A 122,003-nucleotide genomic window follows, 5' to 3' on the forward strand; every position below is an offset into this window, starting at 1 on the left:
AGTGTTGAGGACACATTGAAATACGAGAGGAATTCCTTTCCAGTAAATATCTAGCGCAATTTCAGGATCAAAGGGTAAATACAAACAAACAAACAGTCCTCGAATTATGCCAATTCCTTCATGTCATCATCTCGGAAAAATGTTGGGTAGGACCCTTTTCTTACAATTCAGTAGACCAGACATTCAGTAATGTTATGGAAATGGGAATTTCCCATTTTAGACTCTTATGGGTTCTGTATCACATGATTTGTATGGTAATTAAGTTTAACCAATCAATAATTAACCAAAAACCCGCTGTGCTAACATCTGTTACACCACATGTCAAACCATCTGTGAAACCACCTGTAAACCATTATGTCCAGCCCCCTTCCCTATTCCTGCGCCAGAACGGACGAAAATGGGCGCTTCCGGCCCCATTTTTGTAACAAATAATCCCCCAAGTGAAACCAGCCTCTATTCCAATAGAGGCTGGTAACCTGCCTAAACCTTCATACGTGATGCGTGCATCTATCAACGCATTCAGCCTCTGATGTCACCATTTGATATGGTACAGACAGACCTTTGTTCACAGGTTGTGACTCGATACACTACTTATTGCAATAGTTGGCATATTCGGTGAGCGCAAAATTTGTCGTTTACAGCCATGCCTGGCCCATGCAATGCCCTCGCTCTCCTTCCACAATGCTCTAGGATACTACATGCAGGCTCCCTCATCGTTTCCCACTGCCATCGCATCTCTGGTGGCAACTCCCTTGACTGCAGGTGCTTGTCTTTGAAAACTGTTCATGCAACCCCGCATCTCATAACACCCCTTGCCTTCCACCCAACTGCCCCCCGGATATTTCTTAGGAAGTTTCCCTTCTGTATTTAACTAGAGACAACCAGAGATGTTCAGTGCGTCGCTGGTGTATCGTGGTTAAAGCAACCCCTTCAGCACACCGATTCCCCCCTTCAACACACTGTCTGTGTGAAACAACCCTCGCTCTAGACGTTTAAATATATCCTGCACAAGGGAAGAGTCTCTTCGCAGACCTCCCTGCACTGCTGGTGCTATGCAGTCGTTCCCCTGCACATTACGAAGGCGGGCCTTACCTCGATCCTGCATAATACCCTCAACAACCATACACATTTTGTGGCACCTCATTGACGTCCTTGAGCTTAATGGTTCATCGCATTCCGCATCCACGCCCAGCCTGCTGCCTGCCCATACGCTGACACCGCCTGTAGCCGGGCATTCCAAAAATAGAGATAAAAGTAACGGAATAACCGCTTGCTCTAATGCTAAAGCTCAGTCTCAAGCTAATGCACGAGAACTGAAATATTACCTAATGCTAAAGCTATAAGGTAATATACAATGAGTTACAATGTATAAGAAATCAGAGTAAAAGAATATTGTAACTAACCTCAGTCTCAAGCTAATGCGCGAGAACTGAGGGAAAAAGGAAACTAATCCAAATGAATGAATATAGTTTGTGGACTTCGCAGATAAGTCCGAAGTGACTAAAATAGATAAGAAGAAAAAGGTGTTGTGACCAAGTAGTCACGCTACCGTGGGAATGTGGCTGTATGGAAACTCGTCCGGCCTCCCATAGCACATGGTTCCTCCAACAAAAAGCCCTGTACATCGTTCTTTCCATAGAACGAGTGTAAACAATCTCAGCCAGTGGCGGTCCTGCATTCCGTTTTGCATGCCTACCCCTATCCGATTTGTATTGTGGCTTGTATCCACATTGCTTGTCTGAGTATCACGCAACCCCTCCGTCGGTGCTGATCGATCCAAAACGACGTGAGCAGTGGTACATCCCATTGCCGGTGAGGCTTCCTTGAACTGCCTCGTTTCATGTCCGTTCCTGTTAGTATGTGTTGCAGCTACATGCACGTGAATATACAGCTGATTGCATCATCCCCCCACCCCACCAAACCGATTTCCGAAATGAACTGCGCAATTGGACTGCACCTTTAAGTCATTCTGTGCCACTGAACTGTACCCGGTAGCTTTCCCCAGCAGTTAGACCTCATGCCTAGACATAAAGCTAGAATCCCTCCTCTCACCACTTCGCCTCTTAAGAAGCCCTGACCATCTAATGCCCCAAAACCTAAATATGCCGAATATCTTGATCCACTGCCTGTGCTGTACCCTGAATCCTTGTCGTCAAAGAGAAAACAGAGTAAACATGCTTCAGCCACTGGACAGTCTGTCCTTGAGCTGTCCTGGAGGGTTGAAATAGCGACTCCTAGTGGGACGGTGCTCACACAACGCTGGGGGCTGGGGATCGAATCTAGTTATGGTTGGCAGGTGCCTAATCACTATGATCATGTGGGAAACGTGCTGGTAGAAATGGGTGGTGCCCCTTCACCCACTCCAACCTTCAGTCCAAAAGAAGAGTCCTCAATGTGGGAGGCATCCCCTTGTCAGAGCACACCTGCCTGACCCGCCTCCACCCGGACCCACCTCACCCGGTACCCCTTCTCCCACCCTGCACCCTTCCTTCATATCCCTTCCCCCTCTATCCCTCTCCCATTTCTATTTCTATTCCTATTTCTATTTCTATTCCACATGGATGACCTTTCCCTTATATCTATGTATTATTGACCCTCCCGCAACGTGCACATGACATGCCTAGCACCGGACGACCCTGGACGGCTCTAGGGCGCAACCTAGTGCGCGCACGTGCAGCATACGCCCTCGGGATCCCCCACAGGGACACCTGGGTGACCGTGGCTGTATGCAGGGTGACGTGGCGGACCTCATGTGACCCAAGCCGCATGTATATAAACACACCTGGGGTGGGAACCGAAGAAGTAACCTTCTTCTCAACATTCCCACTTCAGTCTAAGTGGCCAGGGATCGCTGTCCTGCATCGGGCCTGCCAGTATGCATGCCCGATCTACCCCCCGTGAGGTCCTCAGCACCGGACGCTACGCCTGGACCGCCTTGACTCCGGATGCATCCCTGACAGCAGAAGAAGGTTTCAACTACGCTTCCTCTACCTCCTCCCCTGCCATGGTGTCAGAAGAACAGTATGACAACCTGTTGGCCTGGTTTGAAGAACTACAGGCCATTGTCGAAAGTCATGCCCTGAACCGGGCCACACCTGCACCCGCCCCCATACCCGCTCCTGCCCCCCCACCTGCACCAACACCTGCGCCTAGACCCAAGGGCCCCAAGGTTGCCCCTCCTACCCCCTTCTCGGGAGCCAGCGAGGATCTCGACTGCTTCAAAGCTGAATGTGGTATCTACTTCCACGTCCGCGCGGCTGAGTTCCCCAGCGCCCTCTCGCAGATCCTCTTCGTGCTCTCCTATATGAAGGGAGGGACCACAGGAGCGTGGGCCACACAACGCACCATCACATTGCTGACGGCCGGCTTGCCCGCACTCACCATGGACGAGTTCAACACAGAACTCGATGCCATGTTCCAGGATCTGAACCGGGAAGCCACAGCCTGGCAGAAACTGGCAAACATCCGACAAGGGAGTGACTCCGTGGATAAGGTCATCCAGGAGTTTGAGATACTGGGACCCACCTCACGGTTGGGTGACGTTGGGCTAGTTGACCGCTTCGAGCAAGCAATCAACACCCAGCTCCGTGAGAGCATTTACCGCCTCCGCCCCATGCCCACCACCTGGGCTGAATGGAAATGCGAGGCCACCCTCCTAGATAACCAATGGCGACGTTTCCAGGCAACGCAGCCCTGCACGCCCCTGTCCAGACCCCCACTCCCACTGGGACGACCCCTACCAACTACAACCCCCTCTCAGGGCACACCCGCCTGACCTGGTTCCACCCGGGCCCACCTGGGCCCACCTCACCCGCTCACCCGCTCACCTGCTCACCCGCTCCCCGCTACCCATCCTTCCTCCCTCTTCCCTCTTTTCTCTTCCTCCTTTATTTCACTCTCCCTTTCTGTTTATTCTTTCTATTTACACGGACCACCTTCCCTTGTATCATTGTACTGTTGACCCGTCCGGCTCGGACACCCCGGGCAACCTCCCGCTACGCCCAGCATGCGCGGATGCCCTCGGGATCCCCTGCGGGGATACCCGGATGGCTGCGGCCCTCTCCGCAGATGACGTGGCACCCGTCACGTGACCCAAGCCGCATGTACATAAATGTACCTGAAGTGGGAACTGAAGAAGTAACCTTCTTCTCACGTTTTCCACTTCAGGTAAGTAGTGTAGTTCTTCCTTTTAATAACAATTCACGTTTTCCACTTCAGTCTAAGTGGCCAGGGACTATAGTCCCAGATCGGGCCCATCAGTATGCGCACCCGCTTCGTCCCCCGAGAGGGTCCCTCTGCCGGGCGCTACAGCCGGGCCCCCTCCACCCCGGACGCGTCCCTGACAGCAGAAGAAGGTTTCAACCTCGTCTCCCCCGCCTCCCCTATCTCCCCTGCCTCCCCAGCCATGGTGTCAGAAGAGCAGTATGAGGAGCTGCTAGCTCGCTTCCAAGAGCTCCAAGCCATTCTGAAGAACCAGGCCCGCAACCATCCCCCACCCCCACCTGCTCCAGCACCCGCTCCCGCGCCAGCCCCTGCACCCGCTCCCGCGCCCAGACCCAAACCACCCAAGGTCGCCCCCCCCACTCCCTTCTCAGGAGCCAGCGAGGACCTGGACCGCTTCAAGGCCGAGTGCGGGATTTACTTCCACGTTCGCGCGGCTGAATTCCCCACCGCCCTCTCCCAAATTCTTTTCGTGCTGTCCTACATGAAAGGAGGACCTGCAGGGGCATGGGCAACGCAACGCACGATCACGTTGCTGACGGCCGGATCCCCCTCCCTCACCATGGACAAGTTCAACACTGAACTCGACGCCATGTTCCAGGACCCGAACCGGGAGGCCACGGCCAGACAGAAGCTGGCAGCCATCCGACAGGGGAGCGACTCTGTGGACAAGGTCATCCAAGAGTTCGAGATACTGGGGCCCGCCTCGAGGCTGGGCGATGTGGGACTGGTTGACCGTTTCGAGCAGGCCATTAACTCCCGCCTCCGGGAGAGCATATACCGGCTCCGCCCCATGCCCACTACTTGGGCAGAGTGGAAACGCGAGGCCACCCTCCTAGACAACCAGTGGCGACGCTTCCAAGCCACCCAACCGCGTGTGTTTCCACCTAAACCCCCGCTCCCGTTAACCTGACCCCTGCCGACCGTGACCCCACCTCACGCACGACCCACACCCACGCCCCCTCGACTTGCACCCGCTCCTCCACCTCCTACCCCAGCAGCCTGCCCCACAACGGGAGTGGGCCCACAGCCAATGGATCTCGACCGCTCGAGAACTGACCAGAGGCGGTGCTACAACTGTAACACCCCGGGGCACATCCAGCGAGACTGCCCACACCCCAAGGTCCACCGGGCATGACGCCTCCACCCTGAAGACCTTCGGGCGCTGATGGAAGGGCTGAAAAGGCAGTTGACTGAAGGACCAGAGGCAGAGGAAGCAGAGCCGGAAACAGAGACTCAGGGGGATTTTCAGGAAGGCGACCGGTGAGGGATGCGTCCCGGCCGCCCGTAGAGGATAGCTCGTGTAAATACCGCAGTGTGCATAAGGCAGCGCCAATGCCAAAACTTCACCAAGTTATCGCAAAGAAAAAGAGGAAAACCGCATCCTCAACCCGTGAGAGTAGAAGGACCACAGAGGGAATGCCCGAAGTGGCAGTATCCCCGCCCGCTATCTACGTTCTTTCCAAGCAATCCCCCCGGTCCCTTAACCTCACGGTCAAACTGACCACCCTAACCTCACTTGCGTCAGTGTCTGTATCGGCCCTCCTGGACTCAGGAGCCACCGGGAACTTCGTGAGCCCCGAGTTCGTCCGGAAGCACAAGCTTGAGACAACCCCACTCCCGCAACCTATCCCCGTCCGTAACGTCGACGGGACCCCGAACGAGAATGGAGCCATAACTGAGGAGCTGGAAGCCCTCCTGACGTTCGGGCGGCACACAGAGCGAGCCCGCTTCGCGGTCGCAAACCTCGGGCGGCAATCCCTCATCATTGGTCACTCGTGGCTGCTACACCACAACCCAGAGGTGGACTGGGCACAGCAGAAGGTCGTCATGTCTCGCTGCCCGTCCTCCTGCAGACAGCCACAAGCACGAGAGGACCAAGACCCTGCCCTAGAGCCGGGGGACGGGATCTACGCTGCAATCATCCCCCCAGGCTGGGGACACGACCTAAGAGCCACCACGACCCCCTCTCAGTGGATGGCCCAGGAGGCCCGCGACCCGGGCGCAGAACCCGCGTCGTTTGAGACGCTAGTGCCAGAGCACTACCAAGACTTCCGGGACGTGTTCTCGAAGGAAGCTTTCGACCAGCTTCCCCCCCGGAAGCCCTGGGACCACGCCATAGACCTGGCACCAGACGCCAAGCTGCCCAGGGGAAAGACCTTCCCCCTCTCGCGGCCGGAACAGAAAGAGCTGGACGAGTTCCTGCGCGAGAACTTGCAGAACGGGCGCATACGACCATCCAAGTCCCCAATGGGGGCACCAGTCTTCTTTGTCAAAAAGAAAGACGGGTCACTACGCCTAGTACAGGACTACCGGAAGCTGAACGAGATTACCGTAAAGAACTCGTACCCACTCCCGCTGATCTCAGACGTCCTCACCCGCCTCCGGAGCGCTAAGTACTTCTCCGCCCTGGACCTACGCTGGGGGTTCAACAACGTCCGGATCAAGGATGGAGACGAGTGGAAGGCAGCGTTCGCAACCAACCGAGGGTTGTTCGAGCCCATGGTAATGTTCTTCGGGCTGTGTAACTCCCCTGCGACCTTCCAAACGATGATGAACAATATCCTCAGGGACTTCATCGACCGGGAGGTCGTCATTTGCTACATGGATGATATCCTCATCTTCACGGCTACCCTAGAGGAGCACCGGAAGGTCGTCCGGGAGGTCCTGGAAACGCTACGGAAGAGGAGGCTATTCCTGAAGCCGGAGAAGTGCAAATTCGAGCGGACCCGGATCGAGTACCTCGGCCTCGTCATCTCGGAGGGTAGCGTTGCGATGGACCCCGTAAAGGTCCGTGGAGTCCTTGACTGGCCCACCCCAACCAAGGTGAAGGAGGTGCAGTCCTTCCTGGGGTTCGTAAATTTCTACCGCTGGTTCATCAAGGACTTCTCTGAAAAGGCACACCCGCTCCACAAGCTGACCCGGAAGACCCAGGCTTGGAACTGGGGCACGGACAAAGACAATGCCTTCCACGCCCTTAAGGAAGCTGTCACCACTGCCCCAGTCCTCTCCTTCCCCACTGACTCGGGCCGTTTCAGGCTCGAGTGTGACGCCTCCAACTTCGCAACCGGTGCAGTCCTCTCCCAGCTCCAACCCGATGGGGAGTTCCACCCGGTGGCGTTCATGTCCAAGAGCTTCACAGATGTGGAGTGTAACTACGAGGTGTACAACAAGGAGATGCTCGCGATCGTCCGGGCTCTCGAAGAGTGGCGACACTTCCTAGAAGGTGCAGAGGAGAAAGTCGAGGTCTATACCGACCACCATAACCTGGGGTACTTCCGGATGGCCCAGAGGCTGAATCGACGCCAGGCTAGGTGGTCCCTCTTCCTCTCTCGCTTCCACTTTACCCTTGTCCACCGTCCCGGGAAGCTCATGGGAAAACCGGACGCACTCTCCCGTCGTGCTGACCACCCGAAAGGGAAGGACGACAACGAAGGGCTAACCCTCCTCCAACCAGCCTGGTTTGAGGCTCGTGCAACAGAGGGAATCTCGGTAGAAGGAGAGGAGGTAGGAATTCTAGAGCGGATACGCAAAGCAAAGGACCACGACGAGAAGGTGGTAAAGGCAATGTGAGAGCTGGGAGAAGGGACGCTAAGGTCGGACGAATGGGAGAGGCAGGGTGAACTAGTTCTGTACCGGGGGAGGGTGTACGTCCCTAAAGACCCCCAACTCCGCCATGATCTTGTGCGGCTACACCACGATGCGCGGGCGACGGGACACCCAGGGTGATGGAAAACCCTGGAACTTGTCTCCCGCGACTACTGGTGGCCCCGGATGGCAGAGTATGTCGGGCGGTACGTACGCGGGTGCGACACCTGCAACCGCGTCAAATCTTTCCCCTCACGAAAAGTTGGGAAGCTCACCCCAAACAAGGTCCCCACCCGCCGCTGGCAAGTGATCTCAGTAGATATGGTGGGAGAGCTCCCAGAGTCCAAAGGCTATAATGCCATCTTGGTGGTAGTAGACCGCCTATCCAAGCGTATCCACGCGGTCCCCACCGTGACGACCGTAGACTCGGAGGGTATTGCACGGCTCTTTCTAGAGCACGTCTGGAGGCACCACGGGCTCCCAGAGGAGATCCTCAGCGACAGAGGGAGCGCCTTCATCTCCCGCTTCTCGAAAGAGCTCGCGGACCTTCTAGGCGTCAAACTGACCCCTTCGACGCCCTACCACCCCCAGACGGACGGACAGACTGAGCGGGTCAACCAAGAGATCGAAGCTTATCTCCGGGTGTTCGTCAACCACCGACAAGACGACTGGGCCAATTGGCTCCCGCTGGCGGAATTCTCCTACAACAACCGCATCCACTCATCCACCCACCGAACCCCTTTCGAACTTGACACCGGCCAACACCCCAGGATGGGGACAGAGCCCACACGCACGTCCGAGGTGGAAGCTGCTGACGCGTTCTCATCGAGAATGATGAAAATGCAAGAGGAGGCGAAGGCCGCACTGGAACATGCAGCGGACGAGATGGCCCGTTACTACGACCGAGACTGCAAAACAGCCCCAAAGTACCAAGAAGGCGACCGAGTCTGGCTCAGTGCGCAAAACTACACAACTGACCGCCCAACCAAAAAGTTGGACCACAAATGGCTCGGCCCCTTCAAAATCGTCAAAGTCGTCTCCCCTGCTGCCGTCAAACTCCAACTTACCGCACGCCAGAAAGGAATCCACCCGGTTGTATCCGTAACGAACATCAGACCACACCGCCTGGACGATATCCCAGAACGACCCACTGACCCCCGCCCAGGTCCGGAACTTGTAGACGGAGAAGAAGAGTACGAGGTGGAGAAGGTATTGGACTCTAAGTGGCTACGCCGGAAACTCTGGTATCTGGTAAAGTTCGTTGGTTGGCCAAGCTCAGAGAACCAATGGCTCCAACGGGACCACTTAGCCCATGCCCCCGACCGGATCGAGGAATTCCACAGGACGCACCCCCAAGCCCCAGGGAGAGAAAGAGAGAACCATCTGGCCGCTTCGAGGCGAAGCGGCTTAAGGAGGGGGTGATGTCAGGGCACACCCACCTGACCCGGTTCCACCCGGGCCCACCTGGGCCCACCTCACCCGCTCACCCGCTCACCCGCTCCCCGCTACCCATCCTTCCTCCCTCTTCCCCTTTCCTCCCTCTTCCCTCTTTTCTCTTCCTCCTTTATTTCACTCTCCCTTTCTGTTTATTCTTTCTATTTACACGGACCACCTTCCCTTGTATCATTGTACTGTTGACCCGTCCGGCTCGGACACCCCGGGTGACCTCCCGCTACGCCCAGCATGTGCGGACGCCCTCGGGATCCCCCGCGGGGATACCCAGATGGCTGTGGCCCTCTCCGCAGATGACGTGGCACCCGTCACGTGACCCAAGCCGCATGTACATAAATGTACCTGAAGTGGGAACTGAAGAAGTAACCTTCTTCTCACGTTTTCCACTTCAGGTAAGTAGTGTAGTTCTTCCTTTTAATAACAATTCACGTTTTCCACTTCAGTCTAAGTGGCCAGGGACTATAGTCCCAGATCGGGCCCGTCAGTACGCGGGCCCGCTTCGTCCCCCGAGAGGGTCCCTCTGCCGGGCGCTACAACCGGGCCCCCTCCACCCCGGACGCGTCCCTGACACCCCCTCTCATGCACGCCCCACGCCCGCACCCGTACCCCTACCCCTGACTCCTACAGCCCACCCCGCGAGTGGAGCGGGCCCGCAGCAAATGGACCTTGATCGCTCAAGAATTGACCAGAGGAGGAATGGGCTGTGTTACAACTGTAATGCCCCAGGGCACGTTGCCTGGGAGTGCCAGCACCCCAAGGTCCTGTCAGAGTCCGCGCGTCAGTTCGCGCGTAAGAATCTCCCTGGGAAACTAGTCGTTGTAAAAGCTGGGGGGCCAACCCAGCTGGCGATAAGGCCTTATATACATGAGTTCCGCAACTCATAAGAGCGTGGCTACACTGGGAACACATGGTAGCCGATAGAGAAGCAACATGAAATAGGAGAATAGATCATGCGGATAAGGGGGCGATAACGGGTGAGGGATGATGCGATAGCGGAAATAGCGCATTGAATACAGCCTGCGTTCTAACTACGGCAAATCACACGCAGATATCGACTTACGGGTACTCAACCTATCCGGATAGAGGTCCGGGCTGGCCGGATAACCGTCCGTGCCCTGACAGGTCCGTCAAGTACGACACCTCCACCCTGAAGACCTCCGGGCGCTGATGGAAGGACTGAGGAGCCAGTTGATGGGAGAACCAGAGACAGAGCAGAGAGGGCCAGAGGAGGGTCCCCAAGAGGATTTTCAGGAGGGCGACCGGTGAGGGATGCGTCCCAGCCGCCCGTAGCGGACAACTCATGTAGATACTGCAGCGCATGTAAGCCAACACCAATGCAGAAATTCCACCGAGTTATCACAAAGAAAAAGAGGAAAAACGCATCCTCAGCCCATGAAAGCAAGAGAGACTCAAGGGTAGCACCCGAAGTAGCAGTATCCCCACCCGCTATCTACGTCCTCTCGAAGCAGTCCCCCAGGTCACTCAACCTTACTGTGAAGCTGACCACCCTGACCTCCCTCGCCTCTGTGTCCGTGTCCGCCCTCCTAGACTCCGGGGCCACCAGGAACTTCGTGAGCCCTGAGTTCATTCAGAAACACAAGCTCAAGACGACCCCGCTCCCACAGCCCATCCCCATCCATAACGTCGACGGGACCCCGAATGAGAATGGAGCTATAACTGAGGAGCTAGAAGCCCTCCTAACATTTGGGAGACACACAGAGTGGGCCCATTTTGCTGTTGTGAACCTAGGATGACAATCCCTCATCATAGGGCACTTGTGGCTACTCCATCACAACCCGGAAGTGGACTGGGTGCGACAGAGGGTTGTCATGTCCCGCTGCCCATCGTCCTGCCAGTCACCACGGGTGCCGGACAACCAGGACCCTCTGATAGAACCCAGGGACAGGATCTATGCTGCGATCATCCCCTCAGGGTGGGGCCATGACTTGAGGGCAACTACAATGCCCTCCCAGCGAATGGCCCCAGAGGCTCATGAGCCAGATGCAGAGCCCGCATCGTTCAAGGAGTTAGTGCCGGGTCACTACCAAGACTTCCGGGACGTGTTCTCGAAAGAGGCTTTCAACCGACTACCCCCCCGGAAGCCTTGGGACCATGCCATAGACCTGGTGCCGGATGCCAAACTGCCCAGAGGGAAAACTTTCCCCCTCTCACGCCCTGAGCAGAAAGAACTAGACAAGTTCTTACACGAGAACCTACAGAATGGGCACATACGGCCGTCCAAGTCTCCAATGGGAGCCCCGGTCTTCTTTGTCAAAAAGAAGGATGGGTCGCTATGGCTGGTCCAAGACTACCAAAAACTGAACGAAATCACGGTAAAGAACTCATACCCCCTCCCACTCATCTCAGACGTTCTCGCCCGCCTCCGCAAGGCCAAGTACTTCTTGGCCCTAGACCTACGCTGGGGGTTCAACAACGTCCAGATCAAAGATGGTGACGAGTGGAAGGCAGCGTTCGCGACCAACTGGGGGCTATTCGAGCCCATGGTGATGTTCTTCGGCTTGTGCAACTCCCCCGCAACCTTCCAGACGATGATGAACGACATCCTCCGGGACTTCATCGACTGGGAGGTTGTCATCTGTTATATGGATGACATACTCATCTTCACTTCCACCCTAGAGGAACACCGGAAGGTCGTCTGGGAGGTCCTGGAGACGTTGCGGATGCGGAAGCTCTTCCTGAAGCCGGAGAAGTGCAAGTTCGAGCGGACCCGGATCGAGTACCTCGGTCTCGTCATTTCTGAGGGCAGCATTGCAATGGACCCGGTGAAGGTCTGCGGAGTTCTCGACTGGCCGACCCCAACCAAGGTGAAGGAGGTACAATCCTTCTTAGGGTTCGTGAACTTCTACCGTCGATTCATCAGAGATTTCTCCGAAAAGGCACGACCCCTCCACACGCTGACCCGGAAGACCAAGGCCTGGAGTTGGGGGCCGGACGAAGACAATGCCTTCCATGCCCTTAAAGAAGCCATCACCTCTGCCCCCGTCCTCTCCTTCCCCACAGATTCGGGCCGTCTCAGGCTCGAATGTGATGCCTCCAACTTCGTGACCGGCGCGGTCCTCTCCCAGCTCCAGTCGGATGGAGAGTTCCACCCAGTAGCCTTTATGTCCAAGAGCTTTATGGACGTAGAGCGGAACTACGAGGTGTACGACAAGGAAATGCTTGCGATCGTCCGGGCCCTCGAAGAATGGTGGCACTTCCTGGAGGGTGCCGAGGAGAAGGTCGAGGTTTACACTGACCACTGCAACCTGGGGTACTTCCGTACGGCCCAGAGACTTAACCAACGTCAAGCACGCTGGTCCCTCTTCCTCTCCCGCTTCTACTTCACCCTCGTCCATCGCCCAGGGAAGCTCATGGGGAAACCGGACGCGCTCTCCCGCCGTCCTGACCACTCGAAGGGAAGAGATGACAATGAGGGGCTGACACTCCTCCAACCAGCCTGGTTCGAGGCCCGTGCAATGGAGGCAGTCTCAGTAGAGGGTGAGGAGGCGGATATTCTGAAGAGGATAGGAGAAGCGAAGGATCATGATGAGCGGGTGGTGAAAGCCATGAGGGAACTAGGGGAGGGGACATTGAGGTTGGACGAGTGGGAGAGACAAGGAGAATTAGTCCTCTACCGGGGAAGGGTGTACGTTCCGAAAGACCTGCAACTCCGCCATGATCTGGTACGGCTCCACCACGACGCGTGGGCAACGGGGCACCCGGGATGATGGAAAACCCTGGAACTCGTCTCCCGCGACTACTGGTGGCCTCGGATGGCAGAGTACGTTGGGCGGTACATACGTGGTTGTGACACCTGTAACCGTGTCAAATCCTTCCCCACATGGAAAGTTGGAAAACTTACCCCAAACAAAGTCCCCACCCATCGCTGGCAGGTGATCTCAGTGGACATGGTGGGAGAGCTCCCAGACTCGAAAGGCTACAACGCCATCCTGGTCGTAGTGGACCGCCTGTCAAAACGTATCCACACGGTCCCCACTGTGACGTCTGTAGACTCGGCTGGGATTGCCCGGCTCTTCCTGGAGCACGTCTGGAGACACCATGGGCTCCCTGAAGAGATCCTCAGTGACAGGGGAAGTGCCTTCGTCTCGCGCTTCTCAAAAGAACTCGCAGATCTCCTGTCACAGCCGTGCATTCCGGCCCGTTAGCCGCCCGTCCCGATGCCGCCCGAGCCCGTTACCGCTATGCGAGCGTGAGTGCGAGCCCCAACCTCAGCCCTATCCTCCCTGAGGGCTCCCTGCTCACTCCCCCACTTGCCCCTAGGCTCCCCTACACTTGGCCGACTCCCCCACAGCCACACCGACCTCCCTGCCCCGAGTCCGCCTCTGGTACCGACCTAGCGTGACTCCGTGACATCGCCTACTCCGCTATGATACCATCGCCGCTATCGCGGCCCTACACCCCTTCGTTTATTTATCTGTTATTGTTTGTTTTGACCCTCGGTCATTGCCGGCCGCGGTGCGGCCAACCCCGCTCTTTGTTCCTATTTGCTTCCGGACCCTTCGGCCTTCGGCCCGGGTCCGCTTCTATTCATTCTATCTTCACATATATATCCTGTATACTACATTATAGTACCTCAGCTCTAATATTGACTTGACCACGACCCCAAGCCCTGACCCCAACAAGGCAGCCCCAGTAAGTTCGAAATGAGGGCCAAGAGACAACTAGGGGGCACAGCACTCCCTTTAGAGTTGCTGAGGCCAAATGCCCTACCCTCGGGCCTTGTCTGAGGCATCGCGGCCATTGCGGCCAATAGCGGCCCGCATCGGCGACCTTCGGTGCCGACCCCGGACCAGTGTCTAACATCTCCTGGGAGTCAAGCTAACCCCTTCCACACCCTACCACCCCCAGATGGACAGACAAACAGAGCGGGTCAACCAAGAGATCAAAGCCTATCTCCGGGTATTCATCAACCACTGCCAAGACAACTGGGCAGATTGGCTCCCGCTAGCAGAGTTCGCTTACAACAACCGAGTCCACTCCTCCACCCGCTGGACTCCCTTTGAACTTGACACTGGACAGCACCCCAGGATGGGGACAGAGCCCACACACACGTCCGAGGTGGAAGCTGCTACACCTTCTCATCTAGGATGATGAAGATGCAAGAGGAGGCGAAAGCAGCACTGGAACATGCAGCGGACGAGATGGCCCGCTACTATGACCGAGGTCGCGAAGCAGCCCCTAAGTACCAAGAAGGTGACCGGGTCTGGCTCAGCACCCAGAACTACATGACAGACCGCCTGACCAAAAAGCTGGACCATAAATGGCTAGGCCCCTTCAAAATCGTCAAAGTCATCTCCCTGGCTGCTGTCAAGCTCCAGCTCACCACCCGACAGAAGGGGATACACCCAGTCGTGTCCGTGACGAACGTAAGGCCCCACCACCCGGACGAAATTTCAGAACGACCCCCTGACCCCCACCCAGGCCCAGAACTCGTAGATGGAGAGGAGGAATATGAGGTGGAGAAAATATTAAACTCTAAGTGGTTATGCCGGAAACTCTGGTATCTGGTAAAGTTCTCTGGCTGGCCAAACTCCGAAAACGAGTGGCTCCCCTGAGACCGGCTGACACACGCTCCTGACCGAATTGAAGAGTTCCACCAGGCACACCCCCAAGCCCCAGGGAGAGAAAGGGAAAACCCCCTGGCCGCTTCGAGGCGAAGCGGCTTAAGGAGGGTGATGTCAGAGCACACCTGCCTGACCCGCCTCCACCCGGACCCACCTCACCCGGTACCCCTTCTCCCACCCTGCACCCTTCCTTCATATCCCTTCCCCCTCTATCCCTCTCCCATTTCTAGTTCTATTCCACATGGACGACCTTTCCCTTATATCTATGTATTATTGACCCGCCCGTGACGTGCACACGACATGCCTAGCCCCGGACGACCCCAGACGGCTCTAGGGTGCAACCTAGTGCGCGCGTGTGCAGCATACGCCCTCGGGATCCCCCACAGGGACACCTGGGTGACCGTGGCTGTATTCGGGGTGACGTGGCGGACCTCATGTGACCCAAGCCGCATGTATATAAACACACCTGGGGTGGGAACCGAAGAAGTAACCTTCTTCTCAACATTCCCACTTCAGTCTAAGTGGCCAGGGATCGCTGTCCTGCATCGGGCCTGCCAGTACGCACGCCCGATCTACCCCCCGTGAGGTCCTCAGCACCGGACGCTATGCCCGGACTGCCTCGACTCCGGATGCGTCCCTGACACCCCTCAGGGTTGGGGGGGAAATATCGTGGATGCCGCTCCTAACCTGGATACCCCATCACCTACCATACCATCGCCCTCCCGAAAACGAGCCAAGAGGGCAGTGTGAAATCCACAAAAGAATGCCACATGGCTCCATTGGCACCAGGATGTAATATATAAGGCAGTGGAAATATATTTGGATCTGGAGGCAGGCAGAACGCATGCCCCTTGCCGCCCCTGATGAAACGTCGTTTGAACAGAATGGACAACTGCATACACTTGCGATGGCCCTGTGCTCTCGTTGCAACACGCCTCTCCGGTTTCATTCTGTAATGACGATTGCATTCACGAGTATGTTTGCATCTTGACCTCGTTCACCATGTCCCATTGACCTCGGTGTAGATGCTGTGCGGCGTACATTCGAATATTGCAAGTGTCCATCCAATACCCTCCCACTTGGGATCATTCAGTGTGGCTACTTCCCTGGGTCACCAGTAATGCCTCAAATCGCCTTCCATTTCGACATTCTTTTGCTATTCTCAGCTTTAAATGTGAACTCCTCTACACCAATTACCTCCTTTCATACCACCCTGTTTACGATATTGCAGGAGAATGGCTATGAATTCTCCGCCAAGGTAATACCTAGTCATCATTTAGGTGGAGTTGACATGCACACAGTCTCCTATTCATATAGGATCCCTTTCTAGGTTCGCTCAGTGAAGCAATAACATGGTTTAAATCCCTATGCGACTTGACAGAGGTTGAAACGGAGAGAGAGTTCCTTCTGCCCACGGACCCTGTGGAGTCCGATGCACCGCTATCTATTTCCACACCCCACGAGCTTACCCGTCACCTACCTGCACATAACGGGGACCCCATGATCACCACATCTGAGAGCATGATATCCGGTGATGATGACATACCGCCCTCCACAGAAACGACAACTGACTCTGCATCATTGACCCTTGCTCGATCAAGGCTGTTTCGAAACCCCTCGCACAACAGGGCTAGCCCATACCTCTGTGCAAGATGCCCGCAATGTTTCAGAGGCTTAACATGGGGTGGTCCTGTCAACGAGTTCGTCCCACGCACCTCTGCTTCAAGAACGGGCCTTGTACTAATTCTGACCCCAGGAATCCTGATGTCATTGTTGCTATGGATGGTAATATGCAACACAAGCAATATATGTTTGTTGGCGGAGAGATGATTCTTCCCTGGAACGAAACCTGCAGTTTCCTGACCCGTGCCGAAGTCGGTGAAGCTGCCCGCCATGTCTTTGAGGTGTGAGATGCATCTCGAAGCTCTTCGGGATCTTGTCCTTCATCTCTTGTGCTGGATGGCGCTATTGAGGAGTGCGAAGAATCGCACTGAGCCACGAAGCATGGAAGATGGTCAGCATCGAAAACCGATACCTTCCGTTCGAAGGGTCTGATGGCTACCGTCTACTGCCATGATATCCCCCTCTTTCTTTGTGATGTGGACACCCCAGGCGAGCAGCAGCACTTTTCTGTTGCCATGCTCATCACACTCAGCTGCCAGCTGCCCTCAAACGCCACCATCGGATTAATGTATGATGTTGGGTGCATTCTTGATTGATCAATCGCTAAGGTATAACTTTACACTACCTGCAATACAACAGCTGATGTTTGAATAAAGTATAATCTTATCCCCAACATAGCTCCTAGATTGAGTATCGCCATTTCGGTCTTTCATGCGTATGCACATCAGTTCTGTTGCCAAATCGCATTCCACCCATGGAAACGAAGTGGATTTGGAAAGTCAAATGGGGAGGGAAACGAGCGACTGTGGTCCTCAATCGTAGACATGATAGCGCCTGAACATATGATGAGCATGAGTCCGACAGTGCCTAACTGTCAGAGTCCGCACATCTATTCGCAGCGTAAGAGTATCCCCAGGAAACTAGTCGATATCAAAGCTGGGGGGCTAGCCCAGCTGGCATAGTAGCCTTATGTACATGAGTTCTGCTAACTCACGAGAGCGCAGTTACATTGGAAAGATGGTAACTAATAGAAACACGACATCAAATAGGAAGATAGAAGATGCGGGAAATGAGGGAATATCGGGTAAGGGGTGACGCGATAGCGAATATAGCGCAATGAGTTATATCTGCGTTCTAACTACATAATTATCTCACGCAATCTCGGCTAACAATTACCTCATTGATATCGCTTAGAGTAAAGGGGGGCCGGATAACCGGGCGTCCCCTGACACTAACGCTGTTTGCACGTCAGTGAGACCTGATAAATGTCGTTGCATAACTATAGCCAGCAAAGCGGATAACAACTATCGACAGCAAAATCAAGCTGATTGCCTCCCAGGGCCGAGATCGTCTGGCTTCAGCATCGAGGAAAAGTTCTGGAACGAGAACCCTCGTCCTCAATCCCTTCCTCCAATTACAATGATCATCGATGCCATTCGTTCACCCAGCCAATCTGTTCAAGAACAAATGCCAAAAAAGATTTGGAAGGAAATTATGGAGCTGCATTTGCCTCGAGAAACTGAAAGAGTAAGAATGACCCCAAGTTCCCCTATGCTCAATGCTGTTGATGTCCCGTTAGATAGCGAACGACGGCCAAACGAGGTATTATAAACATATCTCAATCTTCTGTGATGCATTGCCAACGGTCAATTGCCTGCAGTGGATACATGGGACAATAATCGATACCTATATCGAGATGTTGAAAGATTGTCATATCCATCCCCAGCCATCGACTTCTGGTCCCTCCGATCCCTCCGGTCTAACTCCGCTCCTTCCTCACTAACCTCGGAGCTCCTGCATTCCACAATCCTCTCAGTACCCCTCGATGGTCACCACCCCCTCATTACCTACGCCTCCCTAAGTACGGAGCCCCGAAGACTTTCGGACAGCTGCGACGTCCGCTAGCACACTCCCGCCTCCACTGGGCAATACACTCGCCTGCCCTGCAGAGCCCACCTTCGGGCCTATCCCTCCTTTCCGTTTCTCGGTTATCGCCTGCCTTTCCGCTAACCCCGTGACCCGACTCGTCGGTAATATTCAGTCGGCTAATGTTTAAACCCCGTTAGCTCCGCTCCGTTCGGCTCCGCCAATTGCGGACCCATCTTCGCTGTAACCATATATATATATCCCACTTGTACATAGGTTACACTCCAGTAATAAAATCAACTAGAGTTACCCCCCTTCGGTTCTGATTGCCAGTCAGTAAGTTAGGGCACGGACGTGTCACTAGGCACAGCGCTCTTGGCATAAGTCGCTGAGGCCAAAGCCCTCCGCTACGGAGACTCTCCCTCGTCTCGAATCTGGTCTCTGACAAAGATCTTACTGACGAAAACCTGCGGGATGTGCTCAGGACCACTCGACCCCATGTGATCATGTTTCCTACCCAGTGTGAAGGAATGAGACATCATTTGGCAGTTTGCCTATTAGACGTATGCCGGAGCGCCCTAGTCAACACTGTTACTGACCAAGTCCTTAGCGAGAAACGAAAAACATGTGAACCGATCTTTTTGAAGTAACCTCCTGGACGATCCCATGCTACTCACAGAAGCGGTCTCACTGGCTCCTTGGCGTTGTGAACTTCGAAAAACGAGAGCTCCGCTATCTGGATAGCATACCTCTCCCTGAAACCTTCGACATAAGTCATCATGGCCCACAGTGGGTTTTCGCAGTGCATCATCTATCGTAGTCCACACTGCAGTGTTGGAAATCCTCTTTCCTCAGATACTTGGGCAACTGGTTGATGCCATCTGGTCGTTCGTTCACCCTACCCGTGTATTCAATTGGTCTAATTGGGGATCCAGAGTAGTCACCATAGGTGTCCCATCCTTCAACATTCTGAGCATGATATAATGAAAAACCCTAGAAAGAAACTTGCCAGTGGAACGGACACGACTGTGGTTTTTGGACTATGGCTGACATTCAGGCCATGCATATCGGGCTCAATGCTGCTCCCAACGGTACAAATGTCAATCACTTTCGAAACAGGGTGAGGCACCAGATCCTTTCCCTTCCCATTTCAAATCCACGCTGGCAGCCCATGTGGAAAACCTCGGATGCAAGTCTCCTTCATGAACTATGGTCGCAAGCTGCTATGGTGGCCTCAAGATTTCCTGTTGATTATGCCCAACTTGGGATTGACCATACTGATGCGCCATTAGTGATGGACGGTGAACAAGATCAGATAGATTTGTCTGACTAGTCGAGATCCTGTATGCTTGGTTCTGAATTCAAGTTTACCAACAAGATATTTAACATAGCAATCTGGTGAATCGCCCCTTCCTTTATCTCAACATTAAGGAGCTTTCCATCAGTGTCGGAGTATAAGCCACTCTTTGCCACTCCTTTGTCCCCAACTCATCCGTAGTCCTTCCCCATGCCCGAGACGCCTCTCGTCTTATTCGCCTCACTCAAACAATGTACTCCCACTGCGAGGAATGGAAGATCACTCGCCAAGGTCACAAAATAATGCATTTGTGTCCTGGGTCACATCTGACACCCGTTGAGAAAGCCTACCAGCCCGATAAATTCATTAGAAATAATATATTTATGGCAATCCAGTGTTAAGATGAAAGAAAGAAAGGTATCATGGACGAAACTGTCACGACCAACAAATCCCGGGGCTCCGTCAGCGGCGAACCAATGCCGATAGGCGAATCCGCCAACCCGAAACCCATCCTAACCAGCCCTGTTATGGAAATGGGAATTTCCCATTTTAGACTCTTATGGGTTCTGTATCATGTGATTTATATAGTAATACAGTTTATCCAATAAATACTCAACAAAAACCCACTGCCACACTACCTGTTCAACAACATGTTAAACCATCTGTGAAACAACCTGTAAACCCTTATGTCCAACCCCCTTCCCTATTCCTGCGCCAGAACGGACGAAAATGGGCGCTTCCGGCCCCATTTTTGTAACAAGCCCCCAATCCCATGTCTGGCCCCCTGCCTTATTGTGTGAGACTTGGCCAATAATCAGAACCTAGACCCTGCCAGTATTCCAACCTTACCTCCAGTTCCTGAGCCCTTGGCACTCCCGGCATTCAGTCCCTCCAGTTCCTATGCCTGCCTTGTCTCCATCTGAACCACACTCATTGCTTCCTGCTATGTGGTCACAGTCATGCCCCGCTTCCATGCATTCTGCACCCTCTGCCCACTCCGCACCCTCTGCCCATCTCTGCCCATCTCTGCACCCTCTGGCCACTTCTGGTTGCCCTTGACACCTCTGGTCAGGTCAACACTCCCACTCCCCTCTGTACCTCTGTTGGCCTTCATGCTGTCCTTGTGTGACAGTGCTGACAGATCAACCTCTGTTCGCGGACTTGTGTCGGCACCGCACCGACCCCGCTTATTTGCAGACTTGTATCGGCGCCGTGCGCTGACCTCTGCATTCATCCTCTAGCCATTTTTGCCACTCAGCAACATAACATTCATTCCTTGCTGAGTGCCTATTATGTTCACCCCAATATTGGCATTTGATCCGTGTGCTATTGCACTTTCCTATTCATTCATTTAATCTGTCAATATTGGTACTTGATCTGCTTTGACTTTATTCATTCCTTGCTTCCCATTTCCCAGGTTCTTGTCCTTGGTTTAGTTTGACAAGTCCCCGCTCATTTCCGCTTATTTCCACACCGGACTGACCGGTCCCTCCTTTGATTTCTCTTACCTACTTATACCTTGTAAATACTTTCGGGGACCTCAGTCTGAAATCAACTAGAGTACCCCCCCTGTCTGGTCTGAGTCTCTCCTTCTGCAAAGGGGGCTTCCCCTCCTCTGAGTCCATGCTCGTGGAGTCCGCGCTCCTCCTATAGGTCTGCTCTGCTCGCAAGTCTTGTTTGAAGTCCACTGTAAGTGTCAGTCTGTAAATACAGGATCTCCCCCAAATGTCAAGCTCAGGGCACAGCACTCCACCTGAGTCGCTGAGGCCGTGATCCCACTCTGCTAACCTTGAACAGCACTTCCGGACGTGCCGCATATTTCCACCCGCATATCCGCACATGCGCTCCAACAGACCTCTGCATCACCTCCGACCTCAACTCAGACAGAAACCCAATCTGTCTTCCATCTGTCTTCGGACAGTATGTCCAACTCTGACAATATTTCGACTCCGACAATATTTCAGTCTCTGACAATAAATCCCGTCTCTGACAGAAACCCAGTGTCATAAATGCATAACTTGCCACATGTGTTGGCAGTCCACATCGATACACTCACAGGAGATCGACCCTTGCGGGCCTCTGAGTGGCCCGGTCATGGTTCATGAGAAACAAGCTGGGTCAACCTGCCTGCGCAGTCACTAGGCATGTTTTCATTAAAACTGACCCAACTCCCTCATCAATGTAAAGTGTTCCCTCGCTTGTGAATCCTGCCACTAGCACTCTACCTTCCCTGATGCACCAAACAAGCTGGGAACCCCTGTGTAGCATGTTCGACAGGTTGCGAAGGCAACACTGGACCACCAGGTGTCTTGGTGGACATTATACCGAGGTCAGTACGAAGTGCCGTGTTGGACAAATTAGTCAATGGCGTCGCCGGAACGGAACGAGCACTCAAGAGAGTTGTGTGTCTTGTCAGACTCGAGGCATCAGAGAACGTGGGAGGAGTCCACTTTCTGGACACGTCAGGGCTTTGAGTCACGATTGGAGTTGGTACAGACAATGTAGAAGGGCTATCTGGTCCGATGCCGATGGCTAGGTTGTGCGAAGAGCTACAAATGTTGAGGCAAAGGCCACCAAATTCCGCACAATGAGAGAATTGGGATCATTCTAACGACGTGAGACCAACACTGTCGGTAATCCTAGAACTGAACGGCTGAGACTGCTGCAGTGGTGCCAGGTCAAGTATAGCTGACCCAACTCCCTCATCAATGTAAGTGTTCCCTCGCTCATGAATCCTGCCACTAGCACTCTACCTTCCCCCTGGCACCAAACACGCGTGACTTGGCTACCACCCACACTGGGGATGGCACCTCAATGGCTGCTGATCTTCGTGACAGCTGTCACACGTCATCCAAAACGCCACTCAATTTCTTGCTCACCCCTTCACACTACCACTGCCAAGTGGGCAATACAGGAACTACTACTTGGTAAAAACCCTTGCCCCCTCCTTCAATTCTTTCTGCTGCAAACTCATCCGAATACTACAAATTAGTTTGAACCTGCGAATCATTTGAACCCCCCCCCCAATTCCAAATGTCGAGACCCCTTCACCTCAAAACGATGCCAGGACCTGAGTTTACTCGAGTGCAGGTCCATTTGCCACCCTGGAATAGATCGTACAAGCAGGTGTGGGCGAAATATCACGTCAACTTTATCGCTCAAAACCAAAACCATGTATCGGATCTCTTTGTGTACTGTGACAGGTTGCAGTACCGGAACAATGGAGTCGTGAAGACAGGGTATGGGGTGGTTGGCTACTCCAACCAAAATGTAGTGTTTGAGGAGAGGGGAGGGTCAGCAATGTCGATACATTCAAAGGGGAGATGATGGCCCTTCAAGTAGCGGCAGCAGAAATAGAAAAGACAATCAAGGCTATCAGTGCGGCACCCCAGCCAACCCGCATTTTCATATACTCTGACAATGTTACATTGATCGAACAAATCATCAAGCCCACGCCGAAAATAGGATGCCAGTACTCAAAAGAATTCCGGAAAGAGATGGGCAAGTTGCTGCAAAACCGGCTGCATATTGATATTGTGATAAGTTGGTGCCCATCCCACCAGGGCATTCAAGGAAATGACCAAGCAGATAGCCTAGCTAAGGCTGGCGCCCTTGGATATTAATGTCTTCACTGTTGAATGCACACATGTATCATAATTTTCTTTTTTCTCGTGTGTTGCACATGGATAATTATGTATCATAGTTCTCCTGTTCATTCCCATTGTGCAGCATGTATGTTTTCCAGCCCTACATTATACCCAAACTGACCCCCCTCATTTCAATGAGGTGTTCACTCACTGCACCAATATTAGTCATCCATTCAGCCACATTGTCATCATTCACATGTGTAAAATATGTATAACAGTGTTCCCTAACAAAGATTCGCCCACTCCATGAAAGAGATTTCGCATCACTGAGTCTTGTTGGCACTCATCAAAGCTTTGGCTCGAAGCTTCTGAAGCTCGTCCTCCAACTCCTTGCATCTCGATTCCAGGTTTGTATACTCATTTAAATCGACACCGCAGTGTTGGCACCTTGGGTCCTCCCCAATAGGGGGCCAACGTTCCATAGCTGAGAGTGGGTCGAACTCATCATGTGTTTGTACCATGCCTAAACGCATAAGTGAAGCTTTGATTGCCCTTGGAAACACTTGATTAGTACCTTGTCATCCAATCATATAAGGCATCTTACCGCTTCACCTTGTGGGATCTGGCTGAATGAGTGGCGGATTGGGTTCCCGTAGTTAGGGAGTCCGATACAGGGTCGATCTCTCTTATTTAATGACATGTTAGCTCAATATCTTACATATTAGAGCGATGTATAATCATCTCCTACACTCTGAGCTTTTCCCAATGATTGCGCTGTTGCTGCGTATTAGCCACCCAGCACTCATTGGCTGTGGCATACAAATGAGGACGTCCGTGACCTCGTTTCTCCTTAGCATTGGTGATTCCCACCTATGATAGACCAACTCAGTATTAAAAAGCTATTGGGATGGCAAAGTCGCACCTGAGGAATATCCATGACAGCTTGATCTGAACTTCGTCAGAGTTAATCCCACACCAATTGAGGTCACGAGCCTATTCTCGTTTCGACAACCTTTGACGTTATCTGGTCTCTTCACTGCATCCCAACAATCCAAGGGTAACTGCTGGTCATTGTAATGTAAGTACTATTCTGTTTGCCTTTCATACATGATCTAAATCCTTTGCCTTCTCTAATAATTTGTGGTCTCGACCTCATTGGACAGCATGGCAGCCACCAATCCTTGTAACTGTTAAGTACTTTCCCTGTTCACCTTGCATACATGTGTCATTCGAAACTCGTTCTGATCTTTCATTTGCTTGCAGCCTTGTCACGACGTCACCGTGACACCTGCTTAATTGACCAACCTGTCTCAGGCTCCAGTGGGTACGAATCTCATTCCCTTGTACACACCTCGTTCACGTTGCGACGAGACACAGGAATCACAATCGGGTTCGTGCTGGCGTTGTTCCGTTCAGGAGCCTTCAGTGTTTCTAGAAGGCAGAGAGTCTTAGTGGCTCGCTGCCATCATGGAGATATCGATTGATCCTAGACAGTCTGGTCACCCAGGCCATTGGACCTCTTCCACAATAGGGGTGTGATCAGTCCTTCTACTTCACTCTCCGCGTTGAAGCCTTTTCCCCTGCTTGATTGGCTTCCCAGATATTGGTCGAGCCCCATCCCAGGTCGCACGACGCTTTCTACATGGTCGATCTTGTCGCTGCCACCTTATCCCTTTCTCCATGAGGCTGGAAACCTCCAGTTGGAGGTCATTCACTTGACTATGAGCTCTGAAGCCATGGAGGCCTCGCCTATTCCCATTCCCAATGCTAATCGACTTTGCCAGGGCTGGAAAATAAATCCTCAGGGCATTTTCTATATTCGCCCACTTGGGCTGCTGTCGCATGATGGCTCGCTACACCCCAGCCGCTTTCTCTATGACCAATGGATTGTGAGAGTGGAGGAGGTGATTAGTCTTGTTGTCGATCATTCACTGGGTGGAGCAATTCAGAGATGCAAGCTAAAGTTACCGTACTCCCACCATTACTACCATGCTGTGTTTGAGGTATTTGTCCTTCCATCCGAATCTCTCATTCCCCGACCATGGCTTTGAGAAGCCATTGATTCATGCATACAAAATGAATCCGAAATCTCCCCTCCAGAATACAGCCACTTTCCTCATGGGGCATGATGGTATTTGCCGTGCTTCGTTCATCCCATGCCCCTGCCTACACCATCACCCGAGCCCATTTCTTTCCCATATCCTGATCACAAGGAAGGCTGGACTGTAGGAAAGACTTTCGGTGAGGTCTTCCTCAAGAGGCTAGACCTGTCGAAGTGGACCAAATCTATGAAGAGGGTGATAACGGATAATAATGAGAGCATTGCGGAATGCATCTGTGTGCAGCACTGGGAGCAGCATCTCATTGAAACTACATCATCAGGACCGATTGGTATAGCCGATGAGGTGGCCTCTGCATTTTCCAATGCCTGTTATCACGACCGTTTCAAACCCACTGGACCAACATATCCCCCTGGGGCAGTTCGGTTCTTTTCCCTGTGTACTCTTACCGAGGATAGAGATATCCTGCTGAGACTCGCTGGACATCCATTCTGCCTGCCAGAGGATGATGATGGGGTCTCTTCTGAACCAGAAGAGTTCTTTAGCGAGAACGACTGGGCGGAAGAAGAGGAGCCTTCTACATCACCCTCAGAAAGGTATGATTCCTCAGTTCCATCAACACCACATACCTCTCGCCTCTACTCTCGTTCTGGTTGAGGGTTTCGTCGACGAACTCAATCTCCCCTTCAACAAAGCCCTTATCCCCGTCAATGCTCAGGCGCACCAAGGAGGGGACCTCCAGGGCTGCGGTGGGATTTACGCTGTCCTTTCGAGGTGCGAGAGGATCAGGAACGTCCAGTTCATCGAGCCCAATGGTGTGCAAGTTGGGTGCCTCCCAGGTTGCCTCTAACCCAGGAAGTCTCACATCATTCCTCTCATTCCACAAACCGCCCAGGACGGCGGACTGCTGGATATGATCACTGTACGGCTGTAGAGTGTTCCTATGTGCCAGAACACCGTCACCCTCCTTCACCTCCGGCCATGGAGGGTGTCCAGGAAGCCCAAAACCCATTAGCCCATGCCTCGGTCCCCACTTCCCAATCTCGACAGGAACTCCATCCACTCCCCCCGTCATCCTCCTATGAGTTGTCGTCAAGATCGAAAGCACTTCCATGTGTGCCTGGACAGCATCACCCATCCCTCGCTATGAAAGGTGTTCAGTTCGAAGCAGCCCAAATCTCACATATGTCGGCTCCTACCTCCCAATACCAACCAGGACCCCCTCTACCCCTCCTGCCATCCTCCTTCAAGCCACCATCAAGACCGAGAGTACCACCAGATATCACACGTTTCACCTCAGTCGAACAAATTGTGGCACAGGATGGAGGGACAGCGTCTTTGCTAAAGGACGCTATGATCATTTGAGGTACGCATAGTATGTTTAGTAATGTCCTATTTGCTATTCTCATGACAATGTTGATAGGTGTGCCTCGTTCACCCATTCCGCTACTTTCCCCCGGTCCTGAGGCTGCAAGCCATGTTGAGAAATGGAGAACGGAGTTGTCTCATAAGCTCTCTACTGTTTCCTTTTCTATCGGGATACCTCCAGTCTAATACATAGAGGATGTCTAGAAGGTAGTATCAAGCGGGCGTACCATCAGATGCTGATCTGCATTGTGGCCGTGAACACTGATAAGATTTGCCCCTACAATGGAACATATGCCTCCTGGGTGAGCGCTACACCCTCAGTGAAGACAAGCATCTTGAATGCTTCTCCAAAATATCGAGAGTTCATGGACTTTTGCTGGAGACCAGTCAGCTTCGATCCACTCCACCCATACCTTGTGCTCATTGAGCTCTGCCCCCCTTTTCATTATATCAAAGTGCCACTCATTAACATCGACTTGCTTCGTGCTCCTGATGGTTTGAATTGGCTCCCAACGTCTGAGTGGAGAGAGAGACTCTTAGGCACACAGTCCATGCTGAAGCAACTCCTTCGCCTCGTTCAGAGCACTGTCTCTCATCTCTGCTGAGCAGAAATCCTTCCCTCTCACCGTGAAATCATCAGAATACTCAAGCATGAGTCGGAGCTCTATCTCAACAAGCTGCTTCAATCCCGCATGATTGCGGGATCCGAGACATATCATTGTGAAACTGTTGGCAAGATCGAGCGCCAGATTGGAGAACTACGAGGACTTCTTCACTATTGCCTTCTTGTTTCCCTCAATGTGTGTGCTGTATTGGGTGGTATGGAACTTCCGACGTGGCCAGTTCAAGAAATAGCCATTGGAACTATTTTTGACGGCTCAGACGGCACTCACTCTGAGGTTCATGACCTCACTCTCAGCGCCTCTGCCCAAGCCTTTGCCCTCACTCTAGAATGGTGGGGAATTCCCCATTGGAGCGTGGAATATGGTGAAAAGCGCTTTGCAGTTTGTCGATCATGTCCCCCTCTATTTGATCATGCAGCAGAGCATGCCCTTCAACAGGAGATACGGAACCGTGCTCAATCCAAAGACTCGAGAGGCATTGTGAAGGGGGATATTATTGTCGGGTTCAATTTTGTTGTTACAGGAACCATCACATGTTCTCGCCCTCAGCATTACGTGTTCACAGCTCCACAAGATGATTCCTCCAGTCAGCAATTTGTCATGGAGCAATGCCTGAATGCGCTCACCCCCAAGGGGAATCCTATTCCGTTCAGCGACTTCACTGTTACAATGAAGAGTGTGCTACAAGGAGTCTGGCTAGATTCAAAATACGAAGAGGGCCTTCACCGTAGAGCGACCCTGGAAGGAACAAAATGGGAAAAGATGAGAATTCCATTCACCATTGGCGCCCATACTCCACTGTTGACAGCATTTGTCAAAATACCTCCCTCATACTACCAACCTAACCATCCCCTTCCATCGTCTAATCGATCTGTACCCTTTATTGGCCTGTCTAGCGCTTTTTCGTCACCTAGGGTTGACTGTGCCACTGCTGATGTTTGGGTTGGCATATCCATATGCCTATCAGGTCCGGTACTGGAGCTACGTGATGACTTGGAAGTGGTCAAGACACGGGGTGTTCTTGCCTTTCGAGAAGTCCGTGATCCCTCCTTGAACCAGAAAGTGGAGGGCTGGGATGGCTCGATGCACACTCTGAAGTTGCTTTGCAAGACACAGGAGTGCAATGAGAGTCTCAGGCGATACCTCCAATCAAGATTTTCAGGTGCAATTCTCAGAGATATCAACATGCACAACTACACCCCAAGTGGGTATACTGGCATCTATGAGCTTGGGTACATCGGCGAGGTCTTTTCTCACCCATACGACAAAGCCACCACCAAAATCCTCCTGGATCGCGCTCCAGCGCCACTCATCCCTTGAGGCCCAGACACACTGCCAGCCGAGATAACAGAGCTGTGGATGTGGATGTACTTGCAAGATCTTTTCGAGTATAATCACTTCCCGATTATAATGGCAACAGCCAGCCAAGGATGCTTGCCGCTTAACGTCATCGAGGTGACCTTCAGGCATGAAGCGCTCGAAAGGATGTGCTTGCACAGGCCTCTTGAGCTGAACCAAGAGGAATATCTTGGACTCCTTTGTTTTTGTTTCATCCTTTGTCGCCTTCAGCGCTTCAGGCACACATTCCGTCAACGGATCTACCTTTCGGAGGGCTCTATCTACCCCAGTGTTGTCCGTTTCATTTCCAGTACTGGAAGGCAACTTTTTGAGGGCATCGAATGTTGATCGAATGAGATGGTAAGGAAGTCCAGGAACCCATCTCACGAGGAGTTTGAGTCCATTCGCTGGCAGCCAAAAACCGGGCTCTTCGCACTCAAAATGGCGGAGTTCCCACCTGCTCCTCCAAACAAGCCAACCAGGGAGGATCTATGTGGCGAACTGTAGTCGGAGTGTTGCCTAGCGTTGCACAGCGGCTGTCGTATTCGTTGTCTATGCCTCCATGTACTCCGGCGTCTTCTACCCAATTATTTCATGCAACATAGATTGTGTTCTCGTTTGGCACAGCACGAAATGATGTTGTATGATATATGTCATCTAATCCTCACATCTGGCTATTGAACGCTGTTTAAACCATTTTAATTTTTACTCAACTTGATCCTTATGTCCTTATAAATAAGTGTACTTGGCAGCATTTCATTTCAACCAAATGCCAAACATAAATTTGTAGAATACTGATTACCACTTAGGCCCAAATGTTAGGATTGGCTATTACCCTCAGGGTGCCCTGTGTGGCAGCCTGGCAATCCATTTGTCCATTACCCCATCCCTTTCTTCGCTGGCCTCTGCCTCGTCAAGAAGCTGAGCTACTGATCTAGCAACCTTCCCAACATCAGCCCCTTTATTTAGAAGAAGTTCTTCCCCAGCATCATTAATGAGCCACCAATGCAAGGAAACATCTGGCTCGTTGAGTGGTGACTGTTTGCTTTTAATTTGCTCAGCAATGACATCGACCTTAACCAGGAGTTCAACATCTTGACTCTCGAGTGCTTCCGAACGAAGGATCATGGAAGCCTTTATAGCTGCCCTCCACACCCCGTTCTGTGCACACCTAAGGAGGTGGTCATAGGTGACAGGCTCTCCATTTGTACTTGCTGTGGAGGAAGGAGATTCTGAACGTGAGCAAGAGTCATGTTCATTCTTGACAGTGAGATAGCTGACACCGTTGTTCTTCTCCCTCAATCCTGACTGCCCTTTAATTGGACTGCTTTGGGGTGTTGGGTTAATCACCTTAATCGGTGGAATAGATGCCATTCTTGGGGATCGGTCCATCGTTCCACCCTTTGGCTTTGCCAGAATATTGTCCCCATTTTGCAGCAAAGGATCAATGGGAAGAATGGTGGTACTCATGCTATTCCCGCTTTGGGGCATCGGATTAAATTGCGTGATGGCCACTGCAGGAGAGGCACTGCATCCTCCCTCTCTGGAGATGCTTCTTCTGTTTTGCGGCTTCAGATTGAAGTGAGGCATGATGTGCAATGCCCCAATCTTCAGGGCCTCGTCCTTGCTTTGTGGCATCAGATCGAAGCGAGGGGTGCTGGGTGCTGTGTAAGATTCTTCCATCATCAGGACCTCGTTCTCACTCTGCGTTGTCAGATCAAAGTGAGGGATTGTGTAAGATCCTCCAATTGTCAAGACCTCGTTCTCACTTTGAGGCAAAAAATCGAAGCGAGGGATGGTGGTCATTGTGTGGGATCCTCCAATCTTCGGGACCTCATTCTCATTGTGCGGCATAAGATCGAAGCAAGGGGTGGTCGTTGTTGTGTGAAATCTCTCAATTTCCGGCACCTCGTTCCCACCTTGCTGCATCAGATGACAGTGCGGGAGGATGGATGTGTGGGACTTGCCAGCTGTTACCGGCAAAACCAATCTGTCTGATTCATGCAGCTGCTCGCTAGGGGTCTCTGGAATGGTTGTTTCGCTTGCCTGACTAGTCCCAGCTGTCGTTTCCGGCATTGTTTTCACTACATGGTTGCTTGCGACTGGGACCTTCTGTCCAGGCTTAGCTCTCACCTGTTTAGGCTTACTTGATATCCTCTTTGACCTAGTCCTCGTCTGTTTGGGGCTTGTGTCATATCCATTCCCGGCCATCGACTTCCGGGCTCTCCGACCCCTCCGTTCTAACTCCGCTCCCCCCTCACCAACCTCGGAGCCCCCGTATTCCGCAAACCTCTCGGTACCCCTCGATGGTCACCACCCCCTCATTTCAATTTATTACCTACGCCTCCCTAAGTACGGAGCCCCGAAGACTTCCGGACAGCTCCGACGTCCGCTAGCGCACTCCCGCCTCCGCTGGGCAATACACTCGCCTGCCCTGCAGAGTCCACCTTCGGGCCTATCCCTCCTTTCCGTTTCTGGGTTAACGCCTGCCTTTCCGCTAACCCCGCGAACCGACTCGTCGGTAATATTCAGTCGGCTAATGTCTTAACCCCATTAGCTCCGCTCCGTCCGGCTCCGCCAATTGCGGAACCGTCTCCGCTGTAACCATATATATACACTACTTGTACATAGGTTACGCCCCAGCAGATAAATCAACTAGAGTTACCCCCACTAGTTTCTAAGTGCCAGTCAGTAAGTTAGGGCACGGACGTGTCACTAGGCACAGCGCTCCTGGCAGAAGTCGCTGAGGCCAAAGCCCTCCGTTACGGAGACATTCCTTCGTCTTAAATCTGGTCTCTGACAGCTTGGATGACTTGATGTCCCCTGGTCATTGGCACTAGTCGCTTCTGGCAAGTCTGCCTTGCATTTTTCTGGACGTCCTGCTCGAGTGCTGATGGCCACTGTCTTGGCCACTGCCCTGCATACCTGATCTTCGGGCAATACATAAGATCGAACCTCACCCTTTGGGTCTGGAGCCCAGTGCACTACCTCATGTTCCATATATTCCTCTGGACAACGGTACCTCAGCTCTAACCTTCAAACATTTACTGATATACCCTTACCTTCGGTCATGGTCTCAACTCTCAACCTCTGGGCTGGAATGGTGTGAGAGAGTTGCAACAAGCAATGGGCAGTTTCACATGGCGTCCAATTGGACAGCAGTGACTTATCCAAGCATGGTACTCCACGATGCCACCCAGCAAATCGAAGGCAATGCTTGAGTAAGTGTTGGAATACGAGTCACATGATGAAACTGAACCGGAATATCCGAGAATATTCTACGGGTCACTAGGTGCCTGTGTAAGCGCTGGGCATAGAAGAGCCTGGAATATTGTTGGGAAGTATAAATATGGGCGCTGGAGCGCCATGTGTATTTTTGTTATATTTCTTTCTATATTACATCTGGGTTGCGAGTGAACCGCTGAAGCGGGTTACCATATTTGGAACACCGGATTTACAACAGGTTATGAGCCCAGCCCGGGTCTAACCGGATTACTCTATTCACTTGACGTTGCCTCATCTGATCGCTACACTTACATAATATGGCAGAAACTGAGGACACAACTCCAAACTATAACTCCCTGGTGGGACAAGTGCCGAAATTGACCAAGGATAATTACTATGATTGGAAATTCGGTGTCTCCCTTGTACTCTGGAGGGCTGGCTGTTGGGACATAATTCAGAAAGGGAAAAATAAAAGCGAAGACTGGAAAATCCCAAAGAATGCCCAAAACAAGGCCGACGAAGCTCTTACCATAATTGGGCTGACCATAGACCTGTCACAATACAAGTTGATCAGCCATCGCAAAAATGGTGTCGAGGCCTGGTACAAATTGGCAGGACACTATGAAAAGAACTCCAGGGCCAATAGAATTCGATTGACGCAGGCATTTTATAACTTCAAACACGATCCCGAAAAGCCGATTGACAATTATATTAATGGGCTCGAATCGATCTGGAACCAAATGCGTGGAATCGGAATAAATGTCGGTGATTCGGATCTGGCCGATGCATTGATCATGTGCTTGAACCTGAAGTTCAATGCCATTTCGGCTTCTTTGACTTCCCATGACACTGAGCCATCTTCGGAAGCAGTGATGGGTATTCTCAGGGATGAGGCAAGGATGGGGACATATGGAGAAGAGGGTGCCCCCCCAGGAGCATTTATTGAAGGGGAAAGCAGGCTAGAGCAGAGCCGGTTTGTTGGAATTGCCAAAAGAAGGGGCATTACCGGCATAATTGCCGAGAGAATAAGGAAACCCAAAATAGAAACGAGGCCATCTTGATGATGAATTACTCTTACTAAATTGGGAACAGAAGGATCTGAACGCTGTCAGGACTGTATAGGATGGGAAAATATCGGAGGACGAGAACGTGATCGATTCCGGGTGCTTCGAATTTGTCATACAGGGCAGGTTTCTGGATCAAGAAAATTGTCAGAAGGGGTATGTGACTCAAGGGGGAATGTTGGAATACGAGTCACATGATGAAACTGAACCGGAATATCTGAGAATATTCTACGGGTCACTAGGTGCCTGCATAAGCGCTGGGCATAGAAGAGCCTGGAATATTGTTGGGAAGTATAAATATGGGCGCTGGAGCGCCATGTGTATTTTCGTTATATTTCTTTCTATATTACATCTGGGTTGTGAGTGAACCACTGAAGCAGGTTACCATATTTGGAATGCCGGATTTACAACAGTAAGAGGGGGAGAATGTTGGCACTCTTCCAGTTGTCCTGCACCTCGTCAGCTGAGCCCACTTTATCACCTAGCGTGTATGTCAGTCAGTGATCACCCAGGCTCAACCTGAAGACATACTGATTAACATCCAGAGTTGTTTAGCACACAACTTGCGGTGCTCTGTGGGCTTACCAAACTCCTTGTCGATTTCAATAGCGAAGCCATCCTCGTTTTTCATCACTGGTGTATAAAAGTCCACATTATCCTCATCTATAGCCCTCAGCTTCATGCATACATCACTGCCAGCTGGATGCCTCTCTAAGTCATCATTATTGCCATTTGAAAAATTCGAGGCAAACTCCGAAATTCAAAATTCCGCAAAATCTTTTGCATCACTGCTCACTCAAAACTCGACCGATTTTGGCGATTCGACATGCATTGGAAAGCGTCCGAGTAGCGCTTCATGATTGTTTGGATGGCGCAGCAATATGAGAAGATTTTTTCTTGCTGATTTGCACATGAATGGTGGAATAGTATCGTGATTTGAGTGCAACGTTGTGCACGCATGTCCTTTATTTAGAGCTTTCTGAACATCACAACATTAATATTAGATTATGGAGGCAATGGACATGACATTAGCACTGGGGATGAGTCTGAAGTACAGCCACCAAAATGCGCGACAAATTGGTAAATCATCTGAGTTCGGATTCTCACAACTGTACAGTTCCACCTCTCTTCTTACTCCCATCTACATGTCCACATGATCACAACAAGAGGAATGCGACAGGCAGCGGATGCGCCACCACTGAGCGAATCTGATCCCACCGCCACTCACACAGTAGTGACTGTGGCTAAGCCCATGGTGAATCAGAAACAACGTGGTAGGCGTCGAAAAGTGGCTTCAGAAATGCCACCACCTGAGATCGTCAACCCCCTTCCTGTGGGCCTGGCGGTTGAGGAACCAAGTGAGCCCCAGGTTGTTTCCTCAGTTCCTGCCCTTGTTTCCCCCATTCTCGCCCCCATTTCTCCTATTCTCGCCTCTGCCGCTGACCCTCCTGTCGTGAGGAAGACCAGAAAGTCGCGCACTAAAGCCAAGGCAATTGAGGCTGACCAAACAGAGCAGATCAGCATTCCAGAGTACACAATTGCGGTCGCGAATGCGCGAATAATTCAAGAAATGCCCAAGGCACCCAGCGGTCCTGCCACTTTGGGTGCAGTTAACCCAAAAGAAGTTATAAATGTCAAGCACGAGAACAAAAAGCTGCAAGTTGCAGCAAAAGTTTCCGCAGTCATTCCTGACTCCGACTATGCGATGATGAGTGAACTTGAAGATCTGTCTAGTGATGAATCTGAGATCACTGGTGCACTGGGTGCAGACGATGCTCCAGCGCTAGTCCAAGAGGAGGCAGTTGAAGGTGAGTGCCAACTCTCATTCCTCACCCTGCTGAGACTGGTGTCATTCGTGTTTACCTACTCCTATAGACTACATTATAGACTTCGAAGTTGAGACTGATGATGTTGTCAAACTTCTTCAACTACCCATATCTATGTCATGGTGGACATTCCAGGATCAGATTGCTGAGACAATGGGCTGCCATGAGACCCAGCTACGCTTGGGCTATAGGCTCAGCACTGCAAGAGCGGGAGAGAAGGCACACAGCCTTGAGACACCGGACGAGTATTCTGAAATGCAACAAGAAATAGTCTCGGAACGCGAGAAACGGGTGGTCCTCCAGAAAAAGGTGTCCAAGATGAAGCCTCCGAAGGCATTGAAAGTATTGATCAAGGACAGGCGAAATAAGGCTGAAAAAAAGGTGTGAGAGTAGATAGATGTTCAAGAATCTCATGCAACGCTAATGCTAACGATTTTATAAGACCATCGCAAAACCAAAAACTGCCTCAAAAACTTCTTGTGCTAAGCTCAATAATAGTGCCGATCCAGACTTGGTCGAGTCCACATTGGCAACGTATATGTGGCAACTCACAAACAAATATGGCAACTGTAATCAACATGGAGGGGAATCCTGTTTTGTCCGGCCTGATGGGACTCATCGGCACTTGACCATTGCAGAGCTCACTTTGTGGGAAATTTCCATCGTAAGTCTGATATTGGTTTGCTTGCTATGTAAAACTTATGAATACATAGGAATTGCACTGTGCAACCCTCTCAGTTCCTCCTGACTCGCTCAAACTTTCAAGTGAGAATGATACTCGTCTGCCCAAACCCAGCAAGTCTAAACAAACACCTGGTGCGACATCTGGTTATCCTCCACCACCAATTCCAGGTGCCATGTGGCCATATCCCACAGGATTTGCGCCGTTCAATACCGCTGTGCCTCAGGCATATGCAAGTCACGACACAGGTGTAAATCCCGGTGCAATTCCAATCCATCAGTTTGCATTTTAGGATGATCTCATGTGTTGCTCACTGTTGCTTCTGTTTATAGCACTAAATTTACGCTACATGTCAATTGAAAGACTCCTTGAAGTGCTTGATGAAGAAGAACTGCCGCCAAAATCTCACCTCGCGATGAAGTACAAAGAGCAGTTTGCATCACATGGCTTTCGCACCATCTATGATTTGACTGATACCGATTATCTCAGCCCCAAAGTACTCAGTGAACTCCTTGAGCCTAAACCCCCCTTTGCGACCTGTGTACACATTATAAGGCATGTGAAGGATGAAGTACAACACACTCAAGATGCTTATTTGTCTGGTGATAGGTCGGTTCTCATCTAGTACTTGATTTCACAACCGCTTCACACCCTCAGTTCCCCATTCACACTCTTTTCCCATGCAAATATATACCTTTCATGTAAATACCTTGCATTTCTCATTTAGTTCATGCTCCCCAGGTGGCGGATGATGTTTAGTAATTATGACCGATCACGTGTTACAAGCCTTGCCTGTGCACTGTCACAAGCAAGGGGACATCGGAGCCACAACTCCACACCACCTCAGCCATCATCCTCCATTTCACATCATGTATCACACAGGCCCTGATGGGATGGGCGATAGCCTTCATGGCCGTGAGTTCGGAGGTGCCACACAGGCGGGTTCATCAATAGCTCATGCCTGCTCATCCTCCATAGCATCGACCAGCTCCTGTCACCACTTGAAAGGCTACCAGACCCCGTCCTCTTCATCGCTAAACCTAACTAGCTATTTAATGTTGCGAAACCGGTCTCATACCCCAGATCCTCTTCCCTTAGCCACGTCACCCACCTTGTCGACATTTTCAAGTCCATCTCACATGGCGGTTAGCTTTGCAACCTCATCCCACCCATTGATTACCCCTCCCCCTACGTCTCTGCCTCGCCCTCGTAGGCATTTGTGCAAGAAGTCGCGTCCACAAGATTTCGACCCCAATGCTGCGAATTCCTATTCTGGCGATTCGTCGGGATTGTGCTCATACACTCCCTTCAGCTGTGTCGATGAAGATCAAGATCAACCGTTATTCGATGATATTCCTGAGGAGCGTGTATTGGGTACCATCACTCCATTACCGGTGCGAATAAAGTCTCCGAGTCCCCGACTGATGTCCAACAATTCCCCTGCTGCTTTTCCGGTTCCAACGCCATCATCTCCACTGACAAAAGCCCCATTGCTTTCCCGTATCAGCTCCGTGAAATGTTGGCGATCGCGCTGATCTTCTCAGACCAGCAAAGATTTCGCTGGAGACATTTCTGTCAATTCCGGTACCAGCATCCCTTACCAACCACCTAAAACACCAGAGCCATCTTTCTCACGAGCTGTCACCCCAGTGTCGCCTTCAACGAGCCGAAATTGGCTTTTTAGGACTACTCCTAGCCCCAACTCAAAGCCAACACCAGATCCCGGGCCCCATCTCAGCAACAGCAACAGTGCATATCCCACGTCCCATTTCAGGAAGCAGAGCTCAACCACTGCCGGTTTCATGATCTCGAAACTGGCACATGCGTCTACATGAACCGTATCAATGGCGAAACTGTCTTCGTTACTGCAGAACATGAGGCCACTAACAGTATTATCGGGGTTAATAAGCAGGGCCCAGTGTTGAGTGTGAGCGCTGATGAGCAGACCGTCATCCCTTACATTCTTACCGTTCTGAACAACACCGAGCTGGCGGTCAAATTAGCTAGCCAGGCAAATTTACCTGGTGCTGACGAGCTGTATGTTCAGCAGTATCAGCAGCTTTTCGCCTCTGGCCAATATAGTGAAGCTGCCAAGATTGCGGCCAATTCACCAAGAGTGAGCGATAATTCGACACTCTTATGTTGTTACACACTGACGATTGCTCTCAGGGCATTCTTCGTACACCGCAAACCATAGAGCAATTCAAGCAAGTTCCTGTTCAACCAGGCACTCTTTCGCCCATATTTCAGTACTTTGGTATTTTACTTGAGAAAGGCAAGCTTAACAAGCATGAGTCACTTGAATTGGCGCACCCTGTTCTTGCCCAGGGCCGTAAGCAACTGCTTGAGAAATGGCTCAAAGAGAACAAGGTAACAACTCCTCATCTAGCATGAGCATAGAGGTTGACCACATAAATTGCTCCAGCTTGAATGCACAGAAGAACTTGGCGACATTGTTCGCTTACATGACATGACCCTCGCTCTCTCAGTATATCTTTGCACCAACGTCCCCAATAAGGTTGTCGCATGCTTCACCGAGACAGGCCAATTCGACAAGATTCTATTGTACACAAAGTGTCATATCCATTCCTGGCCATCGACTTCCGGTCCCTCCGATCCCTCCGGCCTACCTCCGCTCCTTCTTTACTAACCTCGGAGCTCCTGTATTCCGCAATCCTCTCAGTACCCCTCGATGGTCACCACCCCCTCCTTTCAATTTATTACCAATGCCTCCCTAAGTACAGAGCCCCAAAGACTTCCGGACAGCTCCGACATCCGCTAGCGCACTCCCACCTCCGCTGGGCAATACACTTGCCTGCCCTGCAGAGCCCACCTTTGGGCCCCTCCCTCCTTTCTGTTAACCCCGCAACCCGACTCGTCGGTAATATTCAGTCGGCTAATGTTTAACCCCGTTAGCTCCGCTCCGTTCGGCTCCGCCATTTGCGGACCCGTCTTTGCTGTAACCATATATATATCTCCAGCTTGTACATAGGTTACACCTCAGTAATAAAATCGACTAGAGTTACCCCCTTCAGTTCTGGTTGCCAGTTAGTAAGTTAGGGCACGGATGTGTTACTAGGCACAGCGCTCTTGGCATAAGTCGCTGAGGCCAAAGCCCTCCGCCACGGAGACTTTCCTTCATCTCGAACCTGGTCTCTGACACAAAGAAAGTCAGCTACCACCCTGATTATGCGGCGCTTCTTCAGCACATTATGCGAGCGAACCCTGAGAAGGGTGCCGAGTTTGCAGCCCAGCTCATAAACGATGAGAATGGGCCCCTTGTAGATATCGAACACATCATAGACATCTTCATGTCACAGAACCTTATTCAACCCACCACGTCCTTCCTCCTCGACGCCCTCAAAGATAATAAACCTGAGCAGGGTCATCTTCAGACTCGTCTCCTTGAGATGAATTTAGTTCATGCTCCCCAGGTGGCAGATGCAATTCTCAGAAATGAGATGCTCAGCCATTACGACCGACCACATATTGCCAACTTGTTGTCAGGGCACACCCGCCTGACCCGGGCCCACCCGGGCCCACCCGGCCACACCACACCCGCTCCCCGCTGTCTATCCCCCTCCCCCCTCCTTCCTCCCTCTCCTCCCCCCTCTTTTCCCTTTTCTTTCCCCTTTCTTTATTTCATTCTTCTCATCCTCCTCTTCCTGTTTATTTCTTTCTATCTACACGGACCACCTTCCCTTGTATCGATGTACTATTGACCCGTCCGGCCCACACACCCCGGACGGCTTCCCGCGGTGCCCAGCACGCGCGCATGTAGTGGACGCTCTCGGGATCCCCCACGGGGACACCCGGATGCCTGCGGCTGCCTCCGAGGATGACGTGGCACCTGTCATGTGACTCAAGCCGCATGTACATAAATGTACCTGAAGTGGGAACCGAAGAAGTAACCTTCTTCTCACATTCTCCACTTCAGGTAAGTAGTATAGTTTTCCTCTTTAATAATAATAACACATTCTCCACTTCAGTCTGAGTGGCCAGGGACCACTGTCCTGGATCGGGCCCGCCAGTACGCACGCCCGCTCCACACCCCGCGACGGCCTCAGTGCCGGGCATTACCCCCGGGCCCTCTCGACCCCGGACGCGTCCCTGACAGCAGAAGAAGGTTTTAACCTTATTTCCCCCGCCTCACCCATCTCCCCAGCCATGGTGTCAGAAGAACAGTATGACGACCTGCTGGCCCGCTTCCAGGAGCTCCAAGCCATTGTGGAGAGCCAAACCCGCAACCACCCCCCACCCGCACCTGCACCTGCACCCGCCCCTGCACCCGCGCCCGTACCCACACTCGCGCCCAGACCCAAACCACCGAAGGTCGCTGCCCCCACTCCCTTCTCAGGAGCCAGTGAAGACCTCGATCGCTTCAAAGCCGAGTGCGGGATCTACTTCCATGTCCGCGCAGCCGAGTTCCCTACCGAACTATCCCAGATCCTCTTCATCCTCTCCTACATGAAGGGAGGACCCGCAGGGGCGTGGGCGACACAACGGACGATCACCCTGTTGACAGCCACCTCCCCCACCATAACCATGGACGAGTTCAACACGGAACTCGATGCCATGTTCCAAGACCCGAACCGGGAGGCCACAGCTCGGCAGAAGTTGGCAGCCATCCGCCAAGGGACTGACTCCGTGGATAAGGTCATCCAGGAGTTCGAGATATTGGGACCCACCTCGAGGCTAGGCGATGTCGGGCTGGTCGACCGGTTTGAGCAAGCGATTAACTCGCGGCTCAGGGAGAGTATATACCGCCTCCGCCCCATGCCCACCACTTGGACTGAGTGGAAGCGCGAAGCCACGCTTCTGGACAACCAGTGGCGACGTTTCCAAGCCACCCAACCACGCGCACCCCCACCTAGACCCCCATTCCCGCCAGCCCGACCTCCGCTGACCGTGACCCCATCCCAGACCCGACCCGCGCAGAACCCCCCACGACCTGCTCCAGCACCTCCGCCCCCCACCCCAGCAGCCCGTCCTACACCAGGGACGGGCCCCCAGCCGATGGATCTCGACAGGTCGAGGACTGACCAGAGACGGTGCTACAACTGTAACACCCCGGGTCATCTCGCGCGAGAATGCCCACACCCCAGGGTCAGCCGAGTACGACGTCTCCACCCGGAAGACCTGAGGACGTTGATGGAAGGGCTGAAGAGGCAGTTGACCGAAGGGACAGAGACGGTGGAGGGGGAACCAGAGGAAGAACCTCAGAGGGGTTTTCAGGCAGGCGACCGGTAAAGGATGCGTCCCGGCCGCCCGTAGAAGATAGCTCGTGTACATACCGCAGCGCGCGTAAGCCAACGCCAATGCCAAAGTTTCACCGAGTCATCACGAAGAAAAAGAGGAGAAACGCATCCTCCACCCGTGAGAACGAGAAGACCCCAAGGGCAGCAACGCCCAAGGTAGCAGTCTCCCCCCCACCATTTACGTCCTTTCCAAGCAGTCCCCCAGATCTCTTAACCTCACAGTGAAACTGACCGCCCTAACCTCCCTCGCGTCGGTATCTGTGTCAGCCCTCCTGGACTCAGGAGCCACCGGGAACTTCGTAAGCCCCGAGTTCGTCCGAAAGCACAACCTAGAGACAACCCCCCTTCCCCAACCCATTCCCGTCCGTAATGTCGATGGAACCCCGAACGAAAATGGAGCTATAACAGAAGAGCTAGAAGCCCTCCTGACCTTCGGGCGACACACAGAGCGGGCACGCTTCGCGGTTGCAAATCTCGGGCGCCAGTCCCTCATCATAGGACACTCGTGGTTGCTGCACCACAACCCAGAAGTGGACTGGGTACGACAGAGAGTCGTCATGTCCCACTGCCCGTCCTCCTGCAGACAACCGCGAATACAAAATGATCAGGACCCGGTACTGGAGCCTGGGGATGGGATCTACGCTGCCATCATTCCCCCAAGCTGGGGCCATGACCTGAGAGCCACCACGACCCCCTCGCAGCGGATGGCCCAAGAGGCCCGCGACCCGGAGGCTGAGCCCGCGTCGTTTGAGACACTAGTACCAGAGCACTACCAGGACTTCCGGGATGTGTTCTCCAAAGAAGCCTTTGACCAATTGCCCCCCCGGAAGCCCTGGGACCACGCTATAGACCTGGTACCGGACACCAAACTGCCCAGGGGGAAGACCTTCCCACTCTCGCGTCCGGAACAGAAAGAACTAGACGAGTTCCTACGCGAGAACCTACAGAACGGGCACATACGGCCGTCCAAATCCCCCATGGGAGCACCAGTCTTCTTCGTCAAGAAGAAGGACGGGTCCCTACGCCTGGTCCAGGACTACAGGAAGCTGAATGAGATTACGGTGAAGAACTCGTACCCGCTCCCCCTCATCTCAGACGTCCTCGCCCGCCTCCGCAACGCCAAATACTTCTCAGCCTTGGACCTACGCTGGGGGTTTAACAACGTCTGGATCAAGGACGGAGACGAGTGGAAGGCGGCATTCGCGACCAACCGGGGGCTGTTCGAGCCCATGGTGATGTTTTTCGGCCTGTGTAACTCCCCGGCAACCTTCCAGACCATGATGAACGACATCCTGAGGGATTTCATCGACCAGGAGGTTGTCATCTGTTACATGGACGACATCCTGATCTTCACGGCCACCCTGGAGGAACACCGAAGGGTCGTCCGAGAAGTCCTAGAGACGCTGAGGAGAAGGAGGCTCTTCCTCAAGCCAGAGAAGTGTAAGTTTGAGCGAACCCGGATCGAGTACCTGGGCCTCGTTATCTCGGAGGGTAACGTCGCGATGGACCTGGTGAAGATCCAGGGTGTCCTCGACTGGCCCCCCCCAACCAAGGTGAAAGAAGTACAATCCTTCCTAGGATTTGTAAACTTCTATCGCCGGTTCATCAGAGACTTCTCTGAGAAGGCCCGCCCCCTTCACAGGCTGACCCGGAAGACCCAAACCTGGAACTGGGGCCCGGATGAAGACGATGCCTTCCGTGCCCTCAAGGAAGCCGTCACCACAGCCCCTGTCCTCTCTTTCCCTACCGACCACGGCCGCTTCAGGCTCGAATGCGACGCATCCAACTTTGCAACCGGTGCAGTCCTCTCCCAGCTCCAACCGGATGGAGAGTTCCACCCGGTAGCGTTCATGTCCAAAAGTTTCACGGATGTAGAGCGCAACTACGAAGTGTACGATAAAGAGATGCTTGCAATCGTCCGAGCCCTCGAGGAATGGCGACACTTCGTGGAAGGTGCTGAGGAGAAAGTCGAGATCTACACCGACCACCGTAACCTGGGCTACTTCCGGACGGCCCAGAGGTTAAATCGACGCCAGGCCAGATGGTCCCTTTTCCTCTCCCGCTTCCATTTCACCCTCATCCACCGCCCAGGGAAGCTCATGGGGAAACCAGACGCACTCTCCCGCCGCGCTGACCACCCGAAGGGAAGGGACGACAATGAGGGGCTGACCCTCCTCCAACCGGCCTGGTTCGAGGCCCGTGCGACGGAAGCAGTCTCAGTGGAGGGTGAGGAGGCGGATATCCTAGAGAGGGTACGAGGAGCGAGAGATCATGACGAACAGGTGGTAAAGGCCATGAGGGAACTGGGAGAAGGAACGTTGAGGTCGGACGAGTGGGAGAGACAGGGAGAGTTGGTCCTCTACCGGGGCAGGGTGTACGTTCCAAAAGACCCACAACTCCGCCACGATCTGGTACGGCTACACCACGACGCGCGGGCGACGGGACATCCAGGGCGATGGAAAACCCTAGAGCTCGTCTCCCGCGACTACTGGTGGCCTCGGATGGCAGAATATGTCGGGCGATACGTATGTGGATGCGACACCTGTAACCGCGTCAAACCCTTCCCCGCACGGAAGGTTGGGAAGCTCACCCCAAATAAAGTTCCCACCCACCGTTGGCAGGTGATCTCGGTAGACATGGTGGGAGAGCTCCCAGAGTCGAAAGGTTATAACGCCATCCTAGTTGTAGTGGACCGTCTGTCCAAACGCATCCACGCGATCCCCACCGTGACATCCGTGGACTCGGCTGGTATCGCCCGGCTCTTCCTAGAGCACGTCTGGAAGCACCACGGGCTCCCGGAAGAGATTCTTAGCGACAGAGGGAGCGCCTTCGTCTCGCGCTTCTCAAAAGAACTTGCAGATCTCCTGGGGGTCAAGCTAACCCCCTCAACGCCCTACCACCCCCAGACTGATGGACAGACAGAGCGGGTTAACCAGGAAATCGAGGCCTACCTTCGGGTGTTCGTCAACCACCGCCAGGACGACTGGGCGGACTGGCTCCCACTGGCAGAATTTGCCTACAACAACCGCGTCCACTCGTCCACCCGTCGAACCCCCTTCGAGCTTGACACCGGGCAGCATCCCAGGATGGGGACGGAGCCCACATGTACGTCCGAGGTAGAAGCCGCCGACGCCTTCTCGTCCAGGATGATGAAGATGCAGGAAGAGGCGAAGGCGGCCCTGGAACATGCAGCGGACGAGATGGCCCACTACTACGACCGAGGTCGAGAGACAGCCCCCAAGTACCAGGAAGGTGACCGAGTCTGGCTCAGCGCCCAAAACTATACGACTGACCGCCCGACCAAGAAGCTAGACCATAAGTGGTTAGGCCCCTTCAAAGTTGTCAAGGTCGTCTCCCCAGCTGCCGTCAAGCTCCAACTCACCGCACGGCAAAAGGGAATTCACCCAGTCGTATCTGTGACGAACGTAAGACCCTACCGCCCGGACGAGATCGCAGAACGACCCCCTGACCCCCGCCCGGGCCCAGAACTCGTAGATGGAGAGGAGGAATATGAAGTGGAAAAAATACTGGACTCTAAGTGGTTACGCCGGAAGCTCTGGTATTTAGTAAAGTTCGCGGGTTGGCCGAACTCAGAGAATGAATGGCTCCCCTGAGACCAACTAATCCATGCCCCTGACCGGATCGAGGAGTTCCACCAAACACACCCCCACGCCCCAGGAAGGGAGAGAACGAACCCCCTGGCCGCTTCGAGGCGAAGCGGCTTAAGGAGGGGGTGATGTCAGGGCACACCCGCCTGACCCGGGCCCACCCGGGCCCACCCGGCCACACCACACCCGCTCCCCGCTGTCTATCCCCCTCCCCCCTCCTTCCTCCCTCTCCTCCCCCCTCTTTTCCCTTTTCTTTCCCCTTTCTTTATTTCATTCTTCTCATCCTCCTCTTCCTGTTTATTTCTTTCTATCTACACGGACCACCTTCCCTTGTATCGATGTACTATTGACCCGTCCGGCCCACACACCCCGGACGGCTTCCCGCGGTGCCCAGCACGCGCGCATGTAGTGGACGCTCTCGGGATCCCCCACGGGGACACCCGGATGCCTGCGGCTGCCTCCGAGGATGACGTGGCACCTGTCATGTGACTCAAGCCGCATGTACATAAATGTACCTGAAGTGGGAACCGAAGAAGTAACCTTCTTCTCACATTCTCCACTTCAGGTAAGTAGTATAGTTTTCCTCTTTAATAATAATAACACATTCTCCACTTCAGTCTGAGTGGCCAGGGACCACTGTCCCGGATCGGGCCCGCCAGTACGCACGCCCGCTCCACACCCCGCGACGGCCTCAGTGCCGGGCATTACCCCCGGGCCCTCTCGACCCCGGACGCGTCCCTGACACTTGTGCGAGAAGGCCGGCTTATTGCAGTGTGTATGCAATTCTCAAAGTTAGACTATTTTTCACTGACCAAGATTCCGCAGGCTCTCGAGCATTACGAGGATCGGATCAATATGCGTGAAAACCTTCAGGTGGTGGTCCAGATCGCAACCAAGTATTCCGACATTCTTGGTCCAGTCAAACTCATCGAGTTATTCGAGTTGTATAAGAGCTTCAAGGGGCTATATTACTACCTTGGCTCGGTCGTAAATCTCAGTCAAGACTCCGAGGTTCACTTCAAGTACATCCAGGCCGCTACTCAGACTGGCCAGATCCGCGAGGTTGAACAAATCTGCTGTGAGAGCAATTACTACAATCCAGAAAAAGTCAAGAATTTCCTCAAGGAGGTGAAACTTTCCAATCAACTCCCGCTTATCATTGTCTGCGATCGCTTCGACTTTGTGCACGATCTTGTTCTTTATCTTTATCAAAATGGATTGGTCAAGTTTATCGAGGTTTATGTTCAGTGCATCAATGCGGCCCGCATGCCTCAGGTTGTGGGTGGCCTCCTGGACGTTGACTGCGATGAAGCGACTATCAAAAGCCTTCTCACCTCCGTTATCAGGATTTTCCCCATTGATGAGCTCGTCGAGGAGGTTGAGAAACATAATCGCCTTTGAACATTCTACAAAATGTAATTACATTTACGGAACCATGAATGTGCAAGTTCAGGTGTGATATGGAAAATATATTCATGCAAACGGGTGATTGTTGCGATTTTGGCATCATCATTATCAGTGATGCACATATCCTCACGAAGCACCTCATCGCGTTGAGTCAAACCTTTCAGCCAACCAAAGGATGGTTCGATTGGGCTGAAATCAGGGCTGTAAGGTGAAAGATAGACAACTTTTTTGCCACTAATAAAGACTTGTTAGCGTCACTTGTTGAAATAGAAGTAGACATGTATATACCTTGATTTGATCATTGACTTGATGTGTTCCCCTTTGTGAATACGGCAATTGTCCATCACGACAACTGAATTCGGCCCAGGAAAATCGCTCATTTGCGCCAGTAGCCCATTGATGAAATCAGTGAATAGCTCGGCAGTGAATGAGCCTTCCACAATATTCAGCCAAATAATGCCATTGAGGCATAAAGCTGGCAAGACGGAGTATCTGAGCCTTTGTATGAGATTATTTTCCACAAAAGATGAGAATTATTCATACCTTTGACCCCGAATGAAGTGGCAGTGCTTTGTCGCGTGCTCCCCACGGAGAGACCAACCATAATCCCGATATGCAGTACGCTTATCAAATGAACTCTCGTCAATGAAAACCAGCTGCTCTGGCTTATATTGTCCAATTTCGAGTAGAAAATTGGCCCATTTGACTTCACTGCACTCGATTGCCACCTTCATCATCTGTCACAAAATCATGGTTAATAAATACAAGGGAAATGGGTATAAATAGCCACCTTTTTCCATGTCAATCCAGCATTCTGTAATGCATGCCAAATGGTGGAAAGGGATACATCAAGATCCCGGAACTCACGCAGGTGAGCTTGGAGTTCTTCGAGGTAAAAATCTTTGCAGAATTCCAACAGACCTAACAAGTACTAACCTATGCACTTAGAGAGGCCAGGAATATAGTGATTGGAAAAATACTTACGCTGATATCATTCTCTTCTATGTGTCAGAGTCCGCGCGTCAGTTCGCGCGTCAGTTCGCGCGTAAGAATCTCCCCAGGAAACTAGTTGTTGTAAAAGCTGGGGGGCCAACCCAGCTGGCGATAAGGCCTTATATACATGAGTTCCGCAACTCATAAGAGCGCGGCTACACTGGGAACACATGGTAGCCGATAGAGAAGCGACATGAAATAGGAGAATAGATCATGCGGATAAGGGGGCGATAACGGGTGAGGGATGACGCGATAGCGGAAATAGCGCATTGAATACAGCCTGCGTTCTAACTACGGCAAATCACACGCAGATATCGGCTTACGGGTACTCAACCTATCCGGATAGAGGTCCGGGCCGGCCGGATAACCGTCCGTGCCCTGACACTATGAGGCGTGGCCGACCAGCTTTGGATGGCCCATGTGAAATTCTGAATGCGCCACCATTCGCCTGGCAGTTTTCATGTACACGATACACTGTCCGTAAGCTCACACCAGCTACCAATGCAATCTGTTCAGGATGGACATGGAGTGCCAACATCCTTGCAACAACATTGCCACGTTCCTCAGTGATCCTCTGGACACCTGAAGTCACCAAAACAGTAGGCACACTTGTAGGTGCACAGGGGACAGTGCCACTCAGAGGATGGTCCATGGTCTAGCGGGTTTGTTCAACAACGGTGACTTTGCTCTCATGACTATGATATTAGGAGTTGTCCGAATTATATTACGCTTACACATTGTTATGTTGTTCCCTTTGGCTTTCCAGGAATTAAACCAAGTCATACGCTCTTTGTGTAACCTGGGGCAGGGCTGATTCAGACTTTCAAGACCTCTCAGCATGGAAAACATGAGAAAAAAAATTTTTGTTTGAAAACAATTTGGTTTGCACCTGCTTCATGTGCTACTCGGACGCTTTCCAACACATGTTGAATCACCAAAATCGGCCGAGTTTTGAGTGAGCAGTGATGCAAAAGATTTTGCGGAATTTTGAATTTCGGAGTTTGCCTCGAATTTTGCAAATGGCAATAAAATGGACAGTTTTTTTGGCATGTTGCACGATGGCCTTCATAAGGCCCGATATACTATGTTCCTCATTCTCAGACTTCACAGGGGCCTTGAAATCACTAAGGTGATGGAGGAAAGCTCTACAGCAAGTTAGCATAAGCAGCAGGAAAGTGTCATATCCATTCCCGGCCATCGACTTCCGGGCTCTCCGACCCCTCCGTTCTAACTCCGCTCCCCCCTCACCAACCTCGGAGCCCCCGTATTCCGCAAACCTCTCGGTACCCCTCGATGGTCACCACCCCCCCATTTCAATTTATTACCTACGCCTCCCTAAGTACGGAGCCCCGAAGACTTCCGGACAGCTCCGACGTCCGCTAGCGCACTCCCGCCTCCGCTGGGCAATACACTCGCCTGCCCTGCAGAGTCCACCTTCGGGCCTATCCCTCCTTTCCGTTTCTGGGTTAACGCCTGCCTTTCCGCTAACCCCGCGAACCGACTCGTCGGTAATATTCAGTCAGCTAATGTCTTAACCCCGTTAGCTCCGCTCCGTCCGGCTCCGCCAATTGCGGAACCGTCTCCGCTGTAACCATATATATACACTACTTGTACATAGGTTATGCCCCAGCAGATAAATCAACTAGAGTTACCCCCACTAGGTTCTAAGTGCCAGTCAGTAAGTTAGGGCACGGACGTGTCACTAGGCACAGCGCTCCTGGCAGAAGTCGCTGAGGCCAAAGCCCTCCGTTACGGAGACATTCCTTCGTCTTAAATCTGGTCTCTGACAGAAAGGGCCGGATATACAGACTTTTGTTTGGCAGCATTGGGCTGATAAGGGCTGAGGAAACATTACAAGTAGGCTCCTTGTGCATTGCCATATCTATCTTGCTCACCTGAATGCTGATACTCTGTCATACAGGGACCTCATACTTTGCGCGGCCTGTTGAGTAAAGGGTAATCCCAATGTTTTCACTAGTCCAGCGATGAATGGTGAACTGGTGAACGCAATGGTTGACTCTTGTGGTGGCACTGCTTCATCAGAAGTGAAGCCCACAAGTGCAATGCCAACAGGGTAAATCGAGCTGAGCATGGAAGCCTATCATGTCACTATTTTGTCAAATTAGATCTACAATAATATTGATCTCCAACTTCACCTGAGCAGCATATCTGCCAGTCAGCTTTTGTAGCAAGTAGAAGCCCTTTTCAGATCGTGTTTCCCTCTCATCTTTTGGTAGGATTGCATCCCCATAATGCACGAGCAACTTGTCATAAAAAGCCTTTGCTTCATTGGCCCTCTCAGGGTATTTCTCTTCAATCTTCAATTGCTCTGCCTTATGAAGGCTTCCTGCCTCTGAGCTATCTTTTCCAGCTGAAAGGGGAAATATTGAGTGTGTGAGAGTGTGACCATGTTGTGAACTTACAGTGCAATTTCAACCATGCCTGCCAAGCTGTTTGTCCTACCTCACTCGGAACATGTGAATGGAAACGTTCCATGGCCTCCTGAGGTGACTTGCCACATTTCTTTGCATATGCGGCAATGCATGTCTCTAGGAATACTGTCCAGAATGTTGAGGATAACTGAGTGGCTTGGAGCTGTTTAGATAATGACTCACTTTCGAAACTTAAGTCATTTGTCAGTGAGATGGCGTCAAATATGTCACCAATTGTTCCAATAGTTTTGGGGAGTGTATGTCCCCACAGGTGCTGTGCAACATCCTGAACTACGTTTTCCAGGGAGGGAAGTGGCTGAAAGCTGGCCCTGTGGGCCATTGTAGTGTGTTTCTCGACAAGTGCCCTTAGGTCTGCAAACAGACCAGTTTTTTCTCCCAAAAAGTCATTTGCTGCAGGTGCTGTTGTCAACACCGTGATTCCGTCCGTGAAATTGGCATTCAAGTGGAGGACGGAAGCATTAGGTGTATCACTGGACGCGTCAGATGCATTATTGGATGTGTTTTTCAGAGGGGAGGACATTATGAGAGTTTTCTCTCGTTCTGGAGGTCGTTTTGGGTTTAGGGGAAATCTTCAATTTGCATCCGATCCATCAAATTTGATATCTTGAAAACAAAATGTTGTATCTACATTGTTTGGAGCATTTATGTGTCGATCTACCCATCTCCTGTTGCGTAGCCATGTATCCTAAAGCTGGTACCCAGATCGCATATATAATTCCGCTCCCCAAACGTCCCCTTTCAAGTTGATTCCGACACCATTCCAGAGCCAACCAAGGGTCAATTCCACCTCCAAATCCCGATTCAACTCCTTGGAGGAATCCAGAGCGGGTGCACAAGAGGTTTGTGTGGTAGATCGACATTGAGAAAGTGAGGATCGGACTGGGGAGATGGCATTGAAGGTCGATCACAGTGACATGATAACTGGCCCTGATAAGTGGAATGGGCTCTGGGATTAGTTTGCATTACATCGAAATAGGCCATTCCCTCCACACTACACCATCTGAGACCTGATCGATCCAGCTACGCAAGGTGTGCAGGAGGTGAGTTTTGGGGGCAGTGGCAGTGCCTTCTCGTCAGTTTCCCGATTTGGGGGACATCTATACCCCAGCTTTCATATATCATGCAACCAAATAAGACCCCTCAAATCAAGACACAGCCAGCTGTACAAGTCTGGGCCGTGAGTATGTAATACATATTCACTTGCCACAATTTCTCTTTCACGTGTCAGAAACACACCCACTCCGACACCATTCCTTTCTGACACCAGGACGCAGAAGGGCAGGCTGTTTCACAAGTGAGTGCGGGAATTCAACCTCAGTTGATCAGCTGATCACTCTTCAAGTAAGAAATAATGCTTCAAGGAGGAGGCCACAATCCTTCTCTTCTTCCACATCTGTCCTTCACACCATATCTATGATGTCATCACCACAGGACCATTACCTCCCAAGTCCCATTCTCACACTTCTCCAACAAGGTGGCTAATTACACAGCAAAAGACACGGGGTCCCGCTTTCATCTGTGGCGAAGAACCATGCTTAAAATTGATCTTAGTACCGCAGTCAATCTATTTCCACCGAGGTATGTCCTGATTCAATTCAAATTCAAAACAAAGGGTTGTATATTTACAACTGACTTACTCGAGGCCCAACACTTGAGTGGAGCAGAATTAAGCGTTCAAACCTGTCAGCCAGTGTTAGAGCGCCATTTTTCACTTATCTGCTTTGTCAGGGTCCAGTGACACCACAAGGTCGTTCACCATTAGTGGAAATGCCAAATCCTCCCATTCCACCATCCTATCTTGTTACTGCCAGTGTGCATCACCACTCACTTTGCAAACATGCCACTGTGGGAAGTAAACTCTGGTAAATTACCAAGTTTTCGTAGGTAAAGGACCATTTACTAAGTTTCAGGTGGTAATTGAGGAATGGTAATTGAAAGGTTTGCTTACTATTTTGGGGACGGTACGTTCCGTTCCCCGTTCGCCTCAGGCCTCAGGTAGTCCGTCTAAATATAAGCTTTAATGTGCTGTATATTCAACGGGGTAGAGGTAAAAGGCTACCGGGCCTTTACAACTACTCCGAGGTATATATATGTAATTTACATATCTCGGCGCAAATAAATAAAGAAATAATAGCATCACTATAATCGGAATTATAGTGAAGTAAGGTTAATCCCTTACAGTAATGTACCAACTCACCTGATGAGGGTTGGTAACCAAGTTCTGTGTACCATCTTTTACCAGATATCCTATGGTATTGAGCGATGTGACACATAGTGTAGGATTTCATGTTATGTACACCAGTTTTACAGTAAAGCACAATGTAGTCGATCATCGTCGACATCAAGGTGGGCTGTGCAAGCTCAATACTACGGCCTACAACTCCCCATCGCAGCAGTGCTGTTCTATAATGAAACCCACCACATACTGATGATACTGATGCTAACTTCGCGATAATATGTGTTATCTCTGAGAGAGAAATGAAGGGCATTTGAGTCAGTGTAGTATTGTCATGAGCTCTGCAATCAGAGAGAAGAGCGAGGTTGGCGCATTGATGCCCAGGAAATTCAAAGTCGGGAGAGTGCATTCAAATATCTCACAAAGTATGCCATAGGATATATGCTTGATAAGCAGTCTTTCAATGGACATGGGGATTTGAATCTACAGCAGACTGTTTGCAGTGACGCGTTGACAGTTGTGGCGCACAAGTTGCATTCGGCAACTCCCGAGTCCCTTACCTTTGCCTCTCATCATCGGCCCTCCTCCCGACTGTAAATGCTATCGTGTATTTTGCCTACAAACACGCTTCATTGAGACTTCTTAACCTGTTATATTGCTCCACTAGTGAGACAACACACTTTCCATGGCAAATGAGCAATAAACATCGGAATTCCAACATGGTCAGTCTTATCTGACATGCCTTATCATGCATCCTATCACACATCTTTCCATGTGTCTTTCCACGCATCTCTCCATGCGTCTTTCCACACGTCTGTCCACACGTTTCACATGTCTTTTGTCCTTCATTAGGTTGCCGATGCACTCTCCTTTTCACGATGTCTGTTAGAATGGGCAGATTCGGACAACTCCGGAATGGAATCGGAGACTTAGCGTGGAAGGACCTCGGCCTCAGCGACTCATGTGGAGTGCTGTGCCATTGCTGGTTGTCCTAGGGGTCCCTAATTTCGGATCTAGCAGAGGGAAAGTCTCTTGGGGGGAATTCTGTCAGGGACGCGTCCGGGGTAGAGGGGGTCCGGATGTATCGCCCGGCAGAAGGGCCCTCACGGGGTGCAAACCAGGCACGTGTGCTGGCGGGTCCGGGGAGGGACAGCAGTCCCTGGCCACTTAGACTGAAGTAGAGAATGTGTTATTGTCATTAAAAGGGAAAACTATACTACTTACCTGAAGTGGAGAATGTGAGAAGAAGGTTACTTCTTCGGTTCCCACTTCAGGTACATTTATGTACATGCGGCTTGAGTCACATGACGAGTGCCACATCACCCTCGGAGGCAGCCGCAGGCATCCGGGTATCCCCATGGGGGATCCCGAGAGCGTCCGCTGCATGCGCGCGTGTTGCGCACAGTGGGGAGCTGTCCGGGGTGTGTGGGCCGGACGGGTCAATAGTACATTGATACAAAGGAAGGTGGTCCGTGTAGATAGAAGGAAATAAACAAGAAAAGGAAGATGAGAGGAATGAGATAAAGAAAAGGGGAAGAAAGAGAGAAAGGAAAAGGGGAGGAGAGACAGAGGAAGGAGGAGGGAGAGGGTTGGACAGTGGGGAGCGGGTGTGGTGTGGCCGGGTGGGTCCGGGTGGACCCGGGTCAGGCGGGTGTGCCCTGACAAATTCATGTCGATTTTGGACTGAGGTTACAAGTTACTATGTACATTGTATATAAGGAGGGGTCCGGAATCAAAAGGAGCGAGGGTAGGACGAAAGGAGACAAAGGGAGATGGAAAGAGGAACTACACCAAGGGTCAAGGGTTTGACTCAATGGTGTTTCTCAAAGGAGGAATGAAGGGCCAAGGCCCAAGGAGGAAGGAAGGAGGTTGGGAGTGGGGAATGGCTAGCTGACTGAATAGAAAGGAAGCAGCAGCCCAAATAGGAATGAGGGAGAATAGCGGAATTGAATAGGACAATGCAATAGTTGCAAGGTCCGACATAAGTCCGGAAAGTCCGAACTCGGAAGTTAAACTCCGGAATATTGGCAAACATAATTAAATGGAATGAGCTAACCAATACAATGGGTATAAGCGGAGGTGGGGTCAAAGTCCAAGGTCGGAGCTAAGACCGGAGGTTCCGGAGACAGAGATGCGAATGGGATTCCAGAGCGGAGGTCCGGAGTCGGGAGCATAGGTTTTGCGTACTCGTCTGGAAGGTGTCGAGGTTGGGGTCGGACCCGGAATGTTCCGGAGTCGGACCGAAGGTGGTGTCCAAGCCGGAGGTGGGATAACCTCTTGGGAGTCGGCAAGGAGAAGGTGACGGAAGGGAAGTAGGGCTCCGGAAGTCGGAGTTTGGAGTTCCGGGAGCCCGGAGCGGAGGTCGGGATTGTATGGATATGACAGTATCCCCTTCTTAGGCCTGAACCCTTGAAGGCCTTAGAATCGGGGGCTGAATATCCTGACTTACAATAGCGACAGAGGGAGTGGGGGAACACAGGAGTGAGGTGAAGGCTGCCAGTGTTAGCAAGCTTTCATCAATCAACTCAGAAGGATTGGGGAGAGTGTTCAACCAACGAGAGATGGAGGAGAAGAGAGGTCCGGAAGGGTCCGGAGGCTGGTGGAGTCAAAGTCCAGAAGAACTTGACAAGGAACTGAAGGCGATGTTGAAGACTCGGAGAAGCGGAGTCGGATCCGGACATGGAGGAGACTCGATCAGAAGTAGGAATGGAGTTAGAGCAAGAGGATAAGCTCAGAGAAGGAAGGGAAGTGGAGCCAAGTGGATGCGATTCATCCCTTGTCTGAGAAAGAAAACTTCAACCTTACTAACCATAACTTCCTAAGAGTGGCAAGTCCGGAGGTCGTGGCGGAAAATCTGGAGCAATGTCTGTTCCAAGACCAAGCTTTGGTGGGTTGGGAGGTCCTCAAGGAATGGAGGAACCCAGGGGTGACACAAAGGAGGCCGGATGGGCGACTCACAAAGTGTGTGGGAGGGACCGGAGGTCCATGTGATGATACAAGGAGGACCGAAGTCGGCTCCGAAGTATCTGAAGGAACGGAGTGAAGGAGTCCCCAATTGCAACAACAATCTCAAGGATGGGATTGTGCTGCGCATGGTACAACTCAGTCACAGAAAGGAATGATGGTGTGAGACGAGGTCCGTGGAGTTCCAAAGAACATGTGGGACTGGAGCTCGCTCAGAAGAAGGAGGGGAGGTTGGAGAACAAACTCGGGATCCCTTTCGGAGTTGACATGGGGAGGAACTCAAGATTGACAACACAAGGGGTGGAGTTCCACAGGCGTATAGGGATCGGAGTTGTTCAGGAGGCAAGCTGAAGGCTTGAGAAGGAGTACCTTGGCATGGTATGGAAGGTCCGGAGGTCCGGAGCAGAAACTCGGGGTACCAGCCAGGTAAGGTTTGTCGAAGGTGGGAGAGTGTGTATCATGAGATACAGAATTGGGGGTAGTCGATGTCAGGAGGAAGAGTATGGTTGCCCACCTGAATGGGTCTTATGCATCGATGGAGTCACGATTGTTGGAAATGATGAAGGTCCGAGGGTGTGCAAGGCACAGGATGGCAAAAAGGAGGTTGGGTATGATGTTGGGGTGCAGTGTTTTTGGCATCGGAGGTAGAGCTAGCTCAGGGAACTTGAGCAGCTAGGGTTGTCTGTAGGGACGACGCAAAAATACTCCTGGTGGAGACCGATGTATAGCACTGAGGTAGATAGAAGCGGAGTCCATATCCCCTTCTTAGGATTAGACGTCCCAGCGTCTAATCGACACAACAGGCTAAAGTCGGATCATCCAGAGGTGGAAGCGGAACATCATAGGGAAGGTGGAAGAGAGGAGTGTGGAGTAACCGGAGGGTTCCGGAATACTTCCAAGGAGATGTGGGAAGGCGAAGATCGTGATAACGATCGTCCAGAGGACTCTCGGAGGTGAGCCCGAAGGCAAGAGAGTAAGTGGAGTAGAGATGTGTGCGTGCCATGTGCAAAGGTTAAAAGTTAACCGGTAGCAAGCTTTGGCGAAGCATACAAGGTTACCAATGGGGTAGGAGTCTTCCTCAGGGTAAGAGGTAGACAGAGAAAGAGTATCAACCATCGGAACAAAGTCCGGAGGCGAAAAGGAAAGGCGAGGGTGAAAGGAAAGGAAGTGTTCTTGTACCTAGACAACATTCACTCAGGTCCATTACTCAACGGAGTCTCAGGGTGAGCAGACATTAGCCAGATACTTGAGCACAAACTTATCCAATGGGGTGACGTGGAAACGTCAACAGATGGGATCCTAACTCAAGGAGAGAGGACGGAGGGAACGGGTCAACCAGCAGAACTAGGTCCGGAGGTGACAGAAAGAGTATGGGGAAGTTGCAGTGGGGTGTCCGGTGTTTCGGAAATACTGCTCATGATCTAGGCTCAACGGAGCACATAGGTGAGACAGTTATCCTAGCGGTGGAACACTGACCGAAGGCAATGAGGCGAGGTAGAGTCGGAGTTGGAGTGTGAGGTGGTCAAACTGGGGTGTCCCAAGTGTCCGGACATAAGGTACTGCGGTACCAGTCACTCAACGGAGCAAGAGGTAGAGTACCAGTGTGTCCTAGACAGTAGGCAAGGTCCATTTGACAAAGGCAATGTAAGAACATCTTCGGAATTGATGAGGGAAGGTGTGTGTCAACCAGCAGTGTGAGGTCCGAAGGTTAACGGAAGAGTAAGTGGAGGTGGATGAGTTGGGTTGTGGGTTCCGGAGGTCCGGACATGGTAAGCTCAAGACTATCGCTCAACGGAGCGCATAGGAGAGGCAAGTTATGCCATGAGACATCAGAACCACAAGCCAAGTCAGCCAGGGTGGCGTAGAAACGTCATCGGAAGAGAGGAGGACGTAGTATCAACCAACGGGATGAGGTCCGAAGGAAGATGGGGGCCAGATGGGATGGAAGCGGAGCATGGCTCGCTATCCTGGAGTAGAGTGCTTCAGCATTTACTAATGGAATGCCAGGCAGTGGGGAGTGCAACAGGGAATCGGGTGGAAGCGTCTACCATTGGACAAAGGAGTACAGATGGAGACTGGGGGGTGATCACGGAAAGGCAGACTGGGTTGTTCTGAAGCACAGACGAGGTAACTGCTCTTAAACCCCTCGATCAATGGATTGAAATTGGGCGAGTCAGTAGGTGTCCCAGAACTTAAGGGACAAGGACCATCTACGAATGACGAAGGTTCATCCAGGTTGATTCAGACTGAAGTGAAGCAGATGGGGTGAGTCGAAGGCCTGGGTACTGGTGTGCCAGCAGTGCCTGATCGACAGTTGGGTGATGACCAGCAAGGAGCCGGTGCATCGGAAGGTGATGGGTGTCAAGGACCGAAGGGTCCGAGACAGAAGAGGTGAGGTCCGGAAGGACTGAGAATTCTAGAATAAACAGAAGACATATTAAAGGAGGAACCGAAAGTTAGAACCAAAATGGAAATAACAAAGCAGAGGAAACAGATCTAAATATGAGTCGGAGAGTTGGAGTTATGGGTACAGAAGGCAGGAATTGATGATATATGACAAGGAGGGAAGTGATAGTGGAGGAACGAGATGTTTTGTTTGGTTTTATACTTAGAGACGGGAAATATAGACCATTAAACAAACAGAAAAGGAAACCGAAGAGAGGAACAAGAGAAAGAGAGAGCAGACTATTTGTGTGTCTCCGAAGAGACTTCCGGTTTGATTTCCGGAGTCGCAGACCTTGGTTGCTCAAGCCGAAGGTGCGGGAGGACAAGGACTTGAAGTAAATCAACAGCTGAAGGGGCCGGACTTAACCGCAGATCCAATCGGAGGTGTTACCGAAGGGAGAGCCTCGATAACCGGGGATAGGGGTGTATCAGAGGTAGGCGGAGTTGAAGTCAGAGGTGCAAGACATCGCAGGAGATGGTAGCAAGGGAGTTGGGTATGTTGCATCCATCAGGGGGTGTGGTCCGGAGGGTAACTCCAGGAACCGAGGGTAAGGAGAGTGGGGTAGGTCGATGTGTGATGACCTAAGAGGGGTCCAAGTGCATCTCAGATGCCTCAGGGTGAAGAGGTGTGGAAGCGGAAGGTGAGGTCGGAGGTTCCGGGTAGGTGCAATCATCAGTTGGCAGATGTAGACATGGATCAGATCGCTGATGGAAGTGATGGACTGCAGGGGAACCTAGGATGGGTGGATGGAGGGTGCTTCCAGGGACCTAAAGGGGGAAGGAGGACGCTGCAAGCGCCACCTAGAAAGAAAGGAGTAGTGGTGCCTAGTCAACCCACTTCCAGGACTTCGGAAGGGGCGCCCAAAAGTGGCTGGGAGGTGCTGGTGGCTTACCCGAAGCCAGAGCAGAGGGTGCGGTCGACTGCGGAAGGTGGAATTGCAGTCAGACGCCAGGTGCTAGAAGTCGGAGCTGGACAACAGCAGCGTGGAGTCCGAAATACTGTTAGAACTAGCGGATTCAGATGACTCCGGAATGGAATCGGAGACTTAGCATGGAAGGACCTCAGCCTCAGCGACTCATGCGGAGCGCTGTGCCATTGCTGGTTGTCCTAGGGGTCCCTAATTTCGGATCTAGCAGAGGGAAAGTCTCTTGGGGGGAATTCATGTCGATTTCGGACTGAGGTTACAAGTTACTATGTACATTGTATATAAGGAGGGGTCCGGAATCAAAAGGAGCAAGGGTAGGATGAAAGGAGACAAAGGGAGATGGAAAGAGGAACTACACCGAGGGTCAAGGGTTTGACTCAATGGTGTTTCTCAAAGGAGGAATGAAGGGCCAAGGCCCAAGGAGGAAGGAAGGAGGTTGGGAGTGGGGAATGGCTAGCTGACTGAATAGAAAGGAAGCAGCAGCCCAAATAGGAATGAGGGAGAATAGCGGAATTGAATAGGACAATGTGTCAGGGACTCGTCCGGGGTCGAGGGGGTCCGGGTATAACGTCCGGGACCGAGAGCCTGGCGGGGGGCGGATCGGGCGTGCGTACTGACAGGCCCGATGTGGGACAGCGGTCCCTGGCCACTTAGACTGAAGTGGAAAGTTGTTATTATTATTAAAGGAGAAATATTGTACTACTTACCTGAAGTGGAAAGTTGAGAAGAAGGCTACTTCTTCGGTTCCCACTTCAGGTTCGTTTATATACATGTGGCTTGGATCACATGACGGGTGCCACGTCACCCTCGCACACAGCCGTAACCACCCGGGTGTCTCCGTGGGAGATCCCGAGGGTATCCGGTGCAGGCGCGCGTGCTGGGCACAGCGGGAAGTCGCCCGAGGTGCCCGGGCCGGGTACATGGTGGGCGCGCTGCAGATGGGTCAGTTGTACATTGATACAGAGAAAGTCGTCCGTGTAGAATAAAGAGAGAATAAAGGAGAAGTAAGATAAGGAGAAACTGAGGAGGGGAGGATGAGGGGGAAGAAGGGAAAGGGGGAGGAGGTAAGGAGGGGTGGACCGGCGGGGTACCGGGTCAGGTTGGGCCGGGTGGAGCCGGGTCAGGCGGGTGTGCCCTGACACAATGCAATAGTTGCAAGGTCCGATATAAGTCCAGAAAGTCCGAACTCGGAAGTTAAACTCCGGAATATTGGCAAACATAATTAAATGGAATGAGCTAACCAATACAATGGGTATAAGCAGAGGTGGGGTCAAAGTCCAAGGTCGGAGCTAAGACCGGAGGTTCCGGAGACAGAGATGTGAACGGGATTCCAGAGCGGAGGTCCGGAGTCGGGAGCATAGGTTTTGCATACTCATCTGGAAGGTGTCGAGGTTGGGGTCGGACCCGGAATGTTCCGGAGTCGGACCGAAGGTGGTGTCCGAGCCGGAGGTGGGATAACCTCTTGGGAGTCGGCAAGGAGAAGGTGACGGAAGGGAAGTAGGGCTCCGGAAGTCGGAGTTCGGAGTTCCGGGAGCCCGGAGCGGAGGTCGGGATTGTATGGATATGACAATGTCAAAATAAGTATAGCATATACTTGTGGGACTCACCCGATTTGTGGATCTCTCTGTTGCACAGAAAATCAAGACTCCTGATCTGCAAGGCCAAGTTCATGGTCTTCTTTAGCATGATGTCCGACACGTAGGCTCATGCACACTGGGGTGACATACCAACAACTGAAAGGGTCAGTCCCTTTATTGCTCTTGTGCATCTCCATTCTAACTGACTCTCAATGTTACAGGAATGGGTTCCAGGGAACCCAACCTGAGCCGTTCAGCTCACTAATGGAGGTGGCTGCGTAGCCATCAGAGGGAGAGCAGAATAGGATGAGTGTATGGAAGTACAACCTGTGTGTCGGCCAACGGTAACTTGGCACTCCTGGGAGCGTACCGGTAGCGAGTATGATGTGGGCTCCTTGAGGGAGCCACCTGGCTGTCTGCTAACGGGGACTTGGCGCTCCTGGGAGCGTGCCGGTAGCGGGTGTGCTGGGAGTGTTTGGCTAGCGGTGACTTGGCGCTCAATGGAGCGTACCGGTAGTGAGGGATACTGGGACTCCCAAAGGGAGTCACCCAGTTGGTGGCTATCGGTGACTTGGCGCTCATGGGAGCGTACCGGTAGTGGGAGTTGTTGGGGAAAGTGGGCTGGTGGACCAGTGCACGGTAGTGGGTGACCATGGGAAGTGGGACCCGCGGGTGCGTGGCCAGGCACCCTGGAGCTGCCTGGACCATATCCTTCTCCTGAGGAGGTGGGATAGGCTACAGTTCCTGATAGGGAACTTCTGGTTGGATGGGAGTAACCGCTCGACCACCTGGTGGACCAGTCGGAGCGGGCAGCAGGAGGTTGGGCATGGGAATGCCCTCCTCGTTGCGGTTTTGTCATGGAGAGGAGGAATAGGGAGGTGGACATGGTTCCAGGGTTACAGGTTGAGTTTACAGTGGTGACACAATGGTGAGGATGTTACAATCGCGGTACAAGGTTTGTGGGTTATGTATTTGATATGAAGAAACATCTCGGCAATTACCATACATGTCATATGACTTGTATCTATCTAATACAAATGTTATAATGGCCAAAGGAAGTCCCTTGGAAATCAACAAATCCCCCAGCCAGCACCAAAACCCAGTGGGAAAGCTTGGCATGGGGTTTGGCAGAGAATGAAGTGAGAAGAAAGTAAGAAATATCTTACTGTCAGGGCCCGGCCTCCGTCCAGGGGCGGCCCTACCTCAAAGCTGGACACTCGCGGTGTCCCAGGCAGCCAGGTGCCGGATCCTATCCCAAGCTCCTCAAACTCACTAAGCGGGGATTGAGTTGTCATGTATTATGGAAGGTAGCTACAACTTGCCTAAGTGGGGATTGAGTTAAGAAGAAGGGTAAGTTTCCCTATTCCCCGCTTGGCTGCTATAAAAGGAAATGTACTGTACAGTTCGTAGCGTGACTATGGGTAGAAGCCGAGCATGTTCCCGCGATGCGGAAAAGGTGTCACATGGGTTAAGGCGAGTTGCTCGCCTTGACCCACGTGATTTTTCCCACGGGTTCGCATGCGGGCTGTAGTTGTGAAAGATGGGAGGATGAGGGAAGTGGGGGGAGGTTAGGGAAGGTGGTTCTGGGGTTGTATGGTCAGGTGTGGTTGCCCTGACACTTACCTGTGTGCCTGGTCTATAGGAGTCTAGGCCCATTTCCATAGCAAGGTCTGGTTGCCTGTCACAGACCATAAGATTCTCCATTTCCATAACACTCAAAGCTTGTTTCAAAACACCCTGAGCTTGAGACTATGGAAATGAGTGAATCGCTGAATGCCCCAACCTGAAGTTAATGAAGAGCCGTATCGACAACTCATCATGCGATGCGATCGAGGAGGGAGCATCCCATACAACAAACAGCAAGGAAAAAGCAGAGTAATGCCGATGCCCAAGCCATCAGGGATTTGACCTAGCTATGTCTTCCATCGCTTATCACTCCCAAAAGTCATAACCCATGTACTAACTACTACTTTTTTACAGTACTTCTCTCTGGTCACTTGCGCTAACTCCTTTCACTCTTATTCACACCGCCATCGCCGACTCATTCAACTCCGCCCAATCCCACCTCTGCTCTTTTTCGCATAGAATGCTTCGAGTTTTCCACTCCTGTTCTATCTCTCTTGGTACTGTACTACTCGTGCATCGCCTGTGGGTCACTTCTGATGGCCACACTATGTGTATTAACTATCATATAAATGAATATTCTCTGACCCATATTGTACCATGCCAAAGATCGTAAAGTACCAACGACGAATCAGTAAATGACCAAATACCAATCTGGTAAAAATGGCCGTTTACCATAAAAAACATCGTACATCACCAGAAAAACTGATGTTATTCACCATTTTTGGTCTGGTATCCATTTCTGGTCAATTACTGCATACAAAGTGGTATATTACCGCCGCTCCAGTGGTGTTTGAGCTCGTATTTTACCAGACAAAAAATGGTAAATATTTTCCACTGTGACGCGACATTCCACATGTATCTAGTGCTGGTACGGCCCAGCTTCCTGCAAGATCGAAGTATGTATGTTCCTGTTGCCAACTTCACACGAAATCTCACGTAGGAAATCCTACTAGGGTAGCTGCGAACCATTTCACTTGATTCTGCGTGAGAGGATGGAATCTGCCACAAGACTTCCAAAGGGATGAATCGCGCTCGCTGTGAACTGTGCAGCATCTACGAGTGTTATCACCCGTTGCGTATCAGACCTTTCCTTCCATCTGCCTGTCGTTGGCCATGTCATTGAAGCACATCACGAAAATCGGACTGGCGCTCCCACATGGTCCAGATGCTCCCAGGTGCTCTGGAGCCTCCGGAGTGCTCTGGACCAGGGGACCTTGCTCTAGTTGCCTGTCCGATTTTCGTGATGCAGAGGGTCGTTGGTCTCCTCGCCGCGGGAGGTGATGTTCTCACCGCCGTCAATGCTGCATCGGAGCTTTACGATTTTCCACTGGTGTCGCACTCCTGATCCTCAGCGAGATCGAAGTCAGTAATGATTTATACCGAGCCAGGAGCGCAAGTTAACAATATGCATTATGTAGAAGTTCAGGGGAAACAAAGAGGAATGGGAGAGTTTTGGAAAATGTGTCGCGGACGCTATGGTCGATGTAGTTGCAGGCATCGATTTGTGCAATGCGTCTAATGAAGAGGTTAAGCTGCGGATGGAAAGTGTCACGAAGCTAAGCGAGTAAGTAGTATCTACTCTTTTGCGAGCCGTTGCCATCGTATAACGTAGGTACTTGTGGTTGCGCAGCAGCGTACGAAATTGATCGATTGTGCGGAAAGGTGGAAAGACAATCAAGTACCCACAACCCCCTCCACCACACGAAGAACCCCAGCAGGATCGGTGATTCGAGGAAGCGCGGCCTCGGCATTCTTCAAGGTAACTGTGTTTGATCCTCGTCGGTCATGTTGCTACTCTGATCTCGTTATCGGAACCATGTAGGTCGGTACAATCAACATCGGTTAATTCGTGGAGTCGTGAATTCTTCTGTTTTGAATGGACTCAGGTATCCCATTGTCGTCCATCGCGGTTCAGCTCAGGTGTGTCTGAAAGACATTACGACCGATCGGATCGAGCATCTTATGGTCTCGTGTCGTAACACAGGGGATAGTGAGAATTGCGTATTACTGCGGAGCGCCGTGGCCGGTGCCGACAAGATTCCGCAGAACACGCACGCGCACGCGCACACGGTGGAAGTGTCATCTAGCTCGTCTTTGTTCGACGTGACGTGGTTATCAGAGTCGCGACATATCAACTCCGGACTGCGAAGCTCGTCAAGTTCAACCAAAGTCCAATGAGACCGGTTACGCTTCCGATCCACTACCATCACAATTTTCCAGAACCGAGAATGACTGTTCAGGTCACCGATGATAAAAAGGTGGACAAGATTCCATAGGGTCACAAAATGCATCTTCCGTACATACAATTATGAGGAAAAGGACTTGAAACATTTCGACTCGAAGGGAGAAAGTAAGAAGGGAGGAGCTGCTCAGAGGGAGACTGTTGGTTCTTACGGGTTCTGGCGTAATCATCGGAGGAAACTGAAGGAATCTACGTTTTTGCACGCTCGTGAATTCGACTCGCTGAACCCGGTCATTGCTTGTATTATACAGATTTTGGTGCGAGAAGCAGTGGCCATTCGAGTGAACGTATCCCTCAGCCGCGTAAGTTCTGACATGCCACTCCTGCATCCATTCGGTCTCCGATTCACGATCGCTGCCCAGAGCCTATCATTTGATCTAAGGCACCTGAGCATGGCTGCTAAACCCGAGCACAATGAACCACTGAGAAATTGTGTCGCCCGCGGCCCACATCTACATGTTACCGGACATGCGCAAGACAGCAGTGGATAGACGGACTGTTCCTTACAATGCAAGCCATTCCCAAGGGGTATGAACACTTGAATGTTCTGCAATTGTGTATCGAAATTATCATTATCATGAACGGTGTAATGGACACAACATATGCAGGAGTTATTTTGAGTCGCGCGTGGTGATTGGGATCGAGCCAACGCGATTGGGGATCCCCGTGCATGGAAGAGATGAGAAGTACGTAGCGGGATCCTATCGGGGAGGAAGCAATTATTTTGTTTCGCACTTGGGGAATAATGATATGAAAGAAGCTTCGAGGGTGATAGGTATTGACGTAACATGTCATACAGCCGGAGTGCTTTGGGATGAGCTGGCTTGCTTCGTCGGGGGTTCTTAGGGGGATCGTTCATGGTTGTAAAGTGAGGGATTCGGCTTGTGGCACACGATCGTGATGAGGAGATCGAGACCAGCAAGACGCCGGGACTCATTACATAATACCGTTGGGCTTTGACGGGTTTCACCGAGCTGAATCACCAATCAGGTAATGTAGGGTAATGTGCAGCCCCATTCTGACCCACATGTTCGGGCGAAGGGCCCATCATCGCTAGCTGTAGGGATTGGTTTGCTGCCTGTATAGGGGTGTACTGTCATCATCGTTCCGTGGTGAGCCCATGGACAAAATTTTCGGTCGCGTGGGTTCAGCCTCTAGAGGTGCGTTCAAATTCAGATGTCTTATGTACAACTAACTTACTCGAGATCCACACTTAAAAATCCTGATCGGAGAATAAGGATTCAAATTCATCCACCTATGTCAGGCCTACCTGCTTCATCCGGGGTACAGTGACACGGCAAGGTCGTTAGCTGCGGTGGTAATGCCAAATCCTCCCATTCCGCCATCTTCTTGTTGCTTCCGGGGCGCATCACCATACATTTTTGCGAACACGCAGTAGTCTATGTGCGCCTGGCACCGGCCTTCTTGCAAGGTCGAAGGATGTTCCCGAACTTTGCATCAAACCTCCCATAGCGAACCTAGAGCAGAACCAAGATAGATGGGTGTGGATCGGTTTCTCAGTTGGTTCTGCATAAGAGGATGGAATCTGCCGCAAGACTTTCCATAAGCGCGCAATGGGATGAATTGCGCCTTGCGGCGATCTCATGGCTGTGAACTCCGCAGCCTCTACTTGAGTGTCACCATCCGCTGCGCGACCGACCTTTTCTCCTCATCCTTCATTATTGGCCATGTCGCTGAGGCAGAGGGTCGATAATCTCCTCGCCGTGGGAGGCGATGTTGCCATTCCAGTTCTCACCGCCGTCAACACCGCATCGGGCGTGTTCCCTCCCCTACAGGCTGCCACCAATGCCGCACTGCTCATCCTCACTGAAATCAAAGTTAGTAGCAATATATATCGATCCTGGGACGGAACTTGACAATCTGCTTTGTATAGAAATTCAAGGGAAATAAGGGAGAATTGGAGCGTTTTGGAAAATATATCGGAGACACCATGGTCAATGTGGTTACAGCCATTGGTTCGTATGGTGAATCTAATGAAAAACCCAAGTCGTGGGTTGAAAGTGTCAAGAAGCTGGGCGAGTAAGTAGTATCTGCTCCATGCAAGCCACTGCGGTTGTATAACATGAGTAATCTGTAGGGCGCTGGAGCGCATTCAAATTGAAATCCGTCGATTGAGTGGGAAGATGGAAAGACAGTCTGGTATCCGCAACTTCTTCTCCCATATGAAGAACCCTAGCAGGCTCGATGATTTAAAGAAAGATTTTGGCGAAGCCTTGGCAATGTTCCAGGTAGTCCCGTTTGATTCCCGGTTATGTTTCTGTCCTGATCTCATTATCGTAGCTGGAGACAGACTTGATGGTTGGTGCGATAGCAAACAATCAAGTTCTGAATGAACTTAAATATCCTATTGTCCCCCATCACGATTCAACACAGCCGTGCCTGCCAGACACTAGGATTGATCTGATCGAGCGTATAATGGCGTGGTGTCGTACCACGGAGGATGGCAAGAATCGCGTATTACTGCTTACTGCCGTGGCTGGTGCGGGCAAGACATCTGTTGCGCTCTCAATCGCAGAGGAGTGTAAAAGAGCAAAGATATCATCGTCAAGCTTCTTTTTCAAAGCAGGCGAGCAGTCGCAGCCGGACCATCTGTTCAGCGGCATGGCTCGATCTCTGGCAACCAGTGACCCCGCATACCGTGCCTCCCTCATATCGGCTCTTCAAGAGGACCCAGCCCTCTCGACTGCCCCATTCGCGACGCAATTCGAGAAACTAGTGGCTGAACCTCTCCGTCTCAGGACATCCTTGTCTGACCGTCCTATGGTGATTATCATTGATGCGTTAGATGAGTGCGATACAAAGTCATTCCCACGTCTTGCCGATATACTTCGGAAAGCAGTCCCAAAACTACCACCCAACATCAAATTCTTTCTCACTTCGAGACAATTTGACCTCGTTGATCGTTTCCTATCGCCGAATTACCCTATTGATCGCCTCACCATCGATCTGTCGGACGATGCTAACATGCATGACTGTGCTATCTACATCCGATCACAACTATACGAACTGAAGGACGTGCATCCTGGTTTGGAAGATGGAATCGGGGAAGAAGACACATTAGTCCAAAGCATACGAGAGCGAGCGGGCGGCTTGTTCATTTGGATCAGTACTGTCTTTGATTACATGAAGGTCAGCGGTAGTGATGCTACGAAGATGCTGAAGAAACTGCTGGATGAAGATCTCAACCGACCAAAGGCGTCCGCTGAGGAAGTGATGGATAGGCTATATGCGAATATTTTAGAGAAGTGCAACTGGAAGGATGACGATTTCGTGCATGACTACCCGATCGTGATGGGAGCAATTCTAATCGCCCAGAAGCCACTATCTGTTGTGGCCTGGGACGCCATTCTCTCACCACTGCTGGCGTCGGACATCCGATATGCATTAGCTCAGCTTGCACCCCTTGTCTCAGGAGTTGGGGATGCTAAAAGGCCAATTCGTATTCTGCACCAATCTTTTCGCGACTTTCTCACAGACCGAGTCAATCCACAATCACCCATACTTGGTCGGTTTGGAGTGGATGCGAGGAGGGAGAACGACAGAGTGGCCCTGCGCTGCATCGAAATCTTGAATACAGAACTTTCGAGTATAAAGGATTTAGGGCTGATTGAGGACTTATCCGAAAAAGCCAAGCTGCCACCCATTCCTCAAGAGGTGCCGTCTGAACATGTCCATTATGCATGTCGGCATTTCGTGCATCATCTTAGCCAATTGCAGGAGCCGCTGGAGGCGGCCAAAGATTCTATTCACGCATTTCTCAACGAGCAAATATTGCGCTGGGTGGAAGTCTGTGTGAGGACGGAAGGGTACATTAGTATATCATTGTTCCCTGAATGGGCCAAGGTACGAATCATCAGTAGCGATTGTTTGAGGCTCTTGTTCAGTCTCATGTTCCTGCAGTTGAACATTGATCGGGCCTCCAAAGAAGTCATTCACAAGTTGGTCAAAGTGTTTCGCAATGTGAGGAGAAATCTTGCGTTCTTTTTAAGATTGCAGGAGGCATATGAGTTGGCAAATGATTCAGTTGCACTGTGCCATTGCCTTGTGTCTACGGACTCAGAGTCCTACACCCCGGATTTAGCTCGAGCACTTGGGAGCCTAGATGCATCACTCACCAACCTTGGACAACATTCTGAAGCACTCCTTGTGAACGAAGCAAGTGTGAAACTCTGGCGCGAGCTCGTTGCCACCCATCCAGCATCATACACCCCAGATTTGGCTCGAGCGCTCCTGAATCTTTTTGTATCACTCGACAAAGTTGGACGCCATTCCGAGGCACTCATGGTAATCAAAGAAAGTGTGAAACTCTGGCGCGAGCTCGTTGCCACCCATCCAGCATCATACACCCCAGATTTGGCTCGAGCGCTCCTGAATCTTAAAGTATCACTCCACAAAGTTGGACGCCATTCCGAGGCACTCATGGTAATCAAAGAAAGTGTGAAACTCTGGCGCGAGCTCGTTGCCACCCATCCAACATCATACACCCCAGATTTGGCTCGAGCGCTCCGGGATCTTTTTGTATCACTCGACAAAGTTGGATGCCATTCCGAGGCACTCATGGTAATCAAAGAAAGTGTGAAACTCTGGCGCGAGCTCGTTGCCACCCATCCAGCATCATACACCCCAGATTTGGCTCGAGCGCTCCGGAATCTTAAAGTATCACTCGACAAAGTTGGACGCCATTCCGAGGCACTCACGGTAATCAAAGAAAGTGTGAAACTCTGGCGCGAGCTCGTTGCCACCCATCCAGCATCATACACCCCAGATTTGGCTGGAGCACTCCGGAATCTTAAAGTATCACTCGGCAAAGTTGGACGCCATTCCGAGGCACTCACGGTAATCGAAGAAAGTGTGAAACTCTGGCGCGAGCTCGTTGCCACCCATCCAGCATCATACACCCCGGATTTGGCTCGAGCGCTCCAGAATCTTAAAGTATCACTCAACAAAGTTGGACACCATTCCGAGGCACTCACGGTAATCGAAGAAAGTGTGAAACTCTGGCGCGAGCTCGTTGCCACCCATCCAGCATCATACACCCCAGATTTGGCTGGAGCGCTCCTGAATCTTTTTGTATCGCTCGACAAAGTTGGACGCCATTCCGAGGCACTCATGGTAATCAAAGAAAGTGTGAAACTCTGGCGCGAGCTCGTTGCCACCCATCCAGCATCATACACCCCAGATTTGGCTGAAGCGCTCCTGAATCTTTCTGTATCACTCGACAAAGTTGGACGCCATTCCGAGGCACTCACGGTAATCGAAGAAAGTGTGAAACTCTGGCGCGAGCTCGTTGCCACCCATCCAGCATCATACACCCCAGATTTGGCTGGAGCGCTCCGGAATCTTAAAGTATCACTCAACAAAGTTGGACGCCATTCCGAGGCACTCACGGTAATCGAAGAAAGTGTGAAACTCTGGCGCGAGCTGGTTGCCGCCCATCCAACATCATACACCCCGGATTTAGCTCGAGCGCTTGGGGGTCTAGATGCATCGCTCACCAACATTGGACAACATTCTGAGGCACTCCTTGTGAATGAAGAAAGTGTGAAGCTCTGGCGCGAGTTAGTTGCCATCCAACCGATATCGTACTCCCCCGATTTGGCTCAAGCACTCGGGAATCTTGTAATATCTCTCGACAATCTCGGACGCCACTCTGAGGCGCTCCTCATAAATGAAGAAAGGCTCAGACTCCTGCCCCAGTAGTTGTCATTTATCTGATATCATCCACTCCGGGTTCGACACGATCATTCTGCAGCCTCATGCTCACCAGCTCGTGCAAACAGTCACCATTATGCCAAGACCCTAACTTCCGTTCAAGATTTTGTTGTTCGCGGCGAGTTACTCACCCGCCATCATGTGTTTTTGGTGTAGCCTTGGTAATGCAGACTCCACCTGTTTTCATGCTTAGGGCGCTGTGTGGACGCAGGACAGGAGTCAATATTACACTATCACTAGCTTCATTCCCAATACATGCACACAAGTCTTAACAATCATATTCCTGCGTTACTCATGTCAGACTTTCTTCCCCTCCCTTGATCGATCATCATTGTTTGAGAAGACCCAGGAGTCTAATAATTATCATCGCTTTTCGGGACTCATCAAGACCATTTCATCCGAGCGCGAAGGTTATCACCGGGAATCCGGAGTGAAGAAGCATGCACACCCAACCTCACATTCCCGGATCCGGAAAACCCGGCCGTGAGTATGTAATACATATTCACTTCTCTTTCACGTGTCGGAAACACACCCCGAGGAAGTGATCACTCCGACTCCATTCCTTTCTGACTCCGGGCGCAGAAGGGCGGGCTGTTTGACAAGTGAGTGCGGGAATTCGACCTCAGTTGATCAGCCGATCACTCTTCAAGTAAGAAATAATGCTTCAAGGAGGAGGCCACAATCCTTCTCTTCTTCCACATGTCCTTCACGCCAAGTGCGAAGAGACACATCTATGATGTCATCACCACAGGATCATTACCTCCCCAGTAGGGACCCGTTTTCATCTGTGGCGAAGAACCGTGCTTAAAATTGATCTTAGTACCGCAGTCAATCTATTTCCACATTGTCCTTCGAGGTATGTCCTGATCCAATTCAAATTCAAAACAAAGGGATGTATATTTACAACTGACTTACTCGAGGCCCAACACTTGAGTGGAGCATTAAGCGTTCAAACCTGTCATCCAGTGTTAGAGCGCCATTTTTCACTCATCTGCTTCGTCGGGGTCCAGTGACACCACGAGGTCGTTCGCCGTTAGTGGAAATGCCAAATCCTCCCATTCCGCCATCCTATCTTGTTACTGCCAGTGTGCATCACCACTCGCTTTGCAAACACGCGACATTCCACATGAATCTGGTGCTGGTACGGCCCAGCTTCCTGCAAGATCGAAGTATGTATGTTCCTGTTGCCAACTTTACACCAAATCTCACGTAGAAAATCCTAGGGTAGCTGCGAACCATTTCACTTGATTCTGCGTGAGAGGATGGAATCTACCACAAGACTTCCAAAGGGATGAATTGCACTCGCTGTGAACTGTGCACCATCTACGAGTGTTATCACCCGTTGTTCCATCTGCCTGTCATTGGTGATGTCATTGAAGCAGAGGGTCGTTGGTCTCCTCGCCGTGGGAGGCGATGTTCTCACCGCCGTCAATGCTGCATCGGGGCTGTTCCCTCCTTTACAATTTGCCACTCGTGCCACACTCCTGATCCTCAGCGAGATCAAAGTTAGTAATAATTTATAACGAGCCAGGAGCGAGAGTCAACAATATGCATTATGTAGAAGTTCAGGGGAGGAATGGGAGAGTTTTGAATATATCACAGACGCTATGGTCGATGTGGTTGCAGGCATCGATTTGTATGATGCGTCTAACGAAGAGGTTAAGCCGTGGATGGAAAGTGTCACAAAGCTAGGCGAGTAAGTAGTATCTACTCTTATGCAAGCCATTGCCATCGTATAACTTGTGGTTACGCAGCAGCGTATTCAACCCGAAATTGATCGATTGTGCGGAAAGATGGAAAGACAGTTAGGTACCCACAACCCCCTCCCCCACACCACGAAGAACCCCAGCAGGATCGATGATTTAAAGAAAAATTTTAGCGCGGCCTTGGTGTAATTCTGTTTGACCCTCGTCGGTCATGTTGCTGCTCCGATCTCATTATCGTAGCCATGTAGCTGCGGACAAAGTTGACGGTTGGTGCAATAGCAAACAATCAAGATCGGTTAATTCGTGGAGTAGTGACTTCTTCTGTTCTGAATGGACTTCAGTATCCCATGTCGTCCATCACGATTCAACCCAGGCGTGTCTGAAGACATTAGAACCAATCGCATCGAGTATATTATGGCCTGGTGTCGTAGTAGCGAGAATCGTGTATGACTGCGGAACGTCGTGGCCGGGCCGACAGGACATCTATTGCGCTCTCGACTTCAAAGGATATTAGCAGTGCAAACTTCCTTCGGGTGATAAAATCCCTGCTATCGCCTTGGGGACTTGGAAATCGAGGCCAGGAGAGACCGAACTTGCCGTAAGTATCTGCCGCTCTCAGTGCGGGCTACAAACATATCGATGGAGCGTGGATATACGGAAGTTCAAACATATCTCGTGAAGCTCATCTGAGTCATTTGTCGCACGTTCCATGAACTGCGTACTGCGAAAATCTAGAGACTCGGTATCGCTGTGCGAAAAAGTAGTGTCAAGCGGGAAAATATTTGGCTCACAAGCAAGGCATCTATTGCCTGACGATGATGCCAACTGCTCCCTGTATCTGATGCGTGGACCCTCCACACTAGCCGTAGCGTTTCACCGACCGGAAGACATGGGGGGGAATTCTCGACCGAACATTGACCGCGTTGCAGACATCATATCTTGATCTATATCTGGTCCACTGGTACGCCACGCATTATGGCATTTTCTCGCTAATTGCAACGAACACTACAGTGTTACCAGGCCCGTTGCTTTCGAGAAGGGGACCCGGGAAGTAGACGCGGATCTCACTGAGAATCCTTGTACGACGGTGGTGGAGATGGTGGATAAAGGGAAAGTACGCAACATTGGAGTCTCGAAGTAGGTCTTCTTTGGCGAACTCGATGGCTCCTGCTGAAGCAGTTTCAATAGTCGGCGCCTCGAAAATTTAACTGCCAGTCCACTCAAATATCAGCCTGCGGTGAATCAAGTTGAAACTAATTGGCTCAACTCACGACCCAAACTTCTCGAGTGGTCTAGAAACAATGGAACCCTTTTAGAAACATACTCGCCGCTTGGGAGCGATAGGCAAGTCAAAGACAGTTTCAGTGGGTGCAGAACTCGGCGTTACCCCCGCTCAAGCTATTATCTCTTGGCTGAAGCAACGTGGGGTGGTTGTATTACCGAAGAGCGTTATTCCGCCAGGGATTCAAGAGAACATCCAAGGTGTGTGTACTGATGCCCCCCGTTTTTCATACCTCTCCATTCACATAACTTTGTCCTCTCCCTCCCCTTTCAAACAGTGTTTGAGCTTCCGCGAGAGGCTTTTGACAAGATCGAGAAATCCGCCACGTCGCACAAACCTCAAAGGGTAGTCAACCTGTCGGAGCAATGGGGACATGATATTTTCAAGGACGAGTAAACTTGTCTCATCGAGGATATAGATGTATGTGTCCATCTTGAGAGTGTTACACTGCCTCCAAATCTGATGATTTCACTGACAGCTACCTGTGACTTCAGTTGCAAATATCGGACGAACATGACTGATCTCTCATAGTGATGCCTGCAAAGCCACAGGCAGCACAAGGGATTGGAATGAGTTCCCTTTGTCATATTGTCTGATCGCGACCATCAAAGTGATGAACATCGGGTTGCTCATCCATATCATCCTACACATCCAGGCGGACTCTCCCAGTTTCTTTAGTGTTAGGGTGCATCGCAAGCTGCCCGCGTGGGCGCGTAATGGGGTCGCTATTGTCTGGAATAGGACATGGAGTCTTGGGATGCTTGCAGTGACGAGGGTCTGCACTGGAATGGACGGGTGGCAAGTATGATGCCTTAAATTGCACCACGGGCGCATCAATTAAGGTACGTGGCGTTGGAACGAGTTAAGGAAGGGTGACGTTGAACCGTATTATCTTCGTTCAATGGGTCACGCTTTGGCCCAGCCTCTACTTTAGTAGAGGCTAAGATCCTGCCTAGGCCCGGCCGGGACTGAGTTCAAATATCGACCCAATGGTCACGTTGATTGCCTAAGCGATCACGAATCTCGTCTGTTGCTCCGCTTGTGCCCGTGATCGTCTCAGCAGCTTGTTGGACTCACCACGGTCACAAACGGCCATCATGTCAATCTACCGATCAAACCCTTGTCAGCTGTGTCATGACTTCAATCGCTGTGGAACAGCGAGCGAGAAGCAAATGTGCTACGAGTCTTGAATTTAGGTCATTCCCAACCTGGCTGCACATTTAAATCAGCTTCTTTGGTCTCACATGGATGACAAATCGGATGGCGAGCTGGGAGCCTGGCTTGTATAGCGCAGGTGCTACGATCTTCTTGCTGTGAGCATCAAAGCGGCCAGAAGATGGCAAGCCTGGCCCGCAGAACGAAAATCGCCTCATGACTGCGTAGTGCATATCCTGAATATCTGGCTTCTCTAACGTAAAGACGAGTTCGTTCATCAAAATGCCTCTTGGATGGCGCTGAACAACGATACGAGCATCTAGGGATCTTCCTACCGATGACACGAGGAAAATTCACTTTCCCCACATTCTGATGGTCAGAGTTATTGCGAATCCTGGCCACTATTGCCTCTTACAAGGATATTGTCTACTCGTGAATATGAAGGGCAACTTGATGCCGACAATGGTAATACACGGTTGGACCAGTTCGTGGGATCCAACTCACACCCTTACACCCTTGATGTTCACAGTCCTTGGCAGATCTTTCAGCCATGACCTCCACCCATTGGCTCTTCTGCAACGGCTCTTTCATCCGGTGGCTTGCAGTAAAGGATGTGACTGCTTCCAGTTCCACGATGATTTTTAGAATAATGGGGCGTGGAAGACATCACACGTTACAGAACACATGACACTTCAGAGAGGATAATTATTGTGTCGACCTCTGATGAGCACTTCACTTAATCGCTGTTCAGGGGATATAAAAGACTCATCCTCCAGCAGCTCAGACCGGTCCTCCAAACCTGTAAAGAGTCAACGAACCCCCGTAACCCAACCCGCATCATTTCTTCCAATTCCATCACAATAAACTACAGGTGTGTTGAGTTATGATTAAATAATGTATCATTTGGGTTGATACTGCTATGTTTCAACAGATATGGTGGATGTTGTTACCGAGCTCAGACAATACCTCTTTGCAAATCCTGACGTCTATAGAGCATTCGCATTAGCCGTTCGCATCGTCCTTCGGATGAACATTCCGCAGTTGGAACAGCTGGGGATCAGGAGTTTGAATGATTACCTCGATTTCTATGAGACGCTTTTGAATTGGGTGCCTACGGAGACGAGTGATGGAAGGAACATTTACTATCACTTGTGCATTTTCTACTTCATTTTGGACCAGCTCCCCTTGAGGCTTCTTCAAACTCCGATTCTTCCTACTTCCACACCCCCTTACACCTGGCTTTCAGACTGGGTTATTTCCTTTGCGAAAGCCATGGGTGCTAACATGGACAAACCCGAATCGTTGACCCCAGAGTCGCTTCAGACCTTCTACGATGCTCCCAGTTACCGGATGGAAGACTATATCGTGCCCGAGGGGGGCTGGCAGAACTTCAACGAGTTTTTCGCCCGGGAACTTAAACCTGGGCTTCGGCCCATCGATGCTCCCGATGACTCTAGGGTCATCGTGGGTTCCGCTGATTCCGTCTTCGACGGTTTCTGGCTTATTGAAGATGAGGGTGTGGTTTATTTGAAGTACATTCCGTGGCCAGTTAAGCTCCTGCTGGCAGATAGCGCTTATGGGGATCAATTCGACGGCGGTGCCTTCACGCACTCCTTCCTCGCACCAAACGACTACCATCGTCAGCATGCACCGGTGTCCGGTACAGTTTTGGAAGCGAAAGTCATCCCCGGCCTTTGCTATCTCGAGGTCGAGGCAACGACCGGCACCGACGGAAAGATCTCTTTCGGAATGCGAAGAGGCCTTCCGGAGGCCGAGATCGGTCGTGGAGCGCGTAAGTGGCGTCGGAGGCGTGGCGAGGTGCCTCCAAATGATGACATCAACGCCCCCAACTCGCCTGGTTATCAATTCCTTCAGGCGCGTGGACTCATCGTTATCGATAACCCCGTCCTTGGTCTAGTTGCTGTTTTACCCGTCGGAATGGCGCAGATATCGTCGGTCGTACTTTCGGTCCAGCCTGGCCAACAAGTGGAGAAGGGGGACGAGATTTCTTACTTCCAATGCGGTGGTTCTGATTGCGTTATTGTCTTCCAGAAGGGGGCTAACGTCCAGTTCACTGCTACTATCGGCGAACATTACAACTACGGCGAAAAGATTGCAGAGAGTGTACCCGATGATTGATGAGCACTGAATCTCAATGGTCTCGATGACACCCCCCATCTCGATGCATGTCTCTTCAGAAACCTGCACCTCACCCGTCTTCTAGGATTGCTTTGCGCCTCTTGGAATTTTGTACTTCTATCTCAACTGTACCAACATGTTCTGTCGTGCTTGTCTTGTAAGTTCCAAATGTTGCCCTGTTTTTCGATGTCAAACAATCAAGTTATCATGCGGTCGTAGCCGGGATACCAGCCATCCTTGTTAATAAGCTGTTGTAATACGATTGTAGGCTACCCGCGAGGACAGCAAATAGATACCAGGCCCTTCCGTCTACAGCCAACGTGGGTCTGCTATGCTGGGTCACAACCAGGGCAGTAATGCGCACGCACAAAGTTAACCACCACACACTAGCTCAACTCATTTTCGAATTCGACATTGATCAAAATACTGTACTATCACCTAAATCAGCGCTACCATCAATCCCCTTCCATGCATGACATGTAATTCCAATACAAGTCGAGACCCGGAGAGATCAAACCTGCCGTATCTGCCGCTCTCAGTGCAGGCTACAAACATATCTCGTGAAGCTCGTCCGAGTCATCCGTCGCACGTTCCATGAACTGCGTTCTGCGAAAATCTGTCACGTCATTCAACAAATGGGATGGTCGCGGAAGGACTTGCTCAGCTATGGACGGTTCCTTGGTAACTAGAAGTAGGAGTCCAAGCGCCTTGGCCGAAGAAAATTTGACGACAAAGATGGTGGCGTGAAGCGAGATCTGGTCAGGGATGGAATCGTATTGATTCCCCGTCAAGGATATGATTCTGTTCCGTCGAGGTGAGGGTCACGACTGTCAGTATTGCTCTAACACGCATCTGCAGGAAAATCAGCTGTCTTCCCGGTATGGCGACGCCCATCACGCTCACATTCCCCAGAGTGTTTTTCTCCTGTCTGTACCTGCTGCCCTGACAATCCTCAGTATTGCTCTCCAACCTATTGGCTCTTCCTGTCCCGCTCAAAGTAGCGAGATATCTGTTGGCTCTCTGGTTGATCCAGCATGTTTCCGTACGTCTCGGAGGTGAAGACATGAAGTTAACTCATGCCTCATGATTTGTACTTGAGCTCGTGGAGAACGGATGATTGTTATGAGTGTATTTCGTAATATGTGATGCGCCAGAGGCTTACGTGGGGTTGATACTCATAATTGGCTCACAAGCTCTTACTTCTCGCATTTTCCAAGACGGTCCAGCGCACGAGCAGTGCAGGAATATGACAGTCGAGACTCATACGCATAAACGGCAGAGTATTCGGAGTGAAGCTGGGAGAGCATGTGACGACTGCACATCCATGCCAAGTGTCCAAGTAGCACCTGAAGCATGAAACATGATAGGACCTACAATACCAAGGCTAAATCAAATGCATATGATGGATGAGTAACATACAACTCACGACGATATGAGCTACTGCAATCGCAGAATGATCGCGACAGACTCAGGTGGATAAATGGAAACTACTGGCGCAAGAGTCTGCGCCTTTCGTCATTTACGAGGAGCGCCTCGGAATGCCGTCCGAGATTGCCAAGCGATACAACAAGATTTCCGAGTGCTCGAGCCAAATCCGGTGTTTCCATGAATAACAGCTAGCCCGCGCCAGAGTCCGACACTCTCTTCAATCACTGCGAGTGCCTCGGAATGCCGACTGAGATTGTGAAATGATACAAAAGGATTTCCGAGCGATCGAGTTAAATCCGGAGTGTATGAGGTGGGATGGACAGCAACTAGCTCACGCCAGAGTTTGACACTTTCTTCAATCACCAGGAGTGACTCGGAATGCCGTCCGAGATTGTCCAGTGATACTTTGAGATTCCGGAGGGCTCCAGCCAAATCCGGAATGTATGATGCTGGATGGACTGCGACTAGCCCACGCCAAAGCCTGACACCCTCTTCGATCACCGGGAGCGCCTCAGAATGCCATCCGAGTTTCTCAAGTGATACAGAAAGATTCTCGAGCGCTCGGGCCAAATCCGAGGTGTATGATGTGTGAGGGGCGGCAACTAGCTCGCGCCAGAGTTTGACACTTTCTTCGATCACCTGGAGCACCTCAGAATGCCATCCGAGACTGTCCAGTGACACAAATAAATTCGCGAGCAAGTCCGGGGTGTATGCTGTCGGATGGGCAGCAACTAGCTCACGCCAAAGTCTGACACTTTCTTCTATCACCGGAAGCGCCTCCGAATGCCGTCCAAGATTATTCAGCGATACGGAAAGATTCTCAAGTGCTCCAGCCAAATCTGGGGTATACAACGTCGGATGGAGAGCAACTAGCTCGCGCCGGAGTTCAACACTTTCTTCGATCACCGAGAGTGCTTCCGAATACCTTCCGAAAATGTCCAGTGACACCTTAAGATTCTCAAGCGCTCGAGCCAAATCCGAGGTGTATGTCGAGTGGACAGCAACTAGCTTGCGCCAGAGATTGACACTTTCCTCAATCACCGCGAGCGCCTTGGAATGCTGCCCGAGATTGTCCAGTGATACTCGAGCGCCCGAGCGAAATCTGGGCTGTATGATGTCGGATGGACTGCAACCAGCTCTCGCCAGATCTTGACACTTTCCTCGATCACCGGAAGAGCTTCAGAATGCCGTCCAAGATTGTCCAGTGATATAAAAAGATTCCCGAGGGCTTGAGCCAAATCCGGATGGTAGGACTCTGTGCCCGCGGAAACAAGGCTACGGCAAAATGCAACGGAATCATTTGCCAACTCATATGCCTCCTGCAATCTTAGAAAGAATGCAAGGTTTCCCCTCACATTGCCGAACACTTTGACCAGCATGTGAATGACTTCTTTTGAGGTCCGTTCAACGCTCAACTGAAAGAGTATGAGATTAAGTATGAATGCCAAATGGACGCTACTGATGATTCGCACCTTGGCCCACTCAGGGAATGATGATATGCTAATGTACCCTTCCGTCCTCACACAGACTTCCCCCCAGTGCGCTATTTGGTGATTGAGGAATGCGTGAACAGATCCACTGGGAATTTCCAGTGGCTCTTGAACTTGCCTGAGATGGCACACAAAATGGTGACACGCGTAATGGAATTGTTCGGACAGCGTGCCTCGAGGAATTGGTGGCAGCTTGGCCTTTTCGGACAAACCCTCAATCAGCCCCAAATGCTTCATGGTGGGAAGGTCCTTATTCAATATTTCGATACAGCACAGGGCCACTCTGGAGTTCTCCCTCAGCATTTTAGAAAAGTGTGATTGGAAGAACGACGACTTTGTGCATGATTATCCGATTGTGATGGGAGCAATCTTAATCGCACAAATGCCACTGTCGGTTGCGGCATGGGATGCCATTTTGTCACCACTCCTGACCTCGCCCATTCGATATACGTTGGCCGAACTTGCACCCCTCCTCTCAGGAGTCAAGGATCCTGACAAGTCGATTCGTATTTTGCATCAATCTTTTCGCGACTTTCTCGTGGACCGAATTGACCCGCAATCACCCACACTCCGTCGGCTTGCAGTGGATACGAGCGTATACAGGCTATCCATCATTTCCTCAGTGGAGACCTTCGATCCGTTCTCCCCGGCATCGAGCAGCTTCTTCAGCATCCTCGCAGGATCACCATTAGCGATCTTCATGTAGCGGAAGATGGTACTGATCCAAATGAACAAGCCACCTGCCCGTTCCAATATACTTTGGACCAATTTCTCCTCATCCTCGATTCGGTATTTCAAATCAGGATGCACACCTTTCAGTTCGCGTAATTGTGATTGGATGTAGACAGTACAGTCATGCACGTTGGCATCATCTGAGAGATTGATGCTGAGGCGATCGATAGGGAAATCAGGTGATAGAAAACGATTAACGAGGTCGAATTGTCTTGAAGTGACAAAAAATTTGATGTTGGGCGGCAGTTTTGGCACTTCCTTTCGAAGCATATTAGCAAGACGTGGAAACGCTTCCGTGTCACACTCGTCCAACGCATCGATGATGACTACCATAGAACGGTCGGACGGAGAGGTTTTGAGATGGAGAGGCTCAGCCACTAGCTTCTTGAATTGCGTCACAAATGGAGCAGTCGAGAGGGTTGGGTCTTCTTGAGGGGTCGATATGAGAGAGGCGCGGTATAAAGGGTCGTGCGTTGCCAGAGATCGAGCCATGCCGCTGAACATATGATCTGGCCGCGATTGTTCGCCTGCCTTGAAGAAGCTTAACAGTAATATCCTTTCCTTTTTACATTCCTCTGCGATTGAATGGGCAACAGATGTTTTGCCTGCACCAGCGACGGCGGTCAGCAGCAATACACGTTTTTCTCCATTCCCCGTGTTGCGGCACCATGCCATACTGTGCCCAATCAGATCAGCCCTCGTGCCTTCCAGGCACCCCTGAGTTGAATCGTGGTGGGCGACAACGGGGTATTTAAGTTCGTTCAGAACTGAGGAATTCTCTACCTCATGAGTTAACCGATCTTGATTATTTGCTATTGCACCAATTGCCAGGTTTATCTCTAGCTACGTGGTCGCTGTGATAAGACCATAAACCAATGAGGATCAAATAAAATTACCTGGAACGACGCCAACGTTTCATTGAAATCCTTCTTTAAATCATCAATCCTGTTGGGGTTCTTCATGTGAGAGAAGAAATTGCGGATGCCAGACCGTCTTTCCACCTTTCCACGCAGTCGACCGATTTCGGTTTGAATGCGCTGCAATGCCCTGTGAAGTACCTAGTCACACGATGGTGACGGGTTGCATAGAGTGGACACTACTTACTCGCCCAGTTTTGTGATGCCTTGCACCTACGGCTTTACCTCCTCACCGGAGGCATCATATGAATCAATGGCTGCAACCACACGGACGACGGCATCAGCGATATATTTTCCAGAACGCTCCCATTGTTTCTTATTTCCCTCGAACTTCTGCACCATCCGGACTGTCAACGTTCATTCCCGCCCGACGAAGCGTTGACGGCAGTAAGGATTGGGATTGCCACATCACCTCCCACCGCAAGGAGATTGTGCGCAACAGAGGCAGCGACACGCAAACGAGGGCTGCGCAGCACACAGTCATGTGTCGACCCAGTGCGGTCAAACGGCAGATTCCATGGATCTCTATGTACGAACTCGGCAATATGTTCATGAGGTTGAGGTGTCAGACACTGCAAAACCCGATGACCATAACAACCCGAAGGTACCAACCAGCAACCCCCCTTCATCTACAGAGAATCCCCTCATGTACGCTACGGTGTATCGACGGGCCACGCCCATCAAGGATAGATTCATCGTCATCATCATCACCCCAAACTCCAATGCAGTCTTCAAATAACTCGGGAAATCCCTGAACAAGGCTGCGTTCCGCAGCACGGTTTTGGCGCGACTTGGCTTGTATCGGAGAATGCCACGCTAGAAATTTCGCAACCCTTGAAGGGGTTGCGGCACCGCACAGCAGAGGGCGCGACAGAATTCCATGCAGTTCTCAACATCTTCACCGCAGGCCCTTAGTGCAACTAGCTCTCCCCTACTGCTTGACACCCCCTGGGTTCTGCGATGAAATAGATTGGAATTTTCTTGCTTAATTCCAATAGAGTATGAATACCAAGTGCTCTGAGAGTGGTCGACGTGGCTTGGTGGGACCCAATTTACTCCGTGCCCTCATGGACGAACGTGATTCCGTACCCAGCGTTCCAGTTGAGCGTTTTCAGGTTCAGTCAATGTGCGCATGAAAAAAAAAACATAGAGCGACGCACTAATCCATTAATCATCCAACTGTCGATCAGGCTCAGAATATGTGATGATAATACTAGCATCAACCTGTGTGAATGGACCTTAATTATGTTTGGTTATCTATCATCACCATCGATGATCTCGAGGAGCGCGATCCATGTCGCAACACAAACATCTCCTGGTTATCCTACTGCGATACGGAAGCCCAAAGCAGTATCCAGCCTAAGCGAACCGGGTAACTTGCGGAGCATTCACCAAAAGGGAAGTCGATGACAAGCGACGATACTTCATTCTCGCCATGTGCTCTCCGCGATGGTTTTCTTGCATATGATTTTGGATCCATTCTTGTTTCCCTTCCGAGTTGTACGGGATAAAGCTTTCCTCGCGTTTTCAATCGACGATGTTATGAAATTATGACATGGGCCCCCATCGGGTGAACGGATCCCTGTGATTGCGTTGGGAGCACGACTGTCAACGCCCGGCGAAGCTGGGGCCCCCTACTTCCACTGCTTTGGAAAAAAGTGTGGATGTGCGGGGGGGAACTTGATCTCTGGGTATGCTCTCTACCCCTGAACGAGAAAGAAATTGGCATCGCCTTGAAAGAAAGTCATGAGCGGGGAAGACATCTGACTTAGGTATGATTTCTTCCTCCTGTGCCTCTGGCTTTAATAGACGAGTGCTCTGTGGGGCTAGTTACGGAATTCACTCTACCGACCTGAAGACGTCGAAGCAGCGCTGGACGAAACTTTGACTGTATTGCGTGCAGGGTTTATATCTCGCCCATTAAGCATAACGGACCCCCCTACTTGGCCAGCGGCATTCAGGAAGGGCGCCCAGGAGGTGAATGCCGAGGCCCCTGAAACCCGCTACCTCAAGAAAGTAAAATCTGCAACATGGTAACCCCCCAGCGTTGGTTCCCCGATGGTACAGATCTTCTGGGGGCCACATGCCCGATCGGGAGCAACACGCAAGTTTGAGGTCAAGGCAGTCGCTAAAGAGCCCTGCCCAAGCTGTCTGAAGCAAACGTGGGAGGCTTATATCTTTCAAGAATTCGGGAGAACTTTCAAGGCAAGTACATATCTATTGACCAATCTATCATATACGATCGCTCTGTTCACACGGGGTATTCCTCCCTGGCTTATACTGAGAGTGTTCCAGGCCTCCTCCGTAAACTCCGTGCGTGAATGACCCATGCATGGGAATATGACATCAAGGAGTGAATTTCAACCCTCCCGAACCGCATCAAAGACGGGTAGGTTCGTGAGACGAAAAGTGGTGCTGACGACTAGGGGGGGTCAAAATGCGTGATATTTTTGCAATTGACGAAAGGAGCAAAGACTTTTTGTGCAAAAACGTAACCTCAAGCCCACCCGAAAAGTAGGCCGAACGATTCATTCCCACGCTTCCAGGACAAACGTGCAAAGTTATGTTACCATGATTGGCGATAGTGATAAACAGAGAATAGGAGCACGTTCATGAACGGGGCCTCCTCTCAGGACTCAGGAGAATTGATGATACAATACAGCGTTTGAAGGTGCACACGACCCATAAATGCCTCTATCTCACTTCAAAATGGCTCGACTACCGCTTCCTGCGAACCATCCTCTCTCTCTCTCTCTCTTCAGCTTACCTGGACGTGTTGAACGTCCCTTGCATCTATTGCCTTCCTTGATTTGGGTAACGCAGGGCACAGCGTCACTTGTTCGTGTTTCTGAGAACAGACCGAGGTGAGATAACGCCTAGTTAGACGTCTTACGTGTTATTGTTTGCCCAACCGCGCCCATCTAGTTGAACATCTGTCCGAGACAATCATGACTAACAAAGGGGTTTTTGAGTTGGTAACCCAACCTCGCTATTCCCGCGTCAGACGCGTCGATAAACAGCACAACCTCAGCGAAGAAGCCGGTTCATCAAATCCGGCGAAAAGAGGGATGCCTAGTGGCCGAGACACCGGCGATACGGGCACAGTATCCGATTCGGATGACTTCGACGATGAAGAAGAGGACAATGGATCGATCTACGAAGAACCCTCATCGATCCATGATTCAATTCCGTCGTCCCGCTCCCGAATTTCCCAACAAAATTCTTCTCAACACGAAGATACAGAGGGAAGTGCGCACGCCACACTCACTGCACCCTCCAAACCTAGACGTGGTCGTCGTCCCACTCATCTGTCCGCTGCGAGCCGTAATGCCAGGGACATTGCTCGTAAGACAAACCATTCTCGTATTGAGAAACGTCGCCGCGAAAAGATAAACGATGTTCTTGATGTCCTCCGAGGTCTTGTCCCATCTCTGCCGTCATCGGGTACGGATCCCCAAGAGGGTCACGGTGAAACGGAGGTAGAGGACGGTGAGGATGAAGGCCGAAAGGGCAGAAAGAGGAGGAAATCAAACTCGTGCGACTCGAAACCTAGCGCTAAAAAAGAAAAAGGAGGGGAATTCAAGTTGGACGTTCTGGAGCGCACGTTAAATTTCGTTCAACATCTCATGTCCACCGTCCAGGTACTCGAGGCGGAAAAGCAAGAGTGGCTCGGCCGAATTCCCTCCACCCACATACCTTCGCAATCGGGCAATAATCCCGCTACTTGTACGTCGTGTGGGCGGGGTCCCCCCGTCAGTGGGCCTCCCGAATCTTCACGCGAACCGGCTAGAGGGCAAACGTTTACTCCGCCCATTCCGGCCCATCCACCCGGAACCATGTCGAAGCGCAAGCGCGAACGTGATCGTGTCTCTACTCCGCCTCCCACCTCGCCGATCGTTCCCCCCCGGCTACCTTCTTCAGAATCGTCATTCCAACACCCTCGCCACCACGCTGAAGTATCCAACTCTCGAATCACGTCTTCACCTCAATTATTTGTCCCACCAGAGACGAAGCGTCCAAAGCTCCCCTCTATCTCGTCGATCCTAAACTCAACTGACGAATCCCCAATCTTCCAACTCCCTTCTCCTCCTTCTCCCTATGCGTTTGAACACACTTCACACTTTTCTAAAACACCCTCCTCTACTGCAGTTAAGAAAGGACTCGGTGGAGGACCAACGGGCCCATTCATTACCGGCGCTTCTCGCTACGCATCTGCAACACCGCCGGTTCTTCCTTCGCCCGCTACAACTCAGATAGATCCCACTTCTCCACTTCCTTTCACGACGTTAACCTCCCCTTCCATACCTTTGATTCCCCACTCGCAGCCTGCCACCCAACAAACACCATCAACAATGACGACGGCCACTTTGAGTTATTCTTCAAGTTCTATGTCTCAAGCGCCCTCGCGTGAACGAGGATTCCCACTATCATCAGGCACTCAACCAATCAATTTTAATGTTAACCATGAATCTCATGACGACGAGACCGTCGCTATCGCAAGTATGTTGATGCAAATTTCTTCGAGGAAGAAGCATGGCACGAGTGACAGACCGTCCTCGTCGTCTCCGTCTTCCGCGTCGTCTCCCGCGACTACGAATCAGACGCATCACCCTCACACCCCAAGTTCGATATTGGGTTTGTAACAAAATGTTTACAAACGGTTGGAATTTGCGTTGGTTACCCCAATTGCATGCACACGTTCGTCTCCAACAGTGGTTACCCTCAAGTTAGATTTTTTCGAATTTCGAATTCAAAAAGGAACCACCTGATTCTGTTATCTTTGTTGCCCTCCTTTTCATGTTGTTGTTGTTGTTGTTTTTTTGTTAATCTTTCGGTTTGCAGAGCATGCAGGTGATGCGCAAGCGCAAGCGCACGTTGCACGAGATTTCATGCACACATGAGCTTCCCGTTGCAGCAGGCGTAATATTAATTCTGTGTTCGAATTGTACGTTACAACGTGCCATTCTATGGCCGGGACACCAGAAACAACTGAGGCAGCTAATATAAGCTCAGTTGACGTTGAAGTATGGGTTTTATCTCTGTTTATAATTGGCCCAGGTTATCGCCCAAGAAAATTATTCTTGCTCGGATGAGCTAGTAACTCGTTGCACTTTGATTGTGAGTAACCTATGCTTATGAATGGCTTTAATGGGCCGATGATGATGGTATTGGTAATCTGCTCATTGCAACCGGCCCCACATTCTGCGGGATCGAGTGCTCCTGGTGGTGGAGCGAGAAACTTCCCCAGGATGCTTTTGTTGAAGCGCCGATATATCTAGTACGCTACATAACATTATCGACCTTCGTTTCAACATTGTCGCTGTTCTTATCCACAAATCGTAAAAGTAGCCATCTTGTGAGATAGCGGTCCAGTACGGATTCAAGCCGTATCTCCGCGACGCGCCTCTTCATCTCCGCGCTGTACATCATCCTCAGCCACGCGTCGGTGCCATTGTTACTGTGTTCACATCCGGTCTTATACGCATAAGAGGAGACTGAAACTCATTTCGGCGCGGTACCAGCATGGCCAACTTACCTGAGCTGACGTCTGGGGCAATCAAAGAGTTGACGCGTTCTGATGGCAACTCCTCGCCAAACTTCCAACATCGTCTTCAACTCCTTTCTTTCAAGTCACTGGGTACGCAGAATGCAAATGCGACTAACCGGTATCGGTGAGCAGTGCCATCTAATGCTTAGGGTTACACTTGCAGCTGACGGATTCACGAAAAGCCTCATAGTTTCAGACGGAGAGCATTATCACCAGGCGATGCTAGGCTCCCAATTAAACTATCTTCTTGAGCAAAACATCCTAGAGAAGAACTCTGTTTTCACGCTCGTGCAGTGCGTGAACCACGCCATAATGAATAAGCGGTGAGCCATCCGATCGATCATTTTCCCATTGTCGATCTATTCGTTACGATCTCTCAAACTTCCGTTCCCCAGGCTGTTGATAGTTTTGGAAATCAATGAAACTGACGTTCACCACTTTGGCGAACGCATTGGATCCCCGACTCCACTGGACCAAAAACCAGTGGTGAACGTCCTTGCTGCCCCCAATGCCCACTCCCGGTTCCAGCACCGTTGAAACCTGTACTTCTCGCAATCTTCCCTTCGACAGCCCTCGTCCGTTCGAAGTTAATTGGGGATAAATTATGCCGGTGTGGTGTTGTTGTTGTTCTGCTATACGCACCGTCGCACCCGCATCTACGCGAGAATAGACAACGAAGTACTATTGTATGTAGTGATGCGCTGTCGTTCTTGACATTTCATTATAATCCCCGATTGTTACGCAATGCGCTATTAATGCGAGAGGATGCGCCCAGAAGAGACCAACCCTATATACGCACGTACGTACACCCTTATCGCTAGCTTGGCAAAGCCTATATGTAAATATTTGATCTGATTTTGCGATCTGTCAGACGACCAGGACTAAACAAATTCCTAAGCGCAGAGGCATTTTGATGGAGAGGTCCATTAATGGCTCAGGGAGGCGAATCATAGTACAGTTATCATCAAATTTTTGCAACAACAGGTCGTTCGTACGGAATAGGGAATTCGTGAGAGTCCGAGTTGGGAGTTTTCCCGACTCAAGAAATGAAAAAAAGAAAAAAGTCCATCGTTTCGAATAGGAGAGGGAGAAAAGCACGCCTAAAGAATCACACAATTCGCTTATGTAACTTATTCACCAGAAACACGGTTTGCATGTGCGCGGGCGCGAGCGACCTCATGCCGTTCGACTTCATCGTCCGAAAGTCTGATTTGGCCCTCATTCGACTTCTTGAACCTTTCCCAAAGTATGACGGCGATGAGAATTACTGGATACAGAATGACGAATATTAGATTAGCAACCTAAAAAGCACCATTCCCATGTCAATAAATTGCAATGATAGGTCATGGAGGTCTTACCCGAACGTTGGAGGCCTTAGGCTTGTGAATGAGCTGCGCAATTTCGATCAAAGTCCCTGCTACAGTCCATACAAAGTCCCTACGAAGCGCCACTTCAACTAAACCCGCGGTGTTGAAACTGACGATGAACGCTACAGCGTGCCAGCTAAAAGCATCGTAATCCTGTTCTCGGTTCTTGTCACGGTACCATCCTAGTATGACGAACAGTGTTTGAGGAAAGGTTTGCAAGAAAGTTAGGATGAGAAGGAGTTTGAGTGGCGCGTGAATGAAGACAATGTCGAAAGGGCGAGACTGATGAGAGGGGTACATGTAGAGGGTGATTTGGATCCAGATCAAAAATGCTAGAGAGATAGAAACAAGGACGAGTGAGACTAAGAACCATTGGAGGGTGAAGGCGACTATGTTTGCTGCCATGACCCATTGGAGGATGACAAGGCGGATACCAACGCCGTGAACAGCTGTTTCCTAGCAATTTAATGAGAATAATGTCCGTAGTGAGTCTGGAGTGCTTACTCTCGTTTCCCTTTTCTTCGTCATCATCAGCAATATACAATATCCTATCAACAGCACGAACACCATTAAAGCATACGTCGAAAGCAAGGAGAACGACCCATTGAGTGGCGTCGGATAAGAATTGGATATGTCCCTTAATGATGGATTAATTGCGAGAGAGCATACGACAGCGGTAGCTAGGTTCACAAGCACTGAAGTGGGAGTGAGTGCTTGGAGCCGGACATGCCGCAGTACAAGCCGTAGTTCGGGATCAGAGCTGGAGGGACTTGACTCAGCATAATAACTTCCTGAGTTGTCCAACCCACCTATCGAATGGTAAAGACATGTTCAAAGTCGAAAAGGACGACTTCAAGGGGCAAGCACGGTTTAAATCCTTTGGACCATTGGAGTAACAACGATGACGACAACAGCAATTCAAATGACCTCTCGGAAGCAAACTCCCCGCACCCTTTAGACTCACATCACCTGCCGTATTTCCACCGTCCCCAACACCATGGCATCGCAACAACCAACACGAAAGGCGACACTCTCGCTATACAGAGGAATGATCCGGGCTTCACGCTCGTTCGCATCATACAACTTTCGGCTCTATTTCATTCGAAACACTCGCGCCAAATTCAGACTAGCGGCGGTCGAGTCCGATCCTGCACGGACAAAAATGGCTTACGATGAGCTTTCAAGAGAGCTTGCGGTGCTGAAGAGAGCGGCTGTTGTCAATCGGCTATTCGAAGGGCCAAAGCTGATCATTGAAAAGCCCAAGGTCATTATTGGTGGCGGGGGGGCCGGTATGGAAGCCAGTGCTGGTGGTGGGGTCGGCCAGTCACATAGGTCAGTGGTTTGGAAAGATTCGTTTCGTTTCGACGGTCGGCTAAAGGGTTTCGTTAGGCGGCAGTAGGTCTAGCCAAAACATTGCACACTTTCGGGCTCTCCCTATAGTTGCTCTCGACACCTCATATTCATCACTCCCCTTTAAGTTCACCTGTACATGCTACGGGCTTTGGTCACCCGTATATCTTATTTGTGCTGGATTGCAATGGTTCTGAATGGGTTGTTGTTTTAATGAAAAAGCATGCATCAAACATAGGCGAAATGCTCACAAGCGACCATCCAGGGAATACCGCTAACGTCGCATTATTTCAGCTGACGTACCACCAGCCAGCTGCGCGAATTTGGCACAAATAACGCTCAAGGGTAAAGTGATGGTGGGAATATAATCCAAGGTCGGAGAGAAGTGCCGGAACCAACTGCAATCCACGTGACCTTTTTAAACCATAACTGTCTAGTTCTAGTCATCATCATCAAGCAAACATGGGAAAAGGTGCTTAAACCTCCGTCACCTCTGTTTCCCCCTACCTCTATACCAAATGCCAAGCTAACTGTCCGATCCTGTCTTATTGTTAACTCTCATTCACCTGATTAGTGCACGGATCCCTCGCTCGTGCGGGTAAAGTCAAATCACAAACTCCCAAGGTTGAGAAGCAGGAGAAGAAGAAGGCCTTGAAAGGTCGTGCAAGAAAGCGTATGCTTTACAATCGTCGGTGAGCAACCCATAGCTGTCTATCCATCGTAAATCACAATCGCGGCTTACATATGATTCAACATCCCACAGTTTCGTGAGTGTTGCTGCCACAACTGTCGGTGGCAAGCGAAAGATGTGAGTTAACTTGTCATGTTATCTCTCCATTTGCTTCCACTTCTTTATCCTGGTTCCTGGCTCGCCATCATGCTCATCTTGAATGATGATCGAATGCATAGTTCACTCTGAACGTATATGTAGACCAACAATCTTTTTAGTCTTTCGCTCCTATCTGACTCCTGATGGCATCGGCGTTACATCCCACTTTTATTTCTCTATCATCTTTTTCGTTCATACTTTTGAGTGGGATGAAATTGCTGACTGTTTGCTTTGCTTGCCAACAGGAACTCCAACGCGAAGTAAATCAACACCCTATCCTCTTGTTGATTGTATTACGTATTTCCTTCGCTTCAACTCATTAATACCAAACCTGCCTCTTTCGCCTCCGCATTTGCGCTTGGTTTCGAGCCCGAGCTTCGCGCCACTTCACTCTGACCCTATGCCATAACCAACACTTCACCTGCTCGTGCTGCCAGAACCTTTATCTACTCCGTATGGTGTCTTTTGCTGCCATGATATATACATGTGTATGCCTCGGCGAATATGACAACCTGAGCATTGCCAGAATCCCACCCACACGACTCACTTGCTGGATCCGGAGATATTATATCGATGGTTTGAATTGTAAAAACAAATGAGTTGATGCTCAGCTCAGCACGTTCTCAAGACCGATAGAGGGTGATGGGTAACTTTTGCTTGCTATGCTTGAAAATACTGGACATCATGCCGATACAGAGAACATAACAGCTGTTCAGTGAACAGCAAAGGGCGACGAGCATGCAACTCGCCCTAGCTAAGGCAGTTCAGAGCATCGCCCGACTCCATCCTGGACGGAAATATAGAGTTTTGGTCGGATAAAATTATAGAACCAATAATCCACTCACCCGCCACAGAGCTTTCACTTCAGGAATACATCTCGATAGTGGAGGGTAATGGTATCAAATTTCACGTGGCTGGCGTAAGATTCGGAAAGTAGATGCAGCCCCCAGTTATTTCCGTGCATGGCCAACCACATTTTGTACCACCACCTTACTCGACCTCGAGGGTTGGCAATGGCATAAGGGAATCATTATACCAAAAAACTTGCTGTCCTATTTCTTGGAAACCAAACTAGGGACAATAAAAACATCCCCAGCACTGACCACGTCACATTCCCGAAGACCATATCACGATGAAGAACTAATATTCCAAGAAGTTTGACCGCCACGCTTGAATGAGGGGGGGGATTTTCATTTCCATTAGTTGCTCTTTTGCAATCCCGCCGCTGCATCCAGATGTCTCTTGAGAACGGAACCACTACAAGCCCTAAGCATTGCCCAGACCTGTAGAAAAGTCTACACAGGGTGACGCACACAAATGGAACTGTTAAGCTCACAAGTAGCCATGTCATCGTTGCAAACGTTCCCCGGTAAAGCCAGCCGGATGGGTTGGATTTAGTGCGACGACCCAACGTGCATAATCGGAGGCCTCCATGATGCTTTCCATTTCTACACCCACATGAGGCGGCGACGGGGCAATGTATCAGAAAGTTCGAAGCGCTCGGCATGATAACCATTACGTACTTCCAAACCGTTCCTGTTGAGATCATCGATGATTTGACAGCGGAAATCTGTTCCGTAAAAGTGATGAAGATGCTGCGCCACACAGCTGCTGCGGTCATGCCTGGGTTTCAAGGGTTGCTTCATCACACGAAGAATGTTGGATCTGACAACGCCGGTGATGACCTATCCGTTGATAAGTCGGAAAGGCCTTCGCTGCCAAGGTGAACATCGACGATACGAACGGTTGTCATGTTCACCCTATCAAGACAATTGTGAATGGGGATGGAGAATGACACTAGAAGATTGAAAACTTGCCCCAATAGTTCCAATTCGAGCTTTAAAGTGTCACCATAATCAAGGTAGCGCCGTCTGTTCACTCTCGAACTGAGCAACATTTTGGTCGTCAAGAGGAGAGAAAGTTAGGGACTTTCGTCCCGAAGTGTAAGCACCTTTAAAACCAAGTAGCTCTGACCCTGCTCCATTATAACAGAGGCTGCGCACGGGATCAAGCCAAGAATGCTCCCTATATTTAATATTGTTCCCCTAGCTTCCTAGATGTGGTATTTTTCGTTGAGCACTGAGTGCCATTCACCCACAATTAAGAGTGCAGAAAAACCATCCTCATGACCCCGATCACGCTAACAGGCTCCTCCACGCGGTCCATGTCAACATCAATGGCAGGGCAACGGTACGCTGGAAAAATTGCGCTCAAAGTGGTTTAAGATCCCTGGGAGTATTGGTGCGCACCTAGTCCTCTAAACGTTGGGGTTGCACCGAATTAACCGTAGTGAACAAAAACAAACAACTACGCATTATTAACTAAGCCTTCCTCCGGTGACAATGCTTTTCGCGGCCAAGATAGAGTCTTGCTTCGTGACAAAAAGTCTCGATTCCGAGGTCATCTAGGCCGGGAGCAGTGGCAAATACGTGGAATCCTGAGGAAAGATTGTTTGAGTCACTACCTGCTTGAATACGGGCAGTTCCAAGGCACGCCTTGTACTCCTTTGCGAGTTCGAAACCTATTTCCTCCGGATGAACAACTGAAAGATTTCCCTGCGGCTTGAGCTTCAGGCAAAGTTTCCTCACTAGCACTCATTCGGTTATGAGGACCCCCTCGTCGGAACAACCGTACCTACGGAATTCACCGGGGCGCTAAGAGGGTTGCGCTATCGACATGAGCATAATTATGTCGTCCGCGAGGTTACCTGAAGCTCTGCTCAGAAGCACTGTTGTAACTTTCAGATATCAGGAACCTAGAATCCCCGACCCGTCACTCTCATTTAAAAAAGATATGATTGAAAGCTTAGGCTGGTAACCTGCCTGGCTGACTACCAAGGTACGGATACAAACGACCTTCGTAATTTCCATGCGCTTCGACACTTCAGGAATAATCCTGAAATGGAAAATCAGGGAGGGGACGACATGGGAGATGCATATGAAAGGTGGACCCTAGCAGGTTATAATTGTTTTTTGTCCTCCGAAGCGTCCAACCGCTCCTGCAGTTTGTTGAAGCCATAAAAGTTAGCAGCCAGGTTTATCTGAAGTGAACCATCATCATGTTAGCGCACGGGTAGTTGAACCGCCACTGCTCACCAAGAACTGCTTAGGCAAGAGCCACTCCTGTTTTTTGAAGGAACAAGTCAGATACCACATGTGTCGACTGGACTCTGAGTGCGTACAAAAAGCCACAATCTTGTGGAATAAACACCCTTGTATAACCGGGCTGGAACATGATCCTTCGTTGTCTGTTCAACGAACCATTTCGCATAGTCTGACGTCTCGGTATACTCCTTCATGCCTGAGCGAACAATACATGGCTATTAGGGATCATGCATGATGGGGTTCAAGGACCTACTGGCTTTGCCCTTCCTGTTTGCGATATATTGATCATTGATCATTTGGTAAAGGGAATCTGGAGGATTCGGCATGATATGCACTGGCTGGGACATAAACCACTCTCCCCGACATTTACTTACCAGGCTTCAAGTCTGGGTCTTTGTCTTCGTATATGTTTGATTTGACACTCCCGGTGACAACCTTATCACAATAACGGTCAGAGTCCGACGTCCAAAGCCAAGTATACGCACTGCCGTGGCACTGACACTATGAAAAGAATGGTGTTAATCAGTAATGTGACGTTCGAGGAGTGCATTCGCATACCCAAAGGGGGCGAGCTCCATCCGCAATATGTCGGTGTATTGATGCAAAGCGGCCTGTACGGACATTGGGGTATTGTTAGATTCGCGGCAAAATTAGCTCTCGGGATTATGGCGTACCTTTGCCGAGCCATACGCCGCAGTGAAACCCATTCTGTCGATGTTGAGAATGAGCAAACATGCAATAACATGAAGCGGAGAAACGCACGGGAAAATGCCAGCGACGCTTCCAAGATTCAGAATCTTCCCTTTAGCTTTCTGATATTTGGATTGGAAAATACGTCAATATGCTATTCCCAGAATTGGCGCCACTGACTTACTATCAAGAGAGGCGTAAACTCGTTAACCATCCTCATAACTCCGAAGACGTTGACATCGTACATTCGCTGGGCGTGCTCGAGGTCGATTTCAACGGCGGGATAGCAGCATGCTGCCAATCATAAATCCTTCCAATCGATGCGTAGGATGTGTATGACTTACGCTGGCCGCTGTTCCATATTTGAGTCGATACTTTGTTTGTCAAAAATCACTCACACTCACGCATTATTAACCAAAATGTGCAATTTCCCATCGTTCCTTTCCGACACGACTTCTTTCGCTGCACGTACAGACTCGTTTTTCGTTACGTCTAGCGACAGCGTCTCAATCCCAAGTTCTGACAATCCTTTCATGGAATCGATATTTCTGGCAGTGGCAAAGACGATATAGCCTAGGGAGCGGCAACCATAACAGTCAGAAACAGAATGAAACTGTGTTACGCATCCTCACCGTTCCTCCTGTATTCCTTTGCCAATTCATACCCAATGCCACCAACGGAGCATCTGACCAGCAGCTGTCTAAACGTGAAATGTCAGAGTTTTGGCTTAATAAGTTGCTCACCCGGTGATTAGGACAGATAGCCCAGACATTTTGAGCAAGCAAAGGCTGATTGATATTCACAGTGTTAATGAGTTGTAGATGGGGCTGAATTAGCGAGCGCGAACTGAGGTGCAGGGAGAGGTTGGTGGTGATGGAAAGTTCGAGGGCTCCGCTGATCCCGGAAACCGCCAGGGCTGTGTGATACAAACCCTTCATGCGTCCAGTGCTCCGGGCAATCCATTTATTGTTGCCTCGGCTTACTTCTCGGCTCCGAACGCATGATTATGTATGATTGTCTTCGATGCATGAAACGAGGAAAGCAAACATCGAACCAAGATCCGGGGGAAAAACGTGGGCCCCTTTGCTTACGTGTTCTTCTTCACGTGTCTTCCACACGTCACTACTTTCCCCTATGCTTACAACTTCTTTCCATGGTTGCCTTATCATACTAGATTGCTCGCCTTGCTTTGCAAAAAAAAACCTGCACTGCATGCATGTATTGAAGAACGGATTGCATTTCAAGAACTGGCTTTGCATGTACAGCGCAGAGCGAACATACAGTGATCATTGTTGTGTAGTACATGGACGCCACCGGGCCTGAGTGAGGCGAGTGAAGATCGTGTGAAAGCAGTGGGGAAAGGCTTTGTCAATCAAGTTGCTTGCATGAGAATCTAAATTAGGGGTAGAAGTTAGAACACGATTGATGTGCACAATGTGCCATTGCCGCAGGGTCTCCGAGTGGCCGTTCACCACATACACGAGGGAGTTGGGTTTAAGCATCGGAGGGTCCTGCTTGAGATATCTGGCCTCTTTCAGCGCTCGGACTTCACAAGACTGTGATACCGTTCAGAAGAATACTTGCGCGAGGTAATGGGACATACAGGAGGACGGAAGGATCCAGTTACTGGAAGAATCGATCTCCGATCCCGGAGACAAGTTGACTCCAGTGATGTCCAAGTTCACAATATTCACGGGAGGCTGCATTGTGTCAGCGGGTGGGTGATTAGATAGCGTGAGTGACGTCACGGTGTGAATCGGATTGGCTCGTACAAGTCATTAATTTGAGAACGCTCTGTTTTATATTCTGTCACTGACGAGATCCACGCTCGTAGTTTGGGAAGAAAAGAGAAGAGTGGCAGAAAGGAAAGAAGGAAGAACAAAAACTGCGGCACTCAGGATTCCCATGTAGTCCCCTACCATGGTACTAACTGAGCGGTACTCGGCTTAACTTCGCGGATCAGACGGGATGCGGTGCTTTCCGAGTCCTATGGCCGCAGATAGCCTAATACATATTCCCACATCTGATGAATATCTATGCTGCTGGGGGGGGGTTTGACAGACAAAGCAAATGGATTGAAAGATCTCCCCAACTGAATCCTAACCCTCCGTCTCAGCTGTCCCGAGGACCGCACCAACGCTAACGACGGACTGCCACTAGAGGTATTGCTATTCATCAGACGTGGGAATACGGGCTATGCCATCTGCGGCCATAGGACTCGGAAAGCACCGCATCCCGTCTGATCTGCGAAGTTAAGCCGAGTACCGCTCAGTTAGTACCATGGTAGGGGACTACATGGGAATCCTGAGTGCCGCAGTTTTTGTTCTTCCTTCTTTCCTTTCTGCCACTCTTCTCTTTTCTTCCCAAACCACGAGCGTGGATCTCGTCAGTGACAGATAAAACAGAGCGTTCTCAAATTAATGACTTGTACGAGCCAATCTGATCGCATATGATATACATATATCTATCTTAAGTTTCTAATGGGGAATCGTAAGTCGTGTATGGCCCTGGCAAACTGGCATGGTAGGTCAGGTCGTCCAATGCTAAGTTTTGCTCTCATCGTTTACTTTCTCATGTACTTACTTCACTTCCCATTTCCCACATCAATATAGCTTTGTCTCCCTTCACCATATGACTGTTTTTCCTCTATTCAACTTCCACGCCCCCCACGCATCTTTTCCATCCATTTTCTTTTAGTATTACTGCGTAGTCCAGTTAACCTTTCGTCTTCCTTCTCCAACACTTCGCATGGCGCCGTTGTGTGGATTGCGGTTTGGAGAATTAATATCGGGAAACGACCTGGACAAATCGTGAATGAAAAGGTCGCGTTCAAAACTTGTGGAATCAGTTTCATTTCAAGCGGAGTCACTCCGCTGAACGAACCGGTTTGTCTTCCCCCAGAAAAAAAATTGTGTAAGTGTTCTAGCATTCTTTAGCGTTCTCGTGACTCAGATCTTGGCGTCTAGAAAGAATGTAGTCGGGTTTACTACCTGTCCACGCCTTTTTTCTTACGGTTCACCAGGGTGGCGTTACTCCAAATGTGGATTGAGAGATTTTCGTTTACAAAGAGTTGGCTCGGCACAAGATGCTGAGCGTGCCTCTCTTCGTGTAGTTCAACACCGTGTTATATGTCACCTTTCCCTGTGAAGAAAGGAAATAGTTGCAGCGAAGAAAAGAGTTCAGTTTGTTCATTGCTGTGCAGGTTGCATGAGCGCGGAACCCACCTTCTAGTTAGGGAGGCATGTATAATTGGCCCCTTCCTCCAGGACTGTTAAAGGCTGAGACGAAGGATGTTTGCGCAGAATTGACGTTCCAGAGAACTAATGGCTTCGCTGGGTTGGCATCATTAATTTCCACGAAATGGGCGACCGTTACTTTATGAATAGTTAATGGGACTCTGAGTGCGTCCTCTTGGGTTCTTCAGGCCAGGTCGAGACCATACAGGCTGAGGGACCCACCAGAAAAGATGTTCCTGGTTGCTGTTATCGTGTTCTGATAGACCGTCATTGAAGTACTCCTGAGCAGTGAGGCTATAAAAATAATTGAGCCATGGTTGCCACGTGAAAAACACGACAGCTTATGATCGGGAGTGGCGCTTACTTGGGAGATACCACGATCACCCACCTAGTAGTATATACTTGGCCACCCAAGCTTTGAAACCCGGGTTGTCCATTCTGGACTTCCGACAGCCAGAGCGGGCGATCCACTTAAAGTGCAACAACCCCGCATGCCGGCGCATTTGCTTACCCGGACCGCGTATGATCCACTGCTACATGATGCCAATCAACAGAAAACGTCTCTAAACTACGGAAAAACACGTACATCTTGGCTTCATAGCGGTTTCAGGGTCGAGGGACTAATGATTACTTAGTCGCATAAGCTGTGAATGTCGAAGAGGAGGTCATGATTTTCCAGGCGATAGCACTAGAAAAATAGCATCCGCCGTAGTGTTGAAATTTCGTCCGTGACCCATCTTTGGTCAGTATCAAGCTCCCCATCCTTGTTAACTGTCATAGAAAATAAATCATGGGTAGCATACCATAGGGACACGGTCCCCACAATTCAGGAGGCGCGAGCATTGTGTTATTTCCGACTTTCGGGCAACCACTACGGGGGACTAATTGTGGAAAGCAGGATAATATCTAAGTATCGACCATGATGCGTAATTGGGCATCTCGATGCTCGACGGAAGGTCTTCTTTGGTCGTGGCGACTTTAGCGCGTGGTCGGACGAGTGAGTCTGGGTTCGCGAGAGAAAGCATCGGGCGCATACACCAGGGCCCTTGTGCATTGAGCTCTACCGCAATTGAATCCTGCGCGAGGACTCCATTCCACTACAAGTCCACTGGGACTTTGAAGTTCGCGCCGGCAAATTTGGTAGTGGTATCAGAAAGGAAAACGGCAAGAATATTCTAAAAGACTCGGAGGGCGTGTTGAAGAGAGGTGTTGAACCTCAGGTTAAGGGAGGGCGGGCGTTATTGTTGCGCGTGGCTGTACTTTCAAACAAGAACCGTCAGCCGTTTTTCAAAATTCAGTAAAATTGTAGGTGAGTCGTTTGTTGTGGCGGGGGTGGTAGCTGGATTTTGCGAGTTTCACAGCACATCGGGGCATCTGTGGTAGCGCGCATGACTGGATGATATTGCATGTATAGGATCTTCTGTTTGCGCCGAGGCCGAAGGAAGGCTCGGGCTCGATTCATTCAATAGATCGAAATCGCCTGCGATCCGCTTCAGCTGCAATGAAATATTTCTCTACTCGAGGGGGGGACCAGCATCTGTCGTTCGAAGAGGTTCGTCTCGTTGCTCTTGGTGTTGATCGGACTCAACATTAGCACCATACCAGACTGTCTTAACGGGACTAGCTCCCAATGGTGGGCTTTACATACCTTCCCAGATACCTGCCCTCCCGAAAGACTGGCAGACGTCGTGGGCCAATTACTCATTCCAGGATCTATCGCACGCGATTCTCTCCCTTTTTGTACCCATCACAGAAATTTCATCGGCCGAGTTGCGATCCCTCATCGAGAGATCGTATTCGACGTTCAGGCATCCTGATGTCACACCTGTCAGGAAGTTGAGAGACAGAGAGTTTGTTCTCGAACTATGGCATGGTCCTACCTTCGCGTTCAAGGATGTCGCATTGCAACTACTTGGGAATCTGTTCGAGTTCTTCCTGAAACGCCGAAATAAAGGGAAAGCGGGGAGCAGTCATGAGACACTGACAGTCGTTGGAGCGACAAGTGGCGACACTGGAAGGTATATGCCGTATACTTCACTAAGCAAATGCATGGTTTATACTCGTCACTCAGCGCCGCAATCTACGGACTACGAGGGAAGTCTGACATATCGATTTTTATCCTCCATCCCAAAAATCGCGTCTCTCCAATCCAAGAAGCACAAATGACCACCGTCACAGACTCAAATGTGCACAATATTGCCGTCAAAGGAACCTTCGATGATTGCCAAGACATTGTCAAGGCACTCTTCGCCGACAAGGCTTTCAATGACAAGTACCATCTAGGTGCTGTAAACAGCATAAACTGGGCGAGGATTCTCGCACAAATTGTCTATTACTTCTTGGCGTATTTCCAGGCCACCAGACTTATCGGTGCCGGGGCCCGGCTACAATTCGTCGTACCCACTGGGAACTTTGGAGACGTCCTCGCGGGTTGGTACGCCAAGAGGATGGGTCTTCCGATGGAGAAGTTGGTTGTTGCGACGAACTCGAATGACATCCTCACCAGATTCTGGGCTACGGGGCGGTACGAGAAATCCGCAAGCTTTGAGCTTCAGCCATTGGATGGACGCCATTCACTTACGGAATCTGTGAGCGGTGATCCCGAGTCCAAGAGCGCCTCCGGTGTGAAAGAGACGCTCAGTCCGGCGATGGATATATTGGTCTCGTCCAATTTCGAACGACTACTTTGGTATCTTGCCCATGAAAGTTTGTCCGATGTAAGTGAGACCGAGAGGTCGGAAAATGCGTCCAAGATGGTGAGAGGATGGATGGACAATCTCAAGAACAATGGGAGGGCCGCGGTTCCCGCTCGAGTGTTGGAATTGGCCAGAAAGGAATTCTCCGCGGAGCGTGTTGATGATGATGAGGTAATGTTAATCCAACTTTCGCAGTCAGATAGCATCTTAATAACGCCTTAACAGATACTGGAAACAATTAGACTCTATTATGAAGCCAGAGATGGCTTCGTCAATGAGTCGTATATATCTGATCCCCATACGGCGGTGGGACTAGCTGCAGCCCGTCGTACAGCTCTTCAGAAGTGAGCGTCCTGTCGTTCCACAGAAATAACTAATCTCAATACTTCTTTCAGCTCACCAGGCGTCCATCAAGTGATCCTCTCAACTGCACACCCGGCCAAGTTCTCGGAGGCAGTAACAAAAGCACTTTCTTCGAACCCTTCACTTGACTTTGACCAGGATGTCTTGCCATCGCAATTCAAGGGTTTATTGGAGAAGGAGCGCAGGGTGATCGACGTTGAAGAACCAAGCGTAGAGAAGGTACGAGTTGTCATTTCCAGGACGTTGGGATACGGTGTCGGAAAATAGATACTAACGGGAAATGTGCGAGGGATATCTTGGGCCCAACTTGTTGAGTCCCTTGTAGGGCACAGTTGTTGATAGTCATTTTGGTTCACTCAGTTCATCCATCTTACGGATACGGGGGGCCGCGAGAACAAAACGATAGCTATAATTATAGCATATGGCACTAAATGAAGCCTCACGACGTAGAGGGGCTAGCAGGAAGCTGAGGCTGGAGAATAAAGCGAGGCACATAAGCGGAGATGATGGCGCCAATTGCGAATCTATTTTGCACCCGCGTCAGTGACAGGAGACCATGAAGCAAGAAGGGAGGACAGCCCACATCATCCCTTGGACTGAATTGCCGCCATCCTTGGTGCGCAGAGGATGAGAATTCAGATAACCCCAAAGCCCCACGGCCAAAGTGGTCCATGCAACGATACTCAAAGCAATGTCAAAAAAAAAGCGACACAAGCAGGAATGAAGGCCTACGGGCTTCTCGTCATCATAGTAACGCCGCCGAGCAGCATAGATGATGATCCCAAACCATCTGATCGTCGGGACACACGTGAGGGACGGTCATTCTCAAGACTTGACCAGACGTTGAACCGACTGACCAACTTGAAATTGCTCCCATGACTCGGGGCGCACTATCTTCTCCTCCAGTGAGGCGTCTCTGGGGTCGTCATTCTTTAGAGACCGCGACATTGTATTAGTCCTAAGTATCTTACATAATCAGCAGCCATCGTAGCAGATCGCACTTTCTCGCAGCCCGGGCATCGTTCGAGGCATCACACACTCATTAATCCACAGAATGTCTCCCGTCGCAGACCAGAGACCCGCCGCTCTTTCATGTTCATATCCTTCCAACAACTTAATGTCACATTCCACTCTTGACCATGATCGTCTTAACCGCAAACACACTCTCCTAGCGTCATCCGTATCATCCTCAAGTAGTATGAAGAGTGGCTTTAGTACGGCAAATAATGTCTGGGGCGCTCTGGCGTCGAAGGCACAAACATTCTTCTTGAAGACCGGCAGATTCACAATCAGAGGAAACTCCACGGGCAAGAGAATCAAGCCCATCACAAAGCTAGCGTGCGTGTTTCACGCGTTATTCCAGAAAGGAATGGGCTAATGTATGGGGCTTCTCAGCACTATCTATGAGAAACGCGCCGACGAGGAGCACAAACCCTCAAAAGCGTCAACGCCATCCAATGTGGAGAGAGAGAAGTACATCACAAGCTTGCACTTGGAGTATGGTTAGACTCCGATCCTCCTCCCCTAGATTGATTCCTCGTGCTGTTCTTGCTGTGGACTACAAGAGTCCAGTTGGAATGTTCCATATGCCCAAGGCCATCGGTATTGTTCTCGAGTCAGAGCAACAAGCGGAGAGATGCGTGGCCCCTGTTCCTGTGAAATTCTCGTAAGATCGTGGCACGATCCAGTCCCGGACATTTTCCACACACTCATATGTCTCCCTCAGACCCCCTAAACCCAAACTTCCTACTCCACGTCGTGTCCCGGTGCCGTCCTTCGAGGAGGGCAAAGAAAATGCCCCGCCCTTGAGGGAATCTATTAATCTGTCTCCCGTCCCGGCGCATTCCATAGTAAAGCCTCCCACCGCAAGACCACAGAAGCAACGAGTGCGAACCACTCCGTCCTTCGTTAACCCGCAGACGTAGGTTGCCTAACCCCCCAGCGCTTTGAGCAGTTTTCCTGATTTTGGCCGGGTGCGTAGTCCTCCCAAACCGAAAGTGCGATTAAGCCCTCGAACAGCCCCACGAACAACTCGGTGAGTCGATATCGGCCTCCTTTTGGCGCCCTTTTGAACTCCCGATCTAGCGTTCCAAGCCGAGCCTCAGGTGGTGCTTCGAATATCCCCACAAAACGCATCACTAAGGGAGTTGTTCCATCTGGCCAAACCAAACAGTATGTACCTTCAGGCCTTGGTACAAAATTGCTCCTAAATTTTTAGAAGGGGTAAAGTTGCTACTATCTCGCAGTCAGCTAAACCGGGTCAGGCCAAATCGAATAGCATCTCCAAGTCTGTCCCAAAAGTCTCCACGGGTCCTCCCCGATGCAGAGAACCTTCCACACAACATCATGCTTTCTTCATCAGTCTTAAAGCGTCCGATGGTAGTGACGAGTCTTCGAATCTCGAGCCCCCTGCAGATAGATCTGATAATCGTAAGGCTTCTGGGATCCCCACTCTCAAATCATCCAATCCAAGAGCAGAACCGAGCCATTTCAGAAACAAACCGCGTTCGGTAACCCATTCTAGTTCTGTTCCCAAAAGGTATGGCATATCCATAGTGAGCGCTTTTTTTCCTCGATGAGAACTTCCCTGTTGTAAGGGATTCACGGAGCCGGATGCCCGCCTCGGCCGGCACTGTTTCCTTACCGACAAGGATGCCTGCTGGGAATGGAGCCTCAAATAGGGACGTCAAAGCCGAAGTATCTCGTACCCCATTTGTCCCGAAGGCTGGCCGGTGGGTTTCCGAATCAGTTGCGGGATTCTTCATTCACCGACCGCTTGTCTTGATGATTTTATAGTGAATCTGCAAGAGCTGCGTCCCGAGCTGCTGGGACAAGTTGGATGCCTCGCGCACCAGTTGCTAGATCCAAAGCTAGGAGGTATGGGGATCGTCATCGATGGTCTTCTCCTGCTGATTGATCCATTATGTCAGTCCCCGTGAGATCTCCGCCGTCAATGCAGCGTTCTCCACAAGAACCTCTACTGCAGCGATGACTACGTCTGTTCTTGGGTCCAAGTATGTATGTATGGTCGCCCTGTGGTGTCTGACCTCTCAGCATCATCCTTAGCTCGATTGGGGAAACTGCAGGATCTGACCCTGGAATATCTCGTCACGTCCAACAGGGCAGCCTTGATGTTCAAGATCTCCTGGCTAAGACCCTAGTTTCAAGCCCGGTATCCTCGAATACTGGCATTTTAATCATGGAGGAGCGTCCACCCTCTGATCTGGTGGGTGGTTGTATTTGTTCCTAAAGTACCCCCCTCATATCTTTCTGGGACAAGTTTGACCTATCAGTGGAGCTCTACTTGATTCCATATCATGAGCATCCCAAGGTATGTGGTGCCAACGTCTTTCGAACCAATTCATCAACTTCCCACAGGTTCAATCTCTACATCGATTATTTTCCCAAAGCAAAGCCCAGCACTCCCAGAGTTCTACCCCTCGTCGTTTCTCGCTTGCCTCGAGTGTCTCCTGGGGATTTATGACTTCTACGCCCAAAAGGGGAGGTGTCCTGGATTCTTTGGGTGGTGATACTCTTCGACCTGCGGCTGAGGGCATTTCGGGGTCTATATATGCTAAACATGCCAAGCGGTGGCTCACAGATGATGAATATGCTTCCGACGTGACATCAGATACCGCTAATAAATCAGAATCTACTCAAGGAAGCCCCCTCCCTTCTAGTGGTGCATGCTCTCCTCAGTTGTCTTCTCTTCCAACGATCTGTGGGATTTGCTCTAACTGCCTATATTCTAATCCGTGGTCGAATCCAGGTCCCCCGAAGCTGCAAACAGATGTCTTGCCTCTCACATGGTCACCTCTGTTGCATCGTAGAGGTTCTTTTGCTGTTCCTTTCCATAACCCTCCTGGAAAGTTACAATCGTTTCCTTCGCTATTGTCCAATAATGAGAGACTCTTTGGGGCACGTTCCAAGGGGGATCAAGTCTTACCAGAGGAGAAAGATACGTCTTTGGAGGCTGCTATTCGCGGTAGTGGTGGCCTTCTACCATTGGTCCAACCCAACTCATTGACAGATCTTGATTCAATGTTGTTGGGCGGAGCTTATGATGGACCGAATGAGAGTCTTTTCGAAGCAAGACTAGAATCTCTCATATCTCAGGAAGGGAGTTGGTACTCGGATGACTAGAGGTGTTTGCATGACGGCGATGATCACGACCGCATTGTATGGTGGTTACGAACCTGTTTCCACACGCTCAAGAATTAATGCCTTTGTATTGTCGACCCTATCTTCCGTTCCTTCTCGCGTGGGCTTGTCACGTTTGTGTTTAGCATTGTAGTTCATTTTGTTCATGTACTATGTAATTGTCGCTGTTGTAATATTGATTCGTGCCTTCTGGGACAGATTTACCCACTTAAGTCTTACACCCATTAACAGTATCACACGTTCACCCCTCATATCTGGGAATGAGAGCGAACTTTTCCCATGTGTCCATTTAAATCAATTAAGGTGAAGGCTAACGTAGTTGGATGGTTCTGCTCATGTACGTACGGGTTGAATGCACAAGAAAGCCGGTGACCCGGCGGACAGCCGCGATTCTACAGATAAACCCGCAGAGGGGATAGAGAAGTTGCGAAGGACAGTGAGTGTGTCAGTGGAATTGAGGCACGTCCGCCGTACCATTAAATCGTGACTCTGCAAAAGCAGAGCGTTACCAAATGTTCAGAATCCGATGTACATTACGGGATATGCTGACTGGCATTCTTTGTGGCGCATTGCGAGTTGTTTAAGCATATTAACGGTCTTAATCCCAGGCCCAGCCTTTGAACTCGTTGGAAATGGCCAAATTCGCCACAACTATTGGCTCCTGTTGTGATGGAACATATAGAATTGTGCGACCAACCCAGGTCGAATTACCCCTTCTGTGCTTACACGCCGATGAATGGTCTTAGCAACGTAGCTCGGTATCCAGTACCAAGAAAGGTAAAGTGCATGGCATGGCAGAATACTTAACGGGCAGGGCATATGTGTTCATACAGGATGCTCCTTCAATCTTGGTCGGCCGCACCTGACTATGAGAGTCGAAGAATAATGCTGCCCTTTGGTTTGCGAGACGACCCGGGCCAGGAGAAATTTTGAGAACGTCTGCATGCGCTCACACTCATGCATATTCAGATATCTGGAAACGTAATAAAGCTCCCCTTGCGAATGAAGTCCGCTGAATGTTCATGGTCGGCGCCAGTTTATGTAATAAACCGTCTCCGAAAGCCATTGAATGCCATATGAGTGTACCGATTAATTTGCGAGGACGTGAATTGCGCTGGGTCACGACTGCTCCAAATGATTCCATCGCAACCTGAGCACGGGCCAACCTAAACCGACTTTCGAAGTTACGCTTGTTCCAGATTTGGCATTATGGTGAGAAATTGATGTGAAATGCTGGTCTATTATAGAGTTCCCCACTCGCGACTTTGTCCTGGCGGGTTGAATATGATCGTCAGGGATGTCAGGAGGCCATAAGAGAAATCTGTCAATTTATGTGTGACAGATTCGGAACGAACCGAATAGACTCACCATTGATCATCTTTCTGAACGGTTGATGCGCACTGCTAACTGATGCAAACACGGACCAACACACTTATGCGGCCTAGTACGGTTGCTTTGATGAAACCAGAGCTCAAAGAAGCCGCAGCTGACCAAGTGGTCGTCCTCTTGCGCTCAGCTACCCAAAGATGTCCGCGATGTCGAGTGGCACCCAGCCATCGTGCATACCTAGATCGTCCAGTGGTTCAAGCCCTCGACTACTGACTCAGGCACCCCCATCACGGTTCTCCCACCCACATCTTGAAGGATCATTGTCCGGCCATCAAGCTAAGCTGTCCATTGATGCTGCTGTATCCAAACTTAGCCGTGCTGTTGGTCGGCCTCAAACGAGCAATTCTGGTGCCATCAATTTCCGTCTCAATGGGAGAGGTTTAGCGTCTCTTGTTATCATTGACTCAACGAACACCCTCATTGAAGGCGAGGGGTTTCAAGCGACGTTCGCAACTGCAGTGGATCGAAATCCCACAGCAGTTAACTGGCTAGATATTGAACAAACATCCGTTGGTGACGGAATATTTCAACCTATTGCAGTCCCTACCCCGTCCGCCATCCTCCTGCGTCGACCTACTCCGTCCTTGATCGAGTTCCATACTCCGTCTGGTTCTGTGTCGAGCAATATGCACCTGTTTACACACCATTCCAAACTTTCCGTAGGTTCGATGTTACCCACTTTGTGTGATTTTGTGACCGTTTTCCAACCCAGATGAATTCCGCCAGGCAGTATCTTAGCCGTCGAGGTCCGCCGGCCCCGATTACGATCCCTTCAACTGAAGCCTTGTGTAGTGTTGAGCCACAATTGCCCACCTTTTCAACTACCGCCCAAAGTGCGCATGCGCAGCTCCAAACCCGACCACCTGATGTTCTCAAGGACAACCCATCGGCAGAGGGCTCTGGCCTTCACTCACAAGAGACTCAGCGACATCTCAACTTGCTCACGGGCGATGACGATCTACAATCCTCGGATGAATTAACTGTCCTTGAGAAAGCTCTCGCACCGCAAACTCGACTAAGGGAACTGGCTGGAGCAGGTGATGTGCGATCAGGTCCAATTCGGAAGAATCGCAGTTTTCGGGCCGATAGTTCGAAGGATTGTGGTGCTGGTCAAAATCAACTTTGTCCACAGCAGGATAAGTTTGAGCCCTCTCAGGGTCGGGGACAGGTAGGTGTGGTGCCTGCACCGTTGTCCGACCCTTCAGCGATCGCCCCCCGTGAGACACTGGGAGATTCAGCATCCACTTCACAGGTGAGCTGAAAGGTTTCCTTGTAGTCGCGTATCCTGTATCGTCTGGCTGAAACAAACGTCACGGCAAGGACATGGCACTGCGGTCCTCATCTCCACATACATTCCATAGCACTGAGTCCACTCGGCGAAATGTTATTCCTGCTCCACGCCGTTTATCTCCAAGTTCCGAGTCCTCCACCGGACATCCGCTTGACCATCAGCCTGCGCCATTAGGTGGCGCTGCCCGCACCCTTGTCACAAGCGTTTCGTGGTCTCCAACGGTATCGCCTAAGTCCGTCATCCTACCTCTCCCTAAGAACGCTGGCTCTGCAGAAGCGATGAAGCACCTGGAAGTCCCCGGGTCCGCACTGTCGAATGCTATGTCTAGTGACAGTGTTCGCAGAGATACGTATATGCCCCAATCCAGCGACCTCTTGTTTTCTCCCGAATTCATTTTTTCTGCTTTGGGTGTTCCTGAACACGCTCAAACGACCAGCGCAATCCTTCCAGAGGACTACTCTGCTGTGGCCGGTGCGGAAAATGCTCAAACCATCCGAGGTCATGAGGATGCGATTGGCCTTGAACACGTCTCAGCGTATTGGATGACGAAAGAGGATTCAGCAACATTACCTTTATCACCACCGATACTAGCCGCCCCCAACTCTGGAGGGGGAACGAGACCTCGGTCCGCTTTTGACGGTGCTCAAATTATTACCTCCTTTGCTTCACCGACAAGTGGGAAGTACAGTCCATCCATGAATCCAAAGGGAAGCAACACTGAAAATTCATTGGGAACCAAAACTCCCGTTCTCCCCCAACGAGCTCTCACCGAGCGGTCTCTATCTTTGCCCATAGAAGACGCTAGTTTGACGCGTGTTCCCAAGAACAACACCGCTACTGTAGATGTTTCGGTCTCTATCTCCAACTCTGTCCAAGCCTCTCGCAGTGATGGTTCGAGTCGTTCAAGGGGTGCCGCGCAGGTTGCAGTGAATGCGTTGTCACGTAAGGGGTCCAAGGATAGGTTGGCGCTGATGGCGGATGCGAAGAGACTCTTTGGTGGGAACACCGAGTCCCTGAAGGTGGATACAATCAGGGATGGTGTCCCTGTCAGCGGGCGATCGAGCAGCACGTTTCCCTCAATGTTGAACATTGCGGAACGAGGGAACTTTTCTTTTCCAATTCCTCGATCCAAAGGACCCCCAAGCTGGAGTCCGAGCAGCTCTGCGATCCCCCCTCAATACTCCTCGGGATCGTCATCCTCGCAAGGTTCTTCCACCGCTTTCTCTCGACTCTCGCCAACCTCTCAAACTCCGCCTTCGTCGGAGAGCGGATTCCTCTCTTCTGCATTCCCTCGCCATAAACATACCGTATCTGAGCAAGCAGATCTGCCCCTCAAACCTATCTCCGTATCGTCTCGGGGTAGGAGTGCAAGTGATGCGGGACACTTGCCCTTGTCTCGGCACAAGACGTACACTGGTTCCTCGCTTCTGTCGATCGTCACTTCACCTCAGAAGCAGTCATTGAAAGATCTTGAAAAAGTGGTTGAGGATCCGGGTCAGGAAGGAAGCTTATCTCCCTCCTTTCGGGGGGATACAGAGAGGATGCGAAAGGGGCTCCAAACGTCAAGACAAGGGACTTCTGCTGAAAGTCAGCTCCGCGTGGCGCCACCCAAATCTTTCAGGATCGAGAGCACGCCGCTTCGCATCGACGTTTCCGCTCGCACGCTATCCAATCGTACACGAGAAGCTCAACCCAGCGCATTTCCCGTCACCCCCAGAGACTCCTTCCTCTTAATTTCATCTCGTGAGCAACCAGGCGATGACAACTTGCTGGGACACATTCCAACCCCCGTGATCACGATCCCCGCTCTGGACATTCCCGGTCCTAATGCTCGACCTCTAGCTCCACCCGTGGGTCCCCGAAGTCGACCAGCTAACCAGCCAACATTTCCAGACTCATCCATTCGTGCATTACGTTCCATGCAATCGGTGTCATCCGGCTCGCCTTCTGACGATGCAGGAGTACCTTTGTCAAGCCCCTCCCGGGAGGGATCTGACTCTTCTCCTTTGTTTGATGACATACCTATCAAATGGAAAGGTTTGACACTTGACCAGGCCAAATGGACATTCACCTCTAAGGAACTCCAGAGCCTGGTTGCCCAAGCGATTGTTCAGTCCACTGCTGTCACATCGATACGATTGCTGAGCGAGGAGGTATTGGAAAAAGAATTGCCTGTTGAACTGGAGCGCCTCGAGGACCTACGCGACAGCATCAAGAGTAGGTTGCAATATCAAATCCGCCGAAGAAATGTCATTCTCCGTTCTTTGCCCCTGCATGTTGACGGTCCTGATGTCAAAACGGCTCGACGTTTGATGTCAGACTTGACAAAGGTATCTCATTGGTTCGAAAAGTTGACATCGGAGCTATACACTGTCATGGACCAAATTGCGCAAATTCGGCAATTGCGTGATAATCATTTGGCTAGTGCCCTTATGATGGGTTTGCAGAAGATGAATGGGGCCTTTTTACGTGTATCCTCTGAGAATGAGCTGCTCTCTCAAACTTTGATTGACGTGGAGGCGGAGCGAGATGAAGGATGGGGGAAGGCGCTGGAGGTTGAACGGGAGTTGGACGAAATGCGAGGAAAGTTAGCTGTTCCACAGAGTGGCGATTCAGCCATTGACTGTGGTCCCAGTAGTGGTCATCGCAGCAGAGTGTCAGCTGCACGGAAGACTAGTTCCCGGGCCTCGAAAGCTAGTCTTCGCACCAATCACCCTCTTAGAAGTGCTCGTCCGTCCCACAGCGGCATGAAATTTGGTAGTCTCACATTCCCTTACCCACCTTCCTCTATGGCATTTGATTCAGTTGATACCAGCGCTCCCCCCGTACCTGACCTTCTCTCCCCGACTCGGCAAAGCATGGACCGGCATGATTCAATGACATCGCGACTAACTTCCACTCCCTCTGTTACTCGCGCTATGTTCCTCGCTCAACACGAAGTTCTAGAACTTCTAGGGCTTTCCACCGCAGATCTTGACGATCTTGGAAGACATGATAAAGGGAAGACTCGATCGTGGTCTGCTTCGCAGTTGACAGATCTCCCTCTAACAACCTCATCACGACGGTCTTCAGCCCACCTCCCTTACAGTCCTCGATATTTTTAAACTTCAACACTTCAAATCACCGCACACGTTAATTGTGCGCATGCCTTCGTCCTGTCTTTTGCATACTCTCATACACATTCTGTTTTAATTCACATTAGCAAGTAATCACTGAATATGATCATACATGAATATCCGGCGCGCTGCCGCATAAGTTAGCGATTAAATCATCAGATACAGTGGTACACATAAGATCGCCGAAACAATTGTTGCGGAATGAGTGCTGCACATATAAGAATGCCATATCAATTCTTGTCATGTCACCTCCGAGCCCTTTTCCTTGCGGACTTGAAATCTGCCACACTTGCTTGGCTTGCCTGTGACAACGGCTTTTGTGAGGAATTTTGTTGTCGCTCGATGAGTGCTGAGATCGCCTCAGCATCTCCACTGTCCGAGACATCATCTCGATCGTAATCAGGTGTTCGTTTTCGTTTCCTGGCTGGAGTTTCTGCTGAGGAGATCCGCACTGGCGATCGTGAGGGTGATGAAGAGGGTGGAGGCCTCATCCGCGGTCGTGGCCGAGCGCCTAGTTGATCAGTGCTCTTGGATGTTACTTCAGGATCAGTCTCGCCATCTCCGAGGATATCTCTGGATTGCGGATCTTTTTCCAGATTCATGGGTGGTCTGGGGGGCAATGAATCGCCATGGTTCCCCGTCAGTGATTCATCATCAGTGACGCCTTCGCCTGATCTCGCAGATGCCTTGGAAGCAGCTGCTCTGCCCTTTGCGACAATACCTGATATAGCAAAAGAGGTTCAGGGGTATTGCACCGCTGGAGCACAGCCACGCACTCTTGTCCTTGGACATTGCTGATATGAGGCGTTTCTCATATAGGCGAGCAGCGTCCCAACCCCTGGAAGTTGGAGGGATTTCCAGGCTAGAGGCTTCCAAAGTCTTATCCAGGTGGGATTTACTGTTTTGGGGGATAGTGGGAATCAGCAGCAAATTGTGGATTGGAATCGGAAGGCACACATTTTTGAAGCTTCTCGGCTCCCGACACTTGTTAGCAAAGCATGCAAGACTCGGAAGAATTCAATGCACTGCATTTTTTTTGTTCGGTTGCCGCTTGACTCATATGCTGCGATTCTTTTGATAATCCACGTTAAGCCAGCTGAATGTATTTCCACTACATGGGGAGCATCGAGTCGACGCGTGATGGACAAGTGAGCGCCTCGTACGACAAATACGGGTCCAAATGCTTTGGCAAGGCCAATGCATGCCTGAGAATCTGTTTGACCGTCCATAAACATTGTGAAAGACTGAAATAGACGTGAGTGGGACCGAGGGATGACATGTGATTATTGCCCACCTGACGCAGAGCCTCATTCACTATTGTGGCCACCAGTTCACCGTTATTTTTGAACATGCCCTCTTCCCTCAAAACCGAAACCAAAGTGGAGAGACAATGATCAAACTGGCTCCCGAGGAGACCGTGGTATGCGAGCAATGTCGATGAGTGGCGTGGGCTCATGACTCCAGCAGCGATGGCACGAAGGAAATAATTGGCAACCGAAATGAAGTCATGCTCACTCTCAAGTTTTAAGCGGCTGAGGGGTTGCTCGTGTTTGCTCGCTTTGGAGGCCTTCTCACCACGCTTTTGATTGCTCGACTGTCCGTTTTCGCTCTCGCTGCCTGATTCATCGCTGCCACCAACGCCGTTCTCATGAGTCACAGGGCCACGAGATTCAATAATATCTTCGTGGAATCGTTCTGCCTCTGCTTGCATAAAACCAGCGCACTGGTATTGCAACCTGTCATCCATCTTGATGGCCAGTGACGCATGGACTTGATCAGATGGGAAAAGAATATGGAGGACGACGAAGTTTTGAAATGCCTGACGTACAGTCAGCCAACCTGATGTCGCGTCCCCGTGTAGCAATCTTACCGTCCGCTTCACCGCTTCGCTCGCGTTTGAATTGTTACCACCGATATAATCTTGCAGGAGGCGCAGAAGGGCGTTCCTTCTTTCCAGGTCGGGTTCGCCGAAAGAGGAACCCTCTTGCGACGAAGATGACTCCGGACGCTGCTTATTCACTTTCCATGTGACATATTGTGTCAAAATATTAAAGCAATTTTGGACCAGCTGCAGGGAATTAATCAGTTGTCTCAGACACCTGGTGAAAAACAACCTACAGTATCCTCTTCCTTATGACCAAGACGTCCACGTTCCGCTAGGGCCAAGATGATATCCCAAGATGATGATTGTTTGCCATTGTCGTCATCTTCAACCCAAGAGGACATGTCTCGTCTGGCGGAAAGCAGCTGAATTCGCAGCGTAATCGCCGCAAGGGACACTACTTCGTCTTCGTGGAAACTGCTAGCCTCTATTTCTTCTCGACCCGAGACGACGGCCCTCAGTGATGATGAAAGTTCATCGTCGAGCTCAACGAGTTTTGTCGAGTTGGTAGCGGAGAGGGCAGTCGCTTGGAGAAGGTGCATCATTGTAAGAATTGCGCTGGACACAACTGCTGGCGATGATTGGGTCAAGATTTGCTTGGATATGTCATCCCACAGGCCCTCAAATGCCTGCTCGGTATGAGGTAAGAAATAGATACGATTGACCCACGTCACTCACCGTAAGCATTCTCATTTCCAAATACAAATTAGCGTTGAGTAGCCTGGGAATGGTAAGAATGTCAATCATCCGAAAATCGTCTGTCTGGTGTTTTGAGAATAGTTGCGGAAGTGCTTTCATCAAAACGCGAGTAAGGTCATTCCGGACAATGTCGGCATCCGACTACAGGGAGAGTGAGGGGATGTTCCAAGAGTAGTGGCAGAAAGCACTCACTGTCTTTTTGCTTACAGAGTCTGCAAGAGTTTTTTGCAACGACGCCAGTAGGACATTCAACAGAGCAGTCTCTTCGGTTTCTTCTAGCCTCCATGCTTCGTCGGCAATATCTTCATCGTCCTCACCTTTCCGTTTCTTACGAGGAGAGGCCTGTGACTTCTTTCGGAGTTTCGACGCTGATGCAACGACACTTTCGGCAGTAACATTGCCGGAATGGTCCAGTAACAAGAGCTGAAGAATAGCTTCCCAGTTTGGGATAACATCAATTTGGTCCCAGAGCGCTTCTATCGCAAGGGCGACACGACTTTTTTGCTCCGCAGCGAGAACCATGATATCAAACGAACTAGGCTCCTTGGAAGTGACTCTCGTCCCCGAACCATCCTCAGACTGAAGCGGCACCCCGGATTTCGCAAGAACGTTCTCCCAATTTACAAGTAACAAAGCGAGCGCTTTTGCTCCTGCAAAGCTGCGCTCGCGGTCATCATGCGCATTTCGCTTCACTAAACGTTGTGCAACGGTCTCATCCCATACTCTCCGGACGAACGCGCTGATCGCTTTACGGACGCGAGGTTCTTGGTCAAAAATAAGGAGACAAAGCAATGCGCGTTGGTCATCGTCCAGCAGGGCGTTCTTGTCAATGGCCTCCAATACTTGAATCACAGCGACACGAACGGAAAGTTCCGTATCATGTTTAGCCATTGCCACCAATCGGGATTTGAAGCGTTCAGTGAAATGCTGTAGAGTAATAAGGTAATCCTCCTTTTGGTACAAAGCAAGTAGCGATTTGACTGCTTCGAGGCGCACGTTGGTATTCTAGCGAGCTGTTACATAGAAGTGCAAGGCGAAGAAAAGTGATCGCACTTACGGCATCGGACAGGACCCATCCCACATATCGCAGATAGTTGCCTTCTAAGAAGTATCCAGGATGTCTTTTGAGCCAAACACCCATTTCTCTAACACAGTCCGCTCGGATGCCTGCGTCAGAATCGCGGTATCGATGAACAAAAACTCTTGAAAAGAGAATGAGAAGACAAACAATGGGTGATAGGTCAACTTTCGTACCCATCGAAGAACTCCTTGAGAAACTCGTTCATCTTCGTCCGCTTCTCTTTGATCCCTGCAGCCTTCGTCCGCAACGCATTCTCCCTTTCACTTGGCTTGCTGGAACCCTTGCGACGCTTCCGTTCGCCTTCTCGTTGCCTATTAATCATCTCTGCCTCTTTCTCGATCACTGCTGCCACCGATGAAAGTGCACTTTCCAATTCTAATGCTACCACTGTTGCGGTATGACGAAAACTCCTCAGCTGGGCAGATGACATCGCAATGACCCAAATCTGAAGAGTAGGGACCAATTCCGTCGAGAAGAGCATATCATTCTCAGATGATGAGGCTATTAGTCGATCCAAGAACTCGGAGATGGACTTCCTCAGCTTGCGAAAAACTGGGGCTTTAGATGATAAAGGGTATTGTTGTGATTCAGCCTGCTGGGCGCATGAGTGTTCGTTGTATCAGAAGCATGGTAACGGGAACCCTGATATCTTACCTCCTTGACTTCTTCGACAAGATCGCCCAGAAAATCCACTACACCATCACTGTCAACGACGACATGTGAGTCGACGGTAGAATTACAGCCACACAGTCGCAGGATGCAAGTTATCAACTCCGCTAATGCAGCGTCAGCATTGGCCTCTAGTGAATCGAGGAAGTCTTGGACGGTGGATTGGAGTGCGGCAGCTGGGTTCAGCAGCGAATCTAAGTTGACCCCGAATGAGTCATGAAAGTGACAAGAAAAATGATCGTGAAACGAACTAAAGAATGAGTTATCATCATTTATCGACGCGTCTTTCACGCTGTGGCTCTTTCCCGCAGCTTTGGTTCGCATAGTTTTGGGGATTGCAGGCGCAGAACGCGCCTTTCTGGGTGCCGACCGCGGTGCACGTTTCGGCTTCGTCATGGATCCCCGCAACTGCGTAGGACGAGGGTCAGCATACTCAGGCTCCTCATCATCCCCCTCCCCTTCCCCTTCGGTATCGAGATCATGCTCTAATCCATCGTCCTCAAAGTCATCTTCCTCGTCGGGATTAATCCCAGGTTTTGAAAGGGAGGGTGAGGCTGTGTGGAAAGTTAAGGTCATGGGCCTTGCCTAAATGCCTTCATACATACCTTTGACATATTCCTGCGTTTGTTTGCGTTCTCTGGTCGACCGCCGCAAGCTGTTCGTCGTTGACATCGTGGACGGCGGGATGAGCGGCATTCGCCGGCACAATATCTGCCACGGATGCAACAATATTGCGAGACACAGCCATTATTGCATTCGTGTCCTTTCATTGTCTTAGGTTCGGTTGTGCTGGCTCCAATCGAGGCCTTGGGGTCTTCATGTGCCCCTGATGCATCCCCATACCTACTTGCTTCTCGTATTTTCTCTTGTCTTCGCATGCAGTCTAGCTTCATTTCACGACTCTCAACTGATCAGGCGGGGCAGCTTGGTACCACCCCACACCGAAGCAGAAGAGCTTCAGTTGGGAGATGTTGTCCTGGCGGCATCCGTTGATGGAAATTTTCATGCCTTTGACCGGATAAATGGGCGGCTGAAATGGTCGATGCAGACCCTCCCTTCAGGTCCAGCAAATCAGTCGTTGCTCTATCCCCTCGTCCACTCTGAGCAGCCGTCTCTCCACGATATTCATGATGATGGTTTCCACCTTCACGAGACATTCGTTATTGAACCCCAGTCTGGAGAGATCTTCATCCTTCCTCCAGGAGGGTTGGCCCACACACCTCTGGAACGCCTCCCGTATACTATCATGCAACTTGTGGATCTTTCTCCTTTCCAATTTCCTGGGGACGACCAGAGAATGTTTCTTGGGAGAAAAGAGACCAGCATGATAACACTGGATTTGAACTCCGGGAAAGTTTTATCTGTATACAAAGACGATCAGTGCATTCGGGAGGAAGCAGGAGGAAGCGAACTCGGAGGACATGACGAAAACTCACTCCATAATTTTGAAGACGGTGGTTCAGAGCACAGTCGGACTAAGTCACCACCGCCAAAGCCAATCCGCATCGGGAGAACTGATTATCATGTGTCAATCCGCATCAAAGGTCAAGGCATTGTTCAGCGTTTGTCCTTTTCCGCGTATGGCCCTAACAATGTAGACAAAGAACTTCAAACACAGTGGGTTAAGACCCCGGATGATCGCTACGTCCAGTCTCTCCCTAGTGGCGATATAATATCGTTCAGCCTTTCAGACGCGGGATCTCTAAATCCTGGCACATCAGGGATGGGATCTAAAAGTGGCCTGGTAGCGTGGCATGGGGAGCTTCCCAAACCGGTGTATGTGATTTTTGGCTACCAAGACACTGCAGTCTGATTCGCCCTTTAGAGTTGCCGTTTTCGACGTGCTGACCAGCCCATCTCGCGACAACCCGTTTGTATTGATACAACCTCAACCAAAGCTTATAGACATATTCCAAGACCCCCGTCATCGTGCCCAGATTGCTGAACTCCCCGAAAGTACTTTCGTTGGACTTGTTGGTGATTCACTCTATGCGATGAGCCACTTGAAGTTTCCCATGGTTGTCTTTTCTGACGCCTTGCCTTATCATTTTGACCGCTCGAGCGACGGATCTACTGAACTTGTGGCGTCGTCGAGGCTGGATCATAATGGCCATTGCAGAAATGCTGAATGTTATCTTGGAACTCATCCATCCCGATTTGCTGCCTCTTCCCGCATATCTAGGCTGATTGAGGAAAGCGAGCAGCTGCAACAGATCGATGCCTCACCTCCCAACGCGACCGCGCCCACCCCTGCTAACTATGCGCCGTTACCTATCCCTTCCACCATCATAAGCATTCTAGCGCCTTTTAATATCATCTGGATTGGGACCTCGGTTTTCACCCTATGCTGCATCGTCGGGTACACCCTGTTGCTCCGTAAGTGGGGAATTGGGACAAACGAGAAGGTCATATCAACGGATTCCGTTGCCGCCCTTGACAGAGCCCCTTTGCCAGGCGGTGCGCATGATGGCACTGAACTGAAGGGCGAAATGGACTCTCCACCCAAAAATCCGACGTCTCCGGCGCCTCCTACGGCAGTGGGTCGCTCTGGGACGGGCGAAGATGCACAGGCTGAGTCAGGAGGCAATGTGGACAAGGAAGAACGACGGACGCGGCGCAGGCCGAGAGGAAAACATAAGGGAAAAGGGAAGAAAGGAGAAGAGGACGTTGGCAAGGAAGAGCTTGATGGTTCAGATACCCCCCTCCGGCCGAAAGAGGGTGTCCCGCAACGCCAGCAGCAACAGGACATTGAGAACACAGTTGATGACGCTTCAATTGACGGGAATCCAAACCTAGCATTAACTGTGTCAGATAACATTCTCGGTAGATCTTCCACCTCGTGCTCTTTGATTATTCATTTACTCACAGCTTGCCAGGCTATGGCTCTCACGGGACTGTTGTGTATCAAGGATCCTTCCAAGGCCGTGCAGTCGCTGTGAAGCGACTGCTGCAAGACTTCGTCAAAGTAGCGTCCCGAGAAGTCGCACTCTTACAGGAGTCCGATGACCATCCCAATGTCATCAGATACTATTATCAAGAGACCAGAGACAATTTTGTGTATATTGCTCTTGAACTGTGCCCCGCTTCGCTCGAGGATGTGATTCAACGTCCAGTCGCTTTTGGAGAGATCAATGCAACCTTTGTCCCTAAACGCACCATCTCACAAATCACGGCGGGATTGCAGCATCTTCATTCCCTCAAGATTGTTCACCGCGATATCAAGCCTCAAAATATCCTCTTCTCCCAAGCCAAAAATGGCCAACATCGTATGCTCATATCTGATTTTGGACTCTGCAAGAAGCTCGAGTTGGATGAGACCAGTTTTGTGCCGACTCGTCATGGGCATCTTGGTGCGGGTTCCATAGGATGGCGGGCGCCGGAGATCTTAAGGGGAGAAGTTAATCTCGACGTAACCATCGTTGATTCATTGGGCGGCCCAGATTGTGATTCCAATACTGGAAGTATGGGTAGTGTTGGTCCGAGCGGGGTACCTGGACATGGTAATGGCGCTCGCACACGTTTAACGAAATCAGTGGATCTCTTCGCACTTGGGTGTTTGTTTTATTACACATTGACAAACGGCGAACATCCCTTTGGAGGACCATTCGAGCGTGAGGCAAATATACTGAAAGATGCGATAGATCTTAGTTGGCTGGAACGCTTTGGCGAGGAGGGTATAGAGGCGAAGGACTTGATAAATAAGATGCTTGATGCACGGCCGCGTCGACGGTAAGAGGGTCAGCATGATACTGGCGTACTGATGCTAACCGCTCTAAAGGCCAGACACGGCTCAGTGTCTTGTCCACCCCTTCTTCTGGACGCCTGGACGACGGCTCACATTCTTGCAAGATGCCTCGGATAGGTTCGAGATCATGCAGCGCGATCCTCCCGAGCTCGGCCTCCAGCGGCTTGAGGCTGGTGCTCCGGACGTTGTGGGAAATGACTGGAGCAAGAAGTTTGACAAAGGCTTTATCGAAAACTTGGGGAAATTTCGTAAGTATAACGGACGGTCCATCCTAGATCTGTTACGTGCACTCCGCAACAAAGTATGTTCTTTCTGCCTTCCTTTCTGTGCGTTGAATCTCATTTTACTACACAGAAACATCATTATCAGGACCTTCCAGAAAACTTGAAGCGTCACCTTGGTTCACTCCCTGATGGCTTCTTGGCATACTTCACACGCCGATTCCCTGCGCTCTTTCTCCACGTTTATTATGTCATAGCTGATGGTCCATGGCAGGAAGAGTCCATATTTCGACCGTACTTCCAAGAGCCTTAACCTGCGAGATCTTCCATTCATCTTCAAATCGTACCTTACATGTATTAATTAGTGTAGATTTATTTTGTATTTTACTTGTTCGTTCGCCCTTTGGAAGATTCGTGATGGATGGAATGCACACGGCACCAGAGTGGTTGCGTAGTGTAAAACGGGGACAATTATCTGCATTGAATTGTGAGCGACACTTAGATTGACACGCGCTGTCGATCATGCGAGATGTGACAATCGATTGCGCAATTGGGATCCAACGGGATCAAATGAGACTTAGGTTCGTAGCCTTTAATGAACACTAGTAAGTACGCAGAGCAGTCAGCCTCTGCATCCATTCGCTGCGTCACACGATACTCGGCGCGACTGCACACTTTTCCGGACATTAATTGGTCCTAGTGCAATCCTAATGATCGATCATCATTACAGTATTCCGGCGTTGCTGCACCCTGAGGCATGGTAACATACATGTCTCTCTTCCGGATATCAGGTGGTAGGCTGCGGTGGCTTTTCCCTTTAGCTTCGTCGGGGTCAGGAGAAGATGGGTACCCTTAACGTATTGTTATTTGTCCGGGCAGTTTGAATTCTGGGCGGGTCAGATTTTTTAGATAGACTCCGTCCAGGGCTATATAGTTTCTAAAGTATCTATCTCCACATACCCGAACTGCCAAACTGATGTTTGGATCATCAGTAGCAGAAGTTGATGCTCGGCAACTCTATATGGTTACATCACCTTTGTGGTTGGAAGTTATTCTATCTCCGTAATGCATTCTAACGCTCCATCTTCGACGTGCGTGACGTTCTCATCTGCCCACTTCCATCTCTCCTTCATAGCGTCCTCCACCCCCAAAAATGACGAAACTAGTCACAATGATCAATGAGCCAAATATGACCTGCCCTCCTGCATTGACCCCAGTGAAAGTAAAATCCCCGAGCAAGGCAAACGGCCCCGTAAGACTTGATCCGATAGTAACAATTAGCGGAGTCGTCTTCAGCAAGGCTATCACGTAGAGAAAGCTGGCTAATACGCTAAGGATGGTCTAAGAATGGAACGGATGGGCATAAGCATCGCGTCGTACGCGCCATTGAAACGTGAAACTCTTATCACATTTGTAAGAATGGCACACCATTGTCGCCCCGTCTCTGGAAGTGCGAAAGCCTCCAAACCCGTCAAATGAAGCATGATGCCCAAAATCCACAGGGTCGCGAGATTGTAGATACCGACGTATCCGAAGAACAATCTTGTGTTGATGCGAGACTCGTCACCAACCCGGGCCTTGAGCAGAGTCACGCAGAGTGCAGAAAAGACTGCCGACCAGAATGCTAGGAAATCCCCCAAGATGGGGTTGCGCCGCTAGGGACTGTGGGCGAGGATAAGATAGTGATTGCAGTTGGTGAAGGCGAGGTCTCAGAGTCGGATAGGGAGACCAGCGTAACTCCTACAAAGCTTCGGAGATGTCAGCGAGATGGGACACAAAAAAATCCGCGGTTATTATGGACTCACCAGGCAATTACTGCACCGAGTCGAGTGAAGGAAAAAGTCTCCACATTGAAGATCCGTCCAACGATTAAGGTAACGAGTCCTGTCGGTGGGGAAATCGGATTGCGAATCCCTTCAATCAATTGCTTTCCGAGAGACGGGTAAAGAACCAACCGCTTGTTGAAGTAAGGATAGAGCAACTGGCGACTGAAGTGAATTGCAACGAGGAATTGAAGGTCCAGCATGCTAGGAACCATATAATACAGTAAACCTTTGCGAGATCAGCCGTCTCCTGACGAGAAAGCTGAGGTGGTGATTTTGGACTGGGAAGGAGCTGTTCGTCTGTCGGAAGAGGCTGGTACTCATTTGGCGCCGAGGTCCTGGCAGTTGGGATTAGTTCATCAAGATGGCTTACGTAATATATTGTGGAGTCCCACTCACGACCCCTCTCAAAGAGCAGGGGAATCAGATAGACCGAGAATCCCGAGATACTTAAGTACGTTAAACTGCGCAAACATTGAATTCAGTCACGCAGTCAAAATATAAAATGTTGGAGAAACACCAACAAGAAAGGTTTCTGGAAGCCATCATCGAGTACATCCTGTGGTTACAAAGGGGGCACAATGAGTTCACTCAGAAGCGGAAGGCGCAAGGCGCAGATTTGTGTACCACCTGCGTGATAAAATATGAAGCTACCCATAGGAGTACGACCGCTAGCAAGATAAGGATACCTTGAAGGTATCTAGAGGACTAGTCCGCTGGGATTATAGGAATGGCTTCGTTGTGTGCATCCAGGTAGGGATCGACCTGTGCTAGTAGATGGCAGCTGGGATGGATGACATCCATAGCAACCGATGGCTGAAGAACCCCGGCATACTCCGACAGGGGTTCATTCGGAAGCCTTCCACTTTGGCCCTCAAATTTTGGGTTTCCTAGACCCATTTAGCCTCCTGAAAGGTTGAGCCTTGCGAGCGTCGTAAGATTGACCGGGCATACATATTCTTTTTCGGCCCCAGCGGCGTGAAGCGCCGCCACAATGGTATCTGCTTTAGTAGAGGCTGGGATCCTGCTCTAACAAGGATACTCAGACCCAAAAGACATGTTGATTTACCTTGGTCCGCGTACCCCCCCCAAGCCCACCTGAAACTTCTAATTGCATCCATTCGTGACATGGCACGTCGGGCCTAGTTTCGACTTCTAGGCCTACCAGTTGCTGCCGGTGACTGGTCTTCTGCCACAGTGGTACTTCGGGTGGACATCCTCTTCGCAGCGGCGCGGGTCCGCTCTGCTTTGGAGGCGCCGACCTATCCTCATGCCATGACACCGCGCCTTGATCGCATAGGCAAGATATAACAATGGGTTTATGGAACGAGCTGGTAGATGTTCCGAAGCGTGTAGCAAACGCCGGGGAAAAGATGTGAGTACTAGGACCGGGGGCACTGTGTAGACCAAATGCCCCCCGGAGCTCCCCCAAACAGCTATGAGGTCAAAGTAAACGCACAGAACATTTCCTTGCGATTTCTCCTTTGAAATAGCTTCTTAAATAGAAGATCCTCTGTGAATACGCAAAACTGCGTCCGCCCTGTTTGACAATCAGTACGCAAGACGCATTGTCCCGATGGGTAGCACAGAATTCTCATTTTCAGTCTAAATTGGTAAAAATCCATCCACACTCCTTAAAAATCACCATCGACATGGAGTTCGTTAAAGCAAGAGAGTTTCGCATGCGAGAGAAAACAAGAAAGAGCAGAAATATGAGACTCCAGAGACAGCAAGCTACCGCCCTCATGCGCCGTACTACAAGTACATCAAAAATTACGTCAGACACGACTGAAAAGCCCTTCGACAAGTTGCAGCTTACAGTAAGGGTGAGCCCCGTAGCCCAAGGACTGGGCTGATGACCGATTTCGGGATCAAGGTAGGACCATCGATCAGCCGCCTCCGTCGGATCGCCGGGAGTAAGCTTGTACTCGTTCACAGTCTCATACCAATCAGTATCGACGAGCTCGCCGTCCTCATCGACTTTCTGGTAACGAACAAGTTTTTGATTTTTGATCGAAACCTTGTCGTCGACAGTGATAACAGGCTCACGGTATCTACAAAAATCGGGCAACCACTTAGCACCTCGTAGTACAAGTGCACAACAGGAGATCAACTCACCGTCGAAGAGTACCGGCCACGCCCTTCGTACGTGAAAATGGGTTTAGAGAACACAGCGCGAAGAACCTCCGCAGCCACGCGGGTGACAAACGCTGGACCCAAGCTCTTGAAAACGTATCACCATGATATGAGCATAATCCGAAAGAGGACGTTGAGGCTCGACGTCCTCAGGGCTGATGTTCTCAGGGTTGCTAAACGCCGATTCGTCTTTTCCGACCTTGCCGAAGTCGAAGTACAGCCTATCCCCCGCCTTGCTGGCGAGAGGGCCAACAGGAATGTCCTTTGTAACGACGCGAGACACCTTCGATGACGGGATCCAAACCTTTCAGCGGAAAGCGATAATCAGTGAGTTCTCCATATTCTGCGGTTTCAACACGGAGTCAACCTACGGAGAGCTTCACGAACGTAACCCTCAAGAGTAGCGAGTACCAAAGGATCAGATCCCTTGCTAGCAAGGAGGACAATCTTTTCATAAAGATCTTGCTTCGAAGCATAATCGGCGGCATTCTTGTCCACAGGAGGGAGGTAGAAGTTAATGACATGCGTGAAGACTAAGCACCACAAACAAGAGTAAATTGAGGGACCAATGCCAATAGAAGACAATGACAACACTCACTCTGCGAGAGTTCGATAGATGCGGAGGAGATGACGCCAATGATATCGTTGGCAACCTCATCAAGAGGAGCACCCAAACCAAGAAGACGTTTGAGAACACGATTAGTAAATTGAGGTACATCGCCAAGGAACCACCCGGCAAGACCGTTGATAAGAGAGACAGGAAGCTGTTGATCCCAGAATCAGTGGACCTCGCTTCGTTTCCGTTCCATGAATCATGAAGGAAAAACACTCACACTGCCCTTGGCCTCCACCAAGCTAAGCTTAACGAATCGGCGGAGACGAACTACATTGGCCCTCGCCTCCCTCTGAGCCGGAATCTCCAAAGTGGCATCACCCTCGATGAAA

General features: G+C 50.7%; 28 protein-coding genes across 28 annotated transcripts; 15 read left to right on the forward strand and 13 right to left on the reverse strand.

Moving 5' to 3' along the window:
- Positions 1-15,690: 15,690 nt before the first annotated feature.
- EI90DRAFT_3137786 (uncharacterized protein) lies at positions 15,691-16,756 on the forward strand (the record flags this gene model as incomplete). The annotated part of the gene is made up of 4 exons (XM_039064870.1): positions 15,691-15,820; positions 15,872-16,104; positions 16,164-16,546; positions 16,603-16,756. 4 exons carry the CDS (start codon positions 15,691-15,693, stop codon positions 16,754-16,756), a joined length of 900 nt encoding a protein of 299 aa, XP_038907894.1.
- Positions 16,757-34,197: 17,441 nt separating this feature from the next.
- Positions 34,198-36,030, forward strand: EI90DRAFT_3137792 (uncharacterized protein; the record flags this gene model as incomplete). The annotated part of the gene is made up of 5 exons (XM_039064871.1): positions 34,198-34,705; positions 34,773-35,104; positions 35,166-35,387; positions 35,437-35,665; positions 35,738-36,030. 5 exons carry the CDS (start codon positions 34,198-34,200, stop codon positions 36,028-36,030), a joined length of 1,584 nt encoding a protein of 527 aa, XP_038907895.1.
- A 514-nt stretch (positions 36,031-36,544) lies between these two features.
- EI90DRAFT_3137793 (armadillo-type protein) lies at positions 36,545-38,055 on the forward strand (the record flags this gene model as incomplete). Its single annotated transcript, XM_039064872.1, has 5 exons — positions 36,545-36,916; positions 36,950-37,045; positions 37,102-37,521; positions 37,575-37,775; positions 37,831-38,055. 5 exons carry the CDS (start codon positions 36,545-36,547, stop codon positions 38,053-38,055), a joined length of 1,314 nt encoding a protein of 437 aa, XP_038907896.1.
- A 10,434-nt stretch (positions 38,056-48,489) lies between these two features.
- EI90DRAFT_3295001 (uncharacterized protein) lies at positions 48,490-50,065 on the reverse strand (the record flags this gene model as incomplete). The annotated part of the gene is made up of 5 exons (XM_039067453.1): positions 49,287-50,065; positions 49,095-49,229; positions 48,828-49,042; positions 48,567-48,769; positions 48,490-48,511 (listed from the first exon to the last, which is right to left on the reverse strand). Coding segments are annotated over exons 1-5 (933 nt in total), but the record flags the coding sequence as incomplete, so codon positions are not given.
- Positions 50,066-61,994: 11,929 nt separating this feature from the next.
- On the forward strand, positions 61,995-62,406 carry EI90DRAFT_3137797 (uncharacterized protein; the record flags this gene model as incomplete). The annotated part of the gene is made up of 2 exons (XM_039064873.1): positions 61,995-62,168; positions 62,257-62,406. The coding sequence occupies 2 exons, from the start codon at positions 61,995-61,997 to the stop codon at positions 62,404-62,406; spliced, it is 324 nt and encodes a 107-aa protein (XP_038907898.1).
- A 184-nt stretch (positions 62,407-62,590) lies between these two features.
- On the reverse strand, positions 62,591-63,513 carry EI90DRAFT_3094944 (uncharacterized protein). The gene is made up of 2 exons (XM_039062502.1): positions 62,823-63,513; positions 62,591-62,758 (listed from the first exon to the last, which is right to left on the reverse strand). Exons 1-2 carry the CDS (start codon positions 63,127-63,129, stop codon positions 62,721-62,723), a joined length of 345 nt encoding a protein of 114 aa, XP_038907899.1. The 5' UTR covers positions 63,130-63,513; the 3' UTR covers positions 62,591-62,720.
- Positions 62,824-64,179, reverse strand: EI90DRAFT_861188 (uncharacterized protein). The gene is made up of 2 exons (XM_039068182.1): positions 63,578-64,179; positions 62,824-63,502 (listed from the first exon to the last, which is right to left on the reverse strand). Exons 1-2 carry the CDS (start codon positions 64,015-64,017, stop codon positions 63,247-63,249), a joined length of 696 nt encoding a protein of 231 aa, XP_038907900.1. The 5' UTR covers positions 64,018-64,179; the 3' UTR covers positions 62,824-63,246.
- Positions 64,180-64,289: 110 nt separating this feature from the next.
- On the reverse strand, positions 64,290-64,802 carry EI90DRAFT_860372 (uncharacterized protein). Its single transcript, XM_039068180.1, has 2 exons — positions 64,351-64,802; positions 64,290-64,302 (listed from the first exon to the last, which is right to left on the reverse strand). The coding sequence occupies exon 1, from the start codon at positions 64,684-64,686 to the stop codon at positions 64,450-64,452; it is 237 nt and encodes a 78-aa protein (XP_038907901.1). The 5' UTR covers positions 64,687-64,802; the 3' UTR covers positions 64,290-64,302; positions 64,351-64,449.
- On the forward strand, positions 64,637-69,023 carry EI90DRAFT_3094962 (uncharacterized protein). The gene is made up of 6 exons (XM_039062503.1): positions 64,637-64,918; positions 64,975-65,120; positions 65,179-65,329; positions 65,382-66,944; positions 67,002-68,875; positions 68,919-69,023. The coding sequence occupies exons 1-5, from the start codon at positions 64,769-64,771 to the stop codon at positions 68,799-68,801; spliced, it is 3,810 nt and encodes a 1,269-aa protein (XP_038907902.1). The 5' UTR covers positions 64,637-64,768; the 3' UTR covers positions 68,802-68,875; positions 68,919-69,023.
- Positions 69,024-70,180: 1,157 nt separating this feature from the next.
- On the forward strand, positions 70,181-72,197 carry EI90DRAFT_3147910 (NADP-dependent oxidoreductase domain-containing protein; the record flags this gene model as incomplete). The annotated part of the gene is made up of 7 exons (XM_039065558.1): positions 70,181-70,318; positions 71,034-71,117; positions 71,389-71,480; positions 71,540-71,656; positions 71,699-71,883; positions 71,918-72,001; positions 72,079-72,197. The coding sequence occupies 7 exons, from the start codon at positions 70,181-70,183 to the stop codon at positions 72,195-72,197; spliced, it is 819 nt and encodes a 272-aa protein (XP_038907903.1).
- A 1,540-nt stretch (positions 72,198-73,737) lies between these two features.
- On the forward strand, positions 73,738-75,347 carry EI90DRAFT_858826 (phosphatidylserine decarboxylase-domain-containing protein). The gene is made up of 2 exons (XM_039068178.1): positions 73,738-73,827; positions 73,888-75,347. Exon 2 carries the CDS (start codon positions 73,890-73,892, stop codon positions 75,093-75,095), a length of 1,206 nt encoding a protein of 401 aa, XP_038907904.1. The 5' UTR covers positions 73,738-73,827; positions 73,888-73,889; the 3' UTR covers positions 75,096-75,347.
- Positions 75,348-76,610: 1,263 nt separating this feature from the next.
- Positions 76,611-78,250, reverse strand: EI90DRAFT_3137801 (uncharacterized protein; the record flags this gene model as incomplete). The annotated part of the gene is made up of 3 exons (XM_039064874.1): positions 76,611-77,630; positions 77,693-77,938; positions 77,996-78,250. 3 exons carry the CDS (start codon positions 78,248-78,250, stop codon positions 76,611-76,613), a joined length of 1,521 nt encoding a protein of 506 aa, XP_038907905.1.
- Positions 78,251-78,290: 40 nt separating this feature from the next.
- Positions 78,291-79,888, reverse strand: EI90DRAFT_860431 (uncharacterized protein). Its single transcript, XM_039068181.1, has 3 exons — positions 79,850-79,888; positions 79,642-79,792; positions 78,291-79,588 (listed from the first exon to the last, which is right to left on the reverse strand). The coding sequence occupies exons 2-3, from the start codon at positions 79,705-79,707 to the stop codon at positions 78,530-78,532; spliced, it is 1,125 nt and encodes a 374-aa protein (XP_038907906.1). The 5' UTR covers positions 79,708-79,792; positions 79,850-79,888; the 3' UTR covers positions 78,291-78,529.
- A 2,722-nt stretch (positions 79,889-82,610) lies between these two features.
- Positions 82,611-84,305, forward strand: EI90DRAFT_3137803 (uncharacterized protein; the record flags this gene model as incomplete). Its single annotated transcript, XM_039064875.1, has 1 exon — positions 82,611-84,305. One exon carries the CDS (start codon positions 82,611-82,613, stop codon positions 84,303-84,305), a length of 1,695 nt encoding a protein of 564 aa, XP_038907907.1.
- A 997-nt stretch (positions 84,306-85,302) lies between these two features.
- Positions 85,303-86,072, forward strand: EI90DRAFT_3094994 (uncharacterized protein). Its single transcript, XM_039062504.1, has 3 exons — positions 85,303-85,334; positions 85,393-85,533; positions 85,606-86,072. The coding sequence occupies exons 2-3, from the start codon at positions 85,430-85,432 to the stop codon at positions 85,745-85,747; spliced, it is 246 nt and encodes an 81-aa protein (XP_038907908.1). The 5' UTR covers positions 85,303-85,334; positions 85,393-85,429; the 3' UTR covers positions 85,748-86,072.
- A 27-nt stretch (positions 86,073-86,099) lies between these two features.
- Positions 86,100-87,891, reverse strand: EI90DRAFT_2981470 (uncharacterized protein). Its single transcript, XM_039055988.1, has 4 exons — positions 87,387-87,891; positions 87,082-87,337; positions 86,569-87,033; positions 86,100-86,511 (listed from the first exon to the last, which is right to left on the reverse strand). The coding sequence occupies exons 1-4, from the start codon at positions 87,404-87,406 to the stop codon at positions 86,341-86,343; spliced, it is 912 nt and encodes a 303-aa protein (XP_038907909.1). The 5' UTR covers positions 87,407-87,891; the 3' UTR covers positions 86,100-86,340.
- EI90DRAFT_3094998 (uncharacterized protein) lies at positions 87,520-88,026 on the forward strand. Its single transcript, XM_039062505.1, has 2 exons — positions 87,520-87,909; positions 87,967-88,026. The coding sequence occupies exons 1-2, from the start codon at positions 87,575-87,577 to the stop codon at positions 87,974-87,976; spliced, it is 345 nt and encodes a 114-aa protein (XP_038907910.1). The 5' UTR covers positions 87,520-87,574; the 3' UTR covers positions 87,977-88,026.
- Positions 88,027-89,361: 1,335 nt separating this feature from the next.
- On the reverse strand, positions 89,362-90,797 carry EI90DRAFT_3095002 (uncharacterized protein). The gene is made up of 5 exons (XM_039062506.1): positions 90,708-90,797; positions 90,574-90,627; positions 90,280-90,516; positions 89,602-90,204; positions 89,362-89,543 (listed from the first exon to the last, which is right to left on the reverse strand). Exons 3-4 carry the CDS (start codon positions 90,375-90,377, stop codon positions 89,787-89,789), a joined length of 516 nt encoding a protein of 171 aa, XP_038907911.1. The 5' UTR covers positions 90,378-90,516; positions 90,574-90,627; positions 90,708-90,797; the 3' UTR covers positions 89,362-89,543; positions 89,602-89,786.
- Positions 90,798-91,532: 735 nt separating this feature from the next.
- Positions 91,533-93,400, reverse strand: EI90DRAFT_3095010 (uncharacterized protein). Its single transcript, XM_039062507.1, has 13 exons — positions 93,183-93,400; positions 92,955-93,123; positions 92,895-92,902; positions 92,735-92,844; positions 92,623-92,672; positions 92,535-92,568; positions 92,419-92,471; positions 92,346-92,361; positions 92,235-92,295; positions 92,114-92,170; positions 91,938-92,056; positions 91,852-91,878; positions 91,533-91,796 (listed from the first exon to the last, which is right to left on the reverse strand). Exons 2-13 carry the CDS (start codon positions 93,083-93,085, stop codon positions 91,716-91,718), a joined length of 747 nt encoding a protein of 248 aa, XP_038907912.1. The 5' UTR covers positions 93,086-93,123; positions 93,183-93,400; the 3' UTR covers positions 91,533-91,715.
- A 3,887-nt stretch (positions 93,401-97,287) lies between these two features.
- Positions 97,288-99,112, forward strand: EI90DRAFT_3137808 (threonine synthase; the record flags this gene model as incomplete). The annotated part of the gene is made up of 5 exons (XM_039064876.1): positions 97,288-97,338; positions 97,392-97,804; positions 97,858-98,653; positions 98,708-98,826; positions 98,878-99,112. The coding sequence occupies 5 exons, from the start codon at positions 97,288-97,290 to the stop codon at positions 99,110-99,112; spliced, it is 1,614 nt and encodes a 537-aa protein (XP_038907913.1).
- Positions 99,100-99,741, reverse strand: EI90DRAFT_3095025 (uncharacterized protein). Its single transcript, XM_039062508.1, has 4 exons — positions 99,703-99,741; positions 99,578-99,635; positions 99,429-99,527; positions 99,100-99,369 (listed from the first exon to the last, which is right to left on the reverse strand). Exons 2-4 carry the CDS (start codon positions 99,613-99,615, stop codon positions 99,285-99,287), a joined length of 222 nt encoding a protein of 73 aa, XP_038907914.1. The 5' UTR covers positions 99,616-99,635; positions 99,703-99,741; the 3' UTR covers positions 99,100-99,284.
- Positions 99,742-99,812: 71 nt separating this feature from the next.
- EI90DRAFT_859264 (uncharacterized protein) lies at positions 99,813-101,551 on the forward strand. Its single transcript, XM_039068179.1, has 9 exons — positions 99,813-100,183; positions 100,241-100,318; positions 100,374-100,511; positions 100,572-100,766; positions 100,827-100,880; positions 100,931-101,017; positions 101,064-101,275; positions 101,340-101,384; positions 101,443-101,551. Exons 1-8 carry the CDS (start codon positions 99,900-99,902, stop codon positions 101,357-101,359), a joined length of 1,068 nt encoding a protein of 355 aa, XP_038907915.1. The 5' UTR covers positions 99,813-99,899; the 3' UTR covers positions 101,360-101,384; positions 101,443-101,551.
- Positions 101,552-101,663: 112 nt separating this feature from the next.
- On the forward strand, positions 101,664-103,211 carry EI90DRAFT_3095029 (uncharacterized protein). Its single transcript, XM_039062509.1, has 5 exons — positions 101,664-101,722; positions 101,776-101,859; positions 101,912-102,071; positions 102,126-102,176; positions 102,224-103,211. The coding sequence occupies exons 1-5, from the start codon at positions 101,685-101,687 to the stop codon at positions 102,986-102,988; spliced, it is 1,098 nt and encodes a 365-aa protein (XP_038907916.1). The 5' UTR covers positions 101,664-101,684; the 3' UTR covers positions 102,989-103,211.
- Positions 103,212-107,107: 3,896 nt separating this feature from the next.
- On the forward strand, positions 107,108-108,951 carry EI90DRAFT_861270 (uncharacterized protein). Its single transcript, XM_039068184.1, has 3 exons — positions 107,108-107,247; positions 107,656-108,824; positions 108,889-108,951. The coding sequence occupies exons 1-2, from the start codon at positions 107,228-107,230 to the stop codon at positions 108,788-108,790; spliced, it is 1,155 nt and encodes a 384-aa protein (XP_038907917.1). The 5' UTR covers positions 107,108-107,227; the 3' UTR covers positions 108,791-108,824; positions 108,889-108,951.
- On the reverse strand, positions 108,853-113,835 carry EI90DRAFT_3095032 (uncharacterized protein). Its single transcript, XM_039062510.1, has 13 exons — positions 113,739-113,835; positions 113,385-113,687; positions 113,119-113,327; positions 112,638-113,056; positions 112,441-112,585; positions 111,576-112,388; positions 111,363-111,524; positions 110,921-111,313; positions 110,673-110,870; positions 110,097-110,621; positions 109,760-110,046; positions 109,579-109,700; positions 108,853-109,523 (listed from the first exon to the last, which is right to left on the reverse strand). Exons 1-13 carry the CDS (start codon positions 113,827-113,829, stop codon positions 109,048-109,050), a joined length of 4,143 nt encoding a protein of 1,380 aa, XP_038907918.1. The 5' UTR covers positions 113,830-113,835; the 3' UTR covers positions 108,853-109,047.
- Positions 113,836-113,862: 27 nt separating this feature from the next.
- Positions 113,863-117,566, forward strand: EI90DRAFT_2981488 (uncharacterized protein). Its single transcript, XM_039055989.1, has 5 exons — positions 113,863-114,909; positions 114,959-115,956; positions 116,010-116,862; positions 116,912-117,179; positions 117,233-117,566. Exons 1-5 carry the CDS (start codon positions 113,963-113,965, stop codon positions 117,410-117,412), a joined length of 3,246 nt encoding a protein of 1,081 aa, XP_038907919.1. The 5' UTR covers positions 113,863-113,962; the 3' UTR covers positions 117,413-117,566.
- Positions 117,567-117,924: 358 nt separating this feature from the next.
- EI90DRAFT_3095034 (uncharacterized protein) lies at positions 117,925-119,753 on the reverse strand (the record flags this gene model as incomplete). The annotated part of the gene is given in 7 exon segments (XM_039062511.1): positions 117,925-118,238; positions 118,258-118,440; positions 118,509-118,754; positions 118,829-118,847; positions 119,051-119,260; positions 119,318-119,385; positions 119,553-119,753. Coding segments are annotated over 6 exon segments (816 nt in total), but the record flags the coding sequence as incomplete, so codon positions are not given.
- Positions 119,754-120,427: 674 nt separating this feature from the next.
- Positions 120,428-121,574, reverse strand: EI90DRAFT_3095038 (uncharacterized protein). Its single transcript, XM_039062512.1, is given in 7 exon segments — positions 120,428-120,677; positions 120,742-120,976; positions 121,041-121,063; positions 121,095-121,132; positions 121,191-121,320; positions 121,340-121,362; positions 121,430-121,574. The coding sequence occupies 6 exon segments, from the start codon at positions 121,544-121,546 to the stop codon at positions 120,855-120,857; spliced, it is 453 nt and encodes a 150-aa protein (XP_038907921.1). The 5' UTR covers positions 121,547-121,574; the 3' UTR covers positions 120,428-120,677; positions 120,742-120,854.
- Positions 121,575-122,003: the final 429 nt, after the last annotated feature.

This window comes from Cantharellus anzutake (genome assembly GCF_015039405.1).
Source record: "Cantharellus anzutake strain C23 chromosome Unknown EI90scaffold_201, whole genome shotgun sequence".
Classification (NCBI taxonomy): Eukaryota; Fungi; Basidiomycota; class Agaricomycetes; order Cantharellales; family Hydnaceae; genus Cantharellus; species Cantharellus anzutake.

Bases quoted from the DNA above. Each gene is read 5' to 3' on its own strand.
- EI90DRAFT_3094944 (XM_039062502.1), bottom strand. From the start codon at position 63,129: ATGCATTTTGTGACCCTATGGAATCTTGTCCACCTTTTTATCATCGGT. The intron at 62,759-62,822 runs CTGTGTTACGAC...TTTCAGACACAC, and splicing joins TACGCAATTCTCACTATCCC to CTGAGCTGAACCGCGATGGA.
- EI90DRAFT_861188 (XM_039068182.1), bottom strand. From the start codon at position 64,017: ATGAGTCCCGGCGTCTTGCTGGTCTCGATCTCCTCATCACGATCGTGT. The intron at 63,503-63,577 runs GTCCGTCTATCC...ACAATTTCTCAG, and splicing joins GGCTTGCATTGTAAGGAACA to TGGTTCATTGTGCTCGGGTT.
- EI90DRAFT_860372 (XM_039068180.1), bottom strand. From the start codon at position 64,686: ATGAGATCGCCGCAAGGCGCAATTCATCCCATTGCGCGCTTATGGAAA.
- EI90DRAFT_3094962 (XM_039062503.1), top strand. From the start codon at position 64,769: ATGTCGCTGAGGCAGAGGGTCGATAATCTCCTCGCCGTGGGAGGCGAT. The intron at 65,121-65,178 runs GTAAGTAGTATC...AGTAATCTGTAG, and splicing joins AGTGTCAAGAAGCTGGGCGA to GGCGCTGGAGCGCATTCAAA. The intron at 66,945-67,001 runs GTACGAATCATC...ATGTTCCTGCAG, and splicing joins TGTTCCCTGAATGGGCCAAG to TTGAACATTGATCGGGCCTC.
- EI90DRAFT_858826 (XM_039068178.1), top strand. From the start codon at position 73,890: ATGGTGGATGTTGTTACCGAGCTCAGACAATACCTCTTTGCAAATCCT.
- EI90DRAFT_860431 (XM_039068181.1), bottom strand. From the start codon at position 79,707: ATGAAGAACCCCAACAGGATTGATGATTTAAAGAAGGATTTCAATGAA. The intron at 79,589-79,641 runs GTAATTTTATTT...GCGACCACGTAG, and splicing joins AAACGTTGGCGTCGTTCCAG to CTAGAGATAAACCTGGCAAT.
- EI90DRAFT_3094994 (XM_039062504.1), top strand. From the start codon at position 85,430: ATGCTAGGCTCCCAATTAAACTATCTTCTTGAGCAAAACATCCTAGAG. The intron at 85,534-85,605 runs GTGAGCCATCCG...TCCGTTCCCCAG, and splicing joins CACGCCATAATGAATAAGCG to GCTGTTGATAGTTTTGGAAA.
- EI90DRAFT_2981470 (XM_039055988.1), bottom strand. From the start codon at position 87,406: ATGTCTTTACCATTCGATAG. The intron at 87,338-87,386 runs GTGGGTTGGACA...AAGTCCCTCCAG, and splicing joins ATGTCTTTACCATTCGATAG to CTCTGATCCCGAACTACGGC. The intron at 86,512-86,568 runs GTAAGACCTCCA...GGTGCTTTTTAG, and splicing joins CTAAGGCCTCCAACGTTCGG to GTTGCTAATCTAATATTCGT.
- EI90DRAFT_3094998 (XM_039062505.1), top strand. From the start codon at position 87,575: ATGGCATCGCAACAACCAACACGAAAGGCGACACTCTCGCTATACAGA.
- EI90DRAFT_3095002 (XM_039062506.1), bottom strand. From the start codon at position 90,377: ATGACCGCAGCAGCTGTGTGGCGCAGCATCTTCATCACTTTTACGGAA. The intron at 90,205-90,279 runs GTACGTAATGGT...ATGTGGGTGTAG, and splicing joins TCAACAGGAACGGTTTGGAA to AAATGGAAAGCATCATGGAG.
- EI90DRAFT_3095010 (XM_039062507.1), bottom strand. From the start codon at position 93,085: ATGAAAGGATTGTCAGAACTTGGGATTGAGACGCTGTCGCTAGACGTA. The intron at 92,472-92,534 runs GTACGCCATAAT...ATGTCCGTACAG, and splicing joins CGGCGTATGGCTCGGCAAAG to GCCGCTTTGCATCAATACAC. The intron at 92,057-92,113 runs GTAGGTCCTTGA...TTGTTCGCTCAG, and splicing joins AAACAGGAAGGGCAAAGCCA to GCATGAAGGAGTATACCGAG.
- EI90DRAFT_3095025 (XM_039062508.1), bottom strand. From the start codon at position 99,615: ATGCTGCTCGGCGGCGTTACTATGATGACGAGAAGCCC. The intron at 99,528-99,577 runs GTAGGCCTTCAT...CATTGCTTTGAG, and splicing joins ACTATGATGACGAGAAGCCC to TATCGTTGCATGGACCACTT. The intron at 99,370-99,428 runs GTGGGCTGTCCT...GGTGCAAAATAG, and splicing joins AATTCAGTCCAAGGGATGAT to ATTCGCAATTGGCGCCATCA.
- EI90DRAFT_859264 (XM_039068179.1), top strand. From the start codon at position 99,900: ATGTCTCCCGTCGCAGACCAGAGACCCGCCGCTCTTTCATGTTCATAT. The intron at 100,319-100,373 runs GTACATCACAAG...CTCCTCCCCTAG, and splicing joins TCCAATGTGGAGAGAGAGAA to ATTGATTCCTCGTGCTGTTC. The intron at 100,512-100,571 runs GTAAGATCGTGG...TGTCTCCCTCAG, and splicing joins CCTGTTCCTGTGAAATTCTC to ACCCCCTAAACCCAAACTTC.
- EI90DRAFT_3095029 (XM_039062509.1), top strand. From the start codon at position 101,685: ATGCCTCGCGCACCAGTTGCTAGATCCAAAGCTAGGAG. The intron at 101,860-101,911 runs GTATGTATGTAT...CATCATCCTTAG, and splicing joins ACGTCTGTTCTTGGGTCCAA to CTCGATTGGGGAAACTGCAG. The intron at 102,177-102,223 runs GTATGTGGTGCC...AACTTCCCACAG, and splicing joins CATATCATGAGCATCCCAAG to GTTCAATCTCTACATCGATT.
- EI90DRAFT_861270 (XM_039068184.1), top strand. From the start codon at position 107,228: ATGCGAAAGGGGCTCCAAAC. The intron at 107,248-107,655 runs GTCAAGACAAGG...AGGAGTACCTTT, and splicing joins ATGCGAAAGGGGCTCCAAAC to GTCAAGCCCCTCCCGGGAGG.
- EI90DRAFT_3095032 (XM_039062510.1), bottom strand. From the start codon at position 113,829: ATGCCGCTCATCCCGCCGTCCACGATGTCAACGACGAACAGCTTGCGG. The intron at 111,525-111,575 runs GTGAGTGCTTTC...CTCTCCCTGTAG, and splicing joins ACTCTGTAAGCAAAAAGACA to TCGGATGCCGACATTGTCCG. The intron at 110,622-110,672 runs GTAAGATTGCTA...ACTGTACGTCAG, and splicing joins GCGAAGCGGTGAAGCGGACG to GCATTTCAAAACTTCGTCGT.
- EI90DRAFT_2981488 (XM_039055989.1), top strand. From the start codon at position 113,963: ATGCATCCCCATACCTACTTGCTTCTCGTATTTTCTCTTGTCTTCGCA. The intron at 114,910-114,958 runs GTATGTGATTTT...TTCGCCCTTTAG, and splicing joins GGGGAGCTTCCCAAACCGGT to AGTTGCCGTTTTCGACGTGC. The intron at 115,957-116,009 runs GTAGATCTTCCA...ACAGCTTGCCAG, and splicing joins TGTGTCAGATAACATTCTCG to GCTATGGCTCTCACGGGACT.
- EI90DRAFT_3095038 (XM_039062512.1), bottom strand. From the start codon at position 121,546: ATGCCGCCGATTATGCTTCGAAGCAAGATCTTTATGAAAAGATTGTCC. The intron at 121,363-121,429 runs GTAGGTTGACTC...TTCCGCTGAAAG, and splicing joins TTACGTTCGTGAAGCTCTCC to GTTTGGATCCCGTCATCGAA. The intron at 121,133-121,190 runs GTCCTCTTTCGG...GCTTGGGTCCAG, and splicing joins TGAGGACGTCGAGCCTCAAC to CGTTTGTCACCCGCGTGGCT.